The sequence below is a fragment of the Chenopodium album genome, chromosome 10 (assembly GCF_948465745.1).
Source record: "Chenopodium album chromosome 10, dcCheAlbu1.1, whole genome shotgun sequence".
Classification (NCBI taxonomy): domain Eukaryota; kingdom Viridiplantae; phylum Streptophyta; class Magnoliopsida; order Caryophyllales; family Amaranthaceae; genus Chenopodium; species Chenopodium album.
In genome coordinates this window covers 8,018,645-8,160,113 of record NC_137843.1, presented here as the reverse complement: position 1 = coordinate 8,160,113, position 141,469 = coordinate 8,018,645, and the positions used below count along the sequence as shown (strand labels likewise).

General features: G+C 34.8%; 15 protein-coding genes, 2 non-coding genes and 2 pseudogenes across 19 annotated transcripts; 7 read left to right on the top strand and 12 right to left on the bottom strand.

The window, feature by feature from the left end:
• The first annotated feature begins 7,386 nt into the window (after nucleotides 1–7,386).
• LOC145563392 (N-acylphosphatidylethanolamine synthase-like) lies at nucleotides 7,387–11,975 on the top strand. Its single transcript, XM_081623839.1, has 5 exons — nucleotides 7,387–7,797; nucleotides 9,781–9,908; nucleotides 10,798–10,883; nucleotides 11,454–11,591; nucleotides 11,682–11,975. The coding sequence occupies exons 1-5, from the start codon at nucleotides 7,583–7,585 to the stop codon at nucleotides 11,973–11,975; spliced, it is 861 nt and encodes a 286-aa protein (XP_081479965.1). The 5' UTR covers nucleotides 7,387–7,582.
• Nucleotides 11,976–12,527: 552 nt separating this feature from the next.
• On the top strand, nucleotides 12,528–13,391 carry LOC145564711 (uncharacterized). The gene has a single exon (XM_081624936.1). It carries the CDS (start codon nucleotides 12,528–12,530, stop codon nucleotides 13,389–13,391), a length of 864 nt encoding a protein of 287 aa, XP_081481062.1.
• A 6,428-nt stretch (nucleotides 13,392–19,819) lies between these two features.
• On the top strand, nucleotides 19,820–30,754 carry LOC145562143 (kinesin-like protein KIN-14I). Its single transcript, XM_081622332.1, has 24 exons — nucleotides 19,820–20,181; nucleotides 21,038–21,248; nucleotides 22,275–22,347; nucleotides 22,471–22,602; nucleotides 22,676–22,914; nucleotides 23,017–23,344; nucleotides 24,668–24,767; nucleotides 24,853–25,034; nucleotides 25,138–25,253; nucleotides 25,401–25,503; nucleotides 25,984–26,136; nucleotides 26,233–26,379; nucleotides 26,456–26,668; nucleotides 27,058–27,222; nucleotides 27,313–27,417; nucleotides 27,497–27,637; nucleotides 27,796–27,990; nucleotides 28,126–28,252; nucleotides 28,343–28,545; nucleotides 28,765–28,947; nucleotides 29,077–29,172; nucleotides 29,346–29,543; nucleotides 29,710–29,981; nucleotides 30,234–30,754. The coding sequence occupies exons 2-24, from the start codon at nucleotides 21,103–21,105 to the stop codon at nucleotides 30,427–30,429; spliced, it is 3,813 nt and encodes a 1,270-aa protein (XP_081478458.1). The 5' UTR covers nucleotides 19,820–20,181; nucleotides 21,038–21,102; the 3' UTR covers nucleotides 30,430–30,754.
• Nucleotides 30,755–31,445: 691 nt separating this feature from the next.
• LOC145564710 (2-oxoglutarate-dependent dioxygenase DAO pseudogene) lies at nucleotides 31,446–33,714 on the top strand (annotated as a pseudogene).
• Nucleotides 31,865–31,937, bottom strand: TRNAE-CUC (transfer RNA glutamic acid (anticodon CUC)). Its single transcript has one exon. It is a non-coding gene; the product is annotated as a tRNA-Glu (tRNA).
• Nucleotides 33,715–35,533: 1,819 nt separating the features above from the next.
• LOC145563391 (2-oxoglutarate-dependent dioxygenase DAO-like) lies at nucleotides 35,534–38,523 on the top strand. Its single transcript, XM_081623838.1, has 3 exons — nucleotides 35,534–35,899; nucleotides 37,552–37,867; nucleotides 38,054–38,523. Exons 1-3 carry the CDS (start codon nucleotides 35,571–35,573, stop codon nucleotides 38,300–38,302), a joined length of 894 nt encoding a protein of 297 aa, XP_081479964.1. The 5' UTR covers nucleotides 35,534–35,570; the 3' UTR covers nucleotides 38,303–38,523.
• Nucleotides 36,352–36,424, bottom strand: TRNAE-CUC (transfer RNA glutamic acid (anticodon CUC)). The gene has a single exon. It is a non-coding gene; the product is annotated as a tRNA-Glu (tRNA).
• An 872-nt stretch (nucleotides 38,524–39,395) lies between the features above and the next one.
• LOC145564709 (2-oxoglutarate-dependent dioxygenase DAO-like) lies at nucleotides 39,396–41,915 on the top strand (annotated as a pseudogene).
• A 615-nt stretch (nucleotides 41,916–42,530) lies between these two features.
• Nucleotides 42,531–45,614, bottom strand: LOC145563390 (putative L-type lectin-domain containing receptor kinase S.5). The gene is made up of 2 exons (XM_081623837.1): nucleotides 44,215–45,614; nucleotides 42,531–43,717 (listed from the first exon to the last, which is right to left on the bottom strand). The coding sequence occupies exons 1-2, from the start codon at nucleotides 45,476–45,478 to the stop codon at nucleotides 42,891–42,893; spliced, it is 2,091 nt and encodes a 696-aa protein (XP_081479963.1). The 5' UTR covers nucleotides 45,479–45,614; the 3' UTR covers nucleotides 42,531–42,890.
• A 22,143-nt stretch (nucleotides 45,615–67,757) lies between these two features.
• On the top strand, nucleotides 67,758–73,049 carry LOC145563389 (diacylglycerol O-acyltransferase 2-like). Of its 2 annotated transcripts, none has more exons than XM_081623836.1 (9): nucleotides 67,758–68,053; nucleotides 68,150–68,224; nucleotides 68,312–68,397; nucleotides 68,915–69,021; nucleotides 69,098–69,253; nucleotides 69,455–69,541; nucleotides 69,669–69,766; nucleotides 70,598–70,685; nucleotides 71,464–72,076. In XM_081623836.1, exons 1-9 carry the CDS (start codon nucleotides 67,860–67,862, stop codon nucleotides 71,521–71,523), a joined length of 951 nt encoding a protein of 316 aa, XP_081479962.1. In that variant the 5' UTR covers nucleotides 67,758–67,859; the 3' UTR covers nucleotides 71,524–72,076. The 2 variants fall into 2 exon arrangements, with proteins under 2 accessions (XP_081479962.1, XP_081479961.1); XM_081623835.1 differs by lacking the exon at nucleotides 71,464–72,076 and adding an exon at nucleotides 72,829–73,049 and having other exon boundaries at nucleotides 67,771–68,053.
• A 512-nt stretch (nucleotides 73,050–73,561) lies between these two features.
• On the bottom strand, nucleotides 73,562–76,470 carry LOC145563388 (protein PIN-LIKES 3-like). The gene is made up of 10 exons (XM_081623834.1): nucleotides 76,333–76,470; nucleotides 76,143–76,222; nucleotides 75,859–75,983; nucleotides 75,528–75,646; nucleotides 74,959–75,147; nucleotides 74,754–74,846; nucleotides 74,559–74,653; nucleotides 74,150–74,202; nucleotides 73,877–74,065; nucleotides 73,562–73,686 (listed from the first exon to the last, which is right to left on the bottom strand). Exons 1-10 carry the CDS (start codon nucleotides 76,468–76,470, stop codon nucleotides 73,562–73,564), a joined length of 1,206 nt encoding a protein of 401 aa, XP_081479960.1.
• Nucleotides 76,471–77,267: 797 nt separating this feature from the next.
• Nucleotides 77,268–85,300, bottom strand: LOC145563387 (protein PIN-LIKES 3-like). The gene is made up of 10 exons (XM_081623832.1): nucleotides 85,163–85,300; nucleotides 84,935–85,014; nucleotides 84,605–84,729; nucleotides 79,167–79,288; nucleotides 78,881–79,069; nucleotides 78,688–78,780; nucleotides 78,425–78,519; nucleotides 77,971–78,023; nucleotides 77,676–77,864; nucleotides 77,268–77,518 (listed from the first exon to the last, which is right to left on the bottom strand). Exons 1-10 carry the CDS (start codon nucleotides 85,298–85,300, stop codon nucleotides 77,394–77,396), a joined length of 1,209 nt encoding a protein of 402 aa, XP_081479958.1. The 3' UTR covers nucleotides 77,268–77,393.
• Nucleotides 85,301–89,488: 4,188 nt separating this feature from the next.
• Nucleotides 89,489–93,419, bottom strand: LOC145563386 (protein PIN-LIKES 3-like). Its single transcript, XM_081623831.1, has 9 exons — nucleotides 93,029–93,419; nucleotides 92,780–92,904; nucleotides 91,935–92,056; nucleotides 91,614–91,790; nucleotides 91,205–91,297; nucleotides 90,896–90,996; nucleotides 90,375–90,427; nucleotides 90,082–90,270; nucleotides 89,489–89,641 (listed from the first exon to the last, which is right to left on the bottom strand). The coding sequence occupies exons 1-9, from the start codon at nucleotides 93,241–93,243 to the stop codon at nucleotides 89,517–89,519; spliced, it is 1,200 nt and encodes a 399-aa protein (XP_081479957.1). The 5' UTR covers nucleotides 93,244–93,419; the 3' UTR covers nucleotides 89,489–89,516.
• Nucleotides 93,420–95,968: 2,549 nt separating this feature from the next.
• LOC145564708 (protein PIN-LIKES 3-like) lies at nucleotides 95,969–100,989 on the bottom strand. The gene is made up of 9 exons (XM_081624935.1): nucleotides 100,775–100,989; nucleotides 100,559–100,683; nucleotides 99,137–99,258; nucleotides 98,755–98,925; nucleotides 97,867–97,959; nucleotides 97,118–97,218; nucleotides 96,703–96,755; nucleotides 96,422–96,610; nucleotides 95,969–96,093 (listed from the first exon to the last, which is right to left on the bottom strand). The coding sequence occupies exons 1-9, from the start codon at nucleotides 100,987–100,989 to the stop codon at nucleotides 95,969–95,971; spliced, it is 1,194 nt and encodes a 397-aa protein (XP_081481061.1).
• Nucleotides 100,990–101,990: 1,001 nt separating this feature from the next.
• On the bottom strand, nucleotides 101,991–105,392 carry LOC145563385 (protein PIN-LIKES 1-like). The gene is made up of 10 exons (XM_081623830.1): nucleotides 105,258–105,392; nucleotides 104,933–105,012; nucleotides 104,647–104,771; nucleotides 104,430–104,551; nucleotides 103,702–103,876; nucleotides 103,525–103,625; nucleotides 102,815–102,915; nucleotides 102,641–102,693; nucleotides 102,323–102,511; nucleotides 101,991–102,115 (listed from the first exon to the last, which is right to left on the bottom strand). Exons 1-10 carry the CDS (start codon nucleotides 105,390–105,392, stop codon nucleotides 101,991–101,993), a joined length of 1,206 nt encoding a protein of 401 aa, XP_081479956.1.
• Nucleotides 105,393–106,599: 1,207 nt separating this feature from the next.
• LOC145564707 (uncharacterized) lies at nucleotides 106,600–110,838 on the bottom strand. The gene is made up of 9 exons (XM_081624934.1): nucleotides 110,583–110,838; nucleotides 110,064–110,497; nucleotides 109,805–109,957; nucleotides 109,579–109,699; nucleotides 109,125–109,471; nucleotides 107,616–107,798; nucleotides 107,182–107,528; nucleotides 106,930–107,116; nucleotides 106,600–106,785 (listed from the first exon to the last, which is right to left on the bottom strand). The coding sequence occupies exons 1-9, from the start codon at nucleotides 110,836–110,838 to the stop codon at nucleotides 106,600–106,602; spliced, it is 2,214 nt and encodes a 737-aa protein (XP_081481060.1).
• A 6-nt stretch (nucleotides 110,839–110,844) lies between these two features.
• LOC145564705 (uncharacterized) lies at nucleotides 110,845–111,328 on the bottom strand. Its single transcript, XM_081624932.1, has 2 exons — nucleotides 111,082–111,328; nucleotides 110,845–111,011 (listed from the first exon to the last, which is right to left on the bottom strand). The coding sequence occupies exons 1-2, from the start codon at nucleotides 111,326–111,328 to the stop codon at nucleotides 110,845–110,847; spliced, it is 414 nt and encodes a 137-aa protein (XP_081481058.1).
• Nucleotides 111,329–114,405: 3,077 nt separating this feature from the next.
• On the bottom strand, nucleotides 114,406–117,503 carry LOC145563383 (protein PIN-LIKES 3-like). Of its 2 annotated transcripts, XM_081623828.1 has the most exons (10): nucleotides 117,254–117,503; nucleotides 117,035–117,114; nucleotides 116,527–116,651; nucleotides 116,310–116,431; nucleotides 115,982–116,119; nucleotides 115,800–115,892; nucleotides 115,548–115,648; nucleotides 115,397–115,449; nucleotides 114,844–115,029; nucleotides 114,410–114,600 (listed from the first exon to the last, which is right to left on the bottom strand). In XM_081623828.1, exons 1-10 carry the CDS (start codon nucleotides 117,386–117,388, stop codon nucleotides 114,473–114,475), a joined length of 1,161 nt encoding a protein of 386 aa, XP_081479954.1. In that variant the 5' UTR covers nucleotides 117,389–117,503; the 3' UTR covers nucleotides 114,410–114,472. The 2 variants fall into 2 exon arrangements, with proteins under 2 accessions (XP_081479955.1, XP_081479954.1); XM_081623829.1 differs by lacking the exon at nucleotides 114,844–115,029 and having other exon boundaries at nucleotides 114,406–114,600.
• Nucleotides 117,504–118,011: 508 nt separating this feature from the next.
• Nucleotides 118,012–123,177, bottom strand: LOC145563382 (protein PIN-LIKES 3-like). The gene is made up of 10 exons (XM_081623827.1): nucleotides 122,993–123,177; nucleotides 122,816–122,895; nucleotides 122,501–122,625; nucleotides 122,064–122,185; nucleotides 121,636–121,806; nucleotides 121,454–121,546; nucleotides 119,976–120,076; nucleotides 119,799–119,851; nucleotides 119,504–119,689; nucleotides 118,012–118,895 (listed from the first exon to the last, which is right to left on the bottom strand). Exons 1-10 carry the CDS (start codon nucleotides 123,128–123,130, stop codon nucleotides 118,768–118,770), a joined length of 1,197 nt encoding a protein of 398 aa, XP_081479953.1. The 5' UTR covers nucleotides 123,131–123,177; the 3' UTR covers nucleotides 118,012–118,767.
• Between the last annotated feature and the right edge of the window lie 18,292 nt (nucleotides 123,178–141,469).

Below are 141,469 nucleotides of genomic sequence, written 5' to 3'. Positions count from 1 at the left end.
ATTTTTTAAAACAGGTGTATTTTGACCAAAAAAAAATTTATAAGATGATTTTCAACAAAATTTGGTTTTTATAAGATGGTTTTTAACAAATTTTCCGAACAAGTACTTGGTATTATAATAACAGTTTTGTATATATATTTATATAGATTATATACAACGAGCGTATTTTAATGGTTTTATTATTTGTGTGATTGTGTAGGTTGAGGCATATAAGAAGAAAACAACGCGGAAGCTCAATATTAAGAAACCACCACCGCCAAAAACTAACCCGGGAAAACCTGGTTCACATAATTAGACACTAATAACTACGATTTACATTTGTATATACATAATCTATGTTCGGAGAGTTCTTTGAAGGGTTTCGAATTGAACCCCGGATATATGATACAAATTTACCTGATTATGTCTCATAATTAGGACTATGTTAATGTAAGAATAATTAATATAGACAAATAAAGTTGAGACATTGTATTGCAAGAAATGCGAAAGATATATACAAGAAACTTTGTTGCCTTCGAATTTAATTTGTATTGACTTCGCTGACTTCTAATAATCTAACCAAGCAAACCATGTCTCCATGTACCAGCGGATAGGGGTGTCCATAATTCGGATAAAAACCGAAATCCAATCCAATCCAAACCGAATTATCAATTCGGATTGGATCCGAACTTTAAATCGGATTGGATCGGATTGAGATTTTTTAGAAATTCGGATTTTCGGATTGGATCGGATTTACCCTAATTGGATCCAATCCAAACCGAAAACCGAATTGTAAAATTAAGCTTGTATAAATATGGATTTCTTTATTTTTTGAAGTTTAGCTCAAATACTTATTACTACAAAAAATAAATTAGGGAGACTTTGTATTAATTAATTAATGACTTGACGTTGAACTATTTATTTTACTCATTATTTTAAAGACTTTTATTTTTATTAAAGCTTTATTTTTATAATTGTATTAGGAGCTAAAAATTAATGTATTATACTTCGGATTTTCGGATCGGATCCAAATAACCGAATTTTAATTCGGATTGGATCGGATTGGATCAAGAGAGAAATTCGGATCGGATCGGATTGAAAAATTGAAAACCGAATTATATTTCGGATTGGATCGGATTTGGACTAAATCCAAACCGAAAACCGAACGGACACCCCTACCAGCGGACTAGCGGAGTAATGTGGGTTTCAATACAAAATACAAGTATAAATAAATCTAATTCTAAATGCACACTAATAATTATACTCGTAGAGAAATAACGACCTACTCTATTAGATATTTTAGTTAAACAAAAAAACTCTTCAAGATAGAGTTAGCTTATTTTGTCGAGATATTTCCCTAATGTATGGTTGGTGCACCCGGGTGTACCATGCGCATGGTGCACCCGGTTAAAAAAAAGGCGGAAATAACATTAGGTGTATGAAAAAGAACATTTAGTTTCTTGAAAAAGAACATGTTTGTTTTTAACAAAGAACATGCATTACTAAAGAACATAAAGGCATTACACAAAGAACATGATAAAAACTTTATTAAATTTCATGAAAAATAACACATTAACGTAAAAATTCTCTACCAAAGATTTCAGTTTCCCAAAAATAGTTTTTTCTCTCTCCAAAAATTTAACTTTCCATAATAATTTTATTTTTCTCTCTTTAAATTATTTTCAACTAAAAATAATTCAAGATTTCATTTTACAATTAAATTTCAAATTTCAAAATAACATAAAAGAACATAAGTTAAAGAACATACGTTAAAAAATTCATTACCTTAAAGAGCATACGAGCCATTTTTCAAAAAAAAAAAAATAAATAAATAAAAAATAAAAAATACGAACCAAATTCAAAGAACATACGAACCAAAAAGAACATATTTTGTATTATTGAAAAACATGTTATCAAACATATATATGTTTGTCAAACACAAACATATTCTTTTGCCAAACACAAGATGTTCTTTTTCAAACACTAATATGCATGTTCTTTTTCAAACACTAGCATGTTCTTTTTCCAACGCTAGTATGTTCTTTTTTTTTCCCATGTTCTTTAAAATATACCTAATGTTGTTTCCTGGTGCACCATGCGCATGGTGCACCCGGGTGCACTATACTATTTTCAATATTTCCCTGAATCACATAAGTCCTCTCATTTTATTGTAAAATCGCATAATAAGGAAAATGAATAAAGTATTTTGTGAAATTATGTACGGAGTTTAATTTATAATATGGTACGGAGTACTTGTTATTACTTTTTAACAACAGAGATAAAATGGAAGAAAATCAGCATCACAAAGACTTTGAATTTACCTAAATTTTATTAAACTAGTGAGTAGTGAGCGTGGCTAGATCGTCGTAGAAGATATATAATTTCCGGCAGCTAATTAAATTGAAGTATATGTGTAATCCATCGAAAATTTGAATTTGTGATCAGATCTTTTAATCTCTTTAAGTCAATTAATTTCTCGATTTCAGTCCAAGTGCCTTTCATATATAATTACGCATTATACTATTGTTAATCTTTTCATTGAGTTGTGATCAATGGAGGAGCTAGAGCCTATGTATTTCAGTATTTCAATCAATTTGTATGGGTGAAGGCTAGCAATTAAGACTGAGTTGTGCCTAAGTGTATCAAGAGAAAAGACTTTGAGTGAAGTCAACGAAAGTCAATTGTTTGAGAGAACAATTTGATTTTCTTTGTAATTAATTTAACAAAAGGCTCTTTGGGTAATTTAGAGACCTTTTTACTTAGTTTGTACTTTAGTTTTGTTTATTAAGCATATTGGCCTTGTTTGGCAAATGGTTGTTGGCGGTTGGTTGTTGGCTGGTTCACTTGGTTTGTTTGACCAGCTGAAATGTTTGGCTGTTTATAATGGCTTTTGAAATTGGTTGTTTAAGTAGGCTGTTTATAAAAGTGTTTGGTAAATTAATTGTTGGTTGTTGGCTGTTTATTAGATAATTTGTAGGCCAACAAGCCAAAAGCCAACAAAAAAAGCCACTCAAAGCAGCTTTTTCATTTTGGCTTAAAAGCCAGTTTTTTCGCTGACTAAAAATCCAATTACCAAACACATTTTTTGGTTGTTTGACCGCATAAAAAAGCCAAAAGCCAAAAGCTAACCAAAAAAAGCATCAAAAAGCCATTTACCAAATACGGCCATTGAGTTAAGCAAAAACTCTGGAGTAGGTTAATTGTAACAAAGGTGTTGTCCATTATAGTTTGAATTAAAATCTTCCGTGATTAAAGTTTATTACATCCTATCGAGTCTACAATTTTAATCAAGCAAGTTCCATAGACCCTTGCCCTTCTTGCTGTGTTCCATTATTCAATTATCAGCACTTAGACAAAATATAATTTAATTTGATGTATACATGTAATATTTTCCAATTTATTCCTTAATCAGTTACAATTTTTTAATCTTTTAAAACAATAAACAATCGTGACTTGCATGCATGTGCTTCTGTTAATAAACTAATGAACCCCTGCCTGAATCGAAGTTGCGCATGTACATTATTAGTCAAACACTCAACTAACCTAAGACCGTCATTTTAGTTTTTAAAACGCGTGTAATATAATAATTACATATTTGTATTATTGATCGTTTCTTATCTATATATAAATCGTATATTCGTAAAGCTCATCATTCATCCTAAGAGTTTTATTAGAGAGCAGAAATATTAGCAAGGGGAGAAATGAATAGTCAAATGGAGCACTTTCAATCAAAAAAACCCAGCTCCAATGTCTCTCTTACAAAGCATGAACTTGTCATCTCCACCGTAAGTTCTCCACACGATACGTGTATGTTGTGTATGTAAAATTAATAATACCTATGTAATTACATATTATGTTCAACCTTTGGGTATTATTTGTGAGATATAAAAAATTCAAAAGTTGTTTGTAATAGGTAACAGTGGTAGTACTATGCACCTTTTTTTATACAATACAATTTTAAATTTTAATTTTTTATGCGTAAAATCTTTTATATATAATTACTTTGACATACATAGAAAAGAGTCTTGATTAGTAATAATATTACGGACAATTTTTATGTTTAATTGATTTAACTAGTTGTCTTAATTTATAGGTCGTAAGAGATGTTGAAGTATACACTGAGAGCACAACGCGAGAATTAAAAGCCAAACCTCCAACACCAACTATCAAAGCAGGAAGAAATGGCCAACATCACAGCTCTCAAGCTTGACGAAACTTGACAAACTTCTGTTGCATGCAATAATTTAAAAGTCAATTGTATTATGAATATTCCAACTACAAATATTTCAGCAAAAAAAAAAAAAAAAAAAAAAAAAAACCTACAAATATTAATTTGATCGACTTTATAATATACTCCGTATTATATATCAATTTATATTTTGTATTTGATTAGTATACTTGTTAAATAGTTAACACAAGTAATTATTAAGTGCATGATATGTTTAACATGCATGTACTCCAATAATAGATCTTGATTGAGATTGAGAGAATAAATTTGAACTGATAGGATGTGATTGTAATATACTAATATAGTTACATAACGTAGTACATTTGATGGGAGTGTTATGTACTTACGTGATTATCTATATGTGTGAGTACATCATCTGTCCAGCTCTTGTTGTTACATACAAAGTACTTTGTATGTTAGTATATGTACGAAGTATTTCTGTTTTGTACTTGTGTTTATAGTTTTACTATTAGTTAACTACTACAAACTTACTTCTAAATTATACTTCGTATATACTTATCCTCTAATCGGACCCCTTTTAAATATTCTTTAGTTGTTGCATATTTACTTTTATGTTTGACAATAATATATAATCTCGATCGATTATTAATCAACATGGAAGACTTTTCAAAATGTAGCCACTGTAACTACTTTCAATCTCAATCGTTTAAGTATTAATGATTAATCTTGTCAATTCATATATTTGACTTCTAAATTATAAATAAAATATAAATAATTTTAAAAATTGCTTGATTTTAATTGGGGGGAAAGTACTGCTTTCACTGCCATTGATGAACTTTCAAGTATTCAAACATTCAACCTAAATCTCCATTAAATAACTATGGAAGAACAATTAACATGGATAAGGATTAAAGTATAACCAAACAATCAATGGAAAACTACCATAAAATTTTATACCCTGGATAGTTTAATACAAAATACATGAAATATTGGATAGGATCAACTTATGGCACTAATTGATGGATTTAATGTTAAGTGGATTGTTTGGTTCTTCATACTTTGCATAAAACATCAATGAAAGCGGGAAGCCAATGGAAGCATTCGTAGTACTCCAGTTTATTTTTAGTGGAATAAGGAATGAAAAACAGTTAAAGAAATTTTTTTGGGTTATTTTTTATTGGGTCAACTTAAATCAATGACCCTTATTTGTATAATGATGATTAATGGTGTAGATTTTGTTTTTATAATACCTATAATTTTATTACACCCATTGCAAAACTGTCCTAATTAACATATTTAATATTATAATTATACATTAAAAAAAAAATCAATATTACTCATATTGTTTTGCCAGCAAATCAACAATTGTAGACCTAACTTGTTACGATTGTGTTGAGATTGTCGATGATCTTTCACATGACAAGAAACTATTGTACGACTCTGTTGTTATCTCTTCATTTGTTTCTTGCGTAATCATTGTTTTATTGAAGTTATTTTTAAAGAAAAGTCATGCTTAGTAAGCATGTGCTTGTGATTAAAATATTAAACGCATTAAATGCGTGCAATTATAAACATATTTTCTTTTAGGTCAATTATTGGTATGATCAACGGATCATATACTTGGTCAAACTGCAACCAATTAATAGGAAAATGACGTTCAAGATTAAAAAGAAAAATCAAAAATCACCCCGTATTAAGAATTAATAACACTAATCGTTAATCGATATGTGATTTTGAAATATGATAGACTTAAGAAAAATATATTTAATGCTTATATTCAGCTCTTAAGAAGATATATATATATATATATATATATATATATATATATATATATATATATATATATAATGGGATTTTATAATATGATTAAGACTAAAGTAGATTAGTTATATATATAAGTGTGTTACATATCCACCATCATTGTTAAGGAAAAAGAAAGAAAGGTGAAAATGGATAGTGGTAAGAACAAGAAGGCTGAGCACTCTCAAACAAATATGTCCACCTCCAATGTCTCCTCTTTTTCACTTACAAAACATGAATTTTCCATCTCTAATGTAAGTTTAATTTCTTACCCATTTTATATCTTTCTCCTACGTATGTTTCCTTTGAGAGTCAACTAGTAAGGGTTCGATCTTATTAGTCACTATAGTAGTATCCCCGCGACAACAAGCTAACTAGGTATTGTGGTGATTGTTTCCTTTAATTGAGTAAAGTTAACAAGTTGAGAAGGAACATGTTACATACATGTTATATATATATATATATATATATATATATATATATATATATATATATATATATATATATATATATATATATATATTTTGACTTTGATGTATTAAAATTGCTATATAGATTACCTCCAATACAAAATTTTATTGTTTTTTTCCAACTAAAATTTCATGGTATAAGCTAAGTTGCTTTCAAATTTCAATTGACAGAGTCGTGAAGTGTACACAGAGAGCACAGTACGGGAAGTCAAACTTGATCCTCCAACACCAGCAGTCAAATCTGGGAAGATTGGTCAAGTTCACAACTCTCATCCTTAAGTCTTCCAATGATCTGCTACAAGCATATTAAGGAATAAATAGATGTTCTTTAACAACTTATGTTATGTATTACCTTTCATTGGGATATTTTGTTGTCATGTTATGTTGTTACATGTGTTACAACTCTTACTAGTTTGAATAAAATTATCAGCATGACAGTGTAGGAGAGGAAGTACAAGTTTATCACTTCGATCAATACGGCTTTATAGATCTTGATTTGAATATAATGTCTCATTAATTAAGTAATGCAAGTAGAATTATTTATTTTCACAGAACATATAACTAGTACCATATACTTGATTTATTTTATTGTCACTTCCAAACTGTTAAAACTAGTAATCTAGTACAATTACTCAAATTCCGTAGTTCGTGTTAAGGGATTATTTCAACCAAAAGTTTAAAATGATGGTTGAAGCCCAAGATTGATTTATACTGTCTATCACGCATTCACGCTCTTTCACATGAGAGACTTTTGAGCTTGAAGTGTAGATGCGATATGAATCCCCCCATGCCAAGCGCGAAATATTTCACTTGAAAAAGTTGAATCTGATACCATTTTAAAGGATCATCTTAACCAAAACCTTAAACTAATACGGAGTAGTTGAAATCAATGACCGGTTTATATAGTCTGTCAGTTCGGTTTAGTAGTATGGGTATGGGTGGATTCAATGCAGCATTAATAATTTTGGTATGGCTGAAATCTTCTCCAGTGGCCCATGGCCCATCCCCTAACCCCCGAAATCAATAATAACTACCAACTCCCCGACTACTCTACTCGGGTTTAGGCGGTCATTCACTCACTCTTCCGCCTCCGCTGCCGCCGTGCCCCGCCACTTCCCCCAAATACTCGGCGAGGAGAGAGAAAATGGGAAAGGGAAGAACGCTGGAATGGGCGGCGCGTGCGTCACACTTGTACGGGATTCCCCGGAAGTTAACCATCACTTCTGTCGGCGCTTTTGCCAAGGCGGTAGTGACGCTTTTCAACACCACCACAGTTCACAATGGCGATAATCTTCTTCATCTCGTTCGATCTCGTCCTCCTGGTGTTCCTCTTCTCACCGTCAGCAATCATATGTCCACGTTTGTTTCTCTCTCCTCTGTTCAGTTTAATTTTCAATTGATGTTGTTGAATTTGTTGCTGCATTAGTGTATAGGAACTAACCCTAATTTTGGTCCTTAAATATCGAATTTCACCTTTATGATTAGTATAATTGTTTTGTTACTTAAGCTCGATCTTTAAAATAGTTTGATTGTTTATTGCTGTTTGAATTTGGAGGGAAAAGGTGCTGGAAAGTTTATGTGGAAATGTAGAATGTTGAAAGTTTGGGGTTATGGATGATTTGGTTTATAACTTGTCTGGTATATTTGAGACTTTGTATTGCTTGTTTGCTCAGTTTCATCTCGACTTGATCAATTTAATTTCCTTTTGTGCAACGATTGTAAACCAACATATTGAACGATTGAAGCGGCATTAGACTGTTTTTGATTAGGTAGAGGAGTGTAGAGAACTGGAGAAGGCATTTATGTACTTGAGTGATGCTCATTGGTTAACAATAACCCAGAGTCTTGTTGCCATTTGACGGCTGAATGAGTGATTGGTCCTGGCACCTCTTAGTTTTGTTTCAAGCCTTATAGGGATCTTTTGTCTCGCTTTTCCTCATCTATGGTGCAGAACAAATTTCATATCGTCTTGTCATGAACTCAAATATACACTGCTGATCAAGTAGGTTTGACTTTGGCAAAATTAGGAGGGAGGAGGATAAAAGATGAGAAACATATTAGCCTAATAGGACATGTGATCCTATTTTTTAGTTTAGGCTCAAGTTTTTTTAGCATGAAGAATGTCATCTTATTTTCTCTTGCCGCACAGGGGAAGTATATAATTTCAAAATTACCTGTCAAACTATTTTAGAATGCCGGTAAAATGTTGGGTACATTTCTTAATAGTAATGGTTTATGATTTGCTTTTTAAATCTACTTAAAATTAAGTGATATAAAAGCAACTCCCAATGGTTGTTTTGAGGCATTTGTTTGCAATTTTTATGAAGTTGGAGCTATAAGCCAACCCATTGCAGCACAAAGAATTGATTAGCTTTGTTTGACAACTAACTTATTTTTATATGAAAAAGTTTTATTAAAGAATTATTTGACAAGTAGCTAACCATCGGAGCATAAATTAGCTGGAAATGGCCTTTAAAAAAATAAATAATAACTAGGAATGGTGTAGGCTCTGTAGCATGAGAAAATGTTGTGGCTATATAAGCTGGAAGACAACGATTAGAGTTGCTCCAACATAAAGCTACAATGGTGTAGCTAGGAATTGCCCACAAATTTTTTAAAGTCTCAAATAATAGCTTGATTGGAGTCGAAATGTGAATTTAGCTTGGCAATTAATTTGTTTTACATAAAGTTTGCAAAAGGAAGAATGGCAGCCATCCACTTATTGACAAATACATTTCATTTAGATAGCAAGCTATTAGTTGACCATAATGATACAAACTAGGTAGAAAAGGAAATAGATTGAAATCTTTTGTAATGTGACAAGTTAAATAGACCATTTCATATCTAGTTTTTGGCAGAGGAGGTTGCAAAGTTTGGTTGTCAAAGAAGGGAGCTTAGGGCAACTCCAATGGCGCCTTTTGTCAAATATTTCTTTGTCAACCTTTGCCAATTTTTTTGTCAAGCTAACTTCTCATTTTACTCCAGTGATCAAGCTAGTAGCTTGAGATTTATAAAGTTTGCAAGCAAGTGCCTTGCTAGAACCATTGAAATTTCTCTTTCATTTCAGTGTGCTGCACGCTGCCACTGTTCTCTTATTGTTCTAACATAAATTAAATTTGCCTTCTCGAAATAACCTGTTATAGTTTATATTTTTATAACTACTACGATTGAGTTAAAATCTTCAGAAAAGCTTTGGCTATGGAAAATAACTGAACAAGAAAATAGAGGGAAACCAGTATTTTGGTTACTACTGCCCTGTATTTGTAGTTGAATTTCAACTTGCTCCTGTATATTAGAAGAGACTGTTCTCACTTAGACTGATGGAACTGTAAATTTTGACAGGTTGGATGATCCACTCATGTGGGGATTCAAGAACTTTCCTATAACAGATGCGAAATTGGCGAGATGGGTACTTGCTGCTGAAGATATATGCTTTAAAAATACAGTGCTGTCTTATTTTTTTCGACTTGGTATTAACTGGCTATGGTTCCCATCTGTCTTGTCATTATGCATTTGATGAATGCATATTCTGTCTATTTTTTTTACAACTGTGTGGCATCTATTTCATTAATATTTAAGCTTTTGACCTAATTGCTTTAAGCTAGCCTGATGGTGTGAACTTAGTATGAAACTTCACTGTTAAAGTAATGGGTGATGATTTAATTATATTGTCACAGACCTGGTTGGCTTTTGATGTTAGGGGCATATTAAAAGAATTGTTTCTGTAGGAATAAATGAACAATGTGTTTCTATCTGGGAGAGGTTTTCGGAAGCAATGAACTTCCTGGGAAATGGAGTCTTGTAACATAATGAAAAATCATAGTTGCAGTAAATGGTTGAGTCATATTCTCCTTTTGTCGAAATAAAAGCAGTTTCTTCTGTATCTTATTCTTGATTGTTACATTTTTGGCTATTATGAAGTATCTTTCTATTTACCCATGGGTCTGAACATCTTGAACCTAAATACCTAATAGACTTAGGGGATAATGACCTGTCTTTGAACCATTATTATTCTACTAATGTCGGTCTTATGAATTGCACACTTCCTCATGTTATCAAGGAAGATTTGTGTTAGGCTTTATGCCAAAGTGAGATTTTGTAATCCTGTTCTTATTATTCCTGGAAGATGCTACATTAGTATCACATAAATCCCTTTGGCTCTACTTGTTGCATTTATTGTTTCCTATGATAAGCAATGATTTACAAAGTATCATTTACAACATATTGCAATACATCATTGTTACTACTTACAAATTATACATGCTCTTGACTGTCTGAAACTTTTCTTTAGCCTTAGCAGATTTGCATGCATGAAGTCCGCTTGAGTTGTGCTCTCTTCTGAACGAGTATATTGCACAGGAAAATGCATACCTATAACTAGAGGTGGTGGAATTTATCAGGAACACATGAATGAGGCACTTGAGCGTTTGAGTGATGGAGAATGGGTATAGTCTTGTCATCTTGTTATCTTGCAATCTTCTTGAATAGATTTACATATTGCCCTGACCAGTATGTATAGGAATGTTTCCCATGTATATATAGTTATGACTTAGTGAACTTTATTTCCTAACTGAAACATGGTATTTTTCAAAATGGAAGTGTATATGAAGGCTTACAAGATCTTTGTTTACAAGTGTTAGGACAAGGTTATTTTTGCTCGAGAATTTATAGTATTATTCTGAATCAACATGTTTATAGATATATTGGGGTACTCCTATTGTTAAGTACTGGTCACTTGCTTATAGGTAAAACTTGGCTGGTATAGGGTTTAATTGTCTACATGTACGTAGTATTTGATGCTGTCATGCAGTATGAAATGTTATTGAAATTGTTCATAATGTTTAATGAATTTTGAGATAGAGGAATGTATTTCTAGCTATTTGATGTAGATATGAATTCATGGAGAAGTTACGTAAAAAAATATGTCACGGAGTGGTCTTAAGAGTTTTAAGTTCCATAGTAATGAATTTATGGAATACTGCCTTTGTGTAATGATAATTATCTTGATCTTTCAGCTGCATACATTTCCTGAAGGGAAAGTGTCTCAAGAAGATGGTCCAATAAGAAGATTAAAATGGGGAACTGCTAGTCTTATTACCCGTGCCCCAGTGACACCGATAGTTTTACCAATTTTCCACCATGGTTTCCATCAGGTAAAAGAGTGGTGATCAACTAACTCCTGAAAGAGATTATTCACTATTCCTTTTGGGGATGTAGCGTCATACAATTCTTTCCTTATTCAGGTCATGCCAGAAGATTACATATTTGGTAGAAGACCACCATTTCCACTCATCAACAAGCACATTAAGATTATTGTTGGTGAGCCAATAGAATTTGACCTTCCTAGATTGAGGAAGATAGCGTTATCAGAATCTCATAATGAATCTGAACCAAGGCTTGGATGGCCTCGCATCGCGTCTCATGGTTTAGATGAAGTAGCTCAGAGATATCTCTACTCCAACATATCAGAGAAGATACAAACCACCTTGGAGAGTCTGCCGCAATATGGGAATTCGATCTCAAAACAAAGAGATTAAAAATTTGAAATCCCTTGAAGTTATATACACATTGAAGATCTTTAATTATTTACCACAACTTTCTTATCCAATATTCAACTGAACCAATTTTACTGGCTATTGCTCCATGGTAAATTCTGGGCTTATAGCCCTTATAATCTTTTGTTTACCAGGTACACAGATCAAGTTCCAAAAAAGTAGTGCATGGTATACAATTAATTTTTGCATCAAGATTTTCATTTTTATAACATCTGCTTTTTGAACAAAAGTACATACTGTAAGAAGTATGATTATTACAGTAATTAAAAACAATGCTTGAGTCACTTGCTAATACTCGTAATAAGAGTAGATTTTTAAGAATAATACTCTGTACAATCTTTGAAGGGTATCCGTTTTACTCCCGCTCGAATTTGTGGTAGACGTGTAGAAACCCCGAGTGACAAAATGATTGCCCATGCGACCATACAGGCCATACCACCAGTCCACCACTATGAACTTAACCCAACAAACTCAACTTCATATCCTCATTCCATTTCCAACCATTAATCTCTCTATTCTCTGAAAATAAAAACAATGCTTATAACCATTAACTCCCAACTTACACCCACCCGCACCGTCGCCTTCACCACCCCCGAAAACAACTACGCCTCCCGACTCGCTCTCCTCCTCCACCGCCACAACTTCACCCCACTCTCCTGCCCCACCGTCATCGTCGGCCCAACCACCGCCACCACCACCTCTCTCCGCCACCACATCTCCCTCCTCCACCACTTCTCCGCCGTCGCGTTCACCTCACGCGCCGGCATCACCGCCTTCTTCACCGCCCTCTCCCACTCCTCACCCCCTCTCCCCACCGACCAAGACTTCATCATCTCCGCCCTCGGAAAAGACGCCGAGCTTCTCACTCCTGACTTCATCTCCTCCTTATCCCCTAACTCAGACAATATCAGAATCATCCTTCCTTCCAACCCCACCCCAAGTGGACTCGTGGACTCACTCGGGCCTGGGCTGGGCCGGAAAGTCCTCTGCCCCGTTCCACTCGTTTTGGGCCTTGAGGAGCCCACCGTTGTGCCGGATTTTATACGAGATTTGGGCCTAATGGGGTGGGCTCCTTCTCGGGTTAATGCATATGAGACGAGATGGGCTGGGCCCAAATGTGTGAAAAAGTTGGTTGAAGTGGATGAGTTAGATGGGCTTGTGTTTACGAGTACGGCGGAAGTTGAGGGTTTGTTGAAGAGTTTGAGGGAATATGGGCTGGACTGGGAAGGGGTAAGGAAGAGGTGGCCTGGGCTTGTTGTTGCGGCCCATGGGCCTGTTACGGCTTCTGGGGCTGAGAGGTTAGGGGTTAGAGTTGATGTTGTTAGTTCTAATTTTAGTAGCTTTGAGGGAGTTGTTCAGGCTTTGGATCATATTTGGGGAAATTCTGATTTCTTTTGATTTTTGTTTTGTACTGTGATTTGTTTTTGTTTGTTTGTTTGTGTTATACAGTATTCTTTGGTTTATAGGTGGACAAGAATATGTTGTAAAAAGTTTTGTTTTTGAGGATTTTGTTTTGTTCTCGAGAGATTTTGTTAGGTGGTATGTTATAATCATTGGCCTACAAATGGTAGATCCTACTGTTATTATGTATTAAAAGATCAAATTTTTTGAAGTTGTGTATTGACTAAGTTTGTGTCAATAGTGAATCCAATTATTAAGTTTACGTATATTGATCGGAAAGACAAATATTCGGATTGGATCAATTGGATCGGACATTTTTCAATGTTGAATAAATGACTCAAGACTCAAGAGTCAGAAGTATGTCAAGGGAAATATCAGTTTCTTTTTCTTTGAATCAAACAAACATCTAACTACCTGAATGAAGAAGAAAATGAAAGACTGAAAGGATCACATTATTCTGGTGTAAGAAGTCCTCATTTCATATAAATGATCTGACAAAGAAAGGGACAACAAAGTACGTCATATTAGTGAGAGTGTTTGCCCATTACATACATTAAATGTTTTGTAAATTTGTGATCAATTATGTTAAATTTGACTAGTGTATTAAATTTAACTAGCCTTTTGACCCGTTCGATGCACGGGTTGTTATTTGGATTAATTATTTTCATATATAGGTATGTTTTTCAAAATTTGAAACTTTTGATATAATATACTAAGTAATTGATTCATTGCTAAAACTTAAAAGAAAAAAAAAAAAAAAGAGTCAGAATAGAACTGTAAAAGAAGAAGAAGGAATTTGATTAGGTATATCGTGTATACATAAAGATTGTAGGATATGAAATGTTTAAGTTAAATTTTTAAGTTTAGGAGATGGAAAGACAATTTTTACTATAATTCATATGTTTATGTAATACTTCGTATGTACTAATTATGGTGAAAATAAAACACTTTATTTTCTTTCTTGAATTTGCAAGTTATAGAATGCATAAAGACTCAAACAAAAATATTAAGGGATGTAACATGTGGCATATGGGGTAATGAGTGACTTGTGATGACATGTGTCATGTGAAAAATTTGTGGTTTATGTTTTTAAATACTAATAAAGTATAGATATGATTCATTAAAGATATGATAAAGGTGAATGGTAGTAAATCTATATTATTATTATTAAAACTCATGGGATTAACATGCTGACGTCATGTGTACCCTTACTATTATTCGGTGTAACACCCATCTCTCACCGCATTGAAATGCAATAATGTGTAATTAATTTAAAAACTCTTTATTAGTATAATTTTAATTTTCTATATTAATGATTTATTTACTTCAAAAACTATCATATGTATAACCTTCATATTTATATTTGACATTTTTAATATAAATATTAATGAAAAATAATAATTTAAATTATTATATTTTCACTTACTCAATTATAATTGTTCAACATTAACCTTTTTTATTAATTTTGATAAAATTTATAAATTTACATTATATCGAGGCATCGCCCGGACCAATAACTAGTTACTCCGTAAAAACTATTGGTACTTTTGTTTTTTTTGTCAATTTTTATAGCATGATTATTAATGTGACTAATTTTAAGTTTAAATTAATACAATGATTTATACTCGTATTATATAACGTTTAAATTGTGAAAATTGAAAATTGATATCTAACGTCGAACAAGTTGTTGTAATATTAAGGAAACGGAAGAAAGTAGATGTCAAAGGCTCATAGTGTTTCAATAAAGCTATTACAAAATAATTTAGAGCATTAATAAAGGAATTTTCTTAGTTGACTGACTTGACTCTTGATAGTAAGAAGGAAAAATTAAGAGGTGACTCTTAGCTATGAAATGATAAGCTTCTATTTAGAGATGGCAGAATATAATTCTGATATAAGACAATAAGAGACCCCAACTCTAAGCTAGAGCGGGTAGAGCAACACCAATCAGATAAATTACACACGCTATAATAATAGTTGTAATTTTTGGAAGCAACTCAACTTTAAAATTAGTTCATTAGTTGTATAGAACTAGTGGTGGTGGATTCAGAACTAATACTAAGTGTTAATGTGTTATCACAATACATTATTTTTTATTTTAAAGTGGGATCAAGTGAGTGTGTGACCCTAATTCTTGTACGTGACTCCAATCTTGCACAGGCTAAAGAAATTGGTTGATACAGTAGGAAAAAAAAATGACATACAACTTAGGGCTTGTTTAATTCACCCTATTTTTGCTTATCTGGACTTATCTGATCTGGTCTGTTCTGGTCTGATCTGATCAAACTTTGACCTGAAGTGTACGATGATTATAAGGAAAAAAATGTATCAAGTAGGGTCTTGTTAGATTCGTAAATGTGTTTTATTATTATGTAATCTTCATAATTTTTTTCATTACAAAATTAAGGATATTTAGTGATAAAAAACTACACATATAAAACGATGATCTAATTTGAACTTATTTTTTCTGAAATAAGTAAAAATAAGTTGAACTAAACAACACCTTACCCAGTCAATTAACTCAATCCTAACCTCAATCATGGTGCAAAAACAGATAAATAGAATTATGACTTGTTCACTTTAGTTTAATTTCAGTTCACTTCATTTTCTAATTTCCTTCTCTCACAAACAATTAAGTTCAATTTAATTTAATAAATCAGAACAGATCCTTAATGGGATGCTTGCTTTTAGTCTTTCACATGCTTTTCTTAATTGCCCAAAACTTTTTGACTCGTAGCTTTTGGAAACACTTGACCTCTTTGGTGCTCCTATTATACGTACGTATGATCTACTCCCAGGCTTTTCAATAATTCTACAGTACCTTAAAAATAAATGTCGAAAGAAAAATAAACTTTGAGAAAGTTTGTGTTACTATTTTGATGATTTATGAGTTGATAAAAAAAATAAACTATGAATTATGTTCATATATCTAAAGTTATGATCAGTGAAAAATCTCGTGAATCCAATTACAGCCAAAAAAAAATCATCTTTTCTTGCATAAATATACATATAGTAGTTATTATCTGGACAAAGACCACGTCTAAGGTTATGAATAACATTTACTTGCCTGCACGTCAACCAATTAAGCTGCGTTGAATGGAACTCCATTATGTTGGGGCAAATTTAACCTCTATTCATCTATTTATCCGATCACATTTTTCTTTTTCTTCGGCAAAATTAGTATAATGTACTTGTACGTACTTAACTCGATAGATTTCACATACTTCGTAATTTCATATACTCGTAATTTTTTTTTTTTACATAATATCAGTTGATCATAATCATATCATCATATATATGTAAAGATGAATTGGTCCAACATGAAAAAAGCACAATACAAGTATATAAGTAAGGCACCATTTGTTTCAAAAAAAAAAATAAGGCATCGTTTTATGGAGAAACACAATAAGGCACGCACAAAAAGGTATATCCGACTCTTGTATTTGGTTACTTTCAATTAGCCTAGGTATGGTCTTTAATTATAAATATCTCTTTCTCAAAAAAAAAAAAAAAAAAAAAAAAAAAATCAAAAAATTATTTTTATGAACGAAAGTTGGAGTCAATTCTCATAATTTTGACTATATGGCCAAAAAATTAATAAATACTCGGTATTATTTTAATTTTAAGGTACTATTTAAAAATAAAAAACAATAAATTAACTCACAAACTCAAGCATAAACTTTTTTTTATTTTTTTAATTTTTTTTTTGACATTTTACTTTATGTTTTTAACATATAGTTATATTAGAATTCCATTCGAAATTCCGAACACCAGGGCGGTAATGGAGGACAAAAGGGGGCCATATGCCAAATTGGCAAATTGCCAATTCCTTTTAAAATTTCCAAAGTTTTACGAGTAAATTAATATTATTGCATCTCTAAAAGGGCCCCGATTATAATCATTTGGTCGTTTAGCAATTGTTTTTACAAAAATTATTACTCCATATTATTGTTGTATTGGGAATGTGCAAATGTACTACTCTATGTTGCACAGAGGATCTGATCTCAAAAGTTAAGTTTTTATGATCATCTTATTATCATTTCTCCTCTTTATAATTCTATCAATTAAATATTCCTTAGAAGTATATCTTACTGTATTTTAATACTCCTATTGTCTTACAAGATGACAAATTAGATCAGAATCAAAGCTCATTTGTGAAAATGGTAGGGAATTCATCACCTTTTAACTATAAGTTCATAAACTTGGGAACTGTTTACTTTAATTTAGTTTCAATTTAATTTAGTGAAGTTCAGTTCAACTTCTAATTTTCTTCTCTCATTAAATATTCAATTCAGTTATATTTAATTCAGTTCGGTTCAGCTCAATTCAGTAAATGTAAACATGTCTTAAGTCCTCCTATAGTCCTATTTACATATATGTATTGTATTTATGTTTGGTTTATTCTCACTTTGTATTTCTTTTTGGTGTTAACTTTTAAAAAATAGTGTTAATTTAGGAATGCATAATAAATTTATTTTATTTTTGCTCCAACAAACACGAGATTATAGATTCAACTATATAAGTGTCAACGATAACAGGTAGTAATAGTATGATACTAGTGACACGTTGACACGATGCCTCATCAATTGCCAAATAAGTGTGAAATAACGGTGATACGTGAGGGTTGATATATGTACGTCACCATTGAGCTTCAATATTACGGAGTACCTTAAGTCCTTAACATAGATATGGACTTGGGATGAATTAATGCTTAGTAGTGACGTTTATAGGGCCAGGCCATTTAACCAACTAATGTTCTTGAATTCAACCTAACAGCCTCAAACATACTGTCTAAATGTATTCATTTATTTACTCAGCTGATTTATTTCCCTTCAATTTCAATTTATGGCACGTACAACAGAGTCAATTTCTGGCACGAGTAAAGTATGGTTAATAACAATCATAATTGCACTGAGATACAAATAATGCAAACAGGAGAATCCAATCACAAGAAAGGAAAAAGTCATATTGCCATTTTGGTCATATTAAGGAAACTAATTAATTTGGTTAATGCATTGTTGATTGAGGTGGTTTATGATATACAAGTATGTTATCCAAAACAGTCTTAGGTAATTTAATGTCACATCACCTCAAGCTTGAGAATAAAGTTTTTTAGTTTGACATACAAGTTTGACTATTAATATTATCTCTTTTTCGTATTAATTGTAATAAAGAAATTTTTCATGTTTCATAAATTGCATCCTTTTATTTATTGTAATTAATAAAAAACGGCGGAAATAATATATATTTTTTAGTTATTATTTGGTAGAAGTTGTATAAAATTTGATAGTTTGAAAATACATATTGAGAATAATTCACCAATATTTTACATTATAATGTACTTCGATGTATTAAAACATAATTACAAATATTACTTGTGGAATATTGCAAAAGTCAAATAATGTGTATATGTGTTGAGAGTAGTCGACGGTGGACGAAAACTCATCACAAGAGCGGTGTAGCATCAACAATACATGGTGGACAAGTAATGGTTAGGGGAGTTAGGGGGCTTAGTGGCGGTGGGCGGTGGTAAGCGTGGTAGAGACTAGAGATAGCCATGAATTTTATCAGAAGTGATGAATTGGGTCATTCTTTGAAGCTTCAATACTTCTGCTGGACTAATTACTACCTACAAAACCATTTAATATACCATGACACCATCTAATCACTCAATGGTTCAATTGAGTACAAATAGATTTACGAGAGACACATTAAATAGGACGAGGGGTGGGTTTATGCAGTATAGAGGTGTTAATTCGGATGATCGAATTGATTTTATTTTTAAAGTTGAGTCATGCTAAATTATTGTGTCGATGTGAATTGATGTTAAAATCAGATATTTTTCAAGTTGGTTTTGAGTCGGGTCGGGTGTGGTTTTAACACCATTCATGCATACATATGCTCGTGACACATCATAAATATGTTCAAAAAAATCATATGAAATTATGGAGTAGTTTTTTCCATAGCATTATCTATATTTATAAACAATCACACCATCATTTACCCCTACTGTCTTCTTAACAAGCACAAATTAGGTCAAATTAAAAGTTGATATAGATGAAAATGTGAAATCTAATTGTACTGTACATATTTTTGGTACAACCAATTCTATTTCAAGTTTTCAATTTTGATTATGAGATTCACTTATTTTGAATACTTATAACAATTACGGAGTACTCCCTCCGTCCCTAAATTACATTTCTACTTCTCTCAATTATGTGAGGAATAAATGTTAAAACTAGGAATATAACTTAGAGACGGAGAAAGTAACAAGCAAACTAACAAAATATTCCATAATTTATACTTAATATGGAATATCATATAATCTAATCCGCACAAGAGTATTCCGTATATAATACATCGTGGACCTATGGTACAATCGATTATACATTGAAAATAGGGTGAAATTGAAAGTCATGGGAAAACGACGTCAAGTGTTAGTACCTCAAATTTAAAAATTTGAACAAAAATCCTGCAGATTCCAAACAGAGTTGGTGTCCCTTTTCTCTCTCATCTGCCGTCTGCTCCCAACAAGGTGTAGTAGTAGTAGACGAACTTCTTTGCCCAGCAAACATATCCTTCCTTCTTTCCTTCCTAAATTTATTCACATAATTCAACTCTCGTGACTATCACTTCTTTTTCCCTCCTTTCTTTACCTTCATTTTTTTCCCTTTAATTTATTTTTATTTTCTCTCTCCTCCGGCGTTCAAAGATCCCTCATTTTCTCTCTCATTTCATCAAAGGTCGACGCTTTTCTTCAATTTCTAGCTTCTTCAATCCTTTTTCGGTAATGGATACTTTTAATTTGATCTTCCCATTTTTTAATTTTATGTACATTTGCTTTAATTCAATTACATAGTTTTCTTATATCTGTCATTTGTTTTATTTTATTTTTTTGCAAAAAGATCTGTTCTTTCGCCCATTCATGTTTGAGATTTGCTGTATTTTTCTGGGTTTTGGTTGATGATTTCTGCATAATCTATTGCCACATTTTCTGGGTTTGTTTTACTTTTTTTTTTTTTTTTTTCAAAGATTATTTTTTTTTTTTTTATTTTTTTTTTTTTTTTTGTGGGGTTCTTTCCTCTTTTTGATTAATGGGTTTGATTTTAAACCCAGCTGAATTTTTTGTCCGGCAATTAAACCCATATATTATTTTGTCTTTGCTAGCTTTAATTTTTAATATTTTTTCCACGTTGATTGTTGTTGATTCATGAAGTTTCTTTTGTCAATTTATCATGTCTTATTCTGGGCTATTGTGTTAATTGGGGTTTTGTGGTCCATGCAATGAACAATTGAACTTGAACTAATTGCTTATTTGTTTCTGTGAGTTTGATTTTATGCCTTAACATATGATATGATGCACAGAATGTATCATTTCACATAGCCCTTTTATATGGATGGTCCAATTCTGTGAGGTTATTTGGGTCCAATTTATTGTAGGGTGTTATTGTATTTCTTACTGATTAAGTTGACTTTGTGCGCCCCAGAATTATGATATTCTCTGTGATTGTGATCCTTTTAATGTGAGTGTGCCCCATTAATATGAATGTTAATCAATACTGATTTTGCTCAGCTTGCATTAGTTTTTCTGTCACTTTGAGATATTGGTGTTTATGATGTTCGGGGTGTGTCATAAATTGCAGTCTGGCAAGGGTTTGGGTGAGGTGAGGCTTGTGGAGCCCTCGAATGTTTGGAATTTGATAGTGAAATGACAATGGATCGAACACCCAATACGTCTCACAGTTCGAGATTCTCTTCTATTAGTGCTAATGGAAATGGATCTCCTTCCCACTCGAGTGCCTTCTCCAATGGAGATGACTATGACAGTGATGGTACAACAAACTTTGCTCCGCCGTAAGTTTCTATTTACTTTGCGACTTTTTATAATTGTATTGTATATTGTATTTTATAATGACATAGTTTTGCATTATATTGGGCTTTATACTGGTTAGTGGATAGTCTAAATTGTCTGAAGTCTTGAATGTAAAAAGTCAATCATGTAGGATTATGCTGTTTGAGCTTGTGTGCTCAACTCACATTTGGGGAGACTGCACACTTCCTTGCATCAAAGTAAAGAATTGAAGTGTTATATCTCCTTTAACTAAGTTTCAGACTAGACCCCGTTGAAGTTGGCACCATATTTCATGCTAAGCTACTCTCTGATACCATACATTAATTGTATGCTTCAGTGAAGGTATATGTATCAATCTAAATTATGATTGTGGTTTTACTATTTGCCTAATTGATTGAGCTTCAATCATCCCTGTTAATCTTCTAGAAGTCATCTCCTGAATCATTTTTTTAGAGATTAGTCTCCCTGGGGCCTCGCTATTCGTCCCTCTAATTATGTGCTCTCTAAGTCAATTTTTTATACCCTGATTATGTTAACATGAGGAGCATGATATCTAACATTTTATAGAGTCATAATGAATCCCTTTTTGAGCTTGTTTGCTTCATGTTCATGCAATGTTGATTTTGTATGTTTATATTGATGAAACATAATCACAACTTTTTCTGATAGAGAATTTACAAGTATTAGTGTAGTTTTTTGTGACACTATTTGAATGCTAACGAATAATTTGGAAGTCAATTAAATCTTTAGAATGATAGATTTTCTCTTGCTTGAGTAACATGCCTTTTAAGGGCCTGTTCTCTTCAGCTTAATTTCAATTCAGCTCCAATCAGTTCAGTTCAGTTCCTAATTTCCTTCTCTCATAAACAATTCAGTTCAGTTCAGCTCCAACCATTTCAGTTCAACTTAGCTGAGTAAATCAGAACAGGCCCTAAGTGTTCTTTATTGATGTGGACTCTTTGAGTTTCTGTAAATCTTTGAGTGAATTATCAGTGACTCCTGGGTTTTGGTTTTGAATATATTGACAGTACACCAATGACACTGTCGATGTCCATTCCAGCTGAACTTGCAGGGGCAATTCCCTTAATCAACAAATTTCAGGTGAGAAATTATCTTCAAAGTGAAGTGCAACGTATTCATTCTTCACAATAATTATACATGAAATTAAATCTAGTTCTGTTTATATTTCTTGTATTCTCATATTGTGAAGCATGGTTTTTTTAGGTGGAGGGTTTTTTAAGAGCAATGCAGAAACAGATTCAGTCCTCTGGAAGACGTGGCTTTTTCTCCAAGAAATCCTCTGGTCCTCAGAATAGGGAGAAGTTCTCTTTTGAGGATATGCTCTGCTTCCAGAAGGTAATCTACCAGCCTTGCTATATTTTTACTATCCCTGTTACATCTGTACTCAGTTCAAACAATATTTTGACAGGATCCGATTCCAACTTCCTTGCTTAAAATCAGTAGTGATTTGGTGACTCGTGCTACAAAGCTGTTTCAAACAATTTTGAAGTACATGGGAGTTGATTCTTCAGATAGAGTTACTCCAACAAGTTTAGATGAAAGAATAGAACTGGTTGGAAAACTGTTTAAGCATACCTTGAAGCGTTCGGAGCTTCGGGATGAGCTTTTTGTACAAATCTCAAAGCAAACCAGGAACAATCCAGACAGGTGCTAAATTTTCCTACAAAATGCTACTTCTCATGGACACTATATTTAATTATTTATGGTATTTATTTGCTGTTCTTTTCTTGAATTATTCTTTGATGACAGACAGTTTTTGATCAAAGCATGGGAGCTCATGTACTTATGTGCATCTTCAATGCCTCCGAGCAAGGAAATTGGTGCATATCTCTCCGAATATGTTCACAATGTTGCATATGGTGCAAATGTAGACCCTGACATTCAGTTGCTTGCTCAAAACACTTTGAATGCTTTAAAACGTTCTATTAAGGCTGGACCTAGGCAAATAATTCCTGGACGAGAAGAGATAGAAGCTCTTTTAACTGGCAAAAAGCTTACAACAATTGTGTTCTTCTTGGATGAAACCTTTGAAGAAATTACCTATGACATGTCAACAACTGTAGCAGATGCGGTTGAGGTATGCCATTTTGTTTATGTATTTAAATTTATCCATGCAATAGTGTGAAATTACATATTTGGGAGAAAATCCACACCAGCCTTCATGAATGCTGTGTATCTTGTAGGGTATTAGCAATGTTTACTGGGCACTAGGTTGTTTCTGTCTTGTTCACAAGCTGCCTATATAAAATACTTCAATACTGGCTGCTATGGATTGCTAAGAATTTGTTAATTGGTTCTTTGCTAGTATGGTGGTAAAACCTGAGGTGTTTGTCTTGTTCACAAGCTCTAGGGTCACTTGCTCTCCCCCGATCACCCCCCGCCCCCGCTCTATTTTTTTGATGTAACCTCAGTTTGATTGCTGGACTTGCTTGTTGTAATTTATTTTAAATTTCTTGGGATTCAGAAAGAGCCAAAGAGGAATGATACAGGATGGATTTAGAATGCAATTTTTGTAAATACCCTTAGGGTTATTTGCAAGTACTTCATCTTGCTTTGTTCGCTGAATGAAATTATCAAGCAATTTCTTCACCTGGCCATCTTCCTCATGCTTTGTTTTCCCAACTTCACCTAATATTTGTTTTTCACTTGTACAGAATAAAATCGTTTGCTTATTTGCTCCTTTTTTCGGTCAAGACAAAAGGTGGCTAAAAAAATTGACCTACCTCCATGACTTTATTCGTTTGTTTGACTTATTTTCTTAGCACATTATGAATGCAAGGCTGCTTAGTTTGAGATAAATAATTTAGCAGCAATGAAGGTTGTTGCAAACCTTCCAATTCCATACATTGCTTGCTTGTAGAGTTTGTGTTCGGCATACTGCTCATGCTCTTCAGGCAGTTTCGAGTACTAGGGATCATGGGTATTTTTCCTGTATTGCACATGTAATCACTAGAAAGATGTGTAATGAAACCCTTTCCTGACCTGTCAGAGTCCAATCCCCCCCCCCCCCCCCCCCCGCAGCGAAAAACTTTGATGATATTATTTGTTAAGTCTGCTCCATTTTCGGGTTTGGCTTGCTCGCGTGTTTTGTTGTTCTTGGCGAAGACTGAGGAATTGCTTAATTCTAATTTCTATTTGTTAGAATATGCAGATTCCAAATTTTTACAAGTATTTCTTATGAATGTTGCTTCGACTAACATTATCCTTACCATATTCACAATGTGATTACATCCGTTAAGTCTACTTCATTGTCGGAATTAGTTCTTTTGCGCATTTTATTATTCTTGGTGAAAAGTAAAGAATTGCTTAATTCTAAATTCTATTTGTTAGAATTTGTGGATTCCAAATTTTTTGTTCTTATGAATGTTGCTGTCACTTATATTATCCTTGCCATATTCAGGAACTTGCAGGAATCATCAAACTCTCTACATACTCTAGCTTCAGTTTGTTTGAGTTTCGCAAAGTTGTTCCAGGTTCTAAATCAAGTGATACTGGAACTGGTATATATTTTGATCCTAGTGATAGCCTTAAATAATTTATTCTCTTTCTAGATGCTGAACTTGCATTTCCTTTGCATTGTCACAGAGGAGTATATTGGGTTAGATGAAAACAAATACATTGGTGATCTCCTTGCGGATTTCAAAGCAGCAAAAGAGCGTAGTAGAGGGGAAATCTTGCATTGCAAATTGGTTTTCAAAAAAAAGCTGTTTCGGGAGTCTGATGAAGCTGTGACTGACCCAATGTTTATGCAGTTGTCGTATGTTCAAGTATGTGACTTGCATCTATCATAAATGTTCAAGCTTCTGATAAATGGTTATCAAGTTGTACTTTGGATACTTATAGAAAGTCTATCGAATTTTTGTGCTGCAGTTGCAACATGATTATATATTGGGTAACTACCCTGTCGGAAGAGATGATGCTGCACAGTTGTCTGCTCTGCAGATCTTGGTTGAGATTGGATTTGTTAGTCACCCAGAGTTGTGCACGTGAGTATATCATGTTTGATGGTTGTGAACTTGCTACCCACCCCTAATTCCCAGATATACTTGAAGTGCTTATTAATTATTTCTCTTAGGATGAGAATGTTATGTGTATTTAGCAAAGCATTGACAGTTTGGTGGGTGTGTATGCAGTGATTGGACTTCACTTTTAGAGAGATTTTTACCAAGACAAATTGCAATAACCCGTGCAAAGCAGGACTGGGAGGTGGATATTATTTCTCGATATCATTTGATGGTAAGAGTCAAGACTTTGAAATCACTGTTTTTATCAAGAAATAAACCCTATTTCCATGGTTCAAACAAGGGGAAAATAATACTGTAGTTTTAGCCGCTGTGATTTCAAATTATCATTGACTTTAAAAGCTCAAATCCTCTTCCGTTTGGTTTGGACTCTGTTTCTTTTAACTCGTATGCTCAAAGACAACCACACATTCATACACGTACACATTTATTAATGTTTGCACCAAAGAAGAATATTTTTACTTATTTAATGTTGAAATTTTGCAAGTCTTTGATCACTATGGTAGAATTTCGTTATCTTTCATATTGCATAAAACTTATTTGTTATATAGTGCTGAACGCTTACATTCTTTTAACGTTGTTGGAAAACATTATTTGATTCTACTGTAAGGTGGAATTGATTTTTTAATAAACGGTCACAAGAGTAAATTCCATGTTAGATGCAATTAAAATTCAAGTGCTGTGTTTTTTACAGGATAAGTTGTCCAAGGAAGATGCCAGGCAACAGTTTTTAAGGATCTTGAGACTGCTTCCCTATGGCAATTCTGTATTTTTTAGTGTCCGCAAGATTGATGATCCCATTGGCCTTTTACCCGGGAAGGTCATCCTAGGAATCAACAAGCGTGGGGTATGTCGTATGTTCTAAAAGAAATAACTTTATATGGTCTTGGCCGTTTTTTTGATGTCCTAACACTCAACATATCAATTCTTGTTACTCCTACAGGTTCATTTTTTCCGGCCAGTTCCTAAAGAGTATTTGCATTCAGCGGAGCTGAGAGATATTATGCAGTTTGGTAGCAGCAATACTGCTGTGTTCTTCAAAATGAGGGTTGCTGGTGTTCTCCACATCTTCCAGTTTGAGACTAAGCAGGTTACACATCCTCTTATTTGATGGTTGATAGTTGATTTGGATTTTTACTTTGCACTAAGATTTACACATAATCCAGGGTGAAGAAATATGTGTTGCTCTTCAAACGCACATAAATGATGTAATGTTGCGACGCTATTCTAAAGCAAGAACTGTTGCCAACAATGCAACAAATGGAGAAGTTCCCAACAGTTCTAAGCCTCCTGCTGCTACTCCTACTGCCGAAGCTTATGAGAAGCAACTTCAAGATTTGTACAACTCTATTGAAGAATCTCAAAAGCATATCGATCAAGTATGTGATTCCACCCACTTCTTCTTTGTTGTATATATTCTGCTTCAAAGTTTGAGATATTTTGATAGATTTAATAGGTACCATCTATTGCATGTAGTTGTGAAAAAAATATATGGGGATAGTGAAAGGATGAAGCAGTGCTTTCGTTTATGCATTTGGCTTTGTTTGGTAGAAAATCAGGATGGAAGCTTTAAGCTCCAAAAGCTGTAGAAAAGTCTCAGAACTTGAAGTTACTGAAATATAGAAATTAAATTATGCGTTTTGGTAGAAATGTTGCTGTACGTTAGATAATATGGTTTATCAATTTATTTTTTAAAGTGTGACAAGGAATCACTAACTTAAAGTTGAAAAATATGATTGACACTAATCAATGTGCTTGTTTATTTCAGTTATCAGGAGAGTTAAAAGAAAAACAAAAGGTAGAGGAGAATTTGCAAGAAGAGTTGAGTGCCTTGAAAGAATCCTTAAAGATTGAGAGGCGAAATGTGGGAAAGATAACAGCTGAACGTGACAGATTGAGCTCCTTATACGATGAAAAGGAAGCTGCACTTCAGGTATGCAGTATGCTTCCTTTCTGTCTAACTACCTGCAGCTATGATGTACTTTTCCTGTTTCATTTTTATGATATAATTTGTACTGTCCAGTCAGCAGTGATGGAAAAAAATAGCCTGGAAGTGAAATTAGCAAAGCTCAACGATACATTATCTGAGCAAAATGCGCAGCAGGACTTGCCAGGAGCAAATAATCAGGTAAATAGGATACTTTAAGTACACTTATTCGTAGCTTCTTGCATTACGTGCATATCAATAACTGATCGTGTTTAAGCAGGATTTGTGTAAAATACAAGATGAGTTGAGAGTGCGAAGTGAAGAATTGCATCGTGCTGAACTAACAGTGAAGAGACTTGTAGAGGAGAAGTTATCAATGGAACAAAATATTCGAAGGCTTGAACGGAAACATACAGAAGAGGTAACACTATTCCTTTGGTTTTGGTTCTTATTTTTTTTACTTTTGGACATTAGATATTTAGTCATACGGAGGAAGTAACACTATGCCTCTGGTTTTGGTTCTTCATTTGTTCTTGTTGGATATTAGATATATTAAGTCATATTGCTGCTTGATTTCAGAATGAGAACGTTGGGAAAGATTTTGAGAAAGAACGACAAACCTTGAAGCTTCAAATCTCTGAACTTGAGAAGAGGTTGGAGGGGATGAAAAATGATTTAGAGATCACCGAATCAAAACTTGAAGCCAAAGAGTCAGATCTGTCTGTCTTACAAAATAATCTGAGAGAGCTAGAGGAACTCAGGGAAATGAAAGCGGTAATGTATCTTAATCTGTTGAAATTATTAATAAGTTACCTCTACATGTTCTAAGGTATCCTTCCTCATTGCATAATTTTGTTCAGTTGTGAGATGTGTAATGCCTTGAAGCTGTATATTATTGCTTTCTTGTAGGATATTGATAGAAAAAATGAGCAAACTGCTGCTATCCTGAAAATGCAAGCTGCACAATTGTCTGAGTTGGAAGTGCTGTATAAGGAAGAACAAGCAGCGAGGAAGAGATATTTTAACATGATTGAAGGTTGTTATTTAATGTTAATAGACATCAATTACACTTTGCTGATAAGAGTTAATATTGATATCTATTGACTTGTCATTTTACATTGTACAGACATGAAAGGCAAGATTAGAGTCTATTGTCGTGTAAGGCCACTAAGTGGTAAAGAAAAGACTGACAATGAAAGGAGCATTGTCATAAGCTCAGACGAATTTACAGTTGAACATCCATGGAAGGATGAAAAGGCAAAGCAACATATTTATGATCATGTTTTTGATGGAAGTGCGACCCAAGACGATGTTTTTGAGGATACCAGGGTAAGTAATGATTAGTAAATGTAGCTTTTATGTTAAGTGTCTTTTCATTCTTGTACGGTGTATGTTGTTTTCTTTGAATACATGTTTTCATTTATTTTAAGAAACAGTGAGTTTATTTAATCTCATATATCTGTAGTCTTCTGGTGATTCAGCATGCTAGTCTTAAAGTAACACAATATGCTATCAAGAGTTGATTATATGAATTTTAATTTTATGCAGTATTTAGTGCAATCTGCTGTGGACGGATTTAATGTTTGCATATTTGCCTATGGTCAAACTGGTTCCGGAAAGACATATACCATATATGGAACAGAAAGTGAACCTGGACTTACCCCACGTGCCACGTCGGAACTTTTCAAAATCTTGAAAAGAGACAACAAGAAGTTTTCATTTTCATTGAAGGTAGCCATCTTGCCATGCTATATTTATCATTACAATTTTAGAAGTATTAGTTAATGTTGTCTGAAAATATCGTCAATCTATTTGAAAATTTTTCAGCCAATACCAAGGTTAATAATAAATATTGTGTAGGCCTACATGTTGGAGCTGTATCAAGATACATTAATGGATCTTCTAGTACCAAAAAATGCAAAGCGATTGAAACTAGACATCAAGAAAGATTCGAAGGTAATTATGAATAGAGAATACTGAACTCGCGCACATTCCCTTGTTTTGCTCATTTCTTGTTGTTACTTTTGTTGTATGTCATGTATTGTTCTATTGTTACTTGACAATAAAAAGTCTTTGTAACGTAATGTATTGAAACTGTTTTTGTACTGATAGTTTCAACATTCGTGTAGGGGATGGTAAATGTTGAAAATGTGACAGTTGTACATGTCTCTACATACGAGGATTTGAGAAGTCTTATTCAGAAAGGATCTGAGCAAAGACATATATCAGGAACCCATATGAATGAGCAAAGTTCAAGATCTCATCTTATACTTTCAATTATCATTGAAAGTACTAATCTTCAAACGCAATCTGTATCTAGAGGAAAGGTAGTGACATCACCTAAGAACATACAAGTATTTATTTAACATGTGTGAGTTTTATAGCGTATTAGTGGTGAAAATTGCAGGGGATTTTTCTCCAGCTAACTTTGACTGTATTGCTGTTTCTAGTTATATATTTCGTATTTGTTAATGTTTAGTTCAACCATTGCAGTTAAGTTTTGTTGATCTTGCTGGATCTGAACGAGTGAAGAAGTCAGGGTCTGCAGGTAGTCAATTGAAAGAAGCTCAAAGCATCAATAAGTCACTTTCGGCTCTTGGTGATGTTATTAGTGCATTATCAACCGGCGGGCAGCATATACCATACAGAAATCACAAATTAACAATGTTGATGAGTGATTCTCTTGGTGGCAATGCGAAGACACTGATGTTTGTTAATGTGTCTCCTGCTGAATCAAATTTAGATGAGACCTACAACTCCTTAACGTATGTTCCACCTTTACATGATATGTGTTTGCTCCTTCTGATCATGTCTTCTGAATCACATAATTTAAAAATAGAAAATAAAATATAGATCCTTGGTGTGATTGTTGTGTAAACTTCAGCATCACCCAATTATTTAGAATCTGTACACTAAAGATAAAGGAGGCTTCAGACTTGTTCCTGACATGCTGTAGCTAAACTGACGTGTCATTTGATGTTTATATGTTTAATTTTCACCCTATGCTTCAATTCCAGGTATGCATCTAGAGTTCGATCCATTGTAAATGATCCGAACAAAAATGTTTCCTCAAAAGAAGTTGCTAGGTTGAAGAAGCTCGTTGCTTATTGGAAGGAGCAAGCAGGCAGAAGAGGGGATGACGAAGATCTTGAGGAGATCCAAGATGAAAGACCAACACCAAGAGATAAATCTGATGGCCGTCATTCCATGTAAGTTGTATATCTTGTTACCTTGAAGATGGACGAGTCAATTTTCCTGAGCCGGGGATACCTTGGTTGAGCTTTAGGAGTGCCTTGTGTTCCTCTATTGTGGTTGTCTGACAGAGTAGTTGTAGATCCATGATGCCATTGAACCATCTTGCTCTAGGTTTCATGTATGTCAGTCTCTTCCACTTTCAGGGCTTTGGTGGTTATGCGATGATCATCGAACTGTATAGGCAGAAATATGAAATTTGTGTATATTTTTTGTTACTCTTCTTACATTAACATTTATTTATTAATCTCGCCTTTATTGTAATGGTTAGGTCTTTTTAACCGTAGGGAAGCCTTTGCTTTCTGTCTCGATTTTATTCGGAAATTTTACAGTTAGGAAGATTAGGAGGTAGTTTATACCTATATTTCCTGGCAAACCAAGGTTGTCCTTGTTTGTCTATTTTTAGATCTTGGGGAATTTTCATTTCCCTTTATGAATGATATGACGTTCGTGTTGAACGTTCAATCAAAGATGTATGAATGTTTTGTACATATACTTGACCAGTATCATTTTCATCTTTGCTTTCGTTTTCAATATTTATGGAAGATTTGTACTATATTTTAACGTTAATCTGATAGTTGATCGCTGTAGTTTGATTAAGTCACGACTCATGACAAGTGTTTGGAAAATTGATTTTGGTATACAAGGTGCCATACATGGCCTTTAAATTACAATGACGATTTTTTTGTTAATACAAATGTTACTTCGTATTGTGTATGCAGTATCGAACTATTGCAAAATGTTTACTATGCACCCAAATGTATCATCCTAAATTCCTAACAAGTTACCGACAGGCCAATAAGACTAACAAGCCACAGAATGACCTGAATGTGAATTAGTTCACGTGTGTACAGAGAAGGCAGAAGGGTATTTGAACATCCAATTCTAGCCTCACAAGATTGTTATCGTACGTAGTACATTAAACTTGAGTCTTTATATCTTACAAAAATCTCACAATCTATTACAACGTGCCTAAAATGGAAGGCTCAATTCCAGAAATAGATGTACTCAAAGTTGAAAGAAAGCCAAAAAAATTAAGGGAAGTTGGTGAAAAATGGGGTTGTTTTAGAGTGGTAAATCATGGGTTACCCCTTAAATTACTAGCAGATATGAAATCAGTTGTAGGAGAATTGCTCAATCTTCCACTTGAAATCAAACAGCGGAATGTTGATGTAATCCCAGGGACTGGGTACTTAGCTCCATCTGAAAAGAACCCACTTTATGAATCCTTGGGACTTTTCGACGTTGCTTCGTCTGCCTCTACCTTTTGCTCTCAGCTCCGAGTTTCTCCACAACAAAGGTACGTGTAATCCCTCACCCCTTGTAATTTGTATTGTCCTGGTGGCTTATCGGTCATCACGCCACTAATAAATGACATACACATTAAAATTTAAAATTCTGTTGCCGGGACTTGAACCCGGGTCTCTCGGGTGAGAGCCGAGTATCCTGACCAACTAGACTACAACGGAAGAGTGAAAACAATGGAACTACTCATAATAAGTTTTTATAATCCGGACGTATGTTATGTTTTGACATATTTTGTATGCACTTAAGACCCTTAACTGCTTAAATAAGTTGAAGTGAACATAACTTCAGTGGACCTTTAAGAGCCATAACTAGTTGAAAATAAATTCATAATTCGTGAGAAAATTAAGTAGCTGTAAATCTAACATTGCAAACAGGGAGATAATAGAGAGTTATGCTGAAGCAATGTACAAGTTTTCGATTGATATGGCAAGAAAAATGGCCGAAAGCATGGGTGTCAAAGATAATTTCGAAGGTTGGTGTTGTATATTCAGGATGAATAAATACAACTTCACTCCGGATAGTATAGGCTCCCAAGGTGTACAAAATCACATAGATTCTGGATTTCTTACAATACTTCAGGATGATGAAAATCTTGGTGGACTTCAAGTTATGAATGAGTCCGGTAAATATGTTGCTGCTGATCACTTGCCAGGAATTCTTGTTGTTAATTTTGGAGACGCCGCAACGCTAAGTTTACTTTAACCCCCAAATGTAATACACTGCCTTATTTGGTTGACAAAGAAATTAATTTTCCTATGGGCATTTGTATTTTATGGGAATTTAAAATCCCACATCAAATTTCCTAGGAATTTACCAAACTTGTTTGGTTTTTGTATGGGTATTTCCCGTTAAAAAAAAAAATGGGTATTTATAAATCTTGGGAATTTTGAATTACCGAGGAGGACCTTAGTAATTAAATTCCCATGTTTTGTGGGAATTGGAAATTACCATGATTTTACGTTTCTCACATTTTCACTTTTTATGGTCTACCAAACAAGCCCCTTATTTCCAAATTCATGGGAATTTTCAATTCCTCTATTTTTTATATACAACCAAACAACATTTAAGTTCTAGTAAAATTTATTTTAGAATTTTCAAGTAGGTTCATTCAAGTATTAGGTTTTTTTTTTTTTTTTTTTTTTTTTTTTTTTTTTTTTTTTCTATGAGAGTAAAAGTTGAAACAAGAACTAACGCTTGAAATTGATGTAGCATAAAATAGGAAAAAACACCTTGAAACTGATGTAGTCTAAGGGCCTATTCACTTTAGCTTAATATCAGTTCAGTTCAATTTAGCTTCTAATTTCCTTCTCTCATAAACGATTCATTTCAGCTGAGTTCAATTCAGTCCGGTTCCAATCAATTCAGTTAATCAAAACAAGTCCTAAGTTAGTAAAGAAGTTTTAATCATTAAAAGTTGATTATAATACGTTCTGATACCTAAAAATTAGTTTTAGGATAATTTTCTTCAATTTTATAAATTCTAGTTTAGATATACTCGCACGTTCCAGCATAGTAAGTTTTAAGTTCTTTAAAGAATAAACAAAAATCAATCTTAATCGACTCAAAAACATGACAATTTATCATTTAGGTGTGAGTGTGTGAATTGAATACTTCTTCTTTATCGACATTGTTTAATTGACTAGCTAGCTAATGATTGTTGCATTGGTACTGCGAAAGCTATGGAGCAACGGGATTCTACGCAGTGTGCAACATCGAGTTCAATGTAACAGTGCAGGGATACGTATATCAATTGCAACCTTTCTTTCACCACCACCCGACGAAGTAATCGAATCAGTTCCAAAGTTTGTTGATGCTGATCACCCTCACATTTACGGTCCTATTACGTTTGAAGCGTTAAGGGGCCTTCGCATGTCAAAGAAGCTGCATGCAGGGGAAGTCTTAGAGTTGCTACGTCTTGATAATACAAAGAGTACTTAAGAATTAAGATGTTCTATGCCTAGTTTTACCTATTTCCTCGTTCAAGGACTTGTATTGATTAAAGATTTCATCATGGAACTTGATCTATTCATCTAGCCATCTGTTATTCCTGTCTACATCGAAGTATAAAAGGAAAGACTATTTAATGTTTACTCCATTTTTTTTTTTTTTTTTCAATTTCGCCAAATTATCTGAATTTGTTTGTAAATAATATTGATATGAACTTTAGAAATGCATGAATGTAGTGGTGTTTGGGCCAAGTCTATTGTCCTAAGCCCAATGACCTGAAATTACAAAAATACCCCTCTCTAATCTAGCCCATCATTAATCATTGCAAAGTAGAGGTTTACCCTTAATCTATCCAACTAAGTACAATTTCGTCACCTGAAAGTACAACTATAAATACCTCCCCAATCATTAATGATGGGACTTTTTTTTTTCTTCCTGATTCTCTTTCCTTCTCTCTCTACTTTCTCTCTTTTATTACACTTTATCTCTATACTTTTTCTCTCTAGAAAGTACATCTGCTGATAAGCGTTAGAGAGGCTTTCCCGGGTCACATCCCCGGGGCAGCTAACCTTCTCTGTTTTGCAGGCAGAGCCCTCGGACATACCTCTATAAGGTGGAGCTAAGGGTCTCTTCGGATAGACTCTAGGACATCTTGACACCTTACCCTAAGACTCCTTAGAGCATTTTGTTTCTAGAAACAAGTGGTAAAAATCCACCACTACCATCCACAATCAAACCCATGAACCCCACAATCAAAGTATCAAACCCATGAACCCCAAAACCAAACCCACGAACCCATAACCCACAAAAACCATCAGATTTGGAAAATCATGAGAATGGGGTAGGAGGAGGATAGAGAAAAATAATGGGGATGATGAAGAAGATGAAGAAATTTGATGATGAAGGAAGAGAGAGAAAGATTACGAAGGAGGACGTTGAATTTAGATGAAGGGGAATGAATTTGGTGGGAAGGGTTAAATTAATTAACTTTGGGGTTTAATCCAATGAAATGAGATAATAAGGTTTTAAAATATGGGTAATTTGTCATTTTGTAGTAAAAAACTTAATGATTAAGAAAAGAAAATAATTTATTACGAGTAATGTGAAGCATTCATTTTTAGTAAATGTTGCGAGTAATATGAAACGAAGGTAATATATGTTTTAATTCGAGTGAGAACCGATGTATATAATTTTGTCTAGATTTAGTCTCTATTTTTTTACTTCAAATTACATAGAATACTGCATTAATTATTTAATTTCACATGAAAAAAATAAGAAAGTGTTGCTTTTTTGTAATTTAAGTATCAACCTATTACTATATTAATTTGTCACCTTTTGGACAAAAAACAATGCAAGCTTAAAGCGGACGAAGTATCACTTAAAAATGAAGACCAACAAGTAATATACCCTTCCTCCATAGTCCATATTCCATTAGTCATTGTTTGATTTTGCACTTTGGAGAAAATAAATTAATGTGACTAGCCACACCATGTGACCATACCGTGTGACTAGCCACATACAAGACTTATAAATAAATTATACTTCGTAAATCCGTAATAATTAAAATTGGTTGTTTGAGCTCTTACTTTTTTTTAACATTGATCCTTAATGAGATGTATGAATTACGTTTTTGTTATAAGAAGCAATCTTTGCACGGTGGAGGGAGTAATAAACTCTTTACGAAATGACAGCTAGTAAAAGCATATAATAGTGTTACTCTTCTAATTAACCTTAAATACATCAGCATAAAAATGTTAAAATGTCACAATCAAACCTTAATATTAATTTATTACACTCACCATAGTCACAAAGCACCAAAAAACACAAAGAAAAAGAGGAGAGAGAAAATGGAAGGGAAAATCCCAGTAATAGATGCACACCAAATTGAAGAAAAGTCCATAAAATTAAGAGAAATCATTGAAAAATGGGGTTGTTTCAGAGTAATAAATCACGGGGTACCCTTAAAATTAATGGCAGAAATGAAATCAGTTTCAAAGGAATTGCTTGATCTTCCAATTGAAATCAAACGGCGTAACGTAGATGTGATTCCGGGAAGTGGGTATATGGCACCAAGTGAAAAGAACCCACTTTATGAAGCTTTGGGACTTTTTGATGTTGCTTCTTCTCTTTCTGTTTCTAACTTTTGTTCTCAGCTTCAAGCTTCTCCCCACCAAAGGTACCCTTTACTCATTTTTTTTAAGGAAGTTTCCTTGTTTTAATTTCTTATTGGTGCGTCATGGATGACATGATCGGCATTTATATACATCGTATATACCCCGCATTCTCCGTTCTTTAAATATTGCAATGGTTTAAATGGTTTAAATGGTTTAAATACAGTATAATTTATAATCTACTAATTTTGTAATTACTAGAGATGGTTAATTTTAATCTTTTAATTAATGTTTTTAACAGCATAAGTTTTCCAATGTAAAAGAGCAAAGAAGTATAAGTAGTAAAATATTTAGGCATTGCATTATAGGAATCTTGTGAGCTAATTGTCCTATCTTTTCAAACGAAAAGAAATTCTGTAAATCTGTAATAGCTTTTGGTCATTAGAGATATAGCTTTGTTTCTTCCAAAAAATGTACTAGCTACTTTTAGAGTAGGGATATAAAAATTAACAAAAATTTCCGTTGCCGGGACTTGAACCCGGGTCTCTCGGGTGAGAGCCGAGTATCCTGACCAACTAGACTACAACGGATGAATGATGGAATTGAATTGCATGTTTATTATAAAGTAAAGATAAAGAAAATATGAGCTAATATGAATTCAACAAGAACTCCAAGTCAATTTTGCCCATAAATATTGATTTATTTATGAAATGCCATGCTAATTGAAATATTTGTTGATTTATAGATAAACGATTTTTGTTTATCATGATAATTAAGTGGGGCTCCCTCATTATTACACCCAGTTTGACAAAAGCGAATATAAACATACATTACTCTTAACAAAGTTTCGGTAAACATAAAGGCTGATTAATAATATACAATTGATTGGTTTGCATATGTGCCCTTATTAAAACATCTACAGAAACTCTTCCAAGGAAAGAAAATTCACACTTATGAATAACTACAACATAGAATAAAATTACCTAATTTTGTTCAACAATATATATTTATTGGACACATAAAGTGCATATAATTGACAAAAGAAGCATTCACAATGATTCCCAAAATGCAATTCATCAGCTTGTTAGGCATTACAAATCATTAGGAAAGTGAACAAGAAGGTATAATGTTGGAAACACCTTTGCCCTTACCAAAAATAGCTCAGTCCAAGATGGCTCATACTCTCTTAGGAAGTTGCATACATCTATTGGGCGAAAAAAACCATATATCTTTCCCTCTCTTTTTGCTCAAGTTTTTGACTCCCACAACTTTACAAATTACAAGTTTACCTATATCTGTATCTCTCGCACCTTGACGATATAGGTAAACACAGTCATGAAGAGAATATTGAACACCTTGATAGGTAAAAAGCCTTGTAAGACTTAATTTCTGTATCATCTGTTACTATCTTGATGTGGAAAAATTGTTATACATCGATCATATCAAAAACCTAATGAGGCCTGACACAGATTAAGGAATGATACTATGTAACTTGAACATGTTTATATAATACATGCTTTTGATGATGAGAATATGGATTACAACAAAAACTATGAAGCTTAATTTATTTTGGGCCGTATGCTGAATATGAAGCTAAATGAATGTGCAAATTTATAAGCACATTAGAGATTATGGAGAATTGCTTCTGTCTGTGTTAAGTTGCAAATGATTTCAGAAAATAATCAGGTTATTTATTCAAAGGCTATTATTTTAACAGGGAGATAATTGAGAGCTATGCACGAGGAATATACAAGGCTGCAATAGATATTGCAAGCAAGATGTCAATGAGCTTGGGTTTGACAGATTACAGTTTCGAAAGTTGGCCTTGTCAGTTCAGAATAAACAAATACAGCTTTACTCCGGAAGCTATAGGCTCCTCAGGTGTACAGATCCATACAGACGCTGGATTTCTTACAATACTTCAGGATGATGAAAATCTTGGTGGTCTTGAAGTGATGAATGAGTCGGGTGAATTTGTTGCTGCTGATCCCTTGCCAGGAACACTGGTTGTCAATCTTGGAGACGTTGCTGTGGTAAGCTAATTTCGCCCATTTTATAGTAATTTCTTCACTGTTTTGTTCGATTAAATTCAGATGATCACTGATCAAGTTGGTCTAGTAACAATAACATAACTACATAAACATCCTTCATCTGTAACCTGAATCTATTATTTTTTCTTTACTGACATTCCTGACTAGTGATTGTTGATACTATGAAAGCCTTGGAGCAATGGAATTCTTCGCAATGTGCAACATCGGGTTCAATGCAAGGGTGCAGGGATACGTATGTCAATTGCAACATTCCTTTCACCACCACCTGATAAAATAATTGAAGCCCCTGCAGAGTTTGTTGATGCTGAACACCCTCGCCTCTATGCTCCCATAACATACGAAGAGTTAAGGAGGCTTCGCTTTACAAAGAAGCTGCATGCCGGAGAAGTCCTAGAGCTGATTCGACTAGGTAAGTAGGCCGTACAGAATATGATAAGTTGGCCAGGATAGCACGAGGATCTTCCTGCCATCAAAAAATAGTATAAATAAAAACAGGACACTACTTTTTAATTCTGAGTGTATTATTCAAGTGATAGTTGTTAGTCTTGTTAGTTGTTACAGCTTACAGGATTCGATATCACTTGAAGATAATATTTCACTGATTATCTACTTACTGAAATAATCAATTTGAAAAGTATTCTATTTTGGAACTTAATCCCATGATGTAGAGTGTTACTGCTATTTTAATTACACCAATTCTTTTTCTGCTAAGACAATCTTACACAACACAAAAATGGACATAGTTGCTGATCATGCATTCTTTTCTAAAATCCCGGTTGTAATCCAAGGGTTGAGGGTTATGCTTCCTTGCTTTTGTTCTATGCCAGGCTTCATGGTTTTATTTATAAGGAATATAAGCAATAAAAAGATATGTTTTAGCAGTTGAGCTGATAAATTTGAGATAAAATATGACAAAAAATATGAGTAGTCAAACATGCATATGGTCGAATAACTAAATTAACAGAATTGATGATTAGCTCAAAACTCTAATAATTAAGTATAGTGGTAGTCATTTTAAAGATGATTACCATATAAACATGCATTTCGGAAAGATAATTAAAAAAAATGTACAAGCTTAAAGCGGACAAAGTACAACTTATAATTTTGGAGAGTAAAATTTACTTCATCCATTAGTCATTGAGCATTTGAGCTAATGACTTTGGAGATGATACATAAATTAAGCATAACAATTAAAATTGATTGTTTGAGCTCTTACTTTTTTTATTTTTTAATTTTTGACATTGATTCTTAATGAGATGTACTTTGTATGAATTACGCTTTTGTTATAAAAAGCAATTTTTACAAGGCCGATGAGTGTTGATGCTCTAATAAACTCCTTAATGGACGAGTCATCTTCCTTAAATAAAAGATCTGCTAGTGTTGGTGTGTTACACTTCTAATTTACCTTAAATACATCAGCTTTATAATGTCACTACTCGCAATCTAACCTTGTCAATTTATTACACAAACCAAGGACCAAAAAAACTCAAAGAAAAAGTGGAGAGAGAAAATGGAAGGAAAAATCCCTGTAATAGATGCACTCCAAATTGAAGAAAAGTCTGTAAAATTAAGAGAAATCATTGAAAAATGGGGTTGTTTCAGAGTAATAAATCATGGGGTACCCTTGAAATTAATGGCAGAAATGAAATCAATTTCAAAGGAATTGCTTGATCTTCCAATTGAGATCAAACGGCAGAATGTGGATGTGATTCCAGGAAGTGGGTATATGGCACCAAGTGAAAATAATCCAGTTTATGAAGCTTTGGGACTTTTTGATGTTGCTTCTTCTCTTTCTAACTTTTGTTCCCAGCTTCAAGTTTCTCCCCACCAAAGGTATACTCTTTACCCATTTTTGTAAGGAGGTTTTCTTGTTTTAATTTCTTATTACTAGGGTGGTTACCGTGCATGATGTGCCTCATAGCTAGTCATGTCGGGAAAGGTATTTCGGTTTGCACTTTCTACCATGTTTTAATTATAATAAACTATTTTTATAATTACCAGTGATGTTTAAGGTAATAGATACTGTTTCAAAAAAAAAAAAAAAAAAAAAAAAAAATAGTTTACGTATTATTATTTCATTTACGTATAATACAGAATAATGTACTGCTATTATAAATTTGGACGGAAAGATTATTAATTTGGCATTGCATTATAATATAGCCATATAGGATTATTGTGAGCTAATTGTCCTATCTTTTCAAACAAAAAGAAATTTTGTAAATTTGTAGTAGCTTTTTGACATTAGAGATATTAATAAGGTAGCTTTGTATATGTAGCTACTTTTAAATTGGGATATAAAAATGAAAAATAACAAAAATTTCCAGGACCCGGGTCTCTCGGGTGAGAGCCGAGTATCCTGACCAACTAGACTACAACGGATTAGTGTTATTTTCAAATTTGTTTTCAACTATAAACTAAAACATTAAAGTAAAATTTGAGGTAATATAAATTTAACAAGAACTCCAAGTCAAGTTTGAGTACAAATGTACAATAAGACTTAAACTTAGCTAAATTTGATAAATGCCAATATTGTAAAATTCTTAAGAATTGTGGAAAAATAGTCATACATTTAACTCTTAATGCATATGAAGTATGTTTTACATCGATCATATGATTCATATCCATCACTACCTGACAGATTAAGGAATGATACTAAGTAACTTGAACATTTTTGTATAATACAAGTACATGCTTTTGATGATGATGTTATTGTATTGAACGGAGTACAAAGAAAATTATGAAACTTAAAATTTCTTTTGGATACGAGTTGTATGCTGAATATGAAGCTAGAAGAATGTAAGAGCAAATTTATAAGCATATTATGGGGAATTGCCGGTCTGTGTTGCAAATGATTTCAGAAAATAATCAGGTTATTTACTCAAAGGCTATAATTTTAACAGGGAGATAATTGAAAGCTATGCACGAGCAACACACAAGGCTGCAATAGATATTGCAAGCAAGATGTTGATGAGCTTGGGTTTGACAGATTACAGTTTCGAAGGTTGGCCTCTTCAATTCAGAATAAATAAGTACAGCTTCACCCCTGAGGCAATAGGCTCCTCGGGTGTACACATCCATACAGACTCTGCATTTCTTACACTACTTCAGGATGATGAAAATCTTGGCGGTCTTGAAGTGATGAATGAGTGCTGAATTAGTTGCTGCTGATCCCTTGCCAGGAGCAATGGTTGTCAATCTTGGTGATGTTGCTGTGGTAAGTTATTTTCGCCCCTCACTTTCTTCAATTTTACATTATATGTTACTAATGGAATCAGTTTTGAACTGCAAAAGTTACATTTAATTAGTCTTGATCATTATAATTCTGTTTTAATAAAACTAAGATACTTTTAAAAAATAAAAAATAAATAAGTTAGCCTAGTAACAAGAACATGAAAATCCCTCATCTGTAATTTTCTCTTTTCTGTTTTCTGTTTTCATTGATTTACTGACATTCCTGACTCGTGATTGTTGAAACTATGAAAGCTATGGAGCAATGGGATTCTTCGCAATGTGCAGCATCGGGTTCAATGCAAGGGTGCAGGGATACGTATGTCAATTGCAACATTCCTTTCACCACCACAAGATAAAATAATTGAAGCTCCTGCAGAGTTTGTTGATGCTCAACACCCTCGCCTCTATGCTCCCATAACATATAGAGAGGTAAGGAGGCTTCACAATTCAAAGAAGCTGCATGCCGGAGAAATCCTAGAGCTGATTCGACTAGGTAAGGAGGCCGTACAGAATATGCTAAGTTGGCCATGATAACACAAAGATCTTCCTGTCACCATAAAATAAAATAAATAAAAACAGGACATTACTTTTTAATACTGAGTGTATTATTCAAGTGATAGTTGTTAGTCTTGTTACAGGATCTGATATCACTTGAAGATGATATTTCACTGATTATCTAGTTATTGAAGAGTGTTATTGCTATTTTAATTACATCAATTCTTTTTCAGCTACGACAATCTTACACAACATGAAAATGATGGACATAGTTGCTGATCAGTCATTCTTTGTTTTTAAATAGTGACTCCTAAAATCGCGGTTGTGATCCAAGGGTTGAGGGTTCTGCTTCCTTGCTCTTGTTCCATATCATGCTTCATGCATGGTTTTATTTAGAAGAAATATGAGTAATTGGAAGATATGTTTTAGCAGTTGAATTGGTAAAATTGAAGATAAAATATGACAAAAAAAAAAAAAAAATATAGCAATTAAACATGATTGCTTGAGCTATCAATTTGTCTTAGTCAGCACAGAATTCTAATATAATTAGTCAAACATGCATATGATTAATTTAGTTAACAGAATTGATGATTATCGCAGAACTCTAATTTACTAGTCAATCATACATATGATCCTTTTAATTAATCGGATTATGGTTTGTGTAGATGCTAATTGTTTGACATTGATCATTAACAACTCTTAACTTTAATAAAGTAGAAGATTATACAAAGACTTGACCGGTCTACTGAAATTATTGTGCTGTTTAATATTTTTGTTGTCCCTGTCAAAGTTCAGTATCACATACTTATCATCAGTATTTAGCACTCATGTTTATCCTTTTGGCCTCTTGGGAAAGAAGAGCATCATAAAATTAAGATACAGAAATACTGAAGAATTGAAGAGATCGAAACCAATCGAGTTCACTGAACTATGAAATAATCACTGTCTTCCTTCGGAAACATTGTTTATCAGCATGGTAGTAACTGCTTATACATTGCAGGTTTACCAACACACAGGAGTACAAGCACAACTAATGAAATAATCAAATTATAATTTACATTGACAATCCACCCTCTTCCCCATGTACAAATAAAGTGGGAAAAAATTGGGACACAAATTCAAGTGCTTAATTGCTTATGCCCTGAACTATAACTATAAAATTAAGCAAAACTTTTCATATAAATGACAGAAAAGTTACCAGAAAGAGGGAAAAAATACAGCAGGAATGCCATAATTGTTGCTGCTGTTATGTTGTTATCTGAATGATATAATGTTCCTATCATGCCATGGAGTATACACTACCACTATGTGGGCTGACATCAGAACGGGGGGTCCAAAGAGAGTTATCATATTGTGATGATGCGATGTTGGTCTCGGTTGTCATTTCTGAGGTGGCGCCGTTCATAGGACCCATTGCTGGCCATATGAAAGATGGCTTGAAAGGCGGTACATGAGGCATAGGGACTGACCCTGACAGTATCTGTTTGATTGCTTGTGTCTTAGGCCTCTCTGCTGCTGTAGGGTGAGAGCAGGCCAAACCTAGGAGCAAAACTCGTTCTGCTTCCTCTGCCACATACTCATTTCCTAGCCTCTCGTCGATTGCCCCTAAGATGTTTCCATCTCGGTGCATTGACCACACCCAATCAACTGTACACTGGTAGCCCTCCTTCTTTGTCCAAGGACGGAGTCCACAAGCCACCTCAAGGAGGACAGCCCCAAGGCCGAAAATGTCAGACTCCCTAGTAGCCCTGCCTGTGTGGAAGCACTCAGGAGCAATGTACCCCATTGTGCCATGCACACCCTCCTCCAGTTCAGCATATGAGGTTTTTTCATGGTCTAATGCACGAGCTAAGCCAAAATCACCAAGACGAGCATTGAAGTTGGTATCGAGCATGACATTGCTTGCCTTAAGGTCCCGGTGAATCACCTTCTCATCAAACTCATTATGCAGGTAGTGAAGAGCGGAGGCTACCCCCTTCAGGGCCTTGAAACGGAGCTCCCAGCTTAAGGGTGCCTTGTCCTCCCCGCAGAATATGTGCTTGTCTAGGCTGCCGTTGGGCATGTACTCGTACACTAGTAGTAGTGTCCCATTTTGATGGCACCACCCTGATACAACAGATAAAATTCATTGAGCGATGACAATCTACTCAGTACTCACAGTCACATGTACATAGAAACACATTACGGAGTACTAAAAAATTAGACTAGATTCACCAGTGTCATTTCTTGGACACTTGGTAAGAACATTGATGTTTTAAAATTCGGCAAAATACATAAGGTTTAAGTGGTAAAAGTACTTTAAAAAGCTCCATTAGTCTTTTTCACCGAAATAGATCAAAAGTTTCAATCTTTTAGTCCAAAACAACACTATCTACAAAAACTAATCCATGTACTAATTCACGAATTCAAGACTCAACTCACCTCCTTCCTAATCAAAAAATCGAAAATATGTAAGTTTATCCAATTCATAAATACCCAAAAATAGAATAGAACACATAGTAAAGCAATAAATGAGCCCCCCAAATATAGGAAATACCACAACAAACCAACACACACAATTAATACACTAAGGAATAAAATCAACAAATCAATCAAAAACATACCTAGTAATTTGACGAGATTTCGGTGGCGCAACCTATTAATAATCGTAAGTTCAGCCAAAAAATCATCCTTACTTTTTATCTCATCCCTCGAAAACTTTTTTACCGCGACTTCTTCAAAAGCTTCAACTGGTAACAACCCTTTATATACCGTTCCATAACCTCCTTGTCCCAATTTATTTTTCTCGTCGAAATTATTTGTCGCCTTTTTAAGCTCCTTAAAATCATACTCCCTAGGCATACCCGGTAAGCTCTTCAAAGCTCCGAGTATGTTCGGGTCCGACATCGATCCCCGACTTTTCTTATTCCAAAAATACCATCCTAGCCCAAAACCTATTAATAATATTACCGCCACAGGAATAACGACTGCCAGAACAATTGTAACTTTTCCAGCACCAGGTTCTTTAATTATTTCCACTGTTATGTTCCAGCTCAGAACACAATGGAGCTCCGCGATGTCATCCCCAGTTGACGCGGAAAACCCGAAATACGAAACCGGGTTAACAATCTTGCTGAGATCGATGCCGGTCACATTCATTACTGGGGTATCCGGCATAACCGCCTCCGCTTGTTGGTCATGGAGGTCTACCATGTAGACGGTGAGAGATTTACTCTCACCGCCGTCGTAGAACATCCAGACCTTATGAAATACCGTCCCCGTAGGCGCGAGAGTGATATTAAAATCTGATAGAGAGACCGTGTGGTTAGATCTAATGGAGTTGATGTTGACACCAATATGGTTATCATCCGGGTCGTAAGGCCCGTTCTTAACGGTGTCGAACTCGACAGCGAGGAGTTTGTTGCTGGGGTTACCGTCGGTGGAGGAGTTGGTCAACCCGAGGAACTCGTCGGAGCTTCCTGGGGGGACATTGAGGTCAGGTGCGATGATGAAGGCGACGCCCTCGCCAGGAGTGACGGGGGTGCCGTCGGTATTGTTGATGCGAAAGATATTGATGAGAAAGGAAGTGTTGAATGAGGCGACACGGGTGTTGTTGTGCCCGTGCGATTCCCAGATAACGAAAGGTTGTTTGAATAGAATGCGGCCTGCACGGTTGGTTAATGTAAAGTTACCCGCGGAGTCGGGTGTGACTTGGAGTGCGCCGTTGCTGATGGTGGCTGGGGATTGGACTTGGAAGGTGTCGTAGTAGGTGTGGTCAAAGGGGAACCCGAACACGTTCGTGGAGACGATAGCGGCGCTAGAGATAGGAGCGAGGAGGAGGAAAAAGGTGAGGACAGACAAAGTGATGGCGGTTGCCGGAGAAAACATTTCAATGGGGTTGGTTTAGGAGGAGGGAAGTTGCTAAAGGGGGGAGATTAGAGGGTTGAGAAGGTGGGTTTATAGTAAAAATAAGGGAAAATGGGGTGATTTGAATGTGATGGTATAATAGATTAATACAAATGGAGGGAGAAAGAGGACAAAAGTGTGATGATTTTTTGTTTAAATTATGTTTTTAGGGGGTGTAAAGAGTTTGATTTTCCAGCAAGGAGCTGAGGCAAGTTGATTGTAGCAGCCAGCAGGGTAGGAAGCATCTTCTTCTCCTTTTCTATGTTATCCTTTTCCTTTTCTTTTCGACTAATAACGACCACCACTATCCGGACATCAAGATATGTTATGTTACTTAGACTCGGGTAAAAATGTTACACATGATTCACAATATGAAAACATTATAGGCCAAGAGGTACTATGGGTACGGTGAATTACTAATAAGGTACATTGATTATAACTATTTGATGGGTGAATTGCATGAATATTAATATAATGGCCAAATAATAATTCAAAGTATAGGTGATGTATAATTTCAGGGTTGAGGAAATTGTATTCAATAATCTAAAGTCATAATGGACTTTATTTTTCAAATAGAATATATTCCTCTTATAATTGGTCTAAGGCTGTAAGCTACCTCTTATTACCAATCACCATATTTATGTGAATTAAAATATTTTAAATGAGATTATTTTGAGTTCTTAGAAAATTTCTATAACTTCTTATTTTAGTTGCAGGTTCTTCTATTTGATTTTTTTTTTTTTTTTTTTTTATCACTTCTACATTGAAGTATAAGTAGTTTATATTACTTATTGTCAAAGATTTAATAATAACAAGTGGAGTTACAAGCATACATTAAACGTATTAGATCTAAACACTCGCTTAGTTTTTATTGAATCAATAACTGCGGTGTTCTTACTACGGAGTAAGAAATTAATTGTGACCCTCTCCCTTATTAACTCTACAAGACCTAAAACTTATTGGAAAATTTGTCAAGAATAAGCAAACATTTGTTTGGTCTTCCCAAAATAAGCAAACCTTTTGATTAATCCAGAATAAGTTGACCTTTATGGGGTATTTTCTCAAAATAAGTCATGGCCGGTTTGTTTTAAATGTAACCGGTTAATTAGGTTGCTTATGTCACATGTCATTGTGTGGTTGGTCAGTTTTTAAAAATTTAATTAAAATTTATTATTTTAATTAATTTTTGAAATTTTGTTAATAAAATAATTTAAAAAAAAACACACATTTTTAAGATAAAAAAACCCTTAATTTTTTATATACCCCCACTACTACAGCCATCACCCCTCCCTGCCCTTGCCCCGTTAGCTACCGTCGATACCACCCAGAGCATCGAAATACCTCCACCTCCCATCCCCACCATCGATACCACCATCCCTCCGACCTCCACCCTCAAAATCCCCACTGAATCCACTATCTCTTGCCTTCCCCACCACCAAAAATCGCATCACATCCCCACAATTGAAGTCGCAAATCTGCATAACAACAACAACGAGGTGGATGTTGGGTTTCGAGGTGGGTTTGATTGGGTTTCAAGGTCGATATGGTAATATTTAGGTGGTTAGGGTGGGTAATTGAGGTATGTGGTGGTTTTCGGAAGGGGTTCTGTACATAAAATGGAGTTTCGAGGTGGGGTGGTTCAGGTGGGTTTCAGGCTTTCTACGTGGGTTAGGATGGGTCGCTGGCGCTCAAGGAGGGGAACAAAGGGGTCAGGGACCCGAGGAGCCCGGAGGGGGAGGTGGTTTGTTTGGTGGCTAGCGGGGATGGGGTGGAGCGCTGGTATGTGGTGGGTTTTTTTTTTTTAAATACAATTTAATTAATTATCAATTATAAAATAAGAAAAAAATTAATTAGAATTAGGCAAAAAAGTAACCTATTTAGTAGGTTGTAGGTCATTTAACTTATTTAAAGAAAATACCCCATAAAGTCAACTTACTCTGGGTTAATCAAAAGGTTTGCTTATCTTGGGAGGACTGAGCAAAAATTTGCTTATTTTTGACAAATTTTCCAAATTTATTCATATTGAACTTAATTTTATGAAATTTGAATTTGAAGATTTCTAAATAATTCGATAAGGCCAGGTAATTCTAATTTTTTAAACGAGTCAAAATTATACTCCCCCATTAATTAATTATTACAACATATTTGCATCTGTATATTTTGTCAAACTCTCATATCCCCTTTTTTTCCTTTCGTTTAATTTGATCATGTAATTCTGTTTAATTTTGTTAAATTTGAATTAATTTTCCCTACTACCTAATAACTAAATTAAATTATGTATTGAAGATCATAAAAAACAAATAAATAAGACAATAATTATTATAACGTAGGAGGATAAAATAAAGGGACAAAGGGGCAAAACATATGCGTAATGGTACTTTGTTATCTATAAATAAAAATAAAAAATATGCGTAATGGTACGATTAAATTGAATTTTGGGGAGAGGATGATTGGAGAATATAATAAAGGGAAAAAAAATGGGGAGATTGGAGATATAGGGAGTTTGGTATTTGATTGGATTGGTCGTATGTTTGAATATTACGAGATGTAATGCCGTTATTCGGTTGTGATGTGTGCTAATATGGACTTTTTTCACAACTTAACTTCGTGGAAGCTAACTTCAGCGAAAATCAATTTTTAATAAATAAATAAATAAATAATATGATGAAAAAAAAAAAGCTGAAAATAAAAAAGGTTCATGGAAGCAGCTGCCATGTAGTAATAGGAAATTACGAGACATTGCTACATGCAGTGACTAGATAGATAACGCACTACTAATAGACAATAAAACTTTGGTGTAGTAATACACTAATACCATTAATTTATACTATCCGTGATGCGTAATCTACTACCTTGTGGGGAAAAAAATTTAATTAAATTTTTTTTTTACAAGAAAAAAAACTTAATTAAGTTATTATTAGAGTAAGTAGTACTACATTTCAATAAATTATTTAAATGTAGGTGTCATTTGTTAACAAAAAAAGAAGCTTTTTTTTTTTGAAAAAAAAAAAATATTGTGAAAGTTAAAATTTCTGGAAGTTGAAATTTTATTGTGTGTTTGTTTTTCATTTCCCACAAAATGAAAGAATTTATAGATTTAGATAATTGAAACTATTTCTCATGATTAACCAAAAACTTTTGAGATTTTTCTTAAAAAAAACCAATCACAAAAAAAAAAAAAAAAAAAAAAAAAAAAAAAAAAAAAAAAAAGAATTGCAATTTCTACATTTAATCAAACGAGCCTTTAATTAATGTAAACATGCTTGCTTCATATTTAAAATTTTAAACTATGCTATCCACAATTCTAACAAAAAATATGAAGTCACGATGCTTGAAAATGACTTTTTCTAACTACTCATACTACTTTGTTTGATGGAACGGGTAGGTGTTAGACTTATTACTTTGTACGGAAAGTATATGTTATTAACAAGTCACTGAAAAAATGACTACGTACACATTTTTCTATAGTATGTAGCTCAATCATCCCACGAGTTAAGGTTTGTGGTGGTTCGTACTTTGTAGAATCGGAGGAAACAGACACAAATTGTGGGTGAATTCAACTAAAAATGACTATAATTCAAATCAATTATGATAATTGCCTAATTGGTAAAAGATCTACACGTATAGATCCTTTCTTTATCTATGCTTTATGTGCGTAGCTGTGCGACAATAAGTAGTGATTAGTGTATAATCTTTTGACCTTATATAATTTGTTGCTTTATATATAGTATGACTTTGGTTAAGCTATTAATAAAAGTACAATAATTGTGTTGCTTTATAGTATGACTTTGGTTAAGCTATTAATACAAGTACAATAATACAAATATACAATTTGTACCTGGGATATAATAATACATATAATATCGGAGTAATATTTACAATGAGAGTCATCAATCATTTTAGAGACCGAAATCAATTGCAATTTAATTTCGGAACAAATAGAACGTTTTCTAGAATAATGCTGTCAGTTAAATGCACTCTCCCCACCTTTGTAGCCATAGCGTGTGCACCATCAGGGAGATCGACAGGACACGGAGTAATAGTTGCCACATTCGTCAAACAAGATTCGTCCCCCGTAACATGGTGAGACGCTCCAGTGTCAACAATCCAAGAAAAAAAAAATACTCACCACTCATTTTTTCTTGTTTGAATATTAACCATACTTAACAAAAGACGAACATCAGGCTTAAATTCTGACAGAGCAGCAAGAGTCTCTTGCAGCAGGGAAGAAGAGTCACCAGTAGAGCAGCTATTGGAGATATTATTGTGATATTATTGTGCTATATTTTAGGAAACATATCTTGTGAAAAGATATGGTAGAATATTAGGGGTTTGTTACCCTAGTAGTATATATACATGTATTGGCCGTGAATATCAATGAGAAAAATACAGAGAATTACATTCATAATATTTTGCCTCTGATTTAACATGGTATCAAGAGCCTAGTTGAAATCCGATTTTTTTCCGTTCGTATAATTTTCATAATTTACGTTCGTGTGTGATTTTTAATTGGAACAAAACAAATTTTTTTTTCCTCTGTTTTTTTCCATTGAGTGCGTGGAGACATGAGTGGAGGCGAGGGAGGAAAAACTAAAGTAGACATGACCTATCATCTCGGATCGAGTGATGGTCCAGGAAATATAATCACTCCGATTCAGCTTCGGGGTGAGAATTATGATGAGTGGGCGAGGGCTATTAGGACCTCGTTGAAGGCAAAGTGAAAATACGGCTTCATTGATGGTTCAATCGCAAAACCGACTGATAGTGATAAATTGGATGATTGGGTGGCTATTCATGCGATGTTGGTTGCTTGGATTACAAATACCTTGGACTCGTCGGTGAGGGCTACCATTGGTGAGTATGATGATGCTCAATTGTTGTGGACTAATCTTAAAAATAGGTTTTGTGTTGTGAGTGGAACCCGAATTTGTCAATTGAAGTCGTCTTTAGGTGAATGTAAGCAGGCTGCTTCTGAATCTGTCGCTGCTTATTTTGGCAGATTATCAAAAAAATTTGATGAACTGAACACTTACATTACTGTACCCGCTTGTAAGTGTGGTACTTGTACTTGTAACATTGTGGCACAAGTTGAGAAATTGCGCCAGGAGGACTTTGTTCACCACTTTCTGATTGGGCTAGACGATACATATAGCTCGATTAAGGGTCAGCTTTTGGCACAGGATCCTCTACCTACGGTGGATAAAGCATACCAGCAAATTATTCAAGCAGAACGTTTGAAGGGGAATGATTCAGCAGTGTCCAGTGCTATGGCTCGTGACAGTGCTATAGCGTTTAAAGTTCAACATGATTCTTCTACGAAACCACAGCGTTCGGGTGATACTTCTAAGCTATTTTGCAACCATTGCAACAGAGTTGGACATGAAGAGTCTGACTGTTTTCAATTGAATGGTTACCCTCCATGGTGGGGTGACCGTGGTCGTGGGGGTAGAGGACGGGGCCGTGTTGATTCTGGAGGCAGCAAAGGAGGGGGCCGAGGTGGGCGTGGCAGTGCGCCTGCTGCTCAGGTCCGAGCACACAAGACAGGGGGTCAAAGTGGGTCACAAATCACCCAAAACAGCAGCAGCACAACATCTGATGGGGCTGCTCTTTTGGGGGTGACTCCGGCACAAATACAACAGATTCTTGATCATCTTTCTTCTGTGAAAAATAAGCTTCATGGTAAGGATCAATTGGGTTGGATCGTTGACACCGGCGCATCCAACCATGTGACTTGTGATTTGTCTCTTTTGACGAATGTTTCTAATGTGCCACATTGTCCGGTAGGACTACCGGATAGGGATGTCAATATTAAGTGGATATCCACTAACCCGCTCCACCCGCAATAAATAAATGGATGAAAACCCGAATTAAATGGATGAAAAGTGGGTGACGGATGAAGCGGATGATGGATCGGATCGGATATGGATGATACTTTTTTCACCCGCTAATCATCCACCCACCCGTTTAACATATATTAATTTTTTAATCTAAGAATTTTAATAATAAAATATGAAATGTGCAAGAAAATTATATGTATTTTTTTGTTGCAAATTAATTTTTCAAACAATATATTGTTATTGTTTCCTTTTTAATTAATAAAACTATTGTACAAATAACCAAAAATTAAAGTTATGTGAGTTTTTTTCAACTTTAATACTCATTCATTAGTCATCCGCTCCACCCGTTTCATCCGCAGATGATGGACGGATGGATATGGATGATGGGTGAAGCTGATGATGGATGGATGTGGATGGAGCGATTAGAGTAATGGATGGATGCGGGTGAAGCTCCACCCGATCCGAATCCGATCCATTGCCATCTCTACTACCGGATGGAAAAAGTGCTAATGCTTCTAAAATCGGCTCCGTGATTTTGCAAGGGGGTTTGAAAATTGATAATTTTCTTTTTGTACCTCAATTAAATTGCAATTTAATATCTGCGACGCAATTATGTGATGAATCAAATTGCACTATGCAATTTACTAACAAACTTTGTGTTATACAGGACCTAACGACGAGGAAGGTGATTGGAGCGGGTGAACGAGTGGATGGACTTTATTATTTCCGTGGTGTTCCTGAGGTGAGAGCTTTGAAGATAGATGGGGATCGATCGGCAGAGTTGTGGCATCAACGAATGGGGCATCCTTCCGGAAAGGTTTTGCAACATCTTCCAGTTGTGAGTAGTTCTAATAGGAGTCTTAAAACTTGTGATGTATGCCCTCGGGCAAAACAACATAGGAGTAGTTTTCGCTTAAGCAAAAATAAAGCGAGTAGTTTGTTTGAACTTATTCATGTTGATTTGTGGGGATAAGACCGCGTCAACTTGTGGTTCCCATTATTTTTTAACAATAGTAGATGATTTTTCTAGAGGTGTGTGGACGTATTTATTACGTAATAAAACCGAAGTTGAATTGATGTTTCTCAATTTTGTTGCTTTAATTAAACGACAATTTGGGTGTGAGATCAAAATTGTTCGTAGTGATAATGGGACGGAATTCAATTCCTTGAAAAATTATTTTTTTGCTAATGGGATAATATTTGAGACTTCTTGTGTGGGTACGCCTCAACAAAATGGGCGTGTTGAGCGTAAACATCAACATATCCTTAATGTGGCCCGAGCATTGCGATTTCAAGCTAATTTACCTCTTAAATTTTGGGGGGAATGTGTACAAGCGGCTTGCCATTTGATAAACCGTACTCTTTCAAGATTGCTTGATTTTAAGACTCCGTTTGAGGTGTTGTTTGGTAAATCTCCTATGTATGAACATATTAAGGTTTTTGGTTGCTTGTGTTATGCTCATAATCAACGTAGTAAAGGGGATAAATTTGCTAGTAGAAGTCGACGATGTGTGTTTATAGGATACCCGTTTGGGAAGAAAGGTTGGAGGGTATTCGACTTGGAGACTAAGGAGACTTTAGTATCACGAGATGTTAAATTTGTTGAACATGAATTCCCATATATAAGTTCTGATGGTAATGATATTTCACGGTCTACATTTGTGCAAAATATAGCTGATTGTGTGAGTGATAATGAATGGAGTATGGAAGAAAGTGGGGAGATGGTGCAGCATGACGCTAAACTTGAGCAGTCTGCCGAAAGCACCCAGGCAGAATGGACCACGGCCAGCCCGTGGCTAAACACAGGAGGCCACGGCCATCCCGTGGCTGAGTCTGCCAGCAGCCCTGCTCAGCTTGCTGGGCAATCCTCAGTGCCTCGAGGTGAGTCTGCTGGGAATGCAACGCACACTGCCGTGCCCAGCAGCAGTGACGTGCAGGCAGCAGCACAAACTACCTCGCACAGCAGCAGTGAAGTGCAGGAAGTAGCACAAGGTGCTGGGCAGACCATCCCAAACGAGTTGGAGGTGCTCGAAGCTACAGAAAACAGTGAAGCTATGGGTAAAGGCAAGCGACAAAAATTCACCAACGTCAAATTTCGTGATTTTGTGACACACACCATTCGGAATACAAGTCCATCTTCACTACAATGTTCATCCGCGCCTCCTTCCTCAGGTACTGTTTACCCAATAACACTTTTTGTTGATTCTCACCGGTTTTCTGTGAAGCATAGAACATATATTGCAGCAATTACAGGTAGCATCAAACCGAAAAATTTCAAGGAAGCAATGAAGCATGAAGGTTGGAGACAAGCAATGGCCGATGAAATACGGGCACTAGAAGAACAGGGCACATGGGTTCTACACCCTCTACCACCTGGCAAAAAGGCACTCGGGAGTAAGTGGGTTTATAAAGAGAAGTATGATGAACATGGAAACTTGCAGAGATTGAAGGCCAGGCTAGTGATATTTGGCAATCATCAAGTTGAAGGACTAGATTACAACGAGACCTTTGCTCCGGTAGCAAAAATGGTGACTGTTCGGACTTTTCTTGCAGTTGCAGCAGTGAAGAATTGGGAAGTGCATCAGATGGACGTTCATAATGCCTTCTTACACGGTGACTTGGAGGAAGAGGTATATATGAAAATTCCCCCTGGTTTTGACAAAGATAATTCAGGGAAAGTGTGCAAGATGAACAAGTCATTGTATGGTTTGAAGCAAGCTCCTCGGTGTTGGTTTGCAAAATTGACGACGGCTTTGAAGAATTACGGTTTTAAGCAGTCATACTACGATTATTCTCTTTTTACTCTGACAAAAGGGAAAATGCAACTTAATGTGCTAGTTTATGTTGATGACTTAATTGTTGCAGGGAACGATAAAACTGCCTTGTTGTCATTCAAGGCATATCTAGGTGACTGTTTCAAGATGAAGGACTTGGGTGTATTGAAATATTTTTTGGGACTAGAAATAGCCAGAAACAAGCAGGGGATTTTCATGTGCCAGAAGAAGTATGCCTTAGACATTTTTACTGAAACAGGGTTGCTTGATGCAAAACCAGCAGATTTTCCCATGGAGCAAAACCACAGGCTAGCTCTGGCAGAAGGAGAATTTTTTCATGATGTCGAAAGGTATAGACGTCTTATAGGACGTTTGATTTATTTAGCCGTCACTAGGCCGGACTTGGCCTATTCTGTGCATATTTTATCTCAATTTATGCAGAGTCCAAGGGTAGAGCACTGGGATGCTGCCTTGTGAGTTGTGAGATATTTGAAGAAGAGTCCAGGTCAGGGTATTCTGCTCAGGTCAGATAGTGCTCTACAGTTGGAAGGATGGTGTGATTCGGATTGGGCGAGTTGTCCATTGTCTCGGCGATCGTTGACAGGTTGGTTTGTGTTTCTTGGCTTATCTCCTATGTCATGGAAGACCAAGAAACAACCCACGGTTGCTATGAGCTCTGCAGAGGCGGAGTATAGGTCTATGTCCGCTTGCACTCGTGAGTTGAAGTGGCTGAAGCGGATTCTGAGAGATTTAGGTGTGCGACATGAGAGTGACATGCACCTCTATTGTGACAGTCAATCGACATTATACATTGCGAAGAATCCGGTGTTTCATGAGCGAACGAAACATATTGAAGCAGATTGTCATTTTGTCAGGGACGCTATAACAGAAGGTCTCATAAAACCGTCGTATGTACCTACGACGCTTCAGTTGGCTGACATTTTCACAAAGGCTTTGGGAAAAGTCAAATTTGAATTTTTACTCCGCAAGTTGGGCATTTGTGATCCGTATGCTCCAACTTGAGGGGGGGTATTGGAGATATTATTGTGATATTATTGTGCTATATTTTAGGAAACATATCTTGTGAAAAGATATGGTAGAATATTAGGGGTTTGTTACCCTAGTAGTATATATACATGTATTGGCCGTGAATATCAATGAGAAGAATACAGAGAATTACATTCATAATATTTTGCCTCTGATTTAACAGCAGCCCACGGCATTGGCACGCACCGTGGGTTTGCTCGAGACAGACGCAGCAGCAGCAGAGGTCGTGGCAGGGGCTTTATATGACTGAGCACCCTGCTGTCCTGACGAAGAAGAGCCCTTCTTGCCATATTTTTCCAGCCACCATTCGGGGTAGTCGTGAAGAATGAAACATCCCACATTATCATGCCCTGAACGTTTGCAGTGAGAACATAAAAGTTTAGACTTATCGACCCAAAAAGATGACTGAAATTGCTTACAGTCAAAGGGAAGTGCAAAAACATGAGCTTCCTCCTTTGCCACAGAGGTGTTGGCGTGGGCAATACTCCTAGAACGCTCCTCTTGGAGAAGAGCTTGGTATGCATGTTCAAGGGTCACGGGGACTGTTGAGAGAGTAGATTGGTGCAAACTATAGCATATTTACCATCATCGATTCCCACTAGAAATTGATGCAAGATTTCCTCCTCCCTGTCCTTCTCGTATGCAGCAGCAACATCATACGAGCAAGAGCCACACTTGCAGCCGTGTGGAGGTTTGAGGCGCAATAAGTCATCAAAATAACCCATCAATTGGGTATAATAATCCTTGACAGTCATGGTGGGCGATTGTTTGCAATTTGTGATAGTTGCCCTTGATTGTTGCAATCGAGGACCACTTGCTTCGCAGTAACGTTTCTCTAGGTATTCCCACAGCCGTTTGGCTTTTTCAAAGTACGGAATAAAGGCAGCAATTTTCGGCTCAATAGCCCTTAAAATCCAAGACACCAACATTGAAGAAATTATGTCTTCGTCGTGTGCAATTACTAGATATATAAATGGATCAAATTATGGAGATAATTAAGTTCGTACATTTGGGTCGTCGTTATATCATAGCTAGAGGTACTAACGATCTTTGGGCTAGTAAAATAGGCCAAAGCCCAATTGGACGGATCCTATAAGGTCACACAAAGGGCCTAGATGAGCATTAGAGGACGAGGCCCATCACGGGCCTCATCACTCTAGGTGGTCGGCCATAGGGAGGTTTAGAAGGGGTTTTGGGCTTCGTGACTTAGTCTAATTATAATGGGATTATAAATAGACTAAGTGCCTAGGGTTTTCATACATAGAATTCAGTGATCAGTTTGATCAAACCCTAATTAGCAAACACGAAGCCAACCCTCTCAAACTCCTCTCTCACTCACGATTTTCCCCTCCTCCTCGGCACCAGTGGTGGTTCGTGGTGGTGGTGGTTCGTGTGGTGGTCGGTTGTCCGTTAAAGGTGGTGATCGTGGTTCTTCCCTTTCACTCAACCAATCTAGTATTGGTGGACGGCTCATTCGAATCTCGTGGACCAAGTAGAGGAGCAACGCTTGGGGCTCTATTCTCTCCCTAATTTGCTAGTCAAATAGCTTCGTGGAATTCACGCTTCAAAGGTATGATTATGTGTCTTGTGTGTTATGCATGCAATCTTGGGATTAGGTGCTTTATGAATATGATTCATGTTTTTTTGCATTATAGTACAAACATCGAGTTAACCGTATCCCAATCAAGCATCTTCTTTTCTCTATAGGTTTGGAGATAGTGCCATCAACAAACTCAAATTAAATTTGCGCCTAGATTTCAAGGACAAGGACATAGCCCTAGACCATGGTAGATAATTCTCACCCTTCAAAATCACGTGAGAAATTAGGTTTCCGGGTTGATCACCCGAGCCAAGGTAGAAAGGGGATGAAAGATCAATTTTTGTGTCGTCCACCATTGTCGATTATTCAATAGAGAAGATTAGAGTTTAGAGATTAGAGAATAGAAGAGATTAGAGAAAAAAAAAATAGAGTTTTAGGGTTTAGATTGATTTTAGCTCCGATACCATGTCAAATTAAAGAAGAAGATTAGAGTAAATGATTTTCTGTATGTTGTTTACGATATTCACAATATATTTATACAACCTAGGAGAAGAGATTAGGGCTTAACATCGGCCCATTAGCTATACATAATACACGGTTTAACAAATAGTAAAGCTTATTATTCAAAACGCGCTGAATAATCTTGATACTTTTTCAAGTTAGAGGTCGGACGCAAAAAATAAATGGTCAAACTTTTTTGAATGTATACATATCAAACTGGCATAGACCTACAATATTTAGTTTTGGTTCTTTATTATCGGACTTTTGTTTCATAATAAATAAATCAATATTTAATGTATTACTCTTTACGTCTCTAATATTTGTTTTTTCTTGGAATTTAATGTATTGGACTTTTATTGGACTTTTTTTTCATGTGTCAAAAAAAAAAAAAATTTATTTTTTCTTTGTTTTGCCTTATAAAAATGTCTTTTTTCTTTTAACACAGTCTAATAAAAATTTCATAATAGGAATGATCAATTAAAGGATGGAGGGTGCTTATAAGCTCGCCAAAAATAGGAGAATCAGTGGTACTTGCTTATAATTGGAATTTGATTAAAAACGAAACAAAATTTCAAATTACAAAAATTAATCCCGGTAAAATTCTTTGGTCGAGTTTGGCCTATTTAGTATATTCTTAGACGCATTTTCTGTCGTAGTTATTAGACAAAACAATAGAATATACTTCGAGTCCCTTGTATTTTGAATGGGCTTTATGCAGTCGCGCACTTTGCACCCCTTAATACGGCCTTTGTAAATTTCTACGTAGTATTTTTTAAAATGTCACCAATAATGAAGACTAATGGTATCGTCTTAAATAGAGTAAAACAAGGGATACATGAGGCTAATACGTACAAGGCTTGCAGCAAATGATTTGACTATATCACAATACAAGTTCATCTTAGTCCGAGGATAGATGTTGCACGCCATGAGGCCAAGATCAAGCATTCAAGCAATAAACTGTTCCCTTAGCTTTAGCCATCTAGGCTCACAACCGTGAAAGGTTATTATATACGTACCCAGGTGTATTGTACATTCATGAGTATTCGTTCTCATTTTGATGATTGTTTTTCATTTTATCATCAAATAATGAGCAAAAAACTAACCTTAGCTGAGTTAGGTGTACGGTACACCCGGGTATATATAACAAATTCTATACAATCGTCACAAACGGGTAGCTACCATGGACGGATATTCAGCTAATGGTCATATGTATTTTGTACTAGATGAAGCCCGTGCGATGCACGGGTCGATTTATTTAAAAAAAAAATTCATATTTATGTGATTACATTTGTTATTTTATTTGTTGTACGTAATATATTATTTTTTCAGTATTTGTTTTAAAATATTAGATAAAATTCATAATCTCAAAAGATAATATTTCGTATTTAATTAATGTAACCATTAAAATCTCATTGGTCAATTATGCTTATGTAGCACTTGAATTATTTATTGGATAAAACTATAATTTATAATCTTACGTGGCACGTTAACTAATCTTAAGTGGCATAATCCTATTGTAGCTTTTTAAAAATATTAATCCTATGTGGCGCTCTAAAAAATTTTTAAAAATAAAAATCATACGTGGCGCTCTAAAATCTTGGGAAAAAAACTCCCCTATATATATATATATTAGATTATTCATGTTTAGAATCTGAAATAAAAAAAATATACAACATATATATACGTACATCTATCACAGTATTCATTCATTCCTTCTCATATTTGGACCATCAAAATACTATCCGTGTAGCTATATTATACGCTCACCCGACAAACACCCAACAAAAAAAAAATTAAGAAAATTCAGGAAAATTATGTAAAATTCGGGTCCAACGTAAGTACAAATGTAGTGTAGCTAACTAGCTATGTTAATATTCCAACCAAGATTGAGGTGGAGATTCGGTGCTATGTCTGCAAAAATGTGGGTTCACATTACATTTATACGAGTACTGACTACGTATACACGTAATACAGTACATGTGCTTTTTTTTTTTTCTTTTTTTTTTTTGAAGGGATACAGTACATGTGCTTTAGTAAAGTATATACCTCATCTTTGTAATTTATACCAATTTTCTTTAATCATTTTATTTATAATGACTAATGTGAAGTGCGATAATTTTGTATAGTTTAGGACTCTAGGATCACTATATTGTCTTTAGTTTGACTTTGACTTGCAATAATGTTTCTTTGCTCAAATAAATGTTTCAGTTTGATTTGCACATTTTGTCATCAACGATTCAACACATAACTTTATTTGTTTAAATAATACGAGAATAATTAATTTTAATATTAGTAGATATCATAATAAACAATTAGTTTTATGAGAACATACATTCTGATTAATTACTCGACAATATTTTACAAATTTCCTTCATTTCAAAATACTAGTAAGTGTCTTAGTTTGACTTTTATACTATTAACAAACACAACATTGTTGACTAATGGTAGTGATGCTTTAAGCATAGTATGAAATACATAAGATTAATAGTGATGTGTATATTTGTATGTAAGAATTGTCTCAGTGCATAGTTTCTAATATCAAATTTTCATAACTAGAATTTATCAACTATTGGTCAAAGTTTGGTGTTGGAATATGAGTTAGTCAAACACATAATTTGAAATAGATGCCGAGAGTATCAAGTAGGGTTGACTTTAAACGCAGATATCTCTCAAACTACAAGTTATTTTGAGGTGATTTAAGTTGGAGGTGATAGCTTGGTTCAAGGGCTTTCCAACGATAGGTCATAAGCCCAATCTCGATAAAAAACAAGAAAGTTATGGCCATTTTACGAAAACCTGACAAAGCTGGAAATTTGCAACAAGGTTGCGAGCTATAGCTCTATGCGAGTGAGCTATAGCTCGGCCCTATGAGGACTTGCGGCTGGCATGAGCTAGCTGCCGAGCTATAGCTCGGTAGTTCGGTTTTTCTAGGATAATTTATAGAATATATCCTAAAATTATATCTTTTTTATGACGGTTATTTGAGTATACTTGGGGAATAATTTAAGGTTTTTATCAGGGTTTCCTTGTGTTATAAAAGGACCCTTTATTTGATCAATTAGATTATACCTTTTGAGCCATTAGATTTAGGACTCCTTGTATTATTATCTCGTTCTTTCTCCATTATAGTGAAGAAGCTCTCGAATCCCCCACCTTTTTCTCGTTCTTATTTCTCATTGACTTGTTGCGCATTAATCAAACACAATCACACCCTTATTTCCTAACACGGTAAAGTCAAAATTAATTTATAAACAATGAAAAAGTCAAAGTGATCCATTTATTTAGCAACGGTGAGAGTAATGATAAGTTGTCATATTAAGGTTTAATTGCCGACATTAAGTACACCTCAAAATATCAAATATATGTTAGCTAGGGTTAGAATAATTTTATGTATTAGTTCATAATACATTAAAATCACAGCAAAATAACATGGTTAACAACCCACCTAATAAAAATTTGTGATAAAGTGTTAGTTTAATCCAGGCCAGTTACACGCATACAAAAAAATCAACCCTACCTGTAAAGCGTAATTAGCAATAGAACAAAGTGCGTGTTTCATAATGATAAATTCTGAAAGTTTAATATAGTACGGAATATAGTAAGGCTTTAATGTCCTCGCTTAAAGCTAACGTGAATATGTCTGTCCATCATTATCTATTTATATAAATTCATTAATAAATTATACAATATGAATATAATAGTGCTGTTCTTCATAAGCAATGCATGAGAGGTAATTAAGCAATCCAAATGATACATGCAATTTTCAAGACTTTCTAGAAGGGTGGCATGATCTTATTTTAATGCTTTGGTTTGCAACAACTATTATTATTACATAATTTTATAATTTGTTTCTTAAATAATGTTTAGTTAGTTTTGTAATCCTCCTCATATTTTTGTTAAACTCAAGAATATTGTGGAGAAAACGGTTTAACTTTTGTATTGATATTAATCACATATATATATACACAATACAAAATGTAACCTAACTTGCCTAAAACTCCTAACAAGATAAACTTACCAAACTTACCAAACTTGCCAAATATACACACGTAACATAAATATACAAATCGGCTCTAATACTCCCCTTCAAATTGGAGCATGCAAATCACGAATGTCCAACTTGCGTAACAGAAAACCAAACTGCTGACGTCCAAGAGCCTTGCTGAGAATATCTGCCAACTGATGACCAGTTGAAACATATGAGGTAGAAATATTACCGTTTAACAACTCATCACGAACAAAATGACAATCAACCTCAATATGCTTCGTACGTTCATGAAATACCGGATTTTTAGCTATATGCAGGGCTGACTGACTATCACAAAACAATTTCATAGGCTTTGAATGCGTAACACCAAGAACAAACAACAACTGCTTCAACCATTTCAACTCACGAGTAGTGAAAGCCATAGACCTGTATTCGGCTTCAGCTGAGGATGTGGCTACAGTAGGTTGTTTCTTAGTCTTCTAAGAAACAGGGGAACGACCTAAGAAAACAAAATAACCTGACAAGGAACGCCGAGTCAACGGACACGCCGCCCAATCACTATCACAAAACGCCGTCAAGCGTAAATCCGACATAGTTCGCAACAAGATGCCTTGTCCCGGACTACCCTTAAGGTAGCACAAGACACAAACGGCCGCATCCCAATGGGAAACCTGTGAAACACTCAAAAACTGTGCCAAAACATGCACTGAATAACTCAACTCTGGTCGAGTGACCGACAAATATACCAATCGTCCAACCAACCGACGATATTGTTCCAGTTGAGCAAACGACTCACCGGAAGCATGTGCAAGATGATGGTTCTACTCTATCGGAGTATCAATATAATGGGTTTACAACCCAACATTCTTGCCTCAGTCAAAATATCTAGAGCATACTTTCGTTGAGAAAGAAATATGCCCTCCGGACTCCGAGCAAACTCAATGCCTAAGAAATACTTAAGCAAACCCAAATCCTTCATATAGAAACATTTGCAAAAATAGGCTTTGAACCGAACAATAGCATCATGAGAGGAGCCTGGAATAATCAAGTCATCGACATATACAAGGACATGCAAAGAGACACTGCCTTGTACATAACTAAATAGAGAGTAATCAACATATGAGTTTTTAAACCCAAAAGCTCTCAGAGCACTAGACAACTTTGAAAACCACTGTCTCGGGGCTTGTTTCAAGCCATAGACTTCCGCAACCTGTAAACTTTGCCAGGTGTTGGAGTACCATACCCTAGAGGAAACTGCATATACACTTCTTCATCCATATCACCATGAAGAAAAGCATTATGAACATCCATCTGATGTAACTCCCAATTCAAAGATACAACAACAGCTAATAAAATACGTACCGTACCCATCTTTGCAACAGGAGTAAACGTCTCATTATAATCAACACCTTCAACCTGTCGGTTGCCATGAACAACTAAACGAGCCTTGAGACGTTCCACCTTCGATTTGTTGGTGTAATTGATCTTGTATACCCAACCACTACCAATAGCCCTCTTGCCGGGAGGAAGGTCCTCAACGATCCATGTGCAATTACGCTCTAAAGCGTCAATCTCATCTTGCATCGCCTTACGCCATCCGACGTCTTTAACCGCCTCTTTGAATGAAGACGGTTTCTTTCCCTTAGTGATTTTCGCCAGAAAACACCCGTGCCTCATAGAAAAACGATTATATTCAACATGACAAGCTATAGGGAAAGGTTTACCTGAGTAATGTGATTGAGCAGGGACGACAGTTGATGTGGCGGGGTCTAAATTTTCAGTGATGATGGTATGAGTAACATAATTACGATGCCACGAAGGACTTTTTCGCGATGACCACGACCCAAATTATCTGACGAACTCCCCCTCAAATATTCCGACGAAATCACAATATCTTCACCAACTATTTCTTGCTCCAGAACACTACTAGACCAAACCCGAGAACCATCCTCTTTAGACACACGAATTGAGGAATTAGGCGAAGAAGAAGACAAAACGGGCGAAGAAAAAGAGGTGGCAGAACCCTCCACGGCCAGCCCGTGGCTGGAGGGCTGCTGTTGCAGCCTGTCCGCGGCCTGCTGCTGCGGGGCTGTTGTCTGTCCAGGCCGCTCCGCAGCCTGGTCGCGGCTGGGGCGGGCTGCCGTAGCCTGCCTGCGGGCAAGTCTGCCGGGGGGAAGAAGGCAGCGAAGCAGGCTGCTCCACAGCCTGGTTGCGGCTGGGCAGCCGCTCCCGCAACCCGGTTGCGGGGTGGGCTATTTCGGACGCTTCTCCCTCTCCTTGAACACCAACTTACGTCCCAAAAAAATACATCATCATCATCATCCCACACTGGGGGATTTGCAAAATATCGTTCCCACAAGAGTCTCCGCTCATCCGGAAGTGACTCAAGATATGGGTATTTATCCTCAAAAAATTGAACATCCCGACTAACAAAAAATTCATTGGTCTCTAAATCATAAAGACGCCAACCCTTCTTTCCGTGAGGATAACCAACAAAAATACATTTTCGGGAACGAGAATCAAACTTATCTTTAATACGGGGATGATTCGCAGCATAAGCAAGGCAACCAAAAACTCGCAAACTATCATATGAAGGTGACTGACCAAATCATGAGGAGTTTTACCTTTCAAAACCGGAGTCGGTGTGCGATTAATGAGATGCACCGCAGTCATAACACACTCACCCCAAAAATACTTGGGCAACTTTGCCTGAAATTGAAGAGCTCGTGCCACATTTAAAATGTGACGATGTTTACGCTGAACTATACCATTCTGTTGAGCCGTATCAACAAACAACGTTTGATGCAAAATGCCTTTTTTAGCAAAGAAAGAACCCAAACTGATAAACTCCTGACTATTATCACTACGAACCACCTTGACCTTACGGCCAAATTGAGTCCTAGATATAGCACAAAACTCACGAACTAACTGAGAAGCTTCATATTTTCCAACCATTAAGAACATCCAAGTTGAACGCGAAAAATCATTAACAATGGTAAGAAAATACCGAGCATCACAACTAGACAAAATCTTATTCGGACCCCAAATATCACAATGAATCAAATCAAATACACCAAACGCTCTATTCGTACTCAATGGAAAAGAGTTGTGGGGTTGCTTCCCCATAAAACAAATATCACAATCAAACGAACAACCATAAGAACTACTATGACCATGAGTACTACGAGAAACTCCCGGAAGAGAACTAACCACTTGCATCGATGGATGACCAAGACGTTTGTGCCATAACAAACTCGCATATGAAATCACCACTTTTTTAGCCTGAGGATTCCGAGCACGAAGCGAACGAAAAATATAGACCCCATCACACTGCTCCCTCACTCCAATCAGGTTCCTCAAACTACAGTCCTGAATAATGCATATCTTGTCAGTGAACATAACAAAATAACACCGTTTTTCTAACAACTGAGACATAGACAACAAGTTGCATTTAAGAGCATGAACATAAAGAACATAAAGAACATTATCAAGAGTTAAATTATCAGACAGAATAACTCTCCCTTCTTTTGTAGCAGTGGTGCTCTTCTCATTAGGCAAACTAACAGGAGATGAAATATCAGATAAATTGGTAAATAAGTCAATATTGTCAGACATATGATTTGAAGCTCCAGTATCAATGAGCCAACAACAGAATTATAGGTGCGATTAGACGAAGAACTCGAGCGCTGAACGACAGCTAGAAGATCTTTCCATTGCTCTTCGGTGATAGTAGGAGCACTCCTACGATCTGCATCGGTAATATGCTCAAATGCACGATTAGATTGAGCCCCCATTGAAAGAGAACACCAATCTAGCTCAATCAACAAACTAACTCAAACGATAGCAAAAACCCAGTAAACACAATGGAGCACGAACCACACGCACCAAAATCAAACAAATCACCAAACTAGCTCAATAAGAAATGTAAATATGAGCTATGAAACCACGAACACCAAAATCAAATAAATTACCAAACTAGCTCAATAAGAAACGGAAAAATGAGCTATGAAACCAACCACACGAACCAAAATCAAATAAATACACCAAACCGGCTCAACAATAAACTGTGATACGAGCTGTGGAACCACAATATCACCGAACTTCACCAAAAATCACCAAATTACAAGAAATTGAAGCCTTAATTTCTGAAAATAAATTGAAGAACAAACCAAGATCGAAAATTTCTCTAGAAATTAGAGAGGCTTGATACCATGTTAAACTCAACAATATTGTGGAGAAAATGGCTTAACCTTTGTATTGATATTAATCACATATATATATACACAATACAAAATGTAACCCAACTTGCCTAAAACTCCTAATAAGATAAACTTACCAAATTTGCCAAATATATACACGTAACATAAATATACAAACCGGCTCTACTAATTTTTGATATTATCTTATTTGATAGAGTTTGTTTTATACTCCATAGAATTTTGCTTAATGTTATGCTTGCCATACGATAATTATAAGACCTGGAATACCTAGGCAAGTAATCAATTTTCACATTAAAATGGTGTTGCCATTTGCCCATTTATCTAATGATGAAATCAATATGACTGAATATTTAATCCACACTTAAACAATATATTTGTTGTATTTGTAATAACATATTACGCACTACTACTACATCTCTATTATATGTAATTCCTTGAGGTTTTATATATACTACATAAACGTATGAAAGTTTTATACTCGTAATTAGTCTATGTAGATACATAAAGTTATAAGACCGTCTCTAATTTTTTTTGGAGATGTACATGTGTTTAAACTCCCGTAAATTTTTTGGAGATATACATATGTTTAAAACCCCGTAAATAAGTAAATATTTCATTTTGAATACATAAACTTAGCATTGCCTATTTGAGTTTTGACGTATCTAAAGCATTGAGGCAAAATGAAAACAAGAATACTACAAAATCAAAGTAAGTGGAGCAAAACAGCAGGTCCCTAATAGTGTACCAAAACCATACAAGTCGAGTAATGGGCCTAAGCAGTAACCGTAAAGCATGCCATCAACATCACCTATTCTAAAGGCCCAACGACGTCCTGTCACTCACTCCTGTGAAACCGACACCCACATTTGAGCCAATAAAAGCTATGGAGTACTTGTATTTTTAATTAAATTAATTGTCCCAACCACTATACTACGTCACTGCATACTTGAATTATTGTCTCCTATCTATTTTGATTTTACTCATTTTTTGTCTATTTCATTTTGTTTTTATATTATTATTATTATTATTATTATTTTTAGTTGCAGCACTTTTCTTTCACGTTTGTCGATACATGTTTTGAATTGTTAATATCTTTAACTAGTCAAAATAAAACACTGCAGAGTGTAAAAGTCAAACTGGGTTGGAACTATATAAAAACGAAGGAAGAATGTTTTAATCATAGGTTAAAGATTGTTTTACGTTTGTCAATATACATTTTATAACTTACATATCTGAATAAAATTATATAAACTTGATAATTTTAAAAGTATATATCAAGATTAATTTAAAAGTTCTTACATAGTTATATTTTTTTCCAGCTTATAAATCACAAACATACGATCAAATGAGTGTATATGAATAGTGTAAATTTTCGAATGTTGTAACCTTGCAATTAGAAAGAAAGGCAGAAATATATATATGATACAAACATACAACCATCTGTGTTTGTGGGATAATAACATATTAAAGCCATGGGGGATAAGGAATTACTTTAAGGGTAAGTTTCCCCTCTTAAGAAACCTACTCCATATCTTGCTATGTTGAGTAAAGATAACTTGTGCGAGGTATAGTCTTTTTGTAGCTCACTAGCTCGTTAGATAAAATCTCAGAAGAATCATATAGGGTATATTACCTTAACATAGTTAAGTCTTTAAGGAGTTAAGGGTGGGGTTTCTTACTTTCTTTTTTGGTGTTTCCATCCAGTTTACTTTTTAGACTAATTTGGATTCGATACTGAATTTTAGGTGATTAGATTCCAATTCCTTCTCAATTATTATTCAGGAAATCAACACACAATCTTTCCTTACAAATGCAGCCCCAATGCTACTATACCAACTACCAACATTTAATTAGTTGGTTTCTTACTTTCTTCATATCCTCCTCATCTCTGAAGAAACCCACCTTGCTAGGTTGAGTCGGATAATCAGTGTAGGATTAATCCGATAAAACACTTAGGGCCTGTTCACATTTACTTAATTTCAGTTCACTTCAGTTCTAATCAGTTCACTTCAGTTCAGTTCAGCTCTTAATTTCCCTCTCACATAAAATATTCATTTCAGTTCCAATCAGTTCAGTTCAGCTCCAATCAGTTCAGTTCAGTTCAGCTCAATTCAGTAAATATGAACAGACCCTTAAAAGCAATTAATCCGATAAAATATAGTCACGTATAACAAAATCCAAATAAAACAAAAACGTGGCATATCCATGAATCGATCGTGAATAAAATTCTAAACTAGTTTGCGTCTCATCAAACGCTATAAATACAAACAAACACCTATCTTTCGGTCATTCCTCTTTCACTTTCACTTCTCCAGAACTTTCTACATCTACATTTTTCAATCAATTTTTTCCAAAAAAGTTCAACACTTTTTTCTTTTCAATATTTTATAAATTATATTTATTCAATTTTTTAGAGAGAGAAATCAAAGTTGTACCCTGCAAGTAAGAGAGTAATAATGGAGGTGTCAGAAACGAAGAGAGAGAAACCACTCACCTCATCAACTCCGTCGGAAATTACGACGTTCACCGGAAAAAGCGACTCCACGTTTCACACGTTTCTCGCCGTCGCAATTTGGCTTGGTGCTATTCATTTCTATGTCGGCATTGTTTTATCTTCTTTCCTCTTTCTCTCTCTTTCTAAAGCCTTAACGTTCGTATTCTACTCTTATCTTCATTTTGATTTTTTTTTTCCTTAATTTGAAGTTGATTTATGATTGATTTTGTGTTTGTTTTTGTGAATTTTTAGGGTTTGTTGTGTGTTATTAATATTAATCGTAATTCCGATCAATGAGAAGGACAAATTTGGGCGGAAATTAGCTAGGTAAATTGTTAATTTTTGCTTCGATTTGAGATTCAAGATTTTGAGCTTGAATTTTGTGGAATTTGATGAATTTTGGTCATTTTTCAGGTTTATATGTAAACATGCTTGTGGTTATTTTCCGATTACACTTCATGTTGAAGATTATAATGCCTTTGATCGAAATCGAGCTTATGGTAACTTCATTTTTATGCTATTTTCTCATTATTTGAGCTAATTAATAGGCAGAAAAACATACTTTGCTTGAAAATTTATAATTAATTGTGGAATTTGTTTGAGATTTTGTTGAGTGAATAAGGAGAAATTTTTAATATTTTTTGCTTAAAACTTATGTTTCCAATTTTGTCAAGTTTTACTAATTTTGGATTTAATCAGTATAGTTTAATTAAGGAAATTCGTGTATCGAAATAGGATAATGTGTGCTATACTAGTTGTTAAGGGAGTTAGGAATTGTATGTCCTATTTTGTTTTCAGTTGTTGTAAATGTTGAGAAGCAAGGTTATTTTGTAGTATTAAAAAGCGTGACATAGATATTGGATTTCATATTGAAAAGAGAAAGTTTGACTTTCAATGATTATGGTTGTTATGACACATTGTTTGCTGTGTAGTGTTGGACCGAGTTCAATTGCTTGTGCAACAAAGTTCTCCCTTTTAAGGCATCAAACTTAATGTTATGTGGCATGCTATATGCAGTTTTTGGCTATGAGCCACACTCGGTTTTGCCGATTGGTGTTGTTGCGCTTGCTGATCTCACGGGTTTTATGCCTTTCTCAAAAATTAAGGTCCTTGCTAGTTCTGCTGTAAGTCCTCCACCTCTGACTTTGTCACCTTCTTGTGCCTTTTCCTTTCAGCATCTTATCTCGTTCTGTTTTGTAGGTTTTCTACACTCCATTTTTGAGGCATATATGGACATGGTTGGGCCTATCTCCAGCAACTAGAAAGAATTTTAAAGCTTGCCTGTCTTCAGGTTATAGTTGCATCATAGTACCTGGTGGAGTACAAGAGACATTTCATATGGAACATGGCTCTGAGGTATTGTTCTGCATGCTACGTATTCTGTGATTGTTATTTGTGATATTGGTTGTGTGCTTGTCATGCCCAAATTCTATTGGAGGAGGACTCTCTCCTTATAGTAACTTGATGAGCTTCGTATTGCTCCTTTTCATTTCCGGCTCAGTCGTTGCTTGCTAGATTTTAGTGATAGCTTAGCTTTGTCTACTTTCATTGTTTCAGGTCATTTTTCTTAAGAACAGGAAAGGATTTGTTCGCCTAGCTTTGGAAATGGGCTCCCCAGTGGTTCCAGTTTTCAGCTTTGGTCAGGTGCTGTGTTGTTCACAAACGGTGTACTCTGCTAAAATTTACAGCTCAAGTTTTATAAGAAAGAACATTATTTTATAGTCTATAATGAGTTATAAAGTAGTAATGTATTGTCTACATTTTTTCGCAGTCACAAGCCTATAAATGGTGGAAGCCCAGTGGAGAATTGTTCTTGCAATTCTCCAGAGCTATAAGGTTCACCCCTATATTTTTCTGGGGACTTTTTGGGTAAGTTCTAAACTTTGTTTATTTTCTTAGTTTAATGGAAAATTTATGTATACATTGATAAAATTCTCAGGTCAATGGCCCTTACCTGGGCTCCAAAAGGGAATTATAAGTGGTTAAGGGTGGCACTTCTTTGTCTCCTTCCATTGCAGATTCACAATTTCTGCAAGTGTCCTTGGTTGCTTTTGTAGCTATAGAGAAATTCTATGTGGGAAACCAACATCCTATTATCTATACTTCCCAGCATTCTCGATGATGAAAGAGGGATTAGGGGGACTTACATCCCCAAGTTTAAGTCAAATGTTGTTTGCTTCTTTTAGTGACAGCGGAGAATGATAAGTCCGAATAAGTGATGTGGAACAGATATACGTTTGTGAAGAGTAATGCTAGTTGACCTGGGATAGTATCACTTGCAGACTAGCAATTTAGCACAGTAGCATGTTTCGAATCTGGGATAACAGCTCTGGAAAATGCTCTACTAGAATCCCAAAAACTATAATGTTTTGGGGATATGAAACAAAGACTTAGATCAGCTTCTTTCTGGATTATGTGACAATGTTGATGGTTAGGGATGGTTAAGTATCAGCCAGAATTCAATCTTGGTAACTGTGCAAAAGGAGAACTATAATTACGAATGGTGTAAGGGTAATGGAAAGTTCAAGGCCTTAGTTGAGAATCTGATACGTCTATATTTTTGAGGAAGGATCTAGCTATGACGAATTATTATGTTGTTTATTGCTTAATATCTTCTTGTGGACTGGCTGATATCCAGATCTATCACTGTGTAATATTTTGCTCTGCTTTCTCATAATCAAGTTTTAATTATACTTGCAGTTCTCCTCTACCTTATCGGGTTCCAATGCATGTGGTGGTTGGTCGACCAATTGATGTTAAGCAGAATCCACAGCCCACTGCAGAAGAGGTATGGGTTCTATTGCATTCCAAAATCATCAATGTTTTTTTTTTTTTGTTCACTGTGGCCATGATAAAAATGTTCCCCCCCAAGAAATCTCTCTTTGCTAGGTAACACATTGGATTGATATTGAATTTTAGCTTGCAGCTCCCACACAATCACACATGTTGAATCCAAATAACAGTAATACAAAGCAATGAACAAATGTAGTCACTTATAAGTATGAGTAATACTTGGTGCTATTTTAATGGTCAATAGTAGAGCTGGGCATGGGCCGGGTCAGCACGCGGGCGGCCCGGGCACGGCACGAGGATGGCCCGGCACGGCCCGGCCCGACGGTAGGCCCGGCCCGGCACGATGGCACGCCCCTCGTGCCTCGTGCGGGCTGCGGTGAAAAAAAATCCAAAAGTGGCCCGGCACGGCACGAGCCCGGCCAATAGCCCGTGGCACGGCCCGCAGGCACGGCCCGCAGGCACGGCCCGCAGGCACGGCCCGCAGGCACGGCCCGCAGGCACGGCCCGCAGGCACGGCCCGCGGGCTAACGGCTATAAACTGGCGCTGCTCTTGTTTTTTCCCTCCAATATTTACTATGAATGCATGCAACTCGGTGATGGTGTCGAACAATATAAAAATCATGTGAAAGATAAATTTTTTGAGTTATATAGAGTTTATGAATCTAAATATGGAACCGTCACTCATTTTGCCCCTTCTCAAACATCCAAAAGCGTAAGTAAAACGGGCAAAAGTTTGGCGGCCCAAGCTGCTAACATGTTATCTAAGTTTTCAGGTAGTGGATCATCATCAAGGCGAACACAAAGCGATGTTTCGGAGTTGCAAATGTACTTAAACTACGACTTCATGAAAGGCTTGGACGAAGATTCGAGGTTGGGGATGGACATCCTAGATTGGTGGAAATCCCAAAGCACAAAGCATCCAATTTTGGCGGCAATGGCACGTGATATTTTCAGCATCCAAGCCTCCTCCGTTGCCTCGGAACGAGCTTTTAGTGCTTCGGGAAGGGTTCTAGACGATAGAAGAACAAGTTTGAAGCCCGAAACACTAGAAATGTGTGTTTGCTTGAAGGATTGGATGGATGCCCAAGAACGCATCCAAGATCGTACTTTTACGGCCAACGACAACATCGATGGTTCCGATCGTTCTGGTTCAACTAGCTCCTCCGCATTAGCTAGTGAACATGAAGCCGAAAATGAAGACGAAGAAGATAATGAAGACCTTGATTGAAGATTACCAACAACTCGAGAATTAATATTAATTAGCGAAAATTCTAGTATTTCCTATGTACTCTATTAATTAGTGAAAATGTTAGTATTTCCTATGTTGGCTATGTACTCTATTAACATTAGCCGTATAATAAAATAACAAAATAAGTTATTCATCAATTATTGTTAGTTGTACACTTGTACTTCATATTATCTTTTACTTAATAAATTTTTATGAATGAATTTTTTCAACTTTTAATTTTATGGAATATGTTATATTGTTATTTAATTTTTGTCTAATACTTATATAGTTATATGAATAATATGATATATAGTAAATTATGAATGAACAATAAATATTAATATAATTTAAACAATATTTAATATAACTTAACTCCATAAAAAATTTAATAATTATTAAATTCAAATATTAAATTGTATAATTATTCAATTCAATTTTTTCTTTCATAAAAAAAATTCAAGTTTTTTTAAAGTTTTTTTTAATTTTTTTTTTAAAAAAAAAAAGAAAAAAGGGTAAGCCGTGGGCCGGCACGGCCCGCCTCCACCGTGGGCCGGCACGGTGGCCGGCACGACGGGCGGCCCGGCACGGCACGACCGGCACGGTGGGCCGTGCCGTGCCGTGGACAGGGAAACCTTGAAGGCCGGCACGGCACGGCACGGCCCGCCTCCACCGTGGGCCGGCACGGCCCGGCACGACACTGTTCATGGCCCGCCTAGGCACGGCCCACGGCAGGCCCGGCACGGCCCATGCCCACCACTAGTCAATAGCCTGAGTTCTGCAATAGATCTTCCTTAGATTCCTCATTCCGGTCCCTTTACGTGCCTGGTCCTAAGCGATTGGCTATAAAAATGTGGATTTCCTTTGTGGATTTCATCCTTTTTTAACAGATATTTCTTCCACATTTTGGTAGATTTCGGAAATTCATAGCCAGTACGTTGAGGCGCTTCAAGACTTGTTTGAAAGGCACAAAGAAAGGGTTGGCCATGCCAAACTCCAATTAAAAATTCTTTAAGTCCTTTGATTGTGCTGTATATACACATTACATTACTCGCCAAAAAATGTCCCTGATGTTGTAATCTTCAGCCCTTTAAAATTATGCCATAATTGTATCATTAATTTGTGCTAAAGCCAATTATTATGTGTTGTTTACTCCTGTCAAGAATTTATTTTTATTTTTACTTTTTTTAATATATGCGCATAAGTGTTGTCAAATTTCAGTAGTACTAAATACCAAATGACATCTACATATTATATCTGGTTAAAATGTGAATAAGTTGCAAGGATAATATTTTTTTTTTAACAAAATGATTGTAATTTCCATTTTATGGTCTTAAAATTTTCTTAGTAAGATAGTTGAATACAAAGGGAATACTTATAAAGGAATTACATCAAAATAGTGAAATAAAACCAAATTATTTGCAGGAAACCATCAACATAGTGAAGTAAAACCAAAATGTTTCTTCAAATTTTTATATATATTCTGATAAATCTGATCCCCATTTTCTAAGAAAAATTGCTTACCGTACTAGTGCACACAGCGTAAAACTGAAGATGATGTCTTCATGTCTACATAATCCCATTGTTAGCCAGTCACTAATGTTGTCTTGTGAGAAAGATTTGGTTCTAAGAAGCGTTCAATGCCGTTAAGCCAGATGCCAGAGGAAGAATGTGCACCAAAGAGTGAGTGTTATCGGAGCCAAAACATTAGTCCAAAGCATGATAACTGAACATTCATTCTGCCCTGCTTTAAACAGCTCTGTCACTGTACCTGTTATGGGCATTAAATCAAAATTATTCATTAGTTACCGAAAAATATAACTACATGAACAAGAAAAGAGAAATGCTGAAAACTAACATAGACCATCATAATTTTGTTGTATTAATGGAATCTGTAATAATTATCTCCAAAGGGCACTTTGGTTGGGTAATGAATAATTAATGATGGCACTTATACATACTGATGCTAGCTGCTGGAGGCATGGTGTACTGAAGCAGAAGAACAAACTGAAAGAATTTATCGTGCGATTGCACTAACCCAGCTAGAACAGCACCCTTAACAATAAGAGCACCCATCAGAGGAAGAAATAGATACCGAACTGCTACTATTCCCATAATTGTTGCAACTTGAATTCCTGATCCCCTTAAACCTGAAAATTTAAATTTCGTCAAAACTTACCAGCAACCTAAAATATGCAGCAGTGAAGCAAAAGAGATGTTTAAGTAATAAGTACCTCTCTGTAGGTTGGCGCCGAGTATCAAGGTTTTACAGGGAATGGCTGCATCTCTGTGAGTCGAATACAAAATAATTGAAAAGATTGAGTTTCAAATCTAGATACTGATAAAGCTTAATTGCAAAATCTATGCTTAGCCAATCTGAAAGTCAAAGTAGTCTATAACCAATGGCTGAAGTTGCAATTTGGAAGTCCAACTTTAGCGATTATTAAAGAATTGGCTCATTTGAGAGGGGGAGATAAGGGAAATCCCTCAAATGAGTCGTATGAGGCTTGGTCCCTAGACCTCAAGGATACAAGGTGGGAGCGATGCCATTACTCCATCACCTCAATCTCAGCGATTATTAAATAATTGAGGATTTGTTTTATTATAGACTGATGAAATGAGAATTCATAGCTTATTGCATACCCAATCATGAAACTTGTGTCTCCAACAACATGAAGAGTGTTGTCCATGAGCAGCTTACGAAGCGGAGAAATCGTCCCAATGAAAAATCCAACCATCTACACCAAATAAAGGGAATAGATAGGGATAATTTCTCAGTATTATATTCATTAGGATATAAATTATCTTACATAAATGGTTATTATTTGATGAAATTACCACTCTAATAGTTGAAGGTGCCAAGACTGCCTTAAGGTTGAACTCTTTGGAGATAATTCTTAAGCACTGCTTTATCCTGGAAGACAATTTAACCTGTTAAAATAAACCCGTCTTATAATCAACTTCCAACACAAATTTGCCAAGGAGATTTAGAACATATGTTGAATGTATACGAAGAACTTCATATGTAAAATCTGAATATTACCATTGATTTAGAATAGTTGGAGAGAGGTGCATCTTCAAGAACATAGTTATCTGAAGAATGTAAGGGTGGTTCTTCTCGGGGTTGTACATTCACTATTGTTTCATCAGTTACACCTGTGCTTGCTGTTGCCTCCTTTGAAGAGATCCGAACTATGTTGTAAGTATATAGCCAGAAGTATACGGTTCCAATCTGAAATAATGAGAAAAATTTATTAGAAATGAGCTTGTTAATTTGTTTATCAACTAACAGTTATAGTATTGTTTAATATTTCTATTAATTTTGTTTATAATTTTGTTTTTCTTATTTTGTCTCAGTTTATATATACTCTCTTTTCCATTAGTTGCAATAGTTTGTATTTGTCTTAACTTATGTACTCCCTTTGTTCTATTAGTTGCAATAGTTTAAATAAACGGGAGTAGTGATATGTAGAGTTGAATAATTACATATAATAATAACAATAATTTTGGATTAAATTGAGATATACCAAAAATGGAAGGAGAGCATTTGACTATGAATTAGGGAAAATACGGTAGAAGGTGAAAGAAGCTAAGCTAGATGTAGTAATTTACCGCCATTGAAAGTGAAGCATAAGCTAGACCATAGCGCTCACAAACATCAGGTGCTCCAAATGGACTACCTTTCTCTTTGCACATTGCAGGGAGAATGATGATGGTATTCCCAAGATTTCCTGGTTTTTACAGTAAAATTAGGCAAAAACTCGTGCGATGCACTTTTTTAAAGTATTTCTCTAAATTAATTAAATTAGATAAAAACTCAGTGTGACAACACAACTAAAAGCAGTAGATACTTGCCACTGTTACATCTATCAATGGCATAAAAATAAACTACTAGTATTTCATAAATAAAAAGTAAAAAGATGGGATGAGTTATAAAAATTACCAGCCGAACAAGATGCCAAAATGAGGCCTTTGATGTGCTTTGGAGCTTTCGTTAATTTAGCAAGTACCCAACCCATTGCTGACCCCAATAGAAATGTAAGCAAGATGTTTACTACCATGAACCATCTGTTACCATGCATATAACACGAAACGAAAAAAAAATAATCACAACAGGCACATGTAAGTACTGCTGTTAATCAATAGCTCTCTCTGTTCAAAAATAATCTTTTATAGGTGTAAACGAGAAATAGCAAAAATTGTGGAACAAGAAGAAATATAACTCACAAAATAAGAAAGCTTTTTATGGTTACTGTCTTAGCCAAGTTGCTACCAACTAGTGCAGGACCAAAAACAAAAAACACATGCTATAAGCAAACACAAAAGAAAACGAGCTATGAGTTCATCTCTAAAACCTGACATATACATATATAAAGGAGAAAGAGGGGAGAAATGCTTTAGAAGAAAGATGAACAACTTTGTTCAGATGATGTGTGGCCATCTTTCCCAAGATGTCGATACGATTAATGGCAAGAATTGAGCCTAAGGAAGTGATCAAAAGAACCTTCAAAATAGGCATTGAAGCAACTATAAACAGATCAAACAAAGACCTCATTGTTTTTTTTTTTGAAAAAAAAGTTTTTATTAGCTAAGTGCTAGAATAATATCTCTTTTCTAACTCTTGCTAACTACAAAATTATAAGTAAAGCATGCACTTGCTTGCAATAATAATAATAATAATAATATAGGTAATAGAAGCAAAAACAGTGTAGTCTTTTGGCAAAAGCTATTGGTAATGGGATATTTTAGAATACAATGAAAGTATTTTATAACTACTTTATATGGTAATTGGAAACAGCATCTATTGAGGGGCCTTGTTCTTATATCAAGTGGAAGAACGGTCAGATGACAAATTTGTTAGTGCTTGAATTAGTTAATATGTTAATAATCTACTCATTGAAACAAATCAAATAATTGAATATTTATAATCTATTCATTGATGAGACGAATCAAATAATTTTATATCGAGTATTAATAAACTACTCATTAATATCTAACGAATCAAATAATCTTCAACATGAATATGTTATACGAAGTAATTTATATATGCAGACTAAACTTTAAAATTCTCTCACCTTATGAATAGTGTTAAGATTTCAATTGGGAAGAACTTTCGGGAACAGATGGAACTTGAAATGGGAATAGTGTCAAGACAACATTTTTAACAAACCTAATTTCATTCCTTTGGTCTTAAATTTTTCCTAGTAAGACAGTTAAACTAGATCAAATGGACTTAAGAAGGAATTACATCAAAATAGTGAAGTGAAAACCAGAATGTTTGCAGGAGACCTGGATTTCTCTTCAAATTTCTATCTATATTCTAATAAATCTGATCTTCTAAAGATAAATTGCCTACTGTACTAGTACAAACGACGTAGTTCTGAAGACGACGTCTTCATGTCTGCATAATCCCATTGTTAGCCATTCACTGATGTAGTCTAGTGAAAAAGATTTGGTTCTAAGAAGCGTTTGACGCCGTTAAGCCAGAAGCCAGAGGAAAAATGTGCACCAAAGAGTGAGTGTTATCGGAGCCAAAACATTAGTCCATAGCATGATAACTGAACATTCATTCTGACCAGCTCCAAACAGCTCTGTCACTGTACCTGTTATCAGCATCAAAACCATTCATTAGTTACTGAATCAAGAAAATGCTGAAAACTAACATAAAACAATCATAATCATGTTGTATTAATTGATTCTGTAATAATTAAATCCACAGAATAGTGTGGTAGGATGATTATGATACTGTAGAACACTTACTGATGCTTACTGCTGGAGGAAGGGCAAACTGAAGCAGAAGAACAAACTGAAGGAATATATCATGTGATTGCACAAACCCAGCTAGTACAGCGCCCTTAACAACAAGAATGCCCAACAAGGGTAGGAATATGTACCGAACTGCTATTATTCCCACAATTGTTGTAACTCGAATTCCCGATCCCTTTAAACCTGATAAATAAAGAAACCCATTTCTTTTTTTTTTAATCAAAAACTTATTACTGGCAAAGCTAGATTGTGGAGTGGTGAAGCAAAAGAGATGTGCAAGTATTAGTACCTCTCAGGAGGTTGGCGCCGAGTATCAATATTGAACAAGGGATGGCTGCATTTCTGTGAGGATTGCAATATAATTGAAAAGACATACAGTTAAAACTTAACTGTAGGAATTATGCTAAGCTAATGACTAGGAAGTAGATTAGTCTTTAACCGGAAATTCCCTGTTTCTCATATTGAGAAAAGAAATTTGTTTAGCATTTTCGTGAATAAATCAATAACTTTTTCATTTTCGTGAATAAATCAACAACTTTTTCATAATAAATCCACAATTGAATAAAGTTGTTGGTTTATTTACGAAAATACCATGTGAGAAACAAATTAATTTGTTTCTCTCACTATGAGAAATTGGTGCATCTCCGTCTTTAGCCACCGCTTAAAGTAGCAATTTGAAAGTCAAATTGTAGCGAGTATTAAAGAATTCAGGATGTGTTATTATTATATAGCTTATTACATACCCAATCATGAAACTTGTGTCCCCAACAACATGAAGAGTATTGTCCATGAGCAGCTTACGAAGTGGAGCAATTGTCCCAATAAAAAATCCAACCATCTACATCAAAATAAAAAGGGATAAATTTAAAAAAGTATTAGTTCCTCGATCAGTATATTCAATAGGAAATAATATATATATATATATATATATATATATATATATATATATATATTTTTTTTTTTTTTTTTTTTTTTTCAATAAATGGTTATTGTTGGACGTTGATACCGCTCCAATAGTTGAAGGTGCTAAAATTGCCTTAAGGTTGAACTCTTTGGAGATAATCCTTAAGCATTGCTTTACCCTTGAAGATGATTTAACCTGTTAACACAAATTCGTCTTATATTAATTTCTCGCACAAAAATGGCACGGAGATTAAAAACATATGTTAATTGTACATAAAAATTTAACTTAATATCACCATTGATTTAGAAGAGTTGGAAAGGCCTGGATCTTCAAGAGCGTAATTATCCGAAGAATGTAAGGGTGGTTCGCCTTGTGGTTGTACATTCACCAACGTTTCATCAATTACACCTGCACTTGCTATGGCCTCTTTCGAAGAGATTCGAACTATGTTGTAGGCATATAGCCAAAAGTATACGGTTCCAATCTGAAATTTTATGAAAATTATAGACAATGAGCTTAACCCAAGCCATTACTAACACATCAAATATTGATTAGTTTATCATAACAAAGTCCATTGATACCGCCATGGAAAGTGAAGCATAAGCTAGACCATAGCGCTCGCAAACATCGGGTGCTCCAAAAGGACTGCCTTTCTCTTTGCACATCGCCGGGAGGATGATGATAGGCATATTCCCTAGATTTCCTGTTTCCACCACAATCGACAGTAAAATTTAGTTGCATGAAACTTCCTCTAAAATTGCTTGCGTAATTGCACAACATTATTTCAATAGCATTTATTCGTGCAACAAAATCCAATACGAATATTAACAACATGATATGCATGGAATTAAGCATGTGATCGATCTGATGCATCGGATGCACACGAAAAGGATACATTTTCTCATCGTCATTATGCCTTAAAATGCGAAAGACTTTTCAATTGCTACATTAAAAATGTAGTCATTGTAATTGTTTTCAATCTTGACCTTTAAATTTAATAGATCAATCTAGTCCGTCCATATAGTTGTTTTTGACATAAAATATAACTGAAAAAAAAAAAAATGTTTGTCTTTCATACTTAAAAAAAAATATATTTGGATTGTCGCCATTTATGGTTTCTCAACCTACAAGTTAAAGGACATCTCCATCAAATATACATATAAGTAGAGGTGTCAATTCGGATAACCGGATGGAGTTTGGGTCGGGTCTGTTCGGGTCGGATCTGTTTGGGTCGGATATGTTCGGATCAAAATTATCCTTTTAACTCGGATCGGGTCGGATCGGGTCAAATTCGGGTCGGGTCAAATTCGGGTCGGGTCAAATTCGGGTCATGGTCTATCGAGTCCGGGTCGGATATGGGTCGGGTCAACTCCAGATCGGTTCACTTTCGGTTCGGATAAATTTGGATCGGGTTTAAAACGGGTTTAACCGGATAACTTCGGGTCGGATGAATTGGGTCGGGTTGATTACGGTTTGGATGATTTCGGTTCGGTCAAGTTCGGTTTGATTAAGATAAGGTTGATCCGTTGATTCATTAAATGGTCTGTTTCAATTCATTTCCTTTTTGTGTTTGGCTGGATTTTGGTCGAGCTGACCAAATTCATATCCAAATAAGGTTATTTTTAATCTACAGATATTATTGAGTTTTTACCTTATTATTGGTTCAATATGATTATTAATTACGAAGCACGAAGTTTTAGTTTTCTCATTTGATCAAGTTATGTATAATTTTTATCTTAAAGGAAAATTGAGATTGAATAATTATCGATAACTTATCATACCTATATAAGTGAGACTGAGCTAGTGATATATTAACGAGTAATAGTTACATATGGTGATATATACAAAAAAGAATATCAATTTTTTAAGGTTATTACAAGGTTACAACTCTTCATCAATTGTACAATCTTACGAGGGTATGAGTACTGTACTATTAGTTTAGTTTATCACTAGTTCAATTTGTATAAGATATTTGTTAGAGTTGTTAGAATTACTTTATTACTAATTCAATTTTTATATTAAAAACTTGACATTATACATATTGATAGTTAATTGTTACTATGTACATTCTTTTTATTTGAGCATAAATTATTGCATATGTATGTAGTGTGTATATAACCGTACGATGTATAATGCCTATAATTCTAGGATAATGCACAGTTGTAGAGGAAGTAGTAATGAAAGAATGTTATGTATTTGTAAATACATAACAATGATTAAAATGTTCTAAAAACACATGGTAGAGAGAGAAAAAAGGAGAGAGATAGGAAGAGAGAGCTCTTTATATGAACCCCACCTACTGTTTGGTCAGGTTGTCTCACGTGATGGGTTTGTAGTAAACTTAAGACTTCAGACTATTTTTTTTGTAGTAAAAAAGTTAACTTATTAATAATTAGTAAATATATTTTATAAGAACTTGAATAAAAAGGTCAATAATCAATTATGGTCGGGTTAAATTCGGATCGGGTAAAAATCAAATCGAGTTAAAATCGGGTCGGGTTAATATCAGTTCGGGTCAAAAAAGATCGGATCTGATCGGTTATTTGTCGGGTCAATTTCGGATCGGGTTGAGCTCAGGTCGGGTCAAATCGGTTCGGGTTGAGTTCAGGTCGGGTCAAATCGGATTCGGGTTGAGTTCAGGTCGGATCAAATCGGTGCCGGGTTAAGTTCAGATCGGGTCAAGTTCGGATTCGGGTTGAGTTCAGTTCGGTTACATTTCGGGTTTGGGTCTTGAATTTCTCGGATCAAATCGGATCGGTTACAGTTCGAAACGGATAATTTTTTTCGGGTCGGTTCGGGTTTGACACCTCTACATATAAGCTGATAGGCATAATGTAAACACAGATTATTATACAATTAAGATTTAACAAATTGGATGGTTTCCCACCCAAATTAAACATTCATCATCATGTATGCCTTTAAAAAAATTAAAATCACCCAACTCCCATCATCCCATGTACTACGTGTGAGGAATTGTAATCTATTTTCATTAAAAAAAAAAAAAAAAAAAGTAATTGCAAATAATAAATCCTTGATCAATAAGGTGGGATTGCTAAGGAGAACGGAGCAAAACAGAGTACAGAGTATGATTGAAGGATAAAAACTGTAAATAAAAACGTGTAGTTGGCTTTTTTTTTTTTTTTTTTTTTTTTTTTGTCAAAAAAAGTCATCCCAATAAAAGGTTTAGATTAGTCAAATTTTAATTAATGGTTGAGATTTAATCTAGTATAATAACTATAATTTTATTGTAGCCATTTAAAAACTATCCTAAAAATGCTTACTTACAATATTTGTTAATCCATGTAGGTTAAGTTTTTAGTTTTGGCCTATATTTGGGCTTATGTGAGTACTATATTAACTCTTTAGTTACTATTAATCTCTCATTGTTTGTAGGCGTACCTAACACATTGTTAGTAACAGGGGCGGAGCCTTAGTGAACCGTATAGTAAATCTAGCTATGTATGATATGTTTTGTTCATTAATTTATTTTCACACCTATTAATCTATTATATATAATAGTCATAGTCTAAGTTATTCAAGACGCATGAAATAGTAATAATTAATTAGAGCTGAATTAGCCATAAATAGTCCCAATTAGGGGTGTTCAAAGTTTGGTCCGAACCAGAAAAATGGACCGGATCGGACAAAATTAATCGATCCAGTCTCTGGGTCGAGAAATAATTGATTTTTTCGGTCTTCAGTCCGGTCCGGTCCAAAATTCTATAAAAACGGTCTTGGATCGAACCGGTTTTTTTTCTTAGAATTATACATAAAACCTTTAATAATGATTAAGATTATCCTACCAAGCTTGAACACTTTAGTCATACGAGCCTTTTTATACTAAACATACAAAAAAAGACGTTAAAATATTGTTTTCATTTTTTTCCCATAAATTATATAAAATTTAGGGAATTTTTTTATAAAAATTCTAAAATCGGTCCGGTCCGGTCTTCGGTTCTTTAAATTCAATTTTTTGGTCTTCGGTCCGGTCCGGTCTTAGACCGATGAACAGCCCTAATCCCAATATTCTCATCTAGTAGAACTTTCTCTTTACCTACCCAAAAAAAAAAAAAAAAAAAAAAAAAAGTTGCATACTTGCATATAGCTTTTTAATAATGGATTTTGTTAGTCAATGTTGAGCTAAGAGTTAGCGTCATTAGAAACAATAATTACAATCAACTCACAATTAAATTAAGAGAATGTGGCTACTAATTGGTAATTACAGCTAATGACTAACAAGACAGTGGGGGACAGGGTGAAAGAAGCCGTGGCCACAACAAGGTTGTGGGTCCGGTGGCAAAGGTAGTACAGTAAAAATAGTAAATAGTTAAAAGCTTAATTTTGGTGAAGTGTCACTTTGAAAACTAGGCCAAAATCTATATGCAAAGAAGTTTCCTTTCATTTCTTTTTAATTAACACGTTTTAATTTTACAAATAAGTTAATATTTTTTAATTAACACGTTTTAATTTTACAAATAAGTTAATATATGTTACAATATTATGTAAAAACTTACGTTGTTGTATATATTATATTCTAATTGTGTGTATAATACTAATTGTTAATCAGCAAACATGTTTACATAAACGTGTCAAATAAAAATAAACGGAAGATGTTATGCATGCAATTGTTAAACTTAAAGACAAATTTGTTCTAATAATAAAATAAAAGCTTATTAACTAATCTAGGAGTAGAATCATAAGAATATGTGGGTAGGAAATACTAATAATTTCTCCTTCTATAAAGTTTGACACAACTTTTAGTACTTTGTACTTCCTATGTATGTTCAATGGAGCAAATAAAAAGTAAAATAGTATACCACATGTTTTCTCATGGGAAATTAAAGTAATATGACTGGATGGTCGTAAGTAGAATGAAATAAACTTGCTTTTTGAGACTTTTGTAAGTGATGCACTGATGCATACTCTAATGCATAATAACTTAATTTCATAAGTTGGGCAATTGCAGTGGGCTAACAATTATTTTTATTTCAAAATTGAATATATACGTATAATGATAAAGATTTTGAATGCCATCATCAATTGTCATTTTTAAATAGCAATTAAGGGTCCGTTCACTTCAGTTTAATTTCAGTTCAATTCAGCTCCAATTAGTTCAGTTTAGTTCAGTTCAGTTCAACTCCTAATAATTTCTTTCTCTCATAAAATATTCATTTCAACTCAGTTCAGTTCAGTAAATATGAACAGATCCTTATTAATTATTTAATATTCAAAATTATAACACTATATACGTAGTGGAGAAAAAAAGACTCAAATTACAACCTATAAAAATCTATAAATTATGTTAATAAAAAGTTTCCATATCACAATGGTCAATTTGTTGCATAGGGAAAGTAAAGCAAAAAAAAACCTATAACTCATTGTATATTATCAAAACAAGTCATTTTTGGCGTCACTGATTAACACATTTAAACATATTATGAAAATTTTCTCATTCTAAACTTTTTTTTTTTTTTTCTCTTTTTGAAACAAACATTCTACACTATTTATGAATAGTTTATTTTTAAACAGATAATAATAATAATGTAATTATACCTACTCCGTACATGTTTTCTAAATAAAGTGGAATACATATCCACTTCAAAAAAAAAAAAAAAAATAAATAAATAAAAAATCGTGCCACATATGAGCCTAAACCATCAAAATAAGAAAGGAGAAGCATCGTTAACAAATACTAGTACAATGCTAATTAACTCAAATTAACTCTTGTGTACTCTTTAACTTTTTTTTCTTTTTTTATTCTTTATTTTTTTAAAGGGAAATTAGGCAGGCTTTATTATAATCCGACTCCCCCATAGTAATGATACTTGATAATAGCTCATTAACATAAATGAACAACAACATACGAACTGAAGAAACTGATTTTATTATTTCATTTCATTTATTGTCAAGCTGATATAGTTGAGAAAGGTTATATAATGAGGCCAAAAGATTAAAGATCATCGGAACAACGATGACACAACTACTTAAGCAATGAGATGGGAAAAATAACGAAAATTACCAGCGGAACAAGATGCCAAAATGAGTCCTTTGACGTGTTTTGGAGCTTTTGTAAACTTAGCAAGTACCCAACCCATTGCTGATCCCAATAGAAATGTAAGGAGGATATTTACTAGCATAAACCATCTGTTACCATAAAACACGAAATGAAAAAATATCATCAATTAATACATTCGTAACTAGTGTGTGCACACGTACGCATGCACGCATATGTAAGTACTATTGTTAACTACTTGCGTGCTCTCTGTTAAATATAATTTTTAATTTTATAAGGTGTAAACAAGAAATAACAAATACTAGTATTATGGAACAAGAAGAGAATGTTACTCACAAAGTAAGAAAGGTTTTGATGGTGACTGTCTTAGCCAAGTTGCTACCAACTAGTGCAGGACCAAAAACAAAGAACACAACCTAGGCAAACACAAAAGAAAAGGAGCTATGACTTCATTAGTTAAACACTTAAAACTTAATATACTTTCACTCTAAAATTATAAAACCTAGCATATGTTTATATAAAAGAGGAAGAGGCAAGAAATGCTTAAGAATAAAGATGAACAACTTTGTTAAGATGATGTGTAGCCGTCTCTCCCAAAATGTCGATACGATTAATTGCAAGAAGCAAGCCTAAGGCAGTGATCAAAAGAACCTTCAAAATAGGCATTGATGCGACAAAAAATAGATCAAACAAAGACCCCATTGTTTCTTTCTTTCTTTCTTTTTTCCTTGAAAAAAAGTTAAGTTAGCAAAGAGTTAGAGAATTTGCTGACTACAAAATTATAAAGCATGCATGCACTTGCGTACATATATATAGGCAAAAATAGTGCAATCTTTTGGCAAAAGCTTTTGTAAAGTGCTACATAATTAATTTAAGTATACTACAATGCAAGTATTTTATGACTAACTAATACTTCACTTTATATGGTAATTGGCAGCAGCATCTAGAGATGAGGGGCCTTAGCTTGTTCTTATATCAAGTGGTAGAAAGCTAAGCTAAGACGGAAGTGCTTGAATGAATTGTAATGTTGGAGTTAAGAATCACACCTAAAAAGTTTTCTTTCAACTTCAAGTTGCGGCGTTCTGTTGTGTGCTCAGCCGCTCATATTGATTAATAAGTCAGAAAAAAGTTGATGTTAGATATGTCTTTTACCCTTCTTCTATTTCTCAATACATGTAATAACGTTTGGATCGGACGTACTAATTGCACCATTTTTATACCATTCTGTAACTTTAAGCACTTTATATTAATGATATATAAAATCGTTGTTACTAACATCATTGTTGGTTTAGGGTCTAATATTAATGTGTTTCTTAATACCAAGAGGGATTTTTCTGTGTAGTTAGGGTTACTCGAGTTATTCGGTCAAGGGTTATTCGAGTTACTTCTGACCGAGTAACCCTGACCGATTAACCCCGACTGATTAACCTTTCGAATGACCCCTGATCAAAGAACCGAGTAACTCTTGACACATGTAAAATTTTTTGATAATGACAATTTTAAAATATTGTTTACGTGTCATTTTAATTTTTACACTAAGCTATTCACGTACTCTGTCTGTCAAAAAAGCTATTCACGTACTCATATTTAGTGACATTTGGTTATTATGAAAAAAGTTTACCACCCGTCAAAAGATTGTTGTTGGTACTCTTGGTAGCCTCTAGATTGGCAAGGAAGACGTCAAGACGACTAAGATTCTGAGAAATGTAGAAAAAAGAGGAAGGAGATACATGCTTAATTTCATTATGTTTATGATTTTATAAAAAAAAAATATATAATAATAATTAAAGATGACTCTGGGTCGTGCCTCGTGCTAGACCCACGTGCTTTGAGATTAGTTAGGCCCGGCCCATAACTCGGCCCATGAGTTTCGTGTCCTGCTGGGCTTGGCCGAAGTTTTCAAAAATGTTGGCCCGTGTACGGCTCAGGCCCACATGTCATCATATCGGGCTTGCATGTTTAAGCAAAATTGCATTGATTTTAGCGTACTTTTTTCATGCCGGGCCCGGTCGTGTCGGGTCTTATCGTGCTTCTTCCAAATAAAGGCCCAACCCATGGCCCACACGCACAGTGTCGTGTCGTGCCCCGCTTTTTTCGTGTCCATGTCGTGCCATGCTTTTTTTCGTGCTGGGCCGTGCCGGGCAGGATTGGTCCTGCCCAGTGCCATCTTTAATAAATAATTGGAACATTTATTTATCTATCTTTTAATCGAAAGATCATGTTTGTATTAAAACTTGCAATTATTTATTCTCTCTATCTCATATTACTACCTATGGTAGTCCACTTTTTTTTATTTTTTATTTTTTTATTTTTTTTAATGCTTTTATCCATGCAATGTTGCTACAATATTGCTCATAATTGTTTTAATGAATTCTAAAAAAAAAAAATGTTGTTTTACACAATTTTTTTTTAAACTCATACCAATAAAGTACATCACTACATCCATCCTTTAGGGAGCTAATATAGTGAAATACTTTACAATGAAGAGATTGAAGGTGCCAAGAACTGTTGGGGTTTGGATGATGTTATAATTGCTACTTACAAACAATTTCAACTTACTACTTGTAGCTTTTCAAAATATATACTAGTATATTTTTATTCTTCTAAAGTAATTAATAAGTGAATTTAATTACTTCGCAAGTAATTTTGGAAGAAACAAGTAATTCGTATATATAATTAGAGAAAATAGAGGTTATTAACCAGACAAATGTGCTAAATTATCCTCAATAAAATGAGTTGAGACATCATTGATAACTTCAAGTACTAATACCTAAAAATAAAAAAATAAAAAAATAAAAAAATAAATAACCTTGAAGTACTAATAACAAATCTTCAACTCGTAATCCATAAAATTCCAAAATCTACTTGAATTTACCCGATCGAGCTAAAGATCAAAACCCAACGATGTCATAGCACGAAATGAAAGAACCCAAAGTTGGCATAAATTAAAGTTGCTAAATACTGTTTATCTATTATCATGTCAAAACGTCAAATCTAATGTTGTCGTGCACTTATAACCATCAAATAAACATAGAATGTCAATTAGTTTATGGTTTTAATATCAATAGAATCTGGTACTTTGCACTGAATTATTCTTTCGTCCAACATTGTGTGAGGTGTTGGGAAGTTAGAATATACTTTTTCTTATTTCCTTCTTTGGGTTTACAATTGTAGATTAATTAATACTTGATTAGGGGTGTTAATCCATGTCCATGCTAACCTAATCACTTACTAATTAAAGAATTTGTATGATGAGGAGATCTTATAATACTCCGTGTAATACTCTGTAATAATTTATTGTGAGATCAAATGAATTTCTTCTTAGGGACTAATTGCTTTTTTTGGGACTAACGTGTAGTCTCAGTGTCTCACACAGTCACACTAAATTATTGTAATTTTGTCGACCTGAATTGGGATGCTTTGATGCTTTTATCTAGTTGCTCATCAACCTTCCAGATTATATACCCAACCTATTGGAGAGACAATAATTATGTGACCAAAATATTTGGAATAAAGCATTTATCATGTTGTAAATCTCATGTAATGTATACATATGTTCATATGTAATAGAATAGTTAGGAAGTGACAATTAATAGCAAAACAAAAAAGTTTCTCGTCTTTGAGATTTATATAACTTTAAGTAACAAAATTTATTTTGATGAAATAATTATTTGATGATAATAAGATTATTACTCATCAATCTCGAACTAGCAGAAATGATCTAAAAAGGAGAAAATTAAGAATACTCCATTAAAAACCACTAGAAACATTATGTTAAGAAATACTCCTTATGAAATATATTTTTAAACATTCTAAAATAGTATACCATACATATAACATATTTATACAACTTAGGGCCCATTTACTTTAGCTTAATTTCACTTCAGTTCAGCTCCAATCAGTTCACTTCAGTTAAGTTCAATTCAGTTCAACTTCTAACTTTCTTTTCTCATAAAATATTTATTTCAGCTCAATTCAATTCAATTCAATTCAGTTCAGTTTAGCTATAATAATTTCAGTTCAGTTCAGCTTAGCTCAATTCAGTTCACCAGGCCCTTAAATCATTATACAATATGCTTGCCGACTTATTGAATATATTTAATTTGATTCCGATTAAAAAAAAGAGAGAATGTATGTAGGATCAAGTAATTATTATGTTTTAATTTTTTTTTAGAGAAGAATCAAGTAATTAATTTGATTTGATGACCACATATTCCAGAATTCTTATATTCGTATAATAACATAAGTGATGCTTTAGGAGTCATCAATTCATGATCAAATCTTGACTCATAACAATGATAACAAAAATTGATTAAATAATTTTTTAAAGGTCAAATTAATACATAGTAATAATCATTGAGAATAAAAAGATAGCCTGTAATTTGCCTAATTGCTATCAAATTCCTTGCTTTTTCCTACTTATACTTAATGTAAAAGGAAACTTCATGACAAGAAGTTACTCAGCTCCAATATGGTACATCTCCAGCGAATTCTATTAGCTAGTTTAGTTGGTAATGAAGTGATACGAAATACATAGCCTTAGATTAAATCCCGTCTTGTAGCAACAAAAAAAATACTACGAGTATTGAAATGGTTCGTTTTTGGTTGTTGAGTGTTTGCAACTTTGCTTTACTTTAGGTTATATATTACTTACTTTGTACTCCCTCCGTCCCTTAACTAGATAACTACATGTCTATTTCTCTTTATTACTCGTATGTGAGTAATAAAAATTAGAAATAGGCACGTAGTTAAGAGATGAAGGGACTACTCTATATATCCATATCTGTACTTGTTACTACAGAGTGCTAAATTTCATTTTTGAATAGTCTTATACCTTGTGTCTTTATATAAACAAACTACTACGTGACTATTAAATCCCGTCAAAGAAAATGATATTGTAGACTTGTAGTAGATTATATTATGCGACAATCCAAAGAAATAAAATAGACCAAAGTGTAAGAGCCACAATGGCCAAAGAATAAGCCCATAGCATAATTACCGAACACTCACTTTGGCCTGATCCAAACAATTGTGTCATCGTACCTGCCAAAGTCATAAGCCCATTAAACACAAGTAAAAAAAGAAGTAAAATGTTAATTATAATCCAAGTTAATTGTTTGATTATGCACAAAAGGATAAATAATCAGAAATTGCTTAAAAAACATTTCTTTCTTTTTATTTTTTTTTGTTTCGAAATTTCGACTAACTACATTTTTCCTTGAAATTATTAATCTTAATAGTTTTGATTAAATAATGACTGATAACATTGTCTAAAAAAGGGTTTTGAAAACATAAACCAAAAGAGTAACACTTTTAAGGCGTTTAATATTGCAAATTTGTAGCATTTTTGAGCGTGTATATATAATATAACCAACACGTTACACATGCACCAATTGGTAAGCTAAATCAAAATAATTAGACTATTAAGAATTCATGCAGCAATGACATTAGAATTGAATGAAGAATGGTGTTGACATACATACCTATGTTCATTGCGGGTGGCATTGCATATTGAATATGAAGAAGAAATACGAACAATTTATCGTCGGACGGAACAAGGCCAACTTGGAGTGCACCCTTAACTATGAAAATTCCGAGCAGAGGAAGAATTACGTAGCGAGTTACAACTATCCCAAGAATAACTCTTAGTTGAATACTTGTACCCTTTAAACCTGACCATCAGAAGTCCAAAAGATTATTGAACAAAGTCTAATTTATTGAATGTTTGTATACTTGGATAAATTGGGAGGAGATGAGACCATGAGATTATTTATACCTTTAAGAAGGTTGGCTCCGAGTATTATGGTGCGAGCTGGGATGGCTGCTTCTCTGTACATTAAGGATACATATTATGTTACGATGTTGCCCGTTTTAGTTTTTAGAGTGGATCAGAATAGGATAGGGGCCGAGTGTGGATATGGGCTAGGAAAGGGACCGTTAAGACTTATGATAAAATTATGTACAGTAAAATTAATTGGTATAGTAGACACTGTAGTAGACCTAGGGGTTTGTCCAACTGACGAAGTAACTCCTATTATACTAACAAAGTAACCCCTGCCACACGGTGTGGCCAGCCACATTTAAGACTTTGTGTATTTTGTTAGATTTTGCAAAATTTAAGTCTACAACATACAAGTCAAAAACTGAATCCTAGTCCTATTATTTTTTTAAAAAAAAAATATTTTTTTTGTTTAAAGGGGTGATTATAATTATGTTTTTATAAAAAATACAAAAAAAAAAAAAAAAAAAAAAAAAAAGGAAAAAAAAAAAAAGAAGGAGGGGGGGAATAAAGGGTACCCAAGCATGAAGGCCGAGTCCGTGACAACATGAAGTGGAGCATCATTGCCAATCATCAATTTTTGGATCGGAGATACCATTCCAATTGTAAAACCAAGTATCTACATCAAGAATGGTGCTATAATTAGGCTCATAATTTATCATGGGATGAAATCCAAAGTAAATTAATATTTCTATAAATAAATTAGGATAGTTAAAAATTTCATTTATACTATTTTTACTTTTATTTATTTTAATATGATCCATTCATTGATAAATCGAATACTTCAAATGATTGAAATTGGCAAAGTAGATTTGTTTAGTGGATACCGCTGCAATTGTTGATGGTGCGAACACTGCTTTGAGGTTGGCCTTTTCTAAAAAAGTTCTGATACATTGGTGTATCTTGACTGGTAATGAAACCTGCCCAAGAAAATCTCGTTACCTTATAATTATTTCAAATTTCAATATCGATGTATATATATATAGTAATAATAATAATAATTTTAGAAGTAGCTAGTTATTTTATAAACATAATGTATCAATCATCGACGATCAGCATATTTGACAATTATCAATGCACATGTTTGACCATAAGTATATGCAGTTATGTGTAAAAGATGGTTTAAGACATATATGTATGAGCATGTGGTCAAAGTTAATGTATAAGCAGTGGCGTAGTGCAACAGTCAAATTGATGTAGTAAATAATTTGAATTAGCTAAAAAGAGTAAGTTTACCAGTGATTTAGAGTGAGGGTGTATAACCAAATCTTCACTGCAAGGAAGGAGGGGTTCCTGATTGGACTCCTTAATATTGATGCTTGAGTAATTAATTGCCTCTTTATCTCTTGCTACTTCCTGAGCAGAAATCCTAATAATGTTGTACACAAATGACCACAAGTAAACTGCACCTATCTGAAAACATTTTAGTTAATTATAGGAAAATAATGAATATAGCCCTTAAGATATGTATAAGAAAAATGTCATAAACATCAATTTACAACGTGATTGATGGGTGAAAAAGATAAAATATTTTTTAATCGAATTCTAAAGTCATACCGCCATGGAAAGAGACGCATAGGACAAAGCATAAGTCTCACAAACATCAGTAGCTCCAAATGGACTGCCCTTCTCTTTGCACATCGCAGGAACTAGGATGATGGGCAAGTTACCCATATTCCCTGTTTTTTAAAAAAATTGTGTCATTTGGTTATACTCCATACTCCATACTCCATATAAATAAGCTAATTAGGGACACGAATCAACATTGTTGAAAGAAGTGTAATAAGAAAAAATTGTAAACAATGTTAAGTCCATTATGGCTTTATGGAGTACATTAATATATTCGGAGTACTATGCGTGCATACACAATCATTAATTACATGTTCAATGCAAAGGGGATAAACAAACATATTTGCAGGAGTGTTTGTTCAACTATCATTTAACTTAGTTCCCCTTTGACAATTTCTCCATTTATCATATTACATTATTATTGCATTAAAATTTAAGTAGTACATTATTATTCACATAAGATATATATATACTTGTAATAGTTAAAATTAGTTAAAATGATCTCATGATACAAAATTAGTTAAAATGATTTCAAATACATTCATAATTTAGACAAATTTAGTTTGAAGAACACTTATTTTGAAATGTGACAACTTTAATTTTTATGTCTATTTTAAAATAATTATGACCACTTACATGTAACTACTCCGTACTATGTAGTCAATATCATTACGGTACTAGTTTAATTAAAGTAAAAAAGACAGATAAACAAGGACAATTTAACGAAATTACATGTTGCTGATCAAGTATTCATTAATATAAGTCTCAAAGTCAAAGGCTTGATCATAAATCAAGGATCCAAATTTGACTTAACTAATGTAAAAGAAAATTACCAGCAGAACAAGCTCCAATTATGAGCCCCTTGAGATGCTTAGGAGGTTTCGTAACTTTAACAAGCATCCATCCTAATATTGCTCCTATTAAAAACGTAATCAATATATTTATCGGCATAAACCACCTATACATTTTCAATAAACAAAATCATAGTTAATTACTACGACATTTTATCCTTTTTCAGGCGACAATACTAATTAAAATTTTATATACTTCGTATAACTATAAAAATAAATAAATAAACTTACAAGGTAAGAAAACTTTGAAAGGTGATGGTTTTAGCCAAGTTAGCTGCAATAAGAGAAGGACTAAAAACATAGAAAACAATCTTGTTCAAATGATGACGAGCATTTTCCCCCAATAAATCAATACGCTCTAATGCCATAAACAATCCTACAATTGATACCAATAGCACTTTCGCAACTGGTATTAAAGCTACCACTAATAAATCTATAAACCCCATTTTTTTGGAATTTTTTTTTTGGGAAATTTTTAACTTGTTCTCTTGAATTTGGTGAAGGGGAGGAAAATATATAAGAGGAAGCAGAGAAAGGAAAGTTGGGTTGAAATACTAAGATTAGAAAAGTGTGATCAATTATAGTGCATATATTGTGGAGCCGTGATTGAATCCCTCGGATACTGTCTTTAGTCAATATTTGGATGGCGGTGTATGGAGTGAACGATGGATGTGAGGTTTTGACATCCGAATTTTGTTTATATATTAATGTTTAGTGTATAGTATACGTCTATTAATCAATTTAAAGTTTTAGCCACTATTTAATTTGTTGATTGAATTAGATTTTTGACATGGTATTAAAGTCAGCATGATAATAAAGTCACGAGTTTAAATTTCATCCAATCCATCTTAAATTTCGAGCAGAATATTCATTCCCTTTTTTTTTAAGGTCAGACTTCAATAAAACAGATACTATATAGTATACGTCTGTATACGTCTATTAATCTATTTAAAGTTTTAACCACTATTTAAGTTGTTGATTGAATTAGATTTTTGATGACATGGTATTAAAGCCAGCGTGATTAAAAAAAGTCGCGAGTTTAAATTTCATTCAATTCATCTTTCGAGCAGAATATTTAGTGGTGGATTGGTTGGGTCGAAGTATCTGTTTTATTGAAGTGTCACATTTTTTTTAAAAAAAGGGAATAAGGGCTTGATGTTCTGATTGACTGAGCTGAGCTGAACTGAATTGAACTTATTGGAGTCGAACTGAACTGAATATTTTATAAGAGAAGGAAATTAAGGGCTTGTTCACATAAACTGAACTGAGCTGAACTGAACTTATTGGAGCTGAATTGAACTGATTGGAGCTGAACTGAACTGAACTGAGCTGAAATGAATATTTTATGAGAGAAGGAAATTAGGAGTTGAACTGAATTGATTGGAGTGGAACTGAACTAAAATGAACTGAAATTAAGCTGAAGTGAACAGGCCCTAAGAACTAAATTGAACTGAACTTATTGAAAGTGAACTAAAATGAACTGAAATGAAAATAATGTGAAGAGAATAGGCCCTAAATATCCTTATAGGCCTATATCTTCTTTGTCCGGACCTTGTTAATACTTTTAGGAGTACAAAAAATAAAATACTAGTACATCACTCTTTATTTCCTAGAAATTTCGCCTTACATGGAAAGACCGAAAGATATGTAGTACGTTTACTGCAAAGCATGCATGGCTCGGTGGCTCCCATTTTCGTTCAAATGTTGCCACAGATTCATAAGGCTACAATTAACTACCAGTCATTTTTAGTGGACCATAAAAGTTCAATTGTCAAAAATAAATTGCATCCAGATTGATGTGTGTTATATATATATATATATATATATATATATATATATATAAATGGAAGAAACCAATCTCCAAAAGGGCAAAAACAAATCTATTGATCTTGTTTTTGTTGAAATAATAATAGAGAGATGAGAGAAGGGAAAGAATAATAAAAGATTAAAAAACATACTACATAGCAACATGTATATAGTGTAAAATAACAAAGCTATAAGTAAGGAACATGACCTACTAAACTAACCCACTACTATTATGACCATGTCACCTTGCATTATACCAAAAATGTTTGGTATTATCTTGGAAACCGTCTTTGCATTGATTACGACTTCCAAACTCGTAAAGATAATGCGATCTATACCTCAAATAATATTTCGCTCTTTTTTTCATGGGCTAAAAGGAAACCCATCAACACACCAAATCAACCAATACTTCCATGGTTAAACACAAAAAACACTCACAAAAAAATTCACTCAAAAAAACTTATTGCTCACAAACCATCAATGAAATCAAGCTATGTTGCTTGTTTCTTTTAGAGAATTTTTTTTTTTAATACTCTCTTTCTCCCTCTTTTTTTTTTTCTTTCTTTTCATCTCTTTCCCTTCTTTTTTCTCTCTCAAATCTAACCTGAAACTCTCGATACCATGTTGAAATAATAATAGAGAGATGAAAGAAGGGAAAGAATAATAAAAATTGTATTCAATCCATTAAAAAAATACTAAATGGCAACATATATATAGTGCAAAATAACAAAGCTATAAGTAAGGAACATGATCCCATGATCATTGATCATGCTAACATTAACCCACTAAACTAACCCACTACTATTATGAGATTTATGACTCTACTAACTCAAACTAATATGAGTATAGCATATTCCTATACATTAGGAGTTAATTAACCACTAACAATTTGAAGCAAATATTCCAACATACAATTTTATTCCAACAACTTTGGTGAAATCAACAAATCCTTTCTTCTCTCTCTTCCTTGGTTATGTTTTAATTAACTTTTACTCAACTCCACATATTATTTTGATGCTAATTAAATTAATTGGTTAATATATTTAAAAATGGTATCCTAGGCGTGAAATGAAATCATTTACTTTTTGTAATTCCCACTGCACAAAGTCACCAGCAATAAAAATTATAGTACAAAATTTGAGAGAATATGAAACGAATTTAAACAACCCATAAGGAGTAGTAGAGTTCATTCCACTTCGGAGATTTCATTCTATAACAAGTTTCTCAACACATATTGTAATGTATAGAAATAAAATTAGTTGGTCTAGAGCGAGTTTCTTACAAAAATTTCAATATCCGATATATAGTGAAAATTTATAATGTGACACTGACTATCAACTCCGATAAAAGAGAATGATATTGTTTTCATGTAACTATCCAAAGGAAAAAAGTGGACCAAAGGGTAAGACATACAGAGGCCAAAGCGTAAGTCCATAGCATAATTACTGAACACTCACTTCGTCCTGCTCCAAACAGTTGTGTCATTGTGCCTAACATAAACATAAGATACCATTAATAAATAAAATGTAAACTATCATTCATCGATCACTCAATCTATTTAAAAGTATGACGCATAATAATAAGATAATTATACAGATCATGCTCTGTCCTATTTTTGAAATTGAAAGAGTAACACTCTTGTGAGTTGTGACACTGCATATTGTAAGTTTGTAACACTTGTATACATAATATACTAATATTGTGTTACATTGTAACACATGTACAAAGTAACGCAATATGACATAAGATTTGTGTAAAAAATAATCAACAATATTGTGTTACATAGTAACACATGTACAAAATATGGTGTTAACATACCTAGGTTTATTGCTGGTGGCATGGCATATTGAAGAAGAAGAAGAAATACGAACAATTTATTGTTAGACGGAACAAGACCAGCTTGTAGTGCACCCTTAACAATGAGAATTCCGAATAGAGGAAGAAGTACGTAGCGAGTTACAACTATGCCAAGAATAACTCTTAGTTGAAGGCCGGTACCCTTTAATCCTGACCATCATAACATTGGAAGGTTTAGGAACTTATTGAATGTTTGAATTTGTATGATTAATTGGTTGTATTGGAAGGAGATGAGATTATACCTTGAAGGAGGTTGGCTCCGAGTATTATGGTGAGAACTGGAATTGCTGCTTCTCTGTATATTTGGGATACATGTAATTAGATTAGATTGAGTGTTATGATGTTTTCCCCTGTTTTAATTATAATAGGGTATGCTGGGGGTTACGAGCCGAAGGAGGTAGCAATGGAGCATTATGTACGAGAATACTACCACTGCGTTTTATTCATATGAAATTTACTTACTGATTAGAACTTATTATTAAACAAAATGTTTGATTTAAATCTAACCATTATTAGCCCTAGCATTAGAACTATTTTTTTTTTGAAAAAAATACATCTTATTAGAACTTATTAAATGTCATTAGAACGCACGTATTTTAATAGAATGAACATAACTTTTTTACAGAAAGAAAAAAAAAAAAAGTGTGTAAAGGATACCCTAGCATGAAGGCCGAGTCAGTGATAACATGGAGTGGAGCTTCACTGCCGATCATCAGTTTTTGGATCGGAGAAATCATTCCAATTGCAAAACCAAATATCTAAAATCATATCAAGAATGGCCCTATTACTTCAAAATACTACTAGGAAATGCACATAAAATTACCATAATTTTTTTTGTCGATATGAGCATTGGATTACTATGAAAAATGTGTTACTTCAAAATTTAATTAATTTCTATATGAATTGACTAGCTAGTGTTAGTGGACCAACTCAACCAAAAGCTTAAGCTGATGGTTGAGGCCCAGGAATATGTTTTATACTCTATCACGCCCCCTCACACGAGAGCCCGTTTGGGCTAGAAGTGTGGATGCAGCATGGGCCTCCTTCATACCCAGCGCTTAGTATTCCACTTGAAAGTGGGGGGTGGATGAGATTTGAACCCGTGACCTTTGTGTCACGCTGGCTCTTGATACCATGTTAGTGGACCAACTCAACCAAAAGCTTAAGCTGATGGTTGAGGCCCAGGAATATGTTTTATACTCTATCAGCTAGTCTCCTCCAAATCAAACCGCGTTGTACAAAACTGAGAAACCATGCTCACTAGTATGCCATTTCGGTAGGAGGCGTGTGAGGTGTGACATGGAATGTAGTCTAACGGTTTAGTAACAAACGGTACTTCTTTTTAAGAATTTGTATTTATTGAATATTATGATTGAAATCGGTAAAATAAAGAGTTTAGAGGATACCGCTGCAACAGTTGATGGTGCAAACACTACTTTGAGGTTGGCCTTTCCTAAGAAAGTTCTTATGCACTGGCTTATCTTGACTGACAATGAAACCTGCCCCAAATAAATCTTAAAACTTTAAATATGATCAAACAAGTACGTGGTACACTTATCTATTTGTGCACCTAATGGTAACTTGTTTGATCATTTGAATATATTAAAATGAGCAAATGTTATAAAACTAGTAGAATAATACCTTTAGAGTGTCTAACTCTAGGCACACTCAACTATTTTAGAATTTCACCTTTCAATAAGCCAAGGTTAATGCACAAGTTTAATTATAGTTATATACTTATATGCGGTCATAGATTAGTAAATAAAAATAATAATTTTTGTAAAATCATATTATACACTAAAACCAACTTGATGATGTATTAGTGTATTACACAACAACATTGATTTTTCATATGCGAGTAAGAAAATGTGGTCAATGTCAATACAAATGTGAATAAGTATATAAACAGCGTGTTTTTTTTTTTTTTTTTTTTTTTTGGGGGGGGGGGGGGTTTGGTAAGGAGAAGGGCCTTACCGGACCAAAATCTTTTACAAGTCCTCTCGACCTGTGTTAGCGGGTTAGGCACTTGGGAAATGGGAGAGAAGGGTGGTAAGGGAATCCCCACCCCAAAATACCTCTAATGGGGTTGTGGGATTTGATCCAACAATCTCAAGGTTGTGAGATGTAAACTTTACCATTAGACCAAGCTATACGTGGTGTATATAAATATTATATGATATCAAAAAATAAATAAAAGGTTGTAAATAGTGTATGATTTATAGTCATCAAACTGGTGCAAGTATTTTGATACAGATGAGTAATTAGTTTTACAAAAGCTAGGAAGAGTCAATGACCTGATGAGAAGCTGCGAGACAATGATCTTCACTGCAAGGAAGGAGGGGTTCCTGATTGGAGTCCTTAATGTGGATGCCTGAGCTATCAATTAGCCCTTTATCTCTTGTTATTTCCTCAGCAGACATTCTCACAATGTTGTAAACAAGTGACCATATGTACACTGCCCCTATCTGATAACAACAATTCGTTAATCAAATATTATACTTGTGTGTCGTATATATGTAGGGATGGCAAGTGGGTATGATAAATGAATATATTTTAGTATACCCGATTGATCATATAAGACTTAAGTTTATGGTCATTGTTTTTTGTCTTGGAGAATTGTCTACAACATGATAGATGAGTGAAAAACAGATAGATAATCGGATTTCGAGATTTTACCGCCAAGGAAAGAGAAGAATAGGATAGAGCATACGTCTCACAAACATCAATCGCTCCAAATGGACTGCCCTTCTCCTTGCATATTGCAGGGATTAAGATGATAGGGAAGATTCCCATATTCCCTATTTATGATTAAAATTTGTGTCATTCTTATATGCCATATATTTAAAATGAGACGTAGTGTAAATATTAATCTTAAAATGTAAGGGAGTACGTTAATATTCATAGAACACCAAACAAAATACTCGATCTATATACATAGAAATATTATGTTTTAATAGAAGAACTAGCGTTTAGCCTTATTATATCATCTTTAATTTACACAAAAGTATCATCTTAAACATATATGCAGGGGGGGGTACTTGAAATATTGAAGGATATGATATCTCGATGAAAACTTAACTTTTCTTGTCTTCAATTCTAGTTACGATGCAAAAAATTTATGTCCTTTTAAGCTTAAAACAAATCAAATGTATTTTTACATTGCAGTATATATATACTCTGTCTATCCTTTAGTGTTTGTCCCAATTATCTTTTTAATCTTTTTATTTTACTTCTTTAAGTTTGTCTCGGTACTACTTTTGGTTATTAATAGGCTATTCAATTTCGAATATCGGAAAAAATGTGATCCATATCATATCCAATTTAGGGTCTGTTCTCATTTACTGAACTGAACTAAACTGAACTTATTAGAGCTGAACTGAACTGAACTTATTAGAACTGAACTGAACTGAACTTATTAGATCTGAACTGAACTGAACTGAAAATAATTTGATGAGAACAGGGCCTAACTTTTTGAAGTTCTGGGTATTCAGATCGAATCACTAGATTTTTGGATCAACCATTAAATTTTCGGAAATATGATATTTGTATCCAATTCTAAACCCCAATTTTTATAAAGATTTCCGATCTTAAATTACCAAAACAAAATAATATGGACCAATAATGCTAGAAACATTCCTAGATGATTAATGGGAGTATTAATGCTATTGAGTGAGTCATAACTATTATATTTGATCCCATCACTTTTCTCTCTCATTAATTTTTTTTTTTTTCGCCCAACAAAATTAAAAATAACCTTACCAAAAGCAAACAAAAGGAGTAATGTACATGTGCTATTTTGGAATCGGTTTATACAGCACTAATACAAAGTAACTTCTCCTCTAATTTGTAGTCACAATTCTCACAAACAACTTTAGACAGCTGTAACATTGAAAAAAAAATCAATAACAAGCCCAAATAAATAAATAAAAAATAATGCATTGCTTCAAGTGAAAACACGAGGAAAACAAGGACACCTTGATTGAAAATTAAATGTTAAAAGCTAGGCTTTACCACCAATAATTCCAGGATCCAAATTACAATTACTAAAATAAAAATATATAGAAGTATTTAAAAAAAAAAAAAAAAAAGGAAAATTACCTGCAGAACAAGCTCCAATAATGAGGCCCTTGAGGTGCTTAGGTGGTCTTGAAATTTTTACAAGTAACCATCCTAAAATAGCCCCTATTATAAACGCTACCAATATGTTTATTGGCATAAACCACCTATAAACAAAATAATAAGTAATTAATTAAAAACAAATAAAGTTAATACACACATTTAATTTTATGAAAAAAATTATTTAAAAAAACTTACAAACTTAGAAAACTATGTAAAGTGACCGTTTTAGCCAAGTTTGCCGCAATAAGTGAAGGACTGAAAACATAAAACACAATCTTGTTTAAATGATTGCGAGCATTTTCACCCAATAAATCAATACGCTCTAATGCTAGAAACATTCCAACGCCTATTATCAATAGCACTTTCGCAACTGGTATTGATGCTACTACTAATAAATGTATAAACCCCATTTGTTTTTTTGTTTTTTGGTTGGGGATTAACAATTTTTCTCTTTGATTTCTCTCTTGAATTTGGAAAAAAGGAGAGAAGAATAAAAAGGAGTAGTGAAGAGAGAAATTGAGATTGATATTGACAACTAAGAATAGACATGAGAATCATATATGATTGAGTCTTTAATATTACAGAATTTGTGGATGAAGTTGTGATTGCTTTCCTTGTATTCTGTATCACTGAAATTTGTGCTTATTACTTTACACGGAGTTTGAGCAATGATGACGTATTCAGAATTAAGATTTTTTTTTTTTACAGGATATAACTAAGTTTATTGGTGGTTATACTTGAGATTGTTCGTTTTGCAGGGAGTAGAGCAGGTTGAGTTGTTGATATAAGTATTACTCGTATCATATAGTAACATCTTGAGATGCATGACAATGAACCAAAATTGCTTATACAAAGGTTTGAACATGTGATCTACATGTACATCATTAAAAAAAATCTTACATTTGTAATATCCTTTGCTATTAAAGATGGTTTTTCTTTATCAATTCGAAATGTCGTGTACATTAGCATAGATAGATACAATTTTTTTTTTAAAAAAAATAACAAATTAGTCCAAAACAAATTAAAACACAACTCTATTTCCTAGAAATTTCATTCATTTCACAAAGTACATAAGCCTCCCAAATTCATTCAAATGGAGCCACACAACCCACACTGCCACGGTTTTCATAACGCAAGAAACCATTAAGCCTATTTAGTGGGTCAAAAAGTTTAAATTAAATTTGCGTCCTTTAGATTGATGTCTATGTAAAAAAATGCAAGTACATCTCTCGATTTCTGCCTTGTAACAATGTCGAAAAAAACAAAAGAATTTCTGATCCATAATTATCGGACGTTGATGGATTACTGTCATTTAAACGAGGAGAACAAATCCAAAAGTTAGTCCAAAAAAAAAAAAAAAAAAAAAAAAAAACAGTTTTTAGATTGGTAGAAACTTACAAGGTACTTCGTATTAAGTGACAATCCAGAGAAATAATGTGGACCAAAGTGTGAGAGAAATAGATGCCAATGCATAAGTCCATAACATAATTACTGAACACTCATTTTGGCCAGCTCCAAATAACTGCATCATTGTTCCTATTATGCATAATCATCGTAAAATTAACATTAGAAAATATAAACCCAAGAATAAGCTCACCTTTATTTGTTTGATTATAGATGGTAATTTATGGTCATGTTTGTGAAATAAAGACCCTATGATGAGGGGAGAAATAAAGGTTTATAAAATAATTGTTGTAATATTAAGAGAACGGATATAGTATATACGTAGTATAAATGACGTACCTAAATTAATTGCTGGTGGCAGGGCATATTGAACTAAAAGAACAAACACAAATAACTTATTGTTGATTGGCACAAAACCAACTTGGATCGCACCATTAACAATAATAATGCCAAGCAGAGGAAGAATTATATAACGAGATACAACTATCCCAATAACAACTTTATGTTGAATACCCGAACCCTTTAAACCTGACAACAAAAATAAACAAAACATATTTTTAAAAAATCCAATATATACTAGTATTATACTACATTACTACGTACTTAATAATTTGAAGAGATTGTACGATTGAAAAGATGGAAAGGAAAAAACATAACCTTGAAGGAGATTGGCCCCAAGTATTAGGTTAACTGCTGGAATAGCTGCATCTCTGTATATTATGAATTGAATTAGGTTAGTAACTGTGTGATGTACGGCTTAAACAATCAATCTCCCTGTTATCGATTTAATAGTGTGCCCCATAATTAGCATATAATAATGAAATGGCATACCCAAGTAATAATGCCGAGTCCATAACGACGTGGAGTGGAGCATCATTGCCAATCATCAAATTTCTGATTGGAGACATCATTCCAATGCCAAACCCAAGTACCTACATTAGTTAGATACACGTTAATTGATTCATGATGTGCCTTACCAATTTGATATGACAGAATTCTCAAATCATACGACACATGAATTGTTAAAGGGCTAAATACAAAATTCATGACTAAGGGTCTGTTCACATTTACTTAATTTTAGTTCGGTTCAGTTCAGCTCCAATCAGTTCAGTTTAGTTCAATTCAGCTCCTAATCTCCCTCTCTCATAAAATATTCATTTCAGTTCAGTTCAGCTCCAATTAGTTCAGTTCAGTTCAGCTCCAATCAGTTCAATTCAGCTCAATTCAGTAAATGTGAACATGCCCCAATTTTCAAAGGGGCAATTTTAAGTACACTAAATGGGGCTCAAGAGCGTTTATTGATAGAGTATATCAATCAGGTCTCAACCATCAGCTTTAGCTTTAGTTTTTGGTTGAGTTAGTTCATTAGAGCCAACGTAGGTGACACAAAGGTCATGGGTTCAAATCCCATTCACCCCCAGTTTCAATTAAGGTTCATGTTACATCCACACTTCAAAGGTACTCTAACACTTATAAATAAGAACCGAAAAAATAAATGAGACCAAGATGTAACAAAAAAAAAGTGTTAAGAGGGTACGTACCGCTGCAATAGTTGATGGTGCGAATATGGCTTTGGCATTGATCTTCTCTAACAGGATTATGACATATTGTTTTAACCTACCTGTTAATGAAATCTGTCCAGATTTGTATTATTCGAATTAGTCCATCAAATTGCAAAATTCGATCTATAGATAAAAAGGAAAGCCATAGAGAGCAATGCAAGAATTTTACCGATGAAGAGCTTATGAGATTATGGTCTCCGGAAGCCAAGACATAATTAGTATTGGAAGGAAGAAGGGGTTCCTTAATTTTTGTATTCGTTTCTCCTGTTACTTCACTAGCCGTGACTCGTACAACGTTGTAAACATACAACCACAAGTATACTGCCCCGATCTGAAATAGTATTAACAAATCAAATACTTCCGTAATCCAATAACAAAACCACTACTACCTCTGTTTCACTATTATTCATTTGTTCTCTATAATGCACGAATGCACAATATAAAGAGATCAAATGACTAGTTATTGTAATATTCTTAATGCGTAATCCAATAACAAAACCACTACTACCTCTGTTTCACTATTATTCATTTGTTCTCTATAATGCACGAATGCACAATATAAAGAGATCAAATGACTAGTTATTGTAATATTCTTAATGAAATTGTTCCTAATACATATGGACTTTTCGAGGGAAAATTATAACTTTCAAGTATCATTCAATATGCATCAAATTAACTTTCATAAATGTAAATTGGGAATGGGATGCAATCAAATTAAACTAGAAGAGACTATTGTGTGTCAATTTACCTAAATTACACTTATATATTTATCTAAACTTATTGAACTCGTTGATGAAATTAATTAAGTTGTAAATTGAACTTATTACGCCTCTAGTCTATATTTATAAAAGCAAAAATTTCACAAATGATAAAGATAATCATACCGCCATGGAAAGAGAAGCATAAGATAAAGCATAAATCTCACAAACATCTGATGCTCCAAATGGACTGCCCTTTTCTTTGCACATTGCAGGAACTAGAATGATAAGCATGTTTCCCAAATTCCCTGTTTTCAATTATAACTTTTTTTTTCATTTAAATTATGAAGAACATATATGCTCATTTAAATAAAAAGATGGAATCGAATCAAATATAATTAACCTGCAGAACAAGCTCCAATTATAAGACCCTTGTGATGCTTTGGAGCTTTTGTAACCTTCACAAGAAGGTAGCCTAGTCCTGACCCTATTATAAACGTTATCAATATGTTCACTGGCATAAACCACCTACATCAAAAATAAATAATTTAAAATCCTATGAAATTTAAAATAGATAATATAATTTAAGTCTAAATTAATCACATACTTCAAATTTAGAGACAAAACAAAATTTCAAAAACAGGAAAATTGGGATAAAAACAAATAAAGAGGGGTTAAGGTCGACTTACAAGGTAATAAAGCTTTCAAGAGTGACCGTTTTTGCCAAGTTGCTTCCAACTAGAGATGGGTTAAAAACATAAAACACAACCTAAAAACCAACAATATTAGTCAAACATATACTATAATAGTATTAATTAAGTATTTCAACTTGGGCGACAATTTAATTATTAACAATTGTTAGCATAATAACAGATTGTTTGTTTTAAATTAAACATTATCTTGAATAAAACTAGATGCGTCATTTCATAATCAAATACATACATACTCCATTGGCATTAACCAATTAATAATCGAAAATCTAGGTATAATAAGAATAAATGAATCAATACTAACCTTGTTTAAGTGATGTCGAGAATTATCACCCAAGATATCAACAGGATCCAAAGCAAGAAACAAGCCTAGGGCAGTGATTAATAGAACCTTCACAACCGGTAATGATGCTACCACAAACAAATCTACTAATCCCATTTTTTCTCCAACCTTTCGTGAAATTAACAAATCAAATTCCTTTTTCTATCTCCCATTAATTTGTAATAATTTAATTTTTTTTTTTTGAAAGAATAATAGTTTATGATATGACTATGATAATTATTAAATTATACTAGTTTAATTTAATTTTATTTATTTTAGTTTAGATCCTAAAAGTCTATGATATGACTGGCTAATTATTAAATTATAATGTATCTTTATTTGTTTAGGTGAAATAGCTGCTTTATATACGCATGCAGATTGGATAAATATTCGCCCGACTTTTTACGCGTTCCTTGACTTTTTACACTTTCCTTTGTATAGTTAACTAGAGTTTTTATATTAGGGTTATGAAGTTAGGATAATTTTCACTTAAAAAAATTAAAATAATTGCTATTGGAGGAACTTACTTTATTGTTTTAATTTTTCGTTACTTTAGTTTAGATTGGTGCCATGGTGAGATTGCATTTGTACATAGTATTACCTCCATTTCATATTATTTGCAACGATTTGATATAAAGTAGAGAGAAAAAATGTTTAATCATTGCAATTCTTGCAAATAGTATGAAACGGAGGTATAGTATAAAATGGAGGTAGTAGTTGATTTTACTTCATTGATAAATTGATAATGGTAATTGAGCAATTGTTGTTATCATTGGTCAATATTTAAAATATGTTTTAAGGTGATATTCACCTCATCAACTTTTCAAAATTATTACTCCCTCCGTCCCCTAATTATAAATAGGCATATATTTAAGAGACGGAGAGAGTACAGTAATATAATTCAATATACAAATAGGTTTTTATGAGTTGATGAAATCAATTTTGACAAGTAGAGTAATAAAAATTCGTGAGTGTGAGAAATAGCTCAGGTACTTAAAGTTTCCCTCCCAATTTCAAGGAATCTTGCGATCAATACTCACCATCCACTCTTGTAGCTTTAAACACCCCCCCCCCCCCAAAAAAAAAAAAAATAGTAATTGTTACAATTTATGAGGTTTGAATTTGTGTATAAAACGTAGAAGAAATTGAGAGGAAATCAACTGAAATGAACTACAAAATTAGAGAGAAAACTGAGCATTTTATTTGATTTTGTGTGTATGAATTCTTACATCATATGTAGTAGGAAATCTATTTATATAGATCTTAATACAACAAAGTAGAAGGAATCTAGAACCTTCTATTACAGCAGCTGAGAGGAAGTTTGTTATAACAAACTTGCTGACTGTACCATTATGTTGTAACATAATTTGAGTCTGCTGTGACTGACTGTAATGCAAAGTCTGTTGTGACTCACTGCAGCTTCCTTCGAGTCAGTATGGGTGTGTTTAACATCCCCCCTCAAACTTGGGATGGTATCAATCATGCCAAGTTTGGAGATAATAAACTCATGCTGAGCAGAAGGCAGAATTTTAGTGAATACATCAGCAAGCTGACTAGCAGTAGGTAAGTAGCTGAGTGTTATCAATCCTTCCAGAACCTTGTCCCTAGTGAAGTGACAGTCAATTTCTATGTGTTAAGTTCTCTCATGGAAGACTGGATTCTTAGCTATGTAGATAGAACTTTGATTGTCACAATGAAGAGTGAAAGTTTTAAGCTTGTCTAATCCCAATTCTTCCAGCAGATTGACAAGCCAAGTTACTTCACTAGCAGCTGAAGCTAAAGCTCTATATTCTGCTTCATTGGAAGATTTAGACACAGTCCCTTGCTTCTTTGATTTCCAGCTAATAGGAGAGGAACAAAACATCATCACGTTGCCTGAAATATATCTCCTGCTATCTAACAAGACCCCCAATCAGAATCTGAATAAGCCTGTAGAACAGGTTCAACTGACCCTTTAAGTAGAATCCCTTTACCAGCTGTGCAAGCAACATATCTGAGAGTGTGATAAAGAGCCTGTAGATGTGAGTGGCCAGGTGTTTGAAGAAATTGACTGAGATGTTGAACAGTATAAGACAGATCAGGTCTTGTATGAGTCAAAAAGTTTAGTTTCCCTACCATCTTTCTGTAATACTCAGGTTCAGCTAACAAATTATCATCTTCAGCTGTAAGCTTCAAATTCAGTGGGAGAGGTGTCACAACTGGCTTGAAAACACTGAATCCAGAATCCTTCAGAAGTTCCTTAGTAAACTTCTTCTAAATCATAGAAATCCCACAATTAAGATAACCAATTTCAATCCCCAAGAAATAGCTCAAATGCCCTAAGTCTTTGATTGTGAAAACTTGATGTAGATGAGCTTTAAGAGACTGAATAGTATGAACATCATTACCATTAATGACGATGTCATCTACATGTACGGCTGCCAAAACCAAAAGATCACCAGTTTTCTCTAGAAACAAGCTGCTGTCGTATTGAGATTGCTTGTAACCAAGAGTTCTGAGTTCTGCAAGGAGTTTAGCAAACCACTGTCTAGATGCATGCTTTAGACCAGTAATGATGATGGACACTGTCACACCGCGATGGAAGCAGATTTACTCTAAATCGAATTTGATCTTTTTCTAATCGTTTCTGGATGTTTTTCCTTATAAATAGGGTCTTATTCCCCGTTTTCAATAACCAACAATCATCAACAATCATCTATTCTAATTCTCTTCTCTCTCAAAGCTAGAAGTTTGTTCTTTCTCCCTCTTTCTATCCTAGCCTTTTTACAAACACAATTCCGCATTCACGACTTCTAGACACACCTAGCCAAGTTCGAAGTTGCCTTTGCCCTAGACGTGTAAGGTTGATAATTTTTGAGGGTTTGGTCCCAAATCTTATTTCAATTCTTTGATTAGATTTACTGTTTAATATTTTCCTGGAAGTTACTAACGTGTGTATTGTTTTGATAGAAAGCGATACGAGGCATCAAAGTAAGTAATCAGGTTACTTCTTAATTATTCTTTTGATATATGAAGCATGCTTAAATTATATTAATTCCTAGTATCATGTTAGTGTGTTATTTATTGCTTTCTAGTATCATGATTAGGTTGCTTCCTATTTTCTTCTATCATGTTAGTATCATGTTAGGGTTAAAGCTTTGATTTTTATTGTTTAGTGACATGCTAAGGTTTGTTATTAATCTTGTTAGTATCATGCCTAGGATCTTACTATTATTATGCTTTGTTGAGATTAAGAATTACTATGATGATGATGATGATGATGATTTGTTGTGTCAATATTATTATGTTGCTTGATGTAATATTGTTATTGCTTGATCAAGCCTTCTCTTGCAGTTTTAAAGGAAATTTGTATTTGTAATCACGCTTAATAAGATAATTAATAATTTTATTTAGGCTAATGTGATTTTAATTCAAGTGATCGCCAATAATAGTTTTGTTTGTGCATTAATATTCAAACAACATAGATTAAACAGGTTTAGGATTAATATATTGATTGTATGTTAGTCAGAAAGCGCACATGAATATGAGAAGAATAAAGTAGAGGCCTATTTTTAGGGCAGGTTCAATCTCTTTTAGGTTGGATTTGTACCTTCATCCTCGAATATCCAGTCATGGTTCAAGACCACTATGGAGTTAGCGATCTCATGGATCGTGAAGGGGTGTAACCTTCACCCTGTGAACGGTTTACAAGTTCCTAAAACTTGTTGGCGACTTTTTTGCTCTACCTTCCTTCCCTTTGGACGCCACCATACTTAAGTGTATGATCACAGTGAGGCTCAAGTGTGGGATGCTTGAAATATTCCCTACACCTTGTTTAATTGTGGTCATGTAGCAAAGGCAACCAAATACCCTAAGGTGATCAATATCAAGCTTCTTTTTAAAGAACTTTTCAAAGGGTGAGAAATAACCAAGGCAATGTAGAGGCATCCTGTTGATTAAATGGGATGTTGTCATCGCACATTCTCTCCAAAATCTGGCTGGTACTTTAGAGTGAAAGTAAAGAGCCCTAGCTATTTCCAGAAGATGTTTATGCTTCCTCTCAACAACTCCATTCTGTTGTGGTGTTTCTGTACAGCTAGATTGATGAAAAATCCCTTCCTTAATATAGAATTTCTTCATTTCACCCTCACACAACTCTGGAGCATTATTAGTTCTTATGCTCTTGATCTTTGTTCCAAATTGATTACCAATAAACACTGCAAAATCACATAAAACTTGGACAACATCTAATCTACTTTTAAGCAAGAAAATCCAAGTAAACCTTGTGAATTATCCACTATTATTGTCAAAAAAATGTTACAACCAGTGTGAGTAGCTATTTTACTTGGTCCCCAAACATCTAAATGCAACAACTCAAACACCTTAGATGTTTTTATAGAGCTATGACCAAAGGACAATCTATGTTGCCTAGAAAAATGACAAATCTGAAAAGTACATGACACTAAATAGTCCTTAGTGTCTAAATCAAGTTTGACCTTATTTAAGTGAGCTATTGGCATATGGCCTAATCTGAGATGCCATAGCTTTACGTCATTGATTGAACTAGAATCTAAGAAAGATTCCCGAAGGCTATGAACTGCAGCACAACTTGACTCTTGCAGATCTTGAAAGAAAGACCTCTCTAAGCAATATAAACCATCTCTTAGTCTACCAAGAAGCAGTGGCTTGGTCAGAGTAGGGCCCTGAATATAGCATTCATTCACAAGAAAAATAAGCTACACAATCCATGTCTTTACACAATTTTGGAATTGAAATCAGGTTAAATTGGAAGCCAGGCACATGCATTACATCTTTCAGTAAAAGCTTATCACCAAAACAAATTGTTCCTTTGTTCTGAACAGTTAGTTTTCTCACATCAGGTATAGTAATGATACTGGCTGAATTATTCAAACTATGATAACTCTGAAATAATCTAAGATCATGACTCATATGATCAGTGGCACCACTATCAATAATCCAATGAGAATTACTGAAAGACAAAAGACAGAAAGTACCAGCCACCATTGCAGATATCTTAGTCTTCTCATCATCATTATTCTTGTCCAAAAGGGAAATAAGGTGATTATACTGATCAACTGTAATAGTTGCACTATTGTTGACATCATTATTATGCTGAAAATCATCATCAGTTTCTTGTTTACCATGAACTGCAGCTGCAATGCCTTTTCCTTTCCAAATCTCCTTGATATGAAGTGGATAACCATTGACCTTCCAGCATCGATCTGTCAATGGAATGACCTGAGATCTTGCAATGATCACAGAAATAAGGTGATTGCCTCCTTGAAGACTAATTCCAAGACTGAGAACCTTGTTGTGATCCACCTCTATTTATACCAGCATTGAATATGTCAGAAGATCTGTTTCTCTGCTGATTATTAGGCTCATAGAACCTTCTTTTGTGAGATGATGCAAATGCAACCCCCTCTCCTGAATTAGATGCAGAATACACCTCTCTATGCCTCTCTTCTTGCATCAACAATCTATAGGCATGAGATATAGTAGGAAGAGGATAAATCATGAGAATATTAGCTCTGACTTGACTAAATTCTTCTCTGAGCTTCATTAGAAACTATATAAGCCTCTGATCTTCTTGAGCCTTCAAAATTTTCTTAGTAATCTGACATGTGCAATTAGCACAAGTACAAATAGGCAAAGGATTTTGTGCATCATATTCATCCCAAAGCATCTTCATCTTAGTGAAAAAGGTAGAAATATTCTCAGATTCTTGATGCATATCTGCCAAAGTACAAAACACTTCGAGCTATTGTGACATCAAGAACTTGAATAAACCAAGAAATGAATGTACCATTGCATCTATACCATGCCTTATGCAGTGTAGAATTAAATGGATCAGGTTTCTCAATTGAACCATCTATGAATCCAAGCTTATTCTTAGCAGATAATCCTATCATAACAGACCTCTTCCAATCATTATAGCTACTGCCATTAAACTTCTCAAAAACTAGCTTATATTGTGAATCAGTGGGATGCAAATAATAAGGTGAAGTAGGATCTAGTGCAGGATCAATGAGGGAGTCAGTGTTTGCAGCCATATTTAGCAATCAGAAATTGTGTAATCAACCAAAAAATTCCAGAAAAAATAATCGCATAATATCAACCTCAAACAATAGGATCACCTCAACAATAGCAACAAAATCACAGTATAGAAAATTGGAAATATCAATGAATTCGAAGAAAATCTTACACAAAATTGCTGAATTAGATGAATGTAGCAACAAATCAGAAGAAACAGATCATCAAAACTAAATACCTTGCTCTGATACCATGTTACGATTTATGAGGTTTGAATTTGTGTAAAAAACGAAGAAGAAATTGAGAGGAAATCAACTGAAATGAACTACAAAATTAGAGAGAAAACTGAGCATTTTATTTGATTTTGTGTGTATGAATTCTTACATCATATGCTGCAGGAAATCTATTTATATAGATCTTAATACAACAAAGTAGAAGGAATCTAGAACCCTCTATTACAGCAGCTGAGAAGAAGTTTGTTATAACAAACTTGCTGACTGTACCATTCTGTTATAACATAATTTGAGCTATGCTATTATACTCTGATGTGACTGATTGTAATGCAAGGTCTGCTGTGACTCACTACAACTTCCTTCGAGTCAGTATCGGTGTGTTTAACAGTAATAAAATTTGTAGTGATGTATTTCAAATCAGTAATAATAATTTATCTATATAAATCCAATCTTGTATACAAAATACTAGTGCATCATAGAAATCAATTTTGACATATACGAAATAAGTATTAACTAACTTCTTCATCTTTAAAATAATTCATTTTATATAAAATAAAAAAATAAAAAAAATCACGCTCTACACATTTTATTATTCCAAATATCAATATATAGTTTGTATTAATTAAAAATAATCTTTATAAATTTAACTTGTATTGACTGATTAGTATTTCTAACTTCATCTATCTTTAAATGTTCTGTTTTGGACTTTTATATGAAACAATCATCATCCAAACATGAATAATTAACTATTAAGGGTCTGTTCTGATTTACAGAACTGAACCGAACTAAACTGATTGGAGATGAGTTGAACTGAACTGAAATGAATTGTTTATGAGAGAAGGAAATTAGGAACTGAACTGAACTTATCTTAACTTAACTGATTGAAGCTGAACTAAACTGAACTGAACTGAACTGAACTGAAATTAAGCTGAAGAGAACAGGTCCTAAAGATGGATGAAGTAGTTTAATAATGTTGTATTTATTCTTTAAATTTACTTATTCTTTTTTGAAAACCCTTTGAAGTAGTTTTTTTTTTTTTTCTAAGTAACACTTATTTTTACTAAATATTTAGAACTTTTTTTTTCTTTTTTTATTTTTTTATTTTTTTTATTTTTTGTGTAGTGAAGAGTATGGCACAAGTGCCTAGCTAAAGTCATTTAACAAATAATAATAATGTGTTTTATGTTGTCGATCATATTGAAGTAAACATATTTTTCCTTCCCTAGCTACCTCTTATAAAATTCAAGCAAACTCTTATGAATAGTGTGTAGCTAGAGATTTATATCGATCCCTAAAAATTTGTTTATTTATTTGCCCTCATTGATGTTAATTTTTTTTTAACTCTTATAAATATATAGTTTACAAACATTTAAACCTTTAAAAATATTTATTCATATACACCTTCCTTCATTAATGTTAACTATCAACGACTAGATTTATGACATAAGACCAAACAGAAAGACCTCCACGAACATGGCTAGTTATGGTGCACATGGCAAGTGAGCTATGGCTCGACGTTAGCCGCCCTAGTTTAACTAAATCACGGAGTACCTCATTTCTTTTATTTTTACAATGATTAAATAATAATATCGTGTTAATTTACTTATTAAAAGATTATTAGCGAGTAAAAGTATTTTCACTACTCTCAATAGCATACCTAATACATTTGATTGATTGATAGACTCTCTCGTCGAAAAAGATTGCAAATTATAATAATATGAAAGAGGTTATGGATGACATATGCTTTGTAACAATGATTGTAATTTTTATTGTTTCAAGGATGTTTTAAATTGATTCAATTGTATATCTATTTGATATAAATCTCTATAAATCTATCTTATGCCTTTTATGAATCAATCTTTATTTAAGGAAAAAAAAACCTACGAACAAAAAATATATATTTTTGATTAGTGAATAAAGTGATGCCTTATCTTTAAGCGTGAGCAAATTAGAGACAGATGGGCCAGAATTCAGCCCACTAAGTACATTATATAACTTAATAACTATGGTCAGTTTAGTATACTTATATTTAGAGGTGGGCATCGTGTCATGTCAGGCCATCGCGGGCCGTGCCTCGCCGTGCCTAATGGTGGCTCGTGTCGTGCTAGCCACCATTTTGCACACCCCATCCCACGGCACAGCACGGCCCACGTGTCTGACGTGCCGGGCCGGTCACTGTGCCTCCCATGTGTTTTTTTTTATTTAAAAAAAACAATATATTTTTTTAAACAACTTTTAAAATGGATACACTATTTAAATTTTATTAATTTATGTGTATGTTATTTTATTATTATATTTATTATTGTTCTTTTTATTATTATAGTTCTTTATTATTTATGTTATTTTTATTATTAATTTATTTGAAGCAGGGAATGAGTAGTCGTTTTGCACGGGTCGTGCCATGCCCGGCGTGCGGCATGTCGTGTTTGGTCGTGCCATGTGTCGTGCTAGCGGGCCATGCTCGCAGACCAAAGTATCGTGCCGCCCGCGGGTTCGTGTCATGCCCATGCTGAATTTTCAAAATCATGTTCACGGCACGGCCCACTCCTCGGACATCGTGTCGTGCCGCTGGCGTACGTACTCGTGTCGTGTCGTGTCGTGCCGTGCCATTTTCGTGTTGGGCCCGTGCCGCCCGCGGGCCGACTCGGCCCATGCCCATCTCTACTTGTATTTATGAAGAGAGTAGGAGTGTAGCTGTGTAGGACTAATGAGACTTGTAAAAATAAATTGAGAACATTAAAGCAACTTCAACCAATGATATCTCTAATTGTAAAAGTTACGAAATATTATTAAAATAAATTGATATATTAATAATATATATTGAAACTAATGCAACAGCACTTACATTAATCTTATTAGTTCACATGGCCCCCCATGGCGGTACATATTTTGATTAGGAACACATTATATCGTGGTTATTATAAAACGAAATTAAGAAACCACAAGCCATAAAAAGAACGTGGACCAAAGAGTAAGTGAAACCGCTGCTAGACCATATGTCCACAACAAAATTACTGAATATTCACTTTGGCCACTTCCAAACACTTGAGTCATTGTGCCTACAAATGTCACATAACACCACTAATTAATAACATACAACAAATTAAATCACTAGAAATTATTGGGTAGTTAAGGACCATCGAGCTTTTAAATGGTCCTTCTAAAAATTTAAATTGAAATGGTATAGCCCTTAGGACTATGTTTATCATTTTCCTAAATGTCGTTCATGCACATTAATGATCATTTATGAACGTAAAACAATTTCAAGAATTTAGATCAAATGCATTAGTGAAGGTACGTACTTATGCTCATAGCAGGTGGGAGTGCATATTGAAGCAGAAGAATGAACTGAAATAAGGGATCAATGTGTAGAATACCAACATGAACCGCGCCTCTGACTATAACAAGGCCTAGCAGAGGAAGCAGTATGTATCGAACAACTGCTATGCAAATAATAGTTCTAATTTGTATTTGAGATCCCTTTAAACCTGAAGAAAAGCATCAAGTTAATTGTGTGAATTGATAAAATATAATGCCTTATTGGTTGTTAAAACCAGATTTATGTTAGGAAATTTTTCAAAAAACCACCTTTTAAATCTTGCTTTTTACATATAATCACCTTTTAAAAAAAATGTTGCAAAAGACTATCAATTTTAAAAATTTTGGTGCAAATTACCACTAATTCAATGTAAAACAATTGATAAATTTGGCTAAAAAAGTGGTAATTTGCAACAAAATTTTTAAAATTGGTGGTCTTTTTTGGCAACATTTTTTTTAAAAGGTGGTTATATGTAAAAAATACAAGATTTAAAAGGTGGTTTTTTGCAAAATTTCCTTTTATGTAAAGTATTATACCTGGTAGAAGATTTGCTCCTAGAATCAATGTGATGGCTGGAATTGTTGCATCTCTGCATTATAAATTTGATATGTGTAAATAATTAATCAATTTGTTGAAACTCGTAACTGATCAGCAAAGTTGAGAGCGTTAATTGGTTAAAGTCGATACCCAAGCATATAAGCTGAATCTTGTACAACATGGAGAGGTGCATCATTACCAATCAGCAGATTTCGCAGTGGTGAAATCATCCCAATCATAAATCCAATTATCTGTAAGAAAATCAAAATGTAGTTGTTGATTGACTAATGAATAAAATCAAACTCGAGTTTAGGGCAGCTTGACTTTGGAATACTACAACACCAAGCTTAACTCGAGTTTAGATTTTGGATATAACATAAAATTGAGGGGTTAAAGTAATACCACTCCTATAGTAGAAGGTGCTAAACATGCCTTGAAATTGATATTTCTTGGAAATGTAGATAAGAATTGTTGTACTTTAGATGATAATGGACTCTGCATTTCAACATATCATCAAAAATGAAATTGTCGTCAAAATTAAGGATGTTCCAAGAAAATTATTAAAAGGGGTGTGAAGCTCTAACTTGGTTGTTCTGTGATGATGGAAGCAGAGGTTCTCTGCTTGGTGACGTCTGATGAGTCTGATCTACTTCGTCTACAATCTCTCTTGATGATATCCGGATGACATTGTATGTGTACGACCAGATAAATATACCATTCAACTGAAATTAAACGACTGAACCACGTAAGTACTCATAAACATCATCACTAGTTACCTGGTACGTTATTGTCTCCATTTAATAATAGTTGTCATATCGTCCCAAAATCTAATTAAATACTTGTATGTTTTATGCATGGTACTAATAATATGACTTTGTGAGCTTGAACTAGTTTAACGACGAATAATCATACCGCCATGGAAAGTGAGGTGTAAGCCATAGCATAAGAATGGCAAACATCAACTGCACCAAAGGGGCTGCCTTTCTCATTACACATTGCTGGGACAATTATGATGGGCAGTTTCCCTAAACTCCCTGTTAGAACAACGCAATCGAAAAAACTTAGTTTAATTTCATGATCATCTGTTAGCAATACGTACAATTTTCTACACGTATACGTAAAAATTTACCTGCAGAACATGATCCTATAATAAGGCCTTTGAAATGCTTTGGAACTTTTGTAACTTTGGCAAGTATCCACCCAAGTAATGAACCAATTAGATACGTAATGAAGATGTTTATTGGCATAAACCACCTATAGTTGCACAAACAAAATCAACACTAATTAAATATGCAAATTAAAAATAGCTCTCTAAACACCAAAAAACTCTGCAAATAAAAAAATTAACTAGACCTAAAGTTGTTGAAGTGATTAGTGTGGAATATGACTACTTTATGAGGTCAAATTATGAAATTTTAGGCTTGCTAAAGTTTGTCACTCATACTATCACGTAGGGTCTGATCATTATAATGCAAATATGCGATAATAATCAAAGTTGTACATAAACAGTAAAAATACAAGTGTAATTATTTTAGTGAAGCGGATGTATATATGTTATTTATTACATCATTTATACAGAGTAATCAATCAAATAGAAATAATAGCTAAAGGAGTTAGAGAGATGATTAGAAACTCACAAAGTGACAAATGTTTCAAAGGTGACGGCCTTTGCCAAGTTACTAGCTATAAGTGCCGGACCAAATACAAAAAACACAACCTGATGAACATACCAAAAACAAGTCATAACTCATTGGATTAATATGAGTTACAAAACTACATGAACATCATTCCTTAAATTAAAAGGCGAAAAAATGATGTTATATGTTATGATCTTTAAGTATATACCAAGTACTTACTTTGTTTAAATGCTTTCGAGCATCATCGCCCAGTATATCAACACGATCTAACGCCAGAAATGAACCAATGGCAGTAATCAAAAGCACCTTCAAAATTGGCATCGAAGCCATTACAAATAGATTAATTGTACTCATTTTTTCAACTAGTGTAATTTTCACTAGTTTATGGGAATTATGACTATACTATAGTTTATTAACTTAGAAGAAGCTTTATACAAGAGAACATCAGAAAGTGTACTGAAGAAGCTATATGCACTTACTCAATTATTGTCCATAAAAATGATTTATCATATAAATTATAAATTGCACAACATACGTACTCTATTTGGATACTTTAGTCCACGCATGTGATTTTTAGCTTTTACTATTACCTCTATTCAAAATGAATTAAGATGTGTTCTTTTCATCTGATTTTTACTTATGTAATTTTTTTTTTTTTTGACGAAATCTGTGTGCTTAATAGACCTCATCTGAACTTAATAGACCTTTATAAAACTTATTGGATTTTTTTAACATAATAACCCTCTATTATTGACTTTTCAAAGTTGTGTCCTCTCTTCTGAAAAGTTACTCATGGTAACCCTCCAGTACAATTAATAACTATATGGTGACTTTGTCGTTATTTAGTCGTTAACAACGTTGATTTTTTTATTTTCTTTTTCTTGATTTACATGCTAAAATTTATTTTGTTAAATATTTTGGGGGTTATTTTAGCCCTATAGGTCCATATTGAGCTCAAATTTGGCAAAAAAAAATTGATGTCTTGTTTTGCGTATTAAAAAATATCTTGATTTACATGTCATCATTATTTAAAACAAAACAAAGCATTAACGTTATCAACAGTTGATTAAAATTTTTTTTGGCAATTAACAGTTGATTAAAATTGATGTGTGCATATGCGGTTAATAATTTATAAGCTGATCTTCTTGGCTATTAGACTAATTTTAGTAGATAGGGAATGAAGCTAACAAATGGCTTGTGAAATTACCATCTCCAAAATTCCATTACACTATTAATTTGTTACAAAAGAGCTCATCTCCAAATCCCATTACACTATTAATTTGTTACAAAAGAGTTGGTTCAGTTTGTGTGCAGAGTACTTAAATTCGACAGATAAAACCAACTAAGGTAGCTAGCATATATTTATCTAGATACATCTTTATAAAGATTGAAGATCAATATATATATATGCAGAGTACTCTTGTACATATATATATTTATCTATATATTACTACTAAATATATAATGCAAAAGTATAGCATTTGATAGTGTACATCTCATAAAGGAGATCGATAACCAAAGTTGGCCTAATAGTCGAGGCTCTCCCTTCCAGGGTTTGTTAGAGGCCGGGATCTCCAATTTCTCCCCTACTTGTAAGAAGTATAACTTCCATATTCTAAGTCACTAAGTGCATGCCCTCTGCCCCTCTCACATGCGAACCGTAGAGTTGTAGACCTTGTTGTAGTACTATATGTGGATTAGTGAGCGGAAAAGTAGTTCAAAATGAAGAGTTACTAAGAAGCCACGAGCCACAAAAAGATAGTGGACCAAAGAGTGAGTGCAATCGCAGCTAGACCATACGTCCACAACAATATCACCGAATATTCACTTTGACCATTTCCAAATAGCTCTGTCATTGTGCCTGTCATTTTTCAAAGCTCGCCCATTAGAATCTACTGGTACGTAATAAACTAACATATATTTGGTAGGTGATACACGACAAATTACTAGGTGGTAATTAAATTTTACTATTTTCGTTTTATATTATTTACAATAATTTGACATAAAATGTAATATTAAGGATTATCATCTGTTTTATACTATTTTTTTAATTTATTTTTCTTAATACAAAATTATATGAATCTATATATCGTAATCTAAATTTAAAGAATAAATTTATTTTTCGAGTTTACTCAAATTTAATTCTTTTTACAGGATTTCCACCATCAACAATAAAGTGCTGTTAAACTTAACATGAGCTTATAAATTCTCATTAGACATACTAAAAAATAAGGCATTATATCAAGTGTCACGTCCTAAAGACTTTTAATTGGGAAACTTCCACTCTCTCTAGGACTTATAGGGAAGTATGTGGGATTTCAAATTTGGGTTAAATAGTGATATGCACGTATATATATGTATTACTATTAGGAAAATGTTTACCATGGTTAGAAAATATTATTATTGGTGTATGGTGATCAAATGCACATATTGAAGAAAAAAATTCAATGGCTAGAGTGAGTAACGTACTTATATTCATTGCAGGCGGGACTGCATATTGAAGTAGCAAAATAAACTGAAATAAGGGATCACATTTTAGAATACCAACGCGAATAGCTCCTTTGATTATAAGGATGCCGATTAAGGGAAGTAATATGTAACGTGTGGCTACTATGCCAATTACAATTCTAAACTGAATTTGAGATCCCTTTAAACCTGAAAAAAAAAATAAAAAAAAGTTAACAATCCAATTAAATTATTATTATTATTATCTCTCAAACATATAGATTAGATAATGGTTGGTCGGAGTTATTATTTAACGTACCTAGAAGCAAGTTTGCTCCAAGGATTAACGTGATGGTTGGGATAGCTGCATCCCTGTATTAATTCCGAATAGAGGGAGTATTCATTAAAAAGAAATTAAGCAACACATATATATTATGGTAAAGGGGATTAAGATGAGTAGAGACTAGAAAGCGTTAGTTAAGTTATACGGTTATACCCAAGCATATAAGCTGAATCTTGAATTACATGGAGAGGTGCATCATTACCAATCAGCAACTTCCGCAGAGGAGGAATTAAACCAATCATAAATCCAACTAGCTGAACAATCAAGAAATTCTAATCAATGAATCATGAGCATAGAATAAGTATTAATTAATTTTAAAAAGACGGCTCGGATGATGTAAGTGATGACGATTAGATTTAGAGTTGCAAACTTTTACTCCGTATTTTCATAAGGAGTATTATATCTCTTTCAAGGATCGATCAGGTATATATCGTCATCTTATACATTCTTTGCTTTTCATTAGATTATTAAATCCAAATTAATTTGTAAGGATTTTTAACCCCAAAACTACCCACTTACATTTTATCATATTAAAATCAATTAAATTATCTAAAATTAGATCTCAGCCAAAGTTAGAGGTGATCATGGGATGGGCCGACTGTGTTTGGGGTAGGGGTGAGCAAAAATTCCGGGTACCCGGAATTGGAACCGGAACCGGTTAGGAACCGGCGGGTCCGGAACCGAGATTGGACCCGGTGGTTCCAATTCCGGGTAATAAATTAAGGACCCGGTTATAACCAATTCCAATTCCAATTCTCAACTTTTTGGACCCGGAACCGGTTGGGTACCCGGTTATCCAATATATCCTAAACTAAATAAATTTTAAATAATAAAAATATGTTAAATGTATCTAATTTGTACAATAAAAAAAGTATTATTAATACCTAACATGAATACAAATATCTTAATGCATATATAAATATAAGTATTAAACACTAATAATGATACTAACTAAAATAAGAATTATAATTTGTATTATATTTTAACAATTACATACATAAGTGGGTACCCGGAACTGGAACCGGTACCTGGTGGTTCCAATTCCAATTCCTAAAATTTAGGACCCGGTTAAACCAATTCCAATTCCGGTTCCGAATTTTAGGACCCGGTTCCAACCAATTCCAAGTCCGGGTCCTAAAATTATGACCGGGTACCCGGTTTGCTCACCCCTAGTTTGGGGTAAGCCGAAAGCTAATGAATCAACGCATTAATATGGGTCGGGCCATGGTTTGAGGTAAAAGGCCTACATGGCTTTTCTAACCATTTTGGGCTGGGCCCAAAAACAACTTAAAATGCTTTAAATGCTTATAAATGGCCTACAGCAAAACAATCTGAGCCCGACCCGACTTTTAACTGAATTTTTATGTCCATAGTCCACCCAAAATCGGGTTGAAACCATCTTAATCACCTCTATCCAAAGTGTTTGTCCATTTTAGTGGTACCACCAGTACTTGAACCTACCCAACTTCCAAAAAGGGACTTGTACGCCAAAACTTTTTTTTTTTTTTTTTTTTTTTGACGGGATTGTACGTCAAAACTATCCTAGGTAAGAGGTAAAATAAGTTTTTGGACTAAACATTAATTGAGTTGGTTAGTGGTTAGAGTAAAGAGCAACATGGAATGAAGCGTACCACGCCAATAGTAGAAGGTGAAAACAATGGCTTGAGATTGATCTTTCCTGAGAATTTGGACAACAATTGTTGAAACTTTGATGACATTGGAATCTGCAAATATACATGTATCATCATACAAACAAGAAAAAATCAATATTAAGTATATGATGAAGTGTTAATTGAGTTAATTAAGCTCTAACCTTGTTGTTAGGAGTCATTAGAGAATATTCAGTAGGTTTAAGTAGGAATTCTGTGTTGTTCCCAAATGATTCATCTCCAACTTCGGGGTGATTTGCATCAACATCTTGAACGTCCCTTGAAAATATCCGGATGATGTTGTATGTGTATAACCACATGTAAAAATTCCCGAGCTGAAATACATACATGTATAATATAGTTAGCATAGTTAGTTTTGAAATTTCAAATGTTACGTAACTTACTAATTCAAATTAAGGCGTATTATCTGAAAATGGATAGAGAATGAGAAACAAGTCGGTGTTCTAACACATGATTAGTAACAATTTTGTTTATGTTTTGGAGATATGCTCCTTTTAAATTAATCGATATTTATATTTGTTTTTAGAAAAATTAATTTAATTTGAAACAATAATAAACAAGTCTTTATTACCGCCATAGAAAGTGAAGCGTATGCCAAACCATATGATTGGCAAACATCAACGTCTCCAAAGGGGCTGCCTTTTTCTCTACACATTGCTGGGACGATGATGAGGGGAAGTTTTCCCAAGTTACCTATTATCACACAATCAATTTAACACAAACAATGAATCAAACATAAAGACTACCAAATATAATGCAAGAATATTGAAAAACATCCAATGTTAATGACAATAACGTGAACCCATTTAATTTCCTTTTTATAAATAAAGATCTCATGTGTCGGGAATTCTCCATATTGGTGTAAATAAAGGACAAACTTTATATGTACGGGATTTGATCTCCAATACTAGGTATCATAACCTGGATTTTAACCTATTAGCGAGAGCTATTGACATCCTCAAAACAAAAAACGCAAATAATAATTCACATTTCACACAAAGAATTTACCTGCTGAACATGCTCCTATAATAAGGCCCCTGAGATGCCTTGGAGCTTTTGTAATTTTGATAAGCACCCACCCAAGTATTGAGCCAATAAGGTATGTAATAAAGATGTTCACTGGCATAAACCATCTTCAAGCGTACCACATAATAAACGAACTGATTAGCTCTTCAAATCAAATAAGTAATCAAACATATATATGACTACCAAAAAAATGTACTTGTACAAAGTTTTTGTATATACATAACAAAGCAAATAATTGCTGAAACTACGCCGATTTTCATATAATCATAGGTATATGTATGCATTAATTATACTCACAATGTAAGAAAACTTTCAAAGGTTATTGTCTTTGCCAAGGTGCTAGTAACAAGCGCCGGATTGAATACATAAAACACAACCTAAACATACCAAAACATGATCAAATTTCTATAAGGAAAAAAAAAAATTCATATATGCACACAATAAATCGACGTATACATAACTTTTTATACTTACTTTGTTCAAATGGCGACGAGCATCTTCACCCAAAATATTAACGCGATCTAAACCAAGAAAGGAACCAATGGCCGCAAGTAATAGCACCTTTGCTATTGGCATTGAAGCCATCACTAATAGATTTATAATTGCACCCATTTTTTCCAACTATTTTAGAAAAATTACCTAACTCAAATTCTTGTTTCCTCCCGATTACTATTACTATTGTTTGTTCGATCTCGCAACATATATATACATATTATTATATGTTGAGACAAAAACCTTTTATAGATTCGTACATTTGAGTATTTAACTAAAAATACAAAATAACGATACTCCGATCCTTTTGTAATGACTTAGAGCAATCGATCGATAGGACAATAACCTCTTTCTGTATAATTCTAGTAGTTCATTGAAAAGTTTGTAACTTTAGAATAAAAAACAAGGCCAAGCAAGTGTTATGTCGATCAATTAAGTAGGACAAGGCTTGGGATAATGGGAGGATATCTCTCCCTTTCGAGGCAATTCATCACATCATCATCCCATCATCCATTACAATGTGTCATGGTGTATTCTAGATTTCTAGCTAGTCTCGCCACTAGCAATTGTGTCCATTAAAGTCGTGTTCTTTTCACCTGAAGTTTGTTACTCTAAAATAATTTTTACTAAATGATATTAAATTTTACTGAATTTAAATTATTTAAATTGATTGCTTTGTAGAACTTTTTTCTTAGTCATTCATTATTATTTTTGTTGGCTCTTTGAAGTTAGCTAATTTTTACTAATTATGTATTATTCCCTATGTTTGCTTTAACAAGATTTGATGTACGTACTACTTATACCAACAAATACATATTTATTTTAGGAAAGTCATCATATGTTAAAATACTCTATAGTCAAGTATGATTGTCTAGACGTAGTCTTAAGATGCATCTTTCTTCGGAAGTAATTTTCGGATGGGTACCTCCAAGTTTTCTCAAACGAGGTGCTCATAAGTAAGGACAAAGTGCGCCGAAAGAACTTGAGTTGGTATGTGGTTACAGTTGGTGGTCCTTAATGCGCATTTCATGACAATATAGAAATATATAGTACACCTTACTCAACGGTGAGGTATTATAGATAAATTTAAAAAATTTCAAGTGGAATTAATTTTTCCAAACTTAATGTACTTTAACCATATTTACTACCTTTACTTGTTTCCACTAATTATTACTTATATATAAGGTAAATAGGACACGTCAAATTATTTGATTCATGGAAATTATTGATCATGACAGTTAGTGATCAGTGTTTTTAATACTACCTCCGTTCTTATTATTTGCAATAAAGGGACAGTATTTGTGAGGCATATGATCAATGTTTCCATTTCTTATAATTTGCAACAACGGGGCTTTTTTTGTGAGGTATAAAATATTTCGTTGTTACAAATAGTAAGAAACAAAGGTAGTACAAGGTTACAAGCTAGTCATCAATTCGGCAATTCCCTTTGTGGTGGTAACAACAATCAAGTAGAATTAGGTTTTAGAATATCCAATGATATTATTTTGGAAATCTGCACCACAAAAAAAAAAAAAAAAAAAAAAAAAAAAAAAAGAATTAGAATTCAGAATATATCCAATGGTATTGTTTGACTGTTAATTTCGAGTTGACGTTTCATACCACAAACTAGGATTCTAAAAACATTTATAAATTAAAAAAAAAAAAAAAATACTCCCTCCGTCCCCAAAACTTCGACCCTTTTGGGTTGATTTCACGGTTATTAAAAAACTTAAATAAAAAGAAATAAAAACATATTGAAAAGATAAATTTACATGATGTTCGTAAAAAAGTGGAGAGATAAAGTATTAAAAATACATGAAAAAACAAAATTTTATATGGAAAAGTTAATTTTGCACAAATATTGTTGTAAATTAATGGGTATTTTAATGCAAATAGGTCGATCATTTTAGGACTAAAATTAGGCCTAAAGGATCTCACTTCAAGTACAGTACTAGGTAATTTAATTCTTATGCTTCTATACCACATACTTTCACTCTCCATCAGACCCCTACATATTCTTCTACGATCTTCATTAATCAGCAAAATGCCAAAACATAATTACGTAAAATATTTGTTAAGTTCAACTTTCCTTAAAACTGTCATAGAATGTAGACAGCAGATGTTACTCCAATACTCCGCATTTATGCAGCCTAATTATTGTAAATTCTTTCATGTGAAGTTGCTCAGAAATTTCGTGATCGAATAAGGTTAAATGAAAATTATTGATCGCAAGATGGACCTATCAAAAGATACGTTTATTTCTTGAATTTTGTACTGTCACCTTTATCATTGATCAAGTGTTTGTCAAAAAAGAAAATCATTGATGAAGTGAATATGCATACCGCATATCTAGGTGTTTTTAACTTCCTAATACAATATACGTATCACGTGACACCCTTTACATGTATTAGAAATATGTCACATCACTGTAATATGCCATAGAAATGTTTCTCTCAAAGTTTGAATACAAAACCAATAACATATATCAATTTGAGAGCATTTATTTAGTTTCATAAGTTATTATTATTCACTTATTTTTTTGTAATTATATAATTTATGATTTTATAGCTCAGATAATATTTATTGATATTCAAAGTAAAACCCGACACATCACCCGGACCACATACTAGTTTTATATTAAATTATGCTTCATATATTAAGTTAATAAATAAAACATTAATTATACAAGTATTGTTATTAACTAATAAGCATGTATTGGAAGGATTTAGAGTGCACAAAATCATTTCATTGAAAATTTGTAGTGTTATCATAAAAAGTGATTACTATATTTATTAGTTCCTCCGTCCCAAATTAGTTACACATTTTTTTTTATCACGTTTACAGTTTACTCAAATACTTAAATTTAATCGTAATTATCTTAAACTATGAATAAATATAAATTAAAAAGTTTGATTACACTACCAAAGAAATCTAACAAGATCCTAAAAATACATAATTATGTAATTTCTTATGATCAATACATAACAAAAGCTAGTATGAGTAATTTTGAAAGAAATGTAATTATAATAAGTATATAATTATTAATTTCTTAACCTTTACTTTTACTTGTAATTTCTTTTTAAGACAGAGTTACACATAATTTAAAACGATGTATTAGCTAAAAGCTATCTTCGGAGTATAATTTTTACCAAATAATTTTCAACAATGCATTTAAATTAAGAGTAATTTGCTAGTTGTTGGCCATCCTATTCACTTCATTGTTTTTGTAAATCTAGGAGAGTGCACTTTATATCAAATCTCGAATATGTATATTTTACTTTCAAGATATTAAAGCTAAATATATTTCACTTTCAAGACTATTAAAGCTATCTAAGGTACATTCATACATTTTGTCGATTATTGACGGCCAGTGATATTAGGCCAAAAAATTAGGGGCTAAGGTTTGATCTCCTAATCCTTGTGTTCAAAGATAACAATAATTTACCATTATGCGTCTATATTACAACTTTATATACAAAATACAATTATTAGTCATTATATTATGTATAATTAACAACTCAAAAATATTTAGGGGGGCCGGGTCCTCGCCCGCCCAAACAAAGATCCGCCCCTTATTGCAATTTTGCTCTTTCCCAATTGTGTGTACAAGAAAAATACTCCCTTCCTCTCATAATACTTGGGACATTGGGGTGGATACGTAGTTTAAGAAAATTACAAGTGTGTCCATTTAAAATACTTGTTTATTATACAGTATAAAGGATTATGTTTTGTATTTTTATACAATAAGATCAGAAAACAAAAGCGAGGATAGAGAAATTATAGAATTTAATTGGGTTTTGGGGTTTGTGTACCAAAGAGAGTATAGAAAAATATTATTTTATTAGTGGTTTTATTTCATATTTAGAAACGTGTCAAGTATTTTAAAACGGACGAAAATGAATATTGTGTCAAGTATTACGGGGAGGGGGAGTAATAACTAGGGGTGAGCATGGGACGGATACCCGTACCGTTAGTACTAATGGTTCGGATACCCGATAACCAAAATTTCTAAAAGTGATAACCCGAACCGATAAGTTCGGGTACTCGAATTTTCGGATCGGTTCTCGCGTACCCTATAAGATATCCAATAATGATAATTAAACTTAATTGTGTAGTTATTATGATATAATTTACCACTAATTAACAACAATATCATATGATTTTGACCAAATTATTTATAATATTACTAGTTATTGATATTATGAAGTAAAGTAAGAGTTTAGATTTTTAAAAAAATAGATTTAAGTAGGGAAAAAAAGCAAAAAAAATGCTTATCGGATCGGATCAGGTAACCGTTAATTTTAAAATGATACCAAATAACCATACTCGATAACAAATTATCGAAACGGATACCCGAACCGTTATAGTTATCAAATCGGGTACCCTAATTTTCGAAACGGTTACGAATCGACTTTTCGATTTTTCGAGTAGTTTTGCTCAGCCCTAGTAATAACAACACTTTTGACACTTACAACTTTACTCTTCTCTCAAAAACTTACAAGTTTACTCATAGAATACTCTAATAAACAATGGGCTAGTATAACACCTTATTGGGCTATTAGTACTATCTCTAAACAATAAAGACTTGGCTTAATCTTGGGCTCATCTTTGGGCTTTAATTCATCTGTCCGTTCCTTACATGTTCTGGGTTGGACTGCTACCAATTGATATAAAATGAGATGTGTGTTGACCCACGCAAATACAAAGTAATATTGAGTACTCCTGTATTCATATAGGCAACAATTTGTACTTGCTCCATTCTTACTGTTCACATATCAAGTTTCTCTTATGGAGTATCAATATACATTTACTGTATATAATTATATCTCAATACTTACTAATATCAATTACAACTACGTAGAAGTTCATTACTAATGAAAGTTGATAGGGCAACTGATGAATGATGGCTTAGCTTTTTTGCTGGATCAAAATTGATTTTATGTCATGTTGTCCACTAATATCAATTTTTCCTTTGTTTTAAAATAAATCTCTCACTTTAAGTTTTACATTATTTACATGTGGGATATTTGTTAGAATCTAGTTTCTATGTATTAACTTCTTATAATTTATAGATATTAATAATTAAAATATTGGACAGAGTTCAATATAAACAAATATGTCCATCAAACTAGAGTATTTACTCGTATTTTAAACAAATGAAATATCAAAACATAAACAACACCTCATTGAAATAAAAAAAATGCTATTGGTAAGGCCCATGCCATAATCAGGCCTCATAGTAGATCTGCCTTGGAATTGCCTAGACATTGAAATGTGTAGTTATAATTTTCTTTTTAACTGAAACATTAAAACTAAAAAGGAAAAAAAAAAAAAAAAAATCTTAATCACTTGCCTAAAAAATTAAAATATCATAATTGCTTGCCTAATTCTCTGTTCACATATGAGTACAAGTACTTGTTAGAATCATTTAAGCGGTCTAACTGTAGCCTTGTTTTTTTGAGTTGCTATGGTCTACTCTGTTTTGCTGAAATATGCTCTACTCTGTTTAGTATACATAAGATGCTTTGCTCTCTAATAACTGATTTGTTCTACTGAAATCTATTCTGATTTGCTCAGAAACTCAAAAGAGCAAAACTTGACAATACGACATCCATTATAAATCACATTTAAAAGATTACACATACATGAACAATAAAATGGCTAAAGATGTCTATTTTACAAGTAGTCAATCTCTACATGTGATCATGTCTAAATTAACATTGGGACATCAATATACCCTTAAATTAACTTTTAGGTTTTAGGTTATACCTTTTGCTTAGTAGTGTAAAATAGTAAAGAGAGAATCTAGTTTAATGAAAGAAAGATAAAAACACGTGCGGACTGATCAGGTAGTTCGGATCTAGTGCATGCACAGTAGCTTTTTGGTAATAATGTTGTTAAATGAGTAATGTTTCCCTAATTATTCCATCTCTCGAGGTTATTCATTCACTATTTCCATGCACACTTCATGTGTTTTACTGTATCTATTTACTACTACTCCGTACTACTATTAATGACAGTAATTTGCCACTTAATTAAAAAAAATTACTGCACATGAATGCACATTAATACAACAAACAAAAACAAACAAATAACAAAAGCAACTAAATATTTTGTACTCACTCGTATGTTGCACTCATTTGGCGGGTTCTACCCCTAATACATTTATACTTCATAAAATGTAATTAACTATTATAAAATGCCTAGTTTATTTCTTCACTAGTGTTCCGGCTAGCTCCGATACAGATAATCTTCATGGGTTGGTAAAGGTTTACCGTCCAATTACGCACCTGCACAGTCAACACAGATAAGCTAACCCGGGGGTTATCCGGGGATAACCTCTCCGATGCTAAAGTCAGCAATCCGACAAGAAGAAAGAGTGAAGAGAGAGAAAGTGTTTTAGATGTGTAGAGAGAGAGAGAGAGAGAGAAAGATTGTACCTTTGGGTGAACATTTGCTTGGGTATACATAGAGAAATAACCAAGCTGGTGCCACCTATAACAATAGGTGGCAAACCGACCTCGTAAGCAGCAGGTGCCTACGTGGTCTCAAGCAGCTCTCCACGTGGCCGTTATGGATATTCGAGGTTTCTTATTAATCAGTTGTTTCAGCGTTATTATAGGGCATTACCGGCTAATTAGGTATCACTATCGGCATTATCCCGTACAACTAGCCCCCCAAGTGAGGTCGTCGGTGAAATCGGCGTGCTCACTTGTAATTATGAGAATGACCAAAATAAAATAAGGTACCGATAGTACTTTGAAATTAGAAATGTAAGGTTCGCCCCTTAAGTTAGTAAAGTACCGATAGTACTTTGGTCACTCAGAAACTGATTGAGATTTTGTAAAAAATCTCCGATTCACCCCTTAAGTGAGCAAAGTACCGATAGTACTTTGGTCACTCAAAAACTGATTGAGATTTTGTAAAAAATCTCCGATTCGCCCTTAAGTGAGCAAAGTACCGATAGTACTTTGGTCACTCAAAAACTGATTGAGATTTTGTAAAAAATCTCCTATTCGCCCCTTAAGTGAGCAAAGTACCGATAGTACTTTGGTCACTCAAAAACTGATTGAGATTTTGTAAAAAATCTCCGATTCGCCCCTTAAGTGAGCAAAGTACCGATAGTACTTTGGTCATTATTCTGATGAAAAATTTAAAAACTTCAAAATCTCGTGGGCGGGAAAACTCTAAAATAAGTGGGGCACGTGTCATGCATCCTGCGTCTTAGGTTGCGAAAAAGGCGTTTTTCCCCAGCCGTTGGATTGCATGCACAAACTGTCACTTCAACTGCCACTGTTCATGGGGGTATTTAAGCCTCGAAAATGAGCAATTTTCCTCATTTGCTCTTTGTTTCCAAAAAATTTCTCCGAAGTATTTTCTGCGAACACACTTAGGGTTTCGTTGATCAATTTGCATCATCAAGAGGAGAATAATTTCAATTGCTTGCTTGAAGATCCAAGTCTCTGAACTTTCTCACTTCAGTGTTTCTGTCAGTTCTGTCCTACGAAGTTCATTTGATTCTACGAGGTAAAAAGCCCTAACCTTTCGTTTATTTTGGTAACTTAGAGCGTCAATTGCCTGTTTCGCCTTAGTGTTGTGTCTGTGGTTGTATTTGTTAAGTTTATGCGCAAATTTGTTCAAAACTCGACTTCGGGTAAGGCCGGCGAGGCTGACCCGTTTGCACCCTTGTCCCCAGCTCCAGTGAAAGAAGTTGAAAACTCTTATCAGCCTACCTGGTCTAATATTTTAGAAGACGTTGAGATCATCTCAGTCTCCCCGATAAGCATTTGCCCTCAATTGGACTCTACTTTCGAGATTATTCAATACGGGTCAAACTTAGGCAAGTTAGGTCGTAAAACAACGGCAATGCCGAGAACCAAAAGAATTAGTTATCAACCTAAGGAAGGTGAAACCTCTGAACACCGTGAAGGCAAAGAACCTGTGGTTGAGGAAAGCTCTGATGTCGGTGAGGAGCATATACAGTCTGTAGAGAGGTCTTTGGAGGATATGGGTGAGGAGAGTGTAGGCAACAATGGAAATGAAGGTGTGGGTGAGAGTGGAGATGAGGGATCCGGTGAAGCCGGTAGTGGAGATGGCAGCCAGGATACCGAGGTAAGTGAGCAGAGAGTGAGAGTGAGGGAGGGTGAGGCCGCTGAAAGAAGCGATGCCGTCATGAAAGAAGAGAATTTAGATGAAGGGTATGACTCTGAGAATGACGATCCAAAATACCGAGAACCTCTTGAACTAAAGGCCGAGTATAAGGTTGTGTCAACGAAAGTTGACTCAGAATGGCTTGCGAAGGCTACCGAGAAAGAGTATTGTCGTATTGGTGCTCACTTCTTCAACCTCCCTGACGGCTATGATTTGAAGTTACCCAAAGAGGGTCAAACTGCTCTTGACTGTCCTGACGGTCACATAGTTGTATATGCAAAACATCTCGAGTATGGCTTACGGTTCCCACTGCATCCTTTTATCGAGAAAATTTTTAGGGCTTGGAATGTATGTGTGGCGCAGCTAACGCCCATTGCTATCCGTAATCTTATCTCACTGGTGTGGGTAATGATATTCATGGACTTCCCTCTTACTTTAAACTTATTTCGCACTCTTAACTGGCTAAAGAGAGATAGTCAGTCACCAGGGTTTTGGTCATTGTTCACGGCCCGGGGTAAATGCACGGTCTGGCCGAAACTGACCAGTTGTAAAGGGTGGATGGAGAATTTCTATTTTCTAAGTGTCCCTGAAGAATACAGAGTTCGCAGGCGTTTCTATCCTGCTCATAGCATGTTTGATACTATTAGGCGTAGGAGGTTAGGTGAGATAGAGAAGTATGCTTGTAAGTTTTTTGATTGTACATATGTAAGGGCCGGTAGTAAGAATAAAGTTGTACCGGGGGTGTGGCTACCCAACTGTAATTATATCTTGGGTAACGCCCCTTTGTCTCATGTCGGTCTCTGCTGGACTGACGAATTTGGTATGGCTCTTCTCATGTTAACAGCTTTGTTTTATTTCCTCATTTTCATCGTGATTATTACTATTTTTTATGTACATTGTTACCGTCTTCTTCTCTTTTATTTTATTGTCGTTATTTTATACGTACGCACTTTTATTGAAATATCTCGATGCCTAGAACCAGTTATTTCAAAATAACTGACTGCTATGTCGGTATTTCGATATTTAGTGTATCTAAGTTTCACAATCCTGTTACTCGTATTCATTCCTTGGGTGCTTACTGTGGTGCAGGTATTAACAAGTTAGACTTCGCCAACTTGGGTTTACATCCTGACGGCAGGGTGAAATTTCAGTGCCCTCCTAACCCAAAACACAGTTACGATACGCTTCTGGTGTACTGCACGCGTGCTCTTAGAGGGAAAAAAAAGAAGACGACAAGATATGACTTCTAACGAGCAACGTAAAACCAGAATTCCTCGGACTCTTCCGGTCAGACGCGGCGGAGCAAACGTCCAAAAAAGATCTAGCGACCTCTCAAGTCATGACCAGAACAAAAAGCAAAGACAAGATGAGGCCGCTAAGAATCAGCAAAAGACGACAGAATCCTTCAAGGATCTGAACATTGTGAATTTGGAGGACGACGCTCCTACCGGTGTCAGAAGATTGAATATCACTCTGCGCAAGCCTACCGAGGAAAGTGTTGGTGCGGCAGAGAAGGTTGTAACGACTGACAAATCGGTAGCAGCCGAGGATTCTTCTCTGAGGGGCCGACAGACTAGGGTGTCGGGCAAGTCCGCTAACAGCAAGAATGCCTTCATTCCTGTGACGGCAGGGGACTATATCGAGGTTCCTCATGTGAAGGTCCCTGCCGAGGTTGCTGAGGAGTTCATAGTTCCTAGCGGCAATGCTGGTGAGCCGTGGCATCCCCGTATTAATGTAAACAGGGGGGAGTCTGTTATCTGTGATGACCCCAATACCGGCGGGAGCATGGGTTGGAGAGTGCTGAAGGACCTGGCCACACCTGCAGATAGGCCTGTTGACAAGCTTATCGCTCCTTGCGGCCAAATGATGAATGACATGCTCCGGGTACGATAGCCTTTATATATATGCATATTTTTATCTTGTTTTTTATTTTTATTATGTATATATATACTATATATATGTATGTATCTATATTACTTTTATATATATTTTTTATTGTTTTCTTCTCCTTTTTTTTTTTATATACGATAATTACACACAGTTTATACGATAACTCTCTTCTCCCTCTCTCTTTTTTATAGACTGTCAACTCGGCGGTGGAGGTGGTACACATGTACCGGTACTACCAACGCTGTCATGACCAGGCCGAGGCGAAATTTAAAAAATGCGAGGATGGCCGACAAGCAGCTATCAAAGAGAAGGATACCATGACGGCTAAAGTCAAATCGTTGGAGAACAACATGATTGTCTTAAACACCAAGCTAGCCAATCAGGAATCCATGCAAAAAAGGATTACAGACCTCGAGCTGCAGCTGAATACAGAGAAGGAGGCCAGAACGAAATTGGAGGAGAGCTTGAGAAAAGCTGAGGAGGACAAGCCTGGTATCAGGCGTCGAGCAGTCAACCGGTTCATGCAGTCTGATCATTACCGGAATTTGTTGGTGGACCGATACACTGGCGGATGGGTAGCTGCGCACCGTTGTGTCTGCAAGGCCGATAGCTGGGATGCAGAAAAATGGCAGGCGGCTGAGAACGCCTATAGTGAAGATATGCACTTGTCCCCTACTAGCTATGAAGCAGACTACTTTGAAAACCCTCCTCCAATTGAAGTGATGAAGAACCTTGACCCACGCGATTTGCCGAAAGAGGAGTTTGCAGATGCTATTATCGCCAGTCCTGTCGGTGAGGACAAGGCTGCCGGTACTTCTGAAGCTGTCCCCCAAAAGGCTCCTGAGACAAAGAAGGATTAACGGGGCGGGCAGCTATCACCAGAATCGTGTGGGTCTTCTCTCTCTGTAATATCCAAGGCTCATTGTTGAGCAATTTACGTTTGTTTTTGTTAAGACAATTTTAAATTTTAGAAAATTTGTATTTTGGCCGATCTGACCCTTGTCTCTTTTTTTTGGGTGATGGCTGTCGAACTCTCATGCGTAAGCTATAACAACTTTTATTTTCTGTTGACTTAATCATTTATCTGCAATATTTGAATGTAGAAATTCGCATATTTTATTTGCGCAGAAGTAAACGGTTCTTCCGTTGCACTTGCCTTCTGAATGAATTTGCCGTTAATTTTGTTTCAAAGAAACTTACACGTTTTCTTTGTTGTATTCATTCTAATGCCGTTAAGCACGTCTGTGATTTCTATAACTGTATTACATCTATATTGTAATTGTATTATAGGGGCATACTCGTTTATTTATTTATACACAAAACTTTATAACGCTTTGCTACACAAAACAAATTATCGGCGTTTTCGTTTTGTCGAGATTTTTTCTTTTTTATTTCAACACATTGGCACACATTGGCACCTTAGGCATATGCCCCCGAATTCCGTAATTAATTTCCTTAGAAATTGATTTCGGTATTCCTTATCGATACTTTATTGTCTGTATTTCATATATATGCAGCCTTTAGCAGGCCGAGTATTGACAGTGGATCAGACCGTCAATTTCAACTCGCCTTGAGGCGCAATAGTTATCCAACCCTCCGCCTCACTTGAATGAAAGAGACAGCTAGCTAGGCTGTTTATCAAATCATATCGAAAGTAGGGGATGGCTCCATATGCTACAGTACATACTTTTTTTTTTATTAACGGCCTTGGCCAAACTTGTCCAAACAAAATACAGGCATGGAGCTTGCCTAACATAAAAACTAACAGAAAAAAGCTAAACCATGACTACATGTCATGCCTATAACAAACACAAGAAACTAAAACACATTCTAATTGTAGTATTTCTTGAGGACACTTGTATTCCAGACATTTTTAACGGTACGCCTTCTAAAGTCATCAACCGATATGATCCTTGGCGAACTGTTTCATACACTTGATAGGGCCCTTCCCAGTTTGCGGTGAGCTTGCCATCGGCATTCCCTCTACCCGTTGCGGTTGTTCGACGAAGGACCAAGTCTCCATCTTCCAGAGGCCGATAATTTACTCTCTTGTTATATGCTTGACTCATACGATTTTTATATGCTGCCGACCTGATGGCAGCCGTAAGTCGCGTTTCAGGTAAGAAGTCTAGCTGCTGTCTTAGGAGCAAGTCATTCTGATCCTCACAGAAATGTTGAACACGAAAAGTGGGGAGTCCTACTTCAGCCGGAATAACGGCTTCTGAGCCGAAAGCAAGGTTGAATGGCGACTCCCCAGTAGTTTCCCTTGTTGTCGTTCTATTTGCCCATAGTATTTCCGGGACCAGATCCGCCCACAAGCCCTTCGCATCTTCTACCTTCTTTTTCAGTGCCGTTAGTATCTGCTTATTTGCAGCTTCCGCTTGTCCATTTGACTGAGGATGGCAGACAGCCGCGTATGCAAATTTTACTTTGTATATGCTAAGGAAGTTCTTAACTGGGCTGCAATCAAATTGGGAGCCGTGATCAAACACCATTGCAACCGGTAGCCCAAATCGGGTGAATATACTCTTCCAGATGAACTTTCTGACTTCACTTGCTGTTATTTTTGCTACCGGTTCTGCCTCTATCCACTTGGTGAAGTAGTCAATCCCTACTATCAGGAATTTTCTGCTTCCTGTTGCTGACGTAAAAGGCCCAATAATGTCCATTCCCCATTGTGCAAACGATATCGGATTTAGTATAGGCGTCAGATCGTTTGGCGGCTGGTTGATTGCCGGCCTAAATTTTTGACATTTGTCGCACTTTTTTGCGTACGCTAAGGTATAGGCATTCATTGTTGGCCAGTAGTATCCTCTTTTCATTGCTTCCAAGGACATTGACCGGCCTCCAGCATGATTCCCGCAATCCCCTTCATGGATCTCTTCTATCAGCCTAGCTAACTCATAGGCCGATATGCACCTTCGCAATGGTAACGAGAACCCCCTTTTATACAGCATTCCTTTGAACATGACAAACCAGACACTATCCTTCCTTATTTTCTGGGCTTCTATTTTGTCCGCCGGTAAGACATTATGCACCTTGTAGGCCAGTACGCCATCATACCATTCTGTGCCGTTAACCACGCAATTCACTTCCTTTGGAGTGTTGTCGGGGTCAATGCTTTTGCTTTCCAGAAGCTCCACCATCACAATACGTTCTAGGTCATTGAAGCTTGAACTTGCCAGTTTTGCCAAGGCGTCTGCCTGTGTGTTTTTCGCTCTCGGCACCAATTGTATTTCAAATGATTCCAAGTTAGCCGTTATCGCTTTCAACTTTGCCAGGTAGGCCATCATTGTTTGTTCCTTGGCCTCATAGGTGCCATCAAACTGACTTGCCACCAATTGTGAGTCAGTCGTGAGTTCTATCCGCTTTGCCTCAGCCGCAACACATAACTGTATTCCCGCAAGTGCTGCCTCATACTCAGCTTCGTTATTGGAGGCTTTAAACTTGAACTTGATAGCATACTCGAATATGTCCCCTTGCAGTGATATCATGACAATACCGGCTCCGGAGCCTGTTGATGCTGAGGAGCCGTCAACGGAAACCTTCCACACTCCATTGTCTTCTTCTTCTTCAGTATAGGATGTTTCCACAATGAAATCAGACAACGCCTGAGCCTTTATTGACACTCGTGGCTTGTAAATTATAACATATTCCGACAACTCTACCGCCCATTTGAGCAATCTTCCTGACGTCTCCATTTTCTGTAGAGACTTCTCTAACGGCTGATTTGTCAATACTTCAATAGTATGTGCATCGAAATATGGCCTAAGTTTTCTTGCTGCTATTACCACTGCATATGCAATCTTCTCTATCAGAGGGTATCTTCTCTCGGCCGCGTTCAGGACATGGCTCACAAAATAAATTGGCATTTGTGCCTTCTTTCGTTCTACTGTCAACACTGCTGCCACCGTCTTTGGAGATGCCGAGATGTATAATTGCAGGGTCTCTCCCTGTTCCGGCCGTGCTATGGTCGGAAGAGACCTTAGATGGTTTTTTACGACCTCTAACGCTTTTTCTTGCTCTTCCTCCCAAACGAATGTTTTATTTTGCCAGAGGACTACAAAGAATGGTAAGGCCTTATCAGCCGATTTTCTAATAAACCTTGTCAGCGCTGCCATGCGCCCAGTAAGCTTCTGTATGTCCTTTATTGACTTGGGTTGTGGTAGGCTAAGTATAGCTTCTATTTTGTCGGGATTTGCATCTATCCCCCTTTCACTAACCATAAACCCTAAGAATTTCCCTGAGTGAACTCCAAAGACACACTTTTCCGGATTGAGCTTCATTCGGTACTGACGCAAAGTTGCAAATGTTTCCCTTAAATCTGCGACATGGTCAGTGGCTAACCGGCTTTTTACGATGGAGTCGTCAACATAAACTTCTACGTTTCTTCCTTTCTGGTTTGCAAAGACTTTGTCTACCAGTTTCTGATATGTTGCTCCGGCGTTTCGTAACCCAAACGGCATCGCCTTGTAGCAAAATACTACGGCATCCGTAATAAATGCCGCTTTCGTTCTATCTGGCGCATACAAGCTGACCTGATGGTATCCCGAGAACGCGTCCATAAAGCTGAGCAGAGCATGGCCGGAAGTGGAATCTACCAGCCTATCTATTCGGGGCAGTGGATAGCAATCCTTTGGGCAGGCTTTATTCAGGTCGGTAAAATCCACGCACATCCTCCATTTTCCTGACGGTTTCCTTACCATGACCACGTTTGCTAACCATTCAGGGTACGTGCAAGGCTCGATAAATCCCGCCGCTAGCAACTTGTTTACTTCTGCCTGTATTGCTTCTATCTTTTCTGTCGAGAAGTTTCGTTTTTTTTGCCTAACTGGCCTGGCATTTCTATCCACATTCAGCTTGTGTACTATAACATCTGGGTGAATTCCTGGCATTTCATCTGCCGAGAAAGCAAACACGTCAGCGTTCTCCCGTAAAAGTTCCACCAGATGACAACGGGTATCAACATCCATATCTGACCCAACTCGTACGGTTCTTCTCGATACCCCAGGTTGCAATTCAATTTCTACCGTCTCCCCTCCCGGCGAAGGGCGGGGAACTGCTGCCGGGCGCGTATCAAAATTCTCCATTGCTAAGTCGTGTGCAGATACGGCTCGCCCCCTTTTCTGCGTTTCCTGGCTAGCCTGGGGTTGCCGGTTAGGTTGCTTTAAAGCTGTCACATAACACTCCCTGGCCATTGTCTGACCTCCTCTAACGCGCTCTGTCTTTCCCAAATTTGAAACGTATACCATCGTCAAATGGTATGTCGAAACTACCCCTTGTACATCGTGGATCAGGGGTCTGCCGACAATAGCGTTGTACGCTGAGGGCACATCAATTATCAAAAATTCCGTCATAACATCTCTGGCCGCCATGCCTTCGTCGATCCTAACTTGTAAGGCTATACTTCCTTCCGGCCTAACTGTGGACCCGTTGAAACCGATAACAGGATATGATACCGGAGTGAGGTATTTCCGGCCTATTCTCATTGCATCAAATGCTTCTGCAAACAAGATGTTAGCGGAGCTCCCTCCATCGACCAACACTCGCTTGATGTTAGCTCCATTGACTGTCAGAATTAAAACCAATGGATCATCGTGAGGAAAAACCAAACCCTTGGCGTCTGCCTCCGAGAAGTTTACTGACGGCATGGAGGCAGGCCTTGGCCGTTCGTCTACACCCAGTGCATTCACTGTGTGCCGGTGCTCAGACAAACTCTTTTTCGCCCCGCTAACTGATCCCCCGTGCACCGGACCTCCGGTAATAACTTCTATGGTGATCTTGTGTCCTGGCGCATTATTCCCTTGACGGTATTCTCCGTTGTGGTTGCGCCGGTAGGTGTCATCTTGCATGGACAAGTCACCCTGCCTTCGATATTCACTTTGCCTGGGTTGCGGGGCTTGCTGCCGACTTGGGCCTGCTTGAGCCCGATACTGGGACAGGTGGCCCTTTCTAATGAGGTCTTCTATATTCTCTCTCAGCTGAGTACATTCTTCCGTATAATGGCCAATATCCCTGTGAAACATGCAATACTTTTTTGTGTCCCGTCCTTTGGTTATCATTGGTGCCGGTCGTGTCCATTCCTCTCTGTGCTGATTTATTGAGTATATTGCGGCCCTAGGTGTGTTCAGTTGCGTGTAGCTGTTATACCGGCCAAGACCTCTGGATGGCCTACCGGCCCTTGGCTGGCTTGGTTGTTGTTGTGATCTGTTTATTCCGCCGGTATAGGCACTAGGCGCAACCCCATCATTCTGCCTTCGGGAGGGCTCTGGTGCCGCTATTTGACTACTGGTTTTCAACAACTCCTCGCTTTTGATGTATTCATAGGCCTTGCCAAAGGCCACGCCTAAATTTGGGAACGACTTCCTTGCCATGTATTTTTTGAAGTCACTATCCCCTAGACCATTCATTAAGGCCATTACCGCTATTTCTTGCTGTAATTTCGGTATCGTGTTAGCCTCACCGTTAAATCTCCTTATGAAATCCCTAAGGGATTCATCCCTTCTTTGTCTGACCGACATAAGCTCTCCAGAAGTTCTCTGCCTTGCACTATTGCTAATATATTGGCCGGTAAACAGTTCGACCAAGGTATCGAAGCAATCAATCGATCCATTCTCCAGATTGGAAAACCAATCCGAGGCTGGCCCCGTAAGCGTTGTCGGGAACACCTTGCACCACACCGCATCGGTGTCGGTATAAAGCAACATATGGCTTTCAAACGCCGCTACATATCGCTTGGGATCTCCTTTGCCATCAAAGATGCATGTCGGCATTTTTATCCTTTCCATTTGCTGATCCAGTACCTCCTGGGTGAAAGGTGATACTCTCGGCCTGACTATAGTCCTGGTCGTTCGTCTTAGCGGCCCACCATTGGTCTCGTGCTGCCGGGACCCTGAGTCCTCTATCTGCGTTCCACGAGTTGGTTGGCGCTCACCTGGAACAATTATTCCACGATTTTGGGGCTGTGGCGGCGGTTGCTCGTCTGCCTGGTTGAACTGGCTCGCCAGATTCACAATCACGGGAATGGCCGGTGTATCGACTTGCCCCCTATTGGCTGCAGCTTCAGCCTCCTTTCTTTTCCGGGACATCGCTTTCATTACCCTTGCCGTTACCTCTAACTCCTCAGGGGTAAATTCCTCCATGGGGTCCGGTATCCGCGCGGGGCTTCGTTCAGGTGTTACCGGTGTGTTCACAGTATTCCTGTGGAGAAGATGAGTTTCATCCTCCACTTCAATCTCGAGTACTCTATTGACAGTTTTGTTCGCATTGACATTCAGAGTGTTACTATCATACTGACGGTTTTCGGTTTCTGCCGTCGGTATTATGTGTTCCTGGTTTTCTTCCATGACTGGCGAAGGTTATTTGGACGATAGAAGTTATTACTATCCCCTCCTTCTAGCGCCAACTGTTCCGGGTAGCTCCGGTACAGATAATCTTCGTGGGTTGGTAAAGGTTTACCGTCCAATTACGCACCTGCACAGTCAACACAGATAAGCTAACCCGGGGGTTATCCGGGGATAACCTCTCCGATGCTAAAGTCAGCAATCCGACAAGAAGAAAGAGTGAAGAGAGAGAAAGTGTTTTAGATGTGTAGAGAGAGAGAGAGAGAGAGAGAGAGAGAGAGAGAGAGAAAGATTGTACCTTTGGGTGAACATTTGCTTGGGTATATATAGAGAAATAACCAAGCTGGTGCCACCTATAACAATAGGTGGCAAACCGACCTCGTAAGCAGCAGGTGCCTACGTGGTCTCAAGCAGCTCTCCACGTGGCCGTTTGGAAAGGCCGTTATGGATATTCGAGGTTTCTTATTAATCAGTTGTTTCAGCGTTATTATAGGGCATTACCGGCTAATTAGGTATCACTATCGGCATTATCCCGTACAACTAGTAAAAAAATCTTCACTAACAACTAACTGCAAGCCTAATTATATATAATTATAAGAGCTAATATTAATTTTTATATGTGGATGGCCATATAGCGCGGTCAATCATCATAAGAATTATTTCAATTCGTTAGTGTATGGTATAGGGATTACTTGGTAAAGGGGTTAATTCGTTAGTGTTATAAGATTACGCGATCAGTTTTATGGGAGATTACTCAATTATCAATTAATATTATTGGAGTAACTTTTTTTTTTAAATGGCTACACGATGTAATCAGCCACATACTAGACAGACTAATAATTTAATTATAACTGCGAGTAATATTTTCATTTTATTTTCTAAGAGGATAAGCCGAAGATAGGATAATCTAATTGAACAGAGCCAACTAACCATGCATCAGAATTCAGATGCATGAATGAAGTAACAATTTCCAATACTCATGCATGCAACAATAAGTGGCAAATCTGGCAATATGCAACTTGAACCATTTTGTTGTTCTTTTTTTTTACTCCGCTACAAAATAACAATTCCACCC

Coding starts and splice junctions, on each gene's coding strand:
- LOC145563392 (XM_081623839.1), top strand. CDS start 7,583: ATGGGAAAGGGAAGAACGCTGGAATGGGCGGCGCGTGCGTCACACTTG. Junction 7,798..9,780: donor GTCAGCAATCATATGTCCAC/GTTTGTTTCTCT, acceptor AAATTTTGACAG/GTTGGATGATCCACTCATGT. Junction 11,592..11,681: donor TCCACCATGGTTTCCATCAG/GTAAAAGAGTGG, acceptor TTCCTTATTCAG/GTCATGCCAGAAGATTACAT.
- LOC145564711 (XM_081624936.1), top strand. CDS start 12,528: ATGCTTATAACCATTAACTCCCAACTTACACCCACCCGCACCGTCGCC.
- LOC145562143 (XM_081622332.1), top strand. CDS start 21,103: ATGACAATGGATCGAACACCCAATACGTCTCACAGTTCGAGATTCTCT. Junction 22,603..22,675: donor ATATGCTCTGCTTCCAGAAG/GTAATCTACCAG, acceptor ATATTTTGACAG/GATCCGATTCCAACTTCCTT. Junction 27,991..28,125: donor AACTCAGGGAAATGAAAGCG/GTAATGTATCTT, acceptor GCTTTCTTGTAG/GATATTGATAGAAAAAATGA.
- LOC145563391 (XM_081623838.1), top strand. CDS start 35,571: ATGGAAGGGAAAATCCCAGTAATAGATGCACACCAAATTGAAGAAAAG. Junction 35,900..37,551: donor CAAGCTTCTCCCCACCAAAG/GTACCCTTTACT, acceptor TTATTTTAACAG/GGAGATAATTGAGAGCTATG. Junction 37,868..38,053: donor ATCTTGGAGACGTTGCTGTG/GTAAGCTAATTT, acceptor ATACTATGAAAG/CCTTGGAGCAATGGAATTCT.
- LOC145563390 (XM_081623837.1), bottom strand. CDS start 45,478: ATGTTTTCTCCGGCAACCGCCATCACTTTGTCTGTCCTCACCTTTTTC. Junction 43,718..44,214: donor AAATCTCGTCAAATTACTAG/GTATGTTTTTGA, acceptor CTGTTGTATCAG/GGTGGTGCCATCAAAATGGG.
- LOC145563389 (XM_081623835.1), top strand. CDS start 67,860: ATGGAGGTGTCAGAAACGAAGAGAGAGAAACCACTCACCTCATCAACT. Junction 68,225..68,311: donor TTTGGGCGGAAATTAGCTAG/GTAAATTGTTAA, acceptor GTCATTTTTCAG/GTTTATATGTAAACATGCTT. Junction 69,022..69,097: donor AGGTCCTTGCTAGTTCTGCT/GTAAGTCCTCCA, acceptor TCTGTTTTGTAG/GTTTTCTACACTCCATTTTT.
- LOC145563388 (XM_081623834.1), bottom strand. CDS start 76,470: ATGAGGTCTTTGTTTGATCTGTTTATAGTTGCTTCAATGCCTATTTTG. Junction 75,647..75,858: donor TTTGGCATCTTGTTCGGCTG/GTAATTTTTATA, acceptor TGTAAAAACCAG/GAAATCTTGGGAATACCATC. Junction 74,847..74,958: donor CCAACTATTCTAAATCAATG/GTAATATTCAGA, acceptor TTATTTTAACAG/GTTAAATTGTCTTCCAGGAT.
- LOC145563387 (XM_081623832.1), bottom strand. CDS start 85,300: ATGGGGTCTTTGTTTGATCTATTTTTTGTCGCATCAATGCCTATTTTG. Junction 84,730..84,934: donor ATCAAAACCTTTCTTACTTT/GTGAGTAACATT, acceptor TTATGGTAACAG/ATGGTTTATGCTAGTAAATA. Junction 77,519..77,675: donor TCCTCCAGCAGTAAGCATCA/GTAAGTGTTCTA, acceptor TGCTGATAACAG/GTACAGTGACAGAGCTGTTT.
- LOC145563386 (XM_081623831.1), bottom strand. CDS start 93,243: ATGGGGTTTATAGATTTATTAGTGGTAGCTTTAATACCAGTTGCGAAA. Junction 91,298..91,613: donor ACCCTCACTCTAAATCACTG/GTAAACTTACTC, acceptor TTTCTTGGGCAG/GTTTCATTACCAGTCAAGAT. Junction 90,997..91,204: donor CACCATCAACAATTGCAGCG/GTATCCACTAAA, acceptor TTCTTGATGTAG/ATACTTGGTTTTACAATTGG.
- LOC145564708 (XM_081624935.1), bottom strand. CDS start 100,989: ATGGGGTTTATACATTTATTAGTAGTAGCATCAATACCAGTTGCGAAA. Junction 98,926..99,136: donor ATTCTTCTCTTTCCTTGGCG/GTAAAATCTCGA, acceptor TGTTGTTATCAG/ATAGGGGCAGTGTACATATG. Junction 96,756..97,117: donor GACTCGGCCTTCATGCTAGG/GTATCCTTTACA, acceptor CCAAATATACAG/AGAAGCAGCAATTCCAGTTC.
- LOC145563385 (XM_081623830.1), bottom strand. CDS start 105,392: ATGGGATTAGTAGATTTGTTTGTGGTAGCATCATTACCGGTTGTGAAG. Junction 104,552..104,646: donor AATTGGAGCTTGTTCTGCAG/GTTAATTATATT, acceptor AATTGAAAACAG/GGAATTTGGGAAACATGCTT. Junction 103,626..103,701: donor TTCATCGGTAAAATTCTTGC/ATTGCTCTCTAT, acceptor AATAATACAAAT/CTGGACAGATTTCATTAACA.
- LOC145564707 (XM_081624934.1), bottom strand. CDS start 110,838: ATGAAGCTCAGAGAAGAATTTAGTCAAGTCAGAGCTAATATTCTCATG. Junction 107,799..109,124: donor TTGATATTGATCACCTTAGG/GTATTTGGTTGC, acceptor GCATCTAGACAG/TGGTTTGCTAAACTCCTTGC. Junction 107,117..107,181: donor TATTCAGATTCTGATTGGGG/GTCTTGTTAGAT, acceptor CTCTCCTATTAG/CTGGAAATCAAAGAAGCAAG.
- LOC145564705 (XM_081624932.1), bottom strand. CDS start 111,328: ATGGCTGCAAACACTGACTCCCTCATTGATCCTGCACTAGATCCTACT. Junction 111,012..111,081: donor GGCATGGTATAGATGCAATG/GTACATTCATTT, acceptor GTACTTTGGCAG/ATATGCATCAAGAATCTGAG.
- LOC145563383 (XM_081623828.1), bottom strand. CDS start 117,388: ATGAGTACAATTAATCTATTTGTAATGGCTTCGATGCCAATTTTGAAG. Junction 116,120..116,309: donor ACACCTCACTTTCCATGGCG/GTATGATTATTC, acceptor GTTTAATTTCAG/TTGAATGGTATATTTATCTG. Junction 114,601..114,843: donor CCCACCTGCTATGAGCATAA/GTACGTACCTTC, acceptor TGACATTTGTAG/GCACAATGACTCAAGTGTTT.
- LOC145563382 (XM_081623827.1), bottom strand. CDS start 123,130: ATGGGTGCAATTATAAATCTATTAGTGATGGCTTCAATGCCAATAGCA. Junction 122,186..122,500: donor TATAGGAGCATGTTCAGCAG/GTAAATTCTTTG, acceptor GTGTGATAATAG/GTAACTTGGGAAAACTTCCC. Junction 121,547..121,635: donor TAATGACTCCTAACAACAAG/GTTAGAGCTTAA, acceptor GTATATTTGCAG/ATTCCAATGTCATCAAAGTT.